We start from the raw sequence: 144,179 nt of genomic DNA, 5'->3' as shown, positions 1-144,179 counted from the left end.
ACCCCAGGTCCCCAGCTACAACTCTCCTCTCCTGTGTCTTCTCTCTCTTTCTGACACTTTAAAGATCGTGCCTTTAAATGAAAAAGTCAGTCTTCATTGCACGACTATGTGCAAGTGCAACAGGGACATTTTTTTGGGTTTACAAAGTCAAACAATAACACTACGACCCTGTCTGTCTGGGGTCTGTCAATGACGAATTGTCTGGAGCATGTTTTGAGGAGGTATTGTGGCCCCGGTATCAAATTGGGTACCGGGGCCACCCCACTATGCAGTCCAGATACTTGTTTGGTGGAATTCCGACACGTGGAGGGTTTTTTAATTATATTGTGGCCTCGGTACCAAATTGTGTACCGGGGCCACCACACTACGCAGTCAAGATACTTGTTTGGTGGAATTCAGACCAGTTGAGGGTTTTATTATTATATTGTGTGGACCACTCTATCTATACCACACTACAACTCTATACCACTCTATTTCCTACTTTAATTCTATTTAATTCTATTTCCTACTTTAATTCTATTACTAATTAATTAACATAAAGAGGAACAAAAATAACCAATTTTACCAAAAGTATAATATGACTTAGACTTACAAACACTACACTTGAAAGATCGTGCCTTTAAATGAAAAAGTAAGTCTTCATTGCACGACTATGTGCAACAGGGACAGTTTTTTTCTTTACAAAGTCAACTAATAACACTTGGACCCTGTCTGTCTTTAACATACTTAATGGGATCTCAATGACGAATTGTCTGTAGCATGTTTGGAGGAGGTATTGTGGCCCCGGTATCAAGTTGGGTACCGGGGCCACCCCACTACGCAGTCCAGATACTTGTTTGGTGGAATTCTGACACGTGGAGGGTGTATTTATTTTATTGTGGCCCCGGTATCAAGTTGGGTACCGGGGCCACCCCACTACGCAGTCCAGATACTTGTTTGGTGGAATTCTGACACGTGGAGGGTTTTTTAATTATATTGTGGCCTCGGTACCAAATTGTGTACCGGGGCCACCACACTACGCAGTCAAGATAGATAGATGCGTATCATAGATAAAGTACATTCAGTGGTGTGGGGCAAATTGAAAAATATTCAAAATGCACTGACATTATCAAAAACAAGAGGTTGTCACACGCTAAAACTCCAACATGTATATGATGGAGAGGATGGAGGAGCAGCCGTATGTGTAGTGTAATGCAGACCTGTTGAAGGTTTTTTATATATTTTATTGTGGTGCCCAGTGCCCACTCCTCTACGCAGTCCAGGTACATTTATTGGTGCGATTCATAAAAGTTCAGGGTTTTTAAGATATTGTGGTGACCCACTCCTCTACGCAGTCCAGGTACATTTATTGGTGCGATTCATAAAAGTTCAGGGTTTTTAATATATTGTGGTGACCCACTCCTCTACGCAGTCCAGGTACATTTATTGGTGCGATTCATAAAAGTTCAGGGTTTTTAATATATTGTGGTGACCCACTCCTCTACGCAGTCCAGGTACATTTATTGGTGCGATTCATAAAAGTTCAGGGTTTTTAATATATTGTGGTGACCCACTCCTCTACGCAGTCCAGGTACATTTATTGGTGCGAATCAAACAAGTTGATGGTTTTCTTATTATATATATTGTGGTGACCCACTCCTCTACGCAGTCCAGGTACATTTATTGGTGCGATTCATAAAAGTTCAGGGTTTTTAAGATATTGTGGTGACCCACTCCTCTACGCAGTCCAGGTACAATTATTGGTGCGATTCATAAAAGTTCAGGGTTTTTAATATATTGTGGTGACCCACTCCTCTACGCAGTCCAGGTACATTTATTGGTGCGATTCATAAAAGTTCAGGGTTTTTAATATATTGTGGTGACCCACTCCTCTACGCAGTCCAGGTACAATTATTGGTGCGATTCATAAAAGTTCAGGGTTTTTAATATATTGTGGTGACCCACTCCTCTACGCAGTCCAGGTACATTTATTGGTGCGATTCATAAAAGTTCAGGGTTTTTAAGATATTGTGGTGACCCACTCCTCTACGCAGTCCAGGTACATTTATTGGTGCGATTCATAAAAGTTCAGGGTTTTTAATATATTGTGGTGACCCACTCCTCTACGCAGTCCAGGTACATTTATTGGTGCGAATCAAACAAGTTGATGGTTTTCTTATTATATATATTGTGGTGACCCACTCCTCTACGCAGTCCAGGTACATTTATTGGTGCGATTCATAAAAGTTCAGGGTTTTTAAGATATTGTGGTGACCCACTCCTCTACGCAGTCCAGGTACATTTATTGGTGCGATTCATAAAAGTTCAGGGTTTTTAATATATTGTGGTGACCCACTCCTCTACGCAGTCCAGGTACATTTATTGGTGCGATTCATAAAAGTTCAGGGTTTTTAATATATTGTGGTGACCCACTCCTCTACGCAGTCCAGGTACATTTATTGGTGCGATTCATAAAAGTTCAGGGTTTTTAATATATTGTGGTGACCCACTCCTCTACGCAGTCCAGGTACATTTATTGGTGCGAATCAAACAAGTTGATGGTTTTCTTATTATATATATTGTGGTGACCCACTCCTCTACGCAGTCCAGGTACATTTATTGGTGCGATTCATAAAAGTTCAGGGTTTTTAATATATTGTGGTGACCCACTCCTCTACACAGTCCAGAAAGATACCTTTTTGCAACGTTTTGGACTAATAACTATATTGTGAGGTGTTCAGAATACACTGTAAATTAGTGGAAATGCTTGTTATTGAATGTTATTGAGGTTAATAATAGCCTAGGAGTGAAAATAAGCCCAAAAACTTGATTTTTAAACTTTTTATGTTTTTTTCAAAAAAAATCCGAATCCAATACCTTAAATCCGAACCGAGACCTTTCGTCAAGTGTTTTGCGAGACAAATCCGAACCTCAAAAATAACGAAAATCCGGATCCAAAACACAAAACACGAGACCTCAAAAGTCGCCGGTGCACATCCCTAGTTTGAAATGCCATCACCCACTCCAAGGAGCCTGAACCCTAGTGGGACAATAATACATGTACAGAGAAATAATCAGATAGGCAGATATGTACTTGAATAACAGTTTTACTGAGAAGGTTTGCAAAAACAGATCACAATATACATAAGCCCAAATTGTGTGACCCCTGACAAGCGTTTCCTTTGTGTACCAAGGTAGTGCTGTCCATAGAGGCAGACCTGTAATATAACTGGGTACCCCTCCAGTAGGTAGTTGTGTGACTGTCACTTGGAGGTCTCCCAACAATGACTCCGCCTCACTTCCAGCTAAAGTTCGATTATCCATCACTTTTAATGACTCCCGGAGCAGTAACACTGTGGATTGCAGATTAGGCAGAGTGTACCATCTTAGGTTGGTAGTGTTGCAGTCTCTGGTATTTTAACAGAGCACAATTAGACCATACTTATACAAAAGATATTTCCCTATACTTAATACATGACACTGTTCCTAGTAGGGATGAGCGGACTCGGAATCTCGCAATCCGAGCCCACCCGAACAGTGCGGATCCGAGGCCGATCCGAGCACTGTTCGGGAACTTCCGGGCGGCAAACAGAGCCAAACCGAGGCTATGACATCCAAGTGTCGCGTCGGATCTCGCGAGACTCGGATGTCATAAATACTCACCTTGCGGGTGCCATCTTCATTCTGGCTGTGATCACTCGTGAGGGAGGTTGTAGTTAGGGAGCTCCTGATCAGTTTAGTTGTTCTTTGTGCTTTGTCCAGTGCTCTGTCCTGCTGAGTCCAGAGGTGCTTTTGTCCTGTGCTCTGTCCTGCTGAATCCAGTGTCTATGTCCTGTGCTCTGTCCTGCTGAGTCCAGTGGTGCTGCCTGTGTCCTGTGCTCTGTTCTGCTAAGGGCATAGTTATTTCAAATTTATTCAAAAGTTATAAAAAATTAAAAAAATAATTATAAAAAACTTATAAAAAAATTAGTTTAAAAAAACTAGGTACTGCTATTTAAAAGTCAAACTACGTTCACTGTTGCTGCTGTACCAAAAAAAACTAGGTACCGCTATTTAAAATTCAAACTATGTTCTCTGTTGCTGCTGTAACCAAAAATACTAGGTACTGCTATTTCAAAGTCAAACTACGTTCTCTGTTGCTGCTGTACCCAAAAAATAACTGCGGCCTTAACAGCTATGTTGGTGTTAGACGTGCATCCAGTGTCCGCCATCTGTGCAGTGGAATTCAGACCAGTTGGAGGAGGAAGGAGCAGCCATATGTGCAGTGGAATTGAGACCAGTTGGAGGAGGTATTGGGTACCGGGGCCACTACAATACGCAGTCCAGATAAATGCGTATCAGATATTAAAAAACTTTGACTGTTGCTGCCAAATCCAAAATTAATTAAAATGACCTGTCATCGTCAAAAACAAGAGGTATTGACGCGCTCGAACTACACCCTGTATATGCTGCCGAGGATGTAGGAGCAGCCATATGTGCAGTGGAATTGAGACCAGTTGGAGGAGGTATTGTGGCCCCGGTACCAAATTGGGTACCGGGGCCACTCCACTACGCAGTCCAGAAAGCTACCTCGGTGCAACGTTTTGGACTAAAAACAATATTGTGAGGTGTGAGGTGTTCAGAATAGACTGGAAATTAGTGGAAATGATTGTTATTGAATGTTATTGAGGTTAATAATAGCGTAGGAGTGTAAAAAAAACTAAAAACTGGATTTTAGCGCTTTTTATGCTTTTTTAAAAATAAATCAGAACCCAAAACCATAAATCAGAACCAAAACCTTTTTCGTCAGGTGTTTTGGCAAAACAAATCAGAACCCAAAACCTCAAGCTAATCAGAACCCAAAACCCAAAACACTAAAAGTGGCCCCTATATATACAAAAATAAAAAAATAATGATTATATATATGGCCCCTGCAGCCCAGGGGGGCCCTCCGGAGACAGGAAATAAAGAAGAAAATACTTACCGCGCTGTCAGCTGGCAATCCGGCTCCCTCCCTGGTCTCCTCCTCCGTCGCGCTCTGCAATGGATGTCGGGCGGGCATGATGACGTCACGCCCGACATGCACTGCCAGCGCGACGGAGTAGGAGACCAGGGAGGGAGCCGGATCGCCAGCTGACAGCACGGTAAATATTTTCTTCTTTTTTTCAGGGTTTTCTTTTTTTTCCTGCCTCCGGAGGGCCCCCGGGCACCTGCCCAGCGTGCCCAATGGGAAAGACGGCCCTGCCACACCCCTAGTTCCTAGCTGTATATTGGATAGCAAAGCTGGCTACTTTCTAGTATTGAAACAGCCTAATCCATAATCCATTCCTGCTAAACTATGGAACGCCTACACTGTGTAGAGGCTAAAGGGAACCCCTATCTTCTAAGGCCAGTTAACCACTGGTGATAAAAAAGCATTCTTCTAGTGTTTTCTATTGCTTTTTAATGCAAGCAAAAGTATGCAAACAGGTATGGGGACAATGGCGGAACTACCATTGGTGCAAAAGGTGCGCTGCACCGGGGCCCATGAAGATAATGGGGCCTGCTGCACGGGGAACTAGTGAGCTGTGGTCCCAGGTTCCCTCCTCCCCACCTCCCTGCACAGGGGCACACAGCTCACTAGTTCCACCTCTGTATGGGGATGTAACCTATTGGTTCCAATGAACCCATAGCCACTTTTGTTTGTATCTGCAGCCAGGAGGGGTGGCGGTATGCAGTGTCCTCTGCTCATGCCTGACCCAGCATTGCCAGATCAGAAAAGCACTGTGGATCAGGAAGCCCAGACAGGATTCAGCTGCCACTTTCAACAATAAAAAAATAAAGTTAAAAAGAAATTTGTAAAAGTAATAACAAATATGTTAAATAAGAAAAAATACTTTATTTAAATAATAAAGCATCTTCCCAGGGAGCCTCTGCTATTGCCATCCTGGGATGTTGATAGCGATAGAAGGAAAGTGTTGGTACTTGTCGGTTTCTATGGTACATAGGTTGTAACCAGACAGGCAACTTTGTTAAATAGGGAGAATCCCTAACTATTTCTCTTTAAATAGATCCCTCAATCATTCACTTTGTGTGTTTTAGCATTTGTGAAGATTTGGGAAAAAAAGTGGGGAGAAGGTCTTTAATTGCATGAACCATTTCACATTTTATATGTATAGTAGTCATATATATAGATAGATAAATAGATATACAGATATATGTATGTGTAGATATAAAGTATGTATATTTTGGTGTGTTTGCCCACTGAATACATTAAGAAGTACATCTTAAAATACACAAAGTAACTGATGGGAGCACAATAGGTGTTTCTAATTTGTACATTTCTTACACATTAGTGAACCACTGTGTTCTGAAAAATAGCATTTTAATTCTAAATTTTCTGTTTAGAAGATAAATTATGATGGATGTTTTCACAACGGTGATTTGAGTTTTGGAAGACAGAAAATTATTCTTAAGGTAGGATGGTGAATTTGGGGCTTATGAATGAAATATCACACTGAAGTGATGCATTCCTATAGATACCACAAGCACTTTGTGGGACGTTATTTGACACTCAGAATTTTGACAGCAGAAAACCTTGAAAGCCAAAAGAAAATAACAACGGTAGGAAAAATTGACATTAGTCCAATAGTGCTTTCAGCCTCGTCAGGCAAATAAGGGCAATAACACTACAGTAAGGCTACCAGATGTTATTTTAGGTGATGATTAACAAAGGAGACCGGGCACTTGTCTGATGTAAAACATACCTCCGAACATTTATCCAGGCAAAATCCAGACAAAATAAACCGAAATCCCTGACCCATGCAATCTAACCAATTAACCTGAAATAAGTCGGAATTTATATGACCCCACCCACTTAATGACTAATCCACACATACTTTCTTTTAACCCCACCCATTTTAGGGTCAGCAAATTGGGACAGTTAGGAGGTATGTGTAAAGTTTTCTTTATTGTCGGACAAAACAATTGTTGTTGCATGCATGTTGTTATTTTAGTGTTATTATGGGAAATAGGAGAGAATTGTGTGCTGTATGATTGCAGATGTAAGCTTACATCTTAATTTACTGTATATGGTTGAATGTCGACGTGAAATGTGTTTTGTAGAGATTTTGTGGAATGTAATGCATGGTGCACTAGATCTCATCTTAAATAAGTCTAAAATATGGCAGTTTGGACACATATATAAAATAGAAAGATTTCTGGCACTGGGCTTTGCTAAAGATGAAGATAGCAGCTTTTACAAAGACTAGCTTCAATTATTGCCCTTTAATTATTATTATTATTACCATTTATTTATATAGTGCCACTAATTCCGCAGCACTGTACAGAGAACTCACTCACATCAGTCCCTGCCCCAACAGAGCTTACAGTCTAAATTCCCTAACATACACACACAGACTAGGGTCAATTTATTAGCAGCCAATTAACCTACTAGTATGTTACTTTAATCCCTATTGACAATTTTTGTTCTCTAAGTGGAACAGGAAGTCCAACTCTACATGCACAACTGACAGGGGAGCAGGGCCGCCGAGAGGGGGAGGGAGCGGGTACTAATTACCCGGGCCCGGGCATGCCAGGGGGCCCGGCCTGGGCCCTCGCGCCAACGTTTTTTTTCAAAACTATTTTTTTTTTGTTTGTTTTTTGTTTTTTTTGTGGCGGGGGAGGGGGCTTGGTCATTGGTGGGGGGAGCAGGGTAGTAAAAAAAATAATATTCATACTCACGTGATCGCGGCGCAGGCGTCCCTCCTCTCTGCTGCTCTGTGCTCCATTCAGACTGTCTGAATGCCGGGTGTGACGTCATCATGTCACGCCCAGCATTCAGTCAGTCTGGAGCAATGGAGCACAGAGCAGCAGAGAAGACCAAGAGAGAAGAAAAGGAAAAGGTAAGTAAAGGGAGGAAAACGGGGGAGGGGGGGCCTGTCATAGAGGGGTTAAAAAACGAGTGGTGGGCTTGTCATAGAGGGGTTAAAAAAATGAGGGGGGGGGGCTGTCATAGAGGGGTTAAAAAAACAAGGGGGGGCTGTCATAGAGGGGATAAAAAACGAGGGGGGGCCTATCATAGAGGGGTTAAAAAACGAGGGGGGCCTGTTATAGAGGGGTTAAAAAATGAGGGGGGGCCTGTCATAGAGGGGTTAAAAAATGAGGGGGGGGGCCTGTCATAGAGGGGTTAAAAAATGAGGGGGGCCTGTCATAGAGGGGTTAAAAAAAATGAGGGGGGCTGTCATAGAGGAGTTAAAAAACGAGGGGGGGGCCTGTCATAGAGGGGTTAAAAAACGAGGGGGGGCCTGTCATAGAGGGGTTAAAAAACAAGGAGGGGCCTGTCATAGAGGGGTTAAAAAACGAGGGGGGGGCCTGTCATAGAGGGGTTAAAAAAACGAGGGGGGCCTGTCATCGAGGGCTTAAAAAAATTAGGGGGGCCTGTCATAGAGAGGTTAAAAAACAAGGGGGGGCCTGTTATAGAGGGGTTAAAAAACAAGGGGGGCCTGTCATAGAGGGGTTAAAAAACAAGGGGGGCCTGTCATAGAGGGGTTAAAAAACGAGGGGGGCCTGTCATAGAGGGGTTAAAAAACGAGGGGGGGGGCCTGTCATAGAGGGGTTAAAAAATGAGGGGGGGCCTGTCATAGAGGGGTTAAAAAATGAGGGGGGCCTGTCATAGAGGGGTTAAAAAAACGAGGGGGAGGCCTGTCATAGAGGGGTTAAAAAAATGAGGGGGGGGCCCTGTCATAAAGGGGTTAAAAAAGCGAGGGGAGGGCTGTCATAGAGGGGTTAAAAAGACAAGGGGGGCTGTCATAGAGGGGTTAAAAAATAAGGGGGTGGGCCTGGCACAGAGGGGTTAAAAAAAACGAGGGGGGGTCTGTCATAGAGGGGTTAAAAAAGAGCCTATTGATTTTGATGTGTTAGCCACGCCCCAATGGCGTATTTGCCATGCCTCCAAATGCATGACCACACATCCGAAAAAATTTGCGCCGCCATTAGGCGGAGCAATTTTTTTTACATACTTGACTATAAGGGGGGCCCCATTAATTTGTTGTACCGGGGCCCTGAATTCCTCTTGGCAGCCCTGCAGGGGTGGGCTGGCAGACTTTAGCCTGGGGGGCAAGCACACAGCCCATAAGTAGCGGCCCATCCTTAAAGGGTGGTTTTTGGTACAACATCTATTGATCTATATAAAAAGAGGCTATTTTAGTGTTGCTTAATCCATATATATATTTTTATACTAGACAGGGTAACCCCCTATGATGTAGCATGGTTATCATTTTAGACAAATACACAGGCAATATTGTGTGCACTACTGATAGGTGCACACAGTTCTGCCTTCACGAGCAGTACACGGTGAAGCGGGGCATACCTCCCAACTGTCCTAAGGGAAACAACCACCGAAATTCGGAACTGTCCCACCAGATTCAGGACAGTTGGCAGACTGTCCTGCTTTCTCCTACCTGTTCTTGTCACTTTCACCACTTGTGGCTGCTAGTTACTTTAGCTTATTTGCTGGTTGTCTGGATCCTGAAATGTTGGAGGCCCTGTTTGGAAAAAAAAATGGATACATAAAATTTAGAAAACTCCAACCAGTCACAGTGTTAAATCAACAGCACCCACATTTTATAATTAGGTCTCCCTCCAGCTCCAACATTAAAATAATAATATTCACATTTGCTAAATAGATGTATTTCCCTACAATCAAACCCAACATTAAATTAATAGTATTCCCATTTAATATATAAACCTATTTCACTCCCCCCAAACAACCCCAGCAATAAATTAAATTGCACTTACGTTTAACAAATATAACCATTTTACACAACCATGACCGGCATTAAATAATTCATGTTCACATTTAATAAATAGTCATCCTCCCCAATATTAGCCCCATAGTCAATTTATAGCCCCCAAACCACCCCAGCATTAAAGGTCCCTTGACCTAACCTATAACTAATAGGCCTCACTACTAAATTAAATAGCCCCACCATCACCCCACAAATAATTAGTCCCCACCTGCACCTAAATAGCCTACCTCCCACATTATATTAAGATCCCCCCTTCCCACACACACTATATTAAAACACTGGCCCCCACTCACACACACACTACATAAAAACACTGGCCCCCACTCTCACACACTACATTGACACACTGGCCTCCACTCACACTATATTAACACACTGGCCTCCACTCACACTATATTAACACACTGACCTCCACTCTCACACACACACTACATTGACACACTGGCCTCCACTCACAGTATATTAACACACACTGGCCCCCACTCTCACACACTACATTGACACACTGGCCTCCACTCACACTATATTAACACACTGGCCTCCACTCACACTATATTAACACACTGACCTCCACTCACACTATATTAACACACTGGCCTCCACTCACACTATATTAACACACTGACCTCCACTCACACTATATTAACACACTGGCCTCCACTCACACTATATTAACACACTGAACTCCACTCACAATATATTAACACACTGGCCTCAACTCTCACACACACACTACATTGACACACTGGCCTCCACTCACACTATATTAACACACACTGGTATTAAAGTAATTCTATCGTTTTCAAATAAGCATTTCCAACGCACAAAGCAATTTATTTTAGCAGATGCAAAGTTCAACAGTTCAATACATGATTATAATATAATACAGTACAGCCAATACCAAAAGATACATACATACCGCGCTCACGGGTACCAGTGAACAGTAGTTTACTCTAGAATACTGTGGTCAGAGAATGACTGAAGCTAGTGGGAGCGCAGCTATGATTATATACATTCAGTGTTACAGAGAGAACAATGCAAATGACGCGGCTTGCTTCTATAGGTCCAGACTTCAGGTGGGTCCAGTGTAAACAGGTCATAGGCTAGTTCAAACAACCCCCTCAAAGGCTGAGGGTCAACATTCCAGATGATTCTCCCGCCCAGAAACCAGTTATACCTAGTCTATTAGCATTTTACAGTTTGGTATCACTCTGACTATTTATTCCCTAACATCAATAACTACAGTATGCAATATGCGATCTCTTCGGCGAATGAACCGGACAGCTGCTGATGAATAGGGGATTAAAATGATATCAGACATGACACATTTCCTATAACCTGAACCTTAAATAACACTGAAGTGTACATATAATCATAATATATAAACTAATAATAAACTAAATACTATCTGCTCATAAATCATTGTATAACGGAACCAATATGAATATAAATTATATAAATAACTAAATGTTGTAATGCGAGTGTGTGCATGCGTATTTTACCGTGCGATCGCAGTATGCCACGTGTAGCGTGGCATACTGAGTGCAACCGCACAATAAAACAATATTAACCAATATACTTTCGTTCATCCAATTATACGACTTCGACACTGGTCTCCACTCTCACACACTACATTGACACACTGGCCTCCACTCACACTATATTAACACACTGGCTCCCACTCTCACACACACTACATTAACACACTGGCCTCCACTCACACACACACACTACATTAACACACTGGCCTCCCCTCACACACACACACACACACACACACACACTACATTAACACACTGGCCTCCACTCACACACTACATTAACACACTGGCCCCCACGCTCACACACACACACACACACACACACACTACATTAACACAGTGGCCTACACACACACACACACACACTACATTAACACACTGGCCTACACACACACACACACACACACACACTACATTAACACACTGGCCTACACACACACACACAAAATTCCCTCCACACGCTGTCTGCAGCACTTCTCACATGGGACGGCACCTGTCATGTGGTGCACGGCCCATGTGACAGCTGCGCTTTCACTGATAGGCCACATGTAGGAAGGGGGGATGGATCTGGAGGATCCGCGGCCAACATGAAAGGTGGATGGTCACGGAGGAGTGGCCAGTCCACAGGCCCAAAATAGGATATTTCTGTCCGGCCCAGCCCGCCCCTGACTGTAACGACATGTATTCAAATATATATAATTTAATATGGAGTTGGTCCCCCTTTTGCAGCGATAACAGCTTCCACTCTTCTTGGAAGGCTTTCCACAAGATGTTGAAGTGCTTCTGTGGGAATTTGTGTCCATTCATTCTGTAGAGCATTTGTGAGGTCAGTTCATCCCAAAGGTGTTCGATGGGGTTGAGGTCAGAGCTATGTGCAGGCCTGTCAAGTTCTTCCACACCAAACTCATCAAACCAGGTCTTTGTAGTCCTTGTTTTCTGTACTGGGGCACAGTCAAGTTGGAATAGAAAAGGCCCTCTCCCAAACTGTTGCCACAAAGTTGGAAGTATAGCATTGTCCAAAATGACTTGGTATGCTGAAGCATTAAGATTGCCCTTCACTGCAGATAAGAGGCCTAGCCCAAACCCTGAAAAACAGCCTCATAGCATTATTCCTCCTCCACCAAACTTCAAAGTTTGCATAATGCAGTAAGGCAGTTAGCGTTCTCCAGCACTCCACAGAACACTTTTCCACTGCTTCATAGTCCAGTGTCGGTGAGCTTTACACCAGTTCATTTGATGCTTGGTATTGGTTTTGGTGATGTGAAGCTTGCATGCAGCTACTTGGCCATAGAAACCCATTCCATTAAGCTCCCGCTGCACAGTTTTTGTGCTTACATTAATGCTAGTGGAAGTTCGGAATTCTTCAGCTATTTAATCAGCAGAACATTGGTGACTTAATGCACCATGCACCTTAGCAGTCGTTGTCCCTGCTCTGTGATTTTATGTGGTCTTCTGCATCATGGCTGAGTTGCTATTGTTCCTAAACGCTTCCACTTTCTAATAATATGACTTACATTTGACTGTGGAATATCCAGCAGGGGTGAACTTTACGAACCGTCTTATTGCAATGGTGGCATCCTATCACAGTACCACGCTTGTCACTGAGCTCTTCAGAATTACCCATTTTCAATAACAAATGTTTGCAAATGGAGGCTGCATGGCTTGATTTTATACACCTCTGGCAACAGTTCTGATTGAAACACCTCAAAGTAATAATTGCCAGGTGTGGCCAAATACTTTTGTCCATATAGTGTAGCTTCTCAATATACTAATAAGCAAGCTCTCAAAGGGACTATAATGTATAAAACACATTCATATAAGACACTTCTAAATTAAATTAAAGAAACGCTAACGAATTGAAATGAATAAAAATGATGTTGAAAAAGTCTATATAAACTGGTGCATTTAGGCAATTATACAATTCACATTCCTGGAGATCCAGATAATCTGGAAATTTATAGCAAAGATTATTATACAGTTTGTTTAGTTAAAAGTTTAAAGGTTATAGAATTTTAGGTGTCCATAGTTTTTGTTGTCATAATATTTCATATATAGTTATCGCCAGCGGTAACTTTTCCCGGCAAAGACTTCAACCTGCCTTTGCATAGGGAAGTCTATTCAACAAGGACTGTTGTAAATAAATAAAATAAATCTGTTTTTATACTTTCTAAAAAATATAAAACAAAAAATTACACGGTAGTAGAACTGAAATCCCAAAGCTGGCAAGTCAGTGCATGTATGCGCCCAACTGCAGAAACTGTCCCGGTGAAGTGGCAAATTAACTCTGGGCCAGTATTACCAGGGTAGGCGAGTAACACTCAGCTGCCTTGTCATTACTTTTTAAATAAATGAATGAATGAAATCAATATATTTGTTTAGGTCTCATAAAAGTTCAAAATAATCATTCAATGGCAAATTTTCTGACTTCAATATGTGCAAGGTAATCTGCTTACAGCTGGTAAACAATATTACTTAGAATCATCCAGTCCCTCACTTTATTTGTCTCATGTTATATTTCTGTACTGTAACTAATGCTTGTTTTATCTTCCAACTGTACAGTGCTGCAGAATATTTTGTCGCCTTATAAATTAGAAATAATAATAACACTCCACAAATTTAAAGTTTTTTAATATTGCGGACCACATTACCAGCTGTCTAAGCTGGATCTCGGCAAAGGTAGAAACTGTGAAAAGTCAAACCCAATATATACACCATCTGTCTGGTATAATATTGTATTGGTATTACAGTCTGCAAGTAGTCTTTTATAAATAGTGCACTGTGGATAGATGCCTTGTAGCCTGAATACCGCTCCCAAATAACAAACATTTATAGGTGACTGCAATTCTCATAAAACATTCGCCTCTTTTGGCTGCAAAATTTTGCACATGTCAGCGGCAAAATTTGGACTTGAATGTTCTCAGTAATGCTCCAACCACATCACACTGACATTTTCTTGTTTTCCCATCTCTATTCATAGATTATAATTTAACAAAGTGCAAGTTAACTAATACAGACCTGAATGGCATTCCACGGAATGGTAAGCAATGGCGGAACCTGAATAAATTTTAATGCAACTTCACTCATCTCTACTGGCAACGTAATAGCGGGAGACTCTGTGGACCAACCAGAAACCTTTGTCAATTTGCAATAGTTAAAAATATTTAATCTAAAACTGCTGTGTAGTACAGTATACCCAATATGTTTCTTGGCTGTTTGGCATTTGAGCTAAATAACTGGTTTGCACAATGTGCCTGGCAGTGTCTTGCATTCGGAAGGATTGTCTCATTGCTAGCACACTGTTTGGCTGGTTACCCACTGGCGTTAGGAAAACAGCAGTGACACCACATGTCAAATAAGGTAAATAGAGAAAGAAGCATGCTCCTAAGTGCAAGTGATATGGGGTGTTTTGAACCAATGGATTATATTCTCATACTCATTTACATGTTTTTGCTAGTGTTAAAAAACAATGGTAAAAGCAAGATTTTTAACATTTGTAGGTAAGGACCATAAGCAGCTAAAGTAAGACCAGTGGTTGCTTCTAATTTGCTTCTCAAATAAATATTAGATTTTGTCTAAAAAGTAAATCTAGATACCAGATGTGACTGGATCATGTATAAATAACTCATGGTATAAATTTACTTAAAGGAAATAGCGCAGGGCGCTTATTTATAATAATTACCAATGCACTTGCTTTTGATATTGTGTATATTTTGAGATAGGAAATCGTTATTTCTGAGAGCAGGGTAGAAAATTAGCTTTTTCTGTTTAACCCTTGCTAAAGGAAATACCTTATTTCTGATGTATATATCTGATACAATGAGCCTTTGTTTAGAAAGTCTGCTGTGTATTGTGATGTGGGGAAATGACGAGTTAGAGGTTTATACCTTTCTTTGGGAATGTGTATTCTGCAACTGTTGGAACAAAATGTCTCATGCTAATCAGGCCTTTTGAAGAGAGGAAGGGTTAATTAAGACCTTGCTACTAGATTTCCTGTACCTAAAAACAAGATGCAGGATATCACAGAATTTCTAGAATTGCACAGATAAGTGTAAATATTGTTAGCTTTACAAGGCATGTAAATCTATGTTTTGGTACACAGGTTACACCCTGATTCGTAAAATAGCCTGTATATAAAAAGCACTGTCCTGCACACTGAAATGTATCATTCTGATGTTCCATATGACCTGACCACTGATACCTTTAATCAGTGGAACTGTCCTTGTCAGGGCACCTGAGCGAAATAAAACATCAGTCTTTGCTTCAAGACCCTGCTTGACAACATCTTCAATATTGCTGTAATCTTGTGACCTGCAGATTAGACCCTAAATGTAATCCGTTCACCGAGGTTGGACCCAGCTCTCCAGTACCACCGCTTTGCTGCTACCCTGCAGCTCTGGTCAGTGTGATAAGCCAGGGGGGATCCACTGACAGCAACCCTGATCCATAGTAAGAGGTCCGGAGTTACCAGCCCCAGTGTACCAGCACAGGAGTACACTAGCAGTTACCCAGAAGGAACAAGGTTCTGAGCATCATAAAGGAGCTCAGTGGTGGCAGCATTGTAAGCCCCTCCTACTGCGGAAAAAGGGCACATTTGGGATAACGTAAGGGAACGGTGGCAAAGTAAGCCCAGTCGGTTCCCAGCAACAACAGACAGGGTGGCATAGGCGGTCCATCCTGTCACATCAGACATAGGTTTGCAGTGCAGTTGTAGTGTCATTGCAATTTGGACTATTAAAATTCCTTCTAAGATATGTAGTATGAGTTGACAAATTGGAGGAAATTGGGACCTGAGAAAAGGTTGATCATGACAAAACTATGTGGTCTGTCAAAAAATTATTAAAATCCTCCTTTAATACCTCACATTCACTATTGATTTTCCAATACTACCACCACCAAGATTTGATTCCAAAGCTAACAATTTGGTTCTCCCTGACTTATATCCAAATACAATTAAATTTATGCTAACCAGAGTTATTGTAACCTAGACAATCCCTTATATTATGTAGTGTTTTATAATAACTAATCGAGCTTGAGAATGCTTTAGAAACACAAACACAGAAAATTATTAATTGGAGTTTAACATAATGAAAATGTCACAATGCTTAAGGTGTATAAAAAGATATAATAAAATTACAGAGTAACATAAAAATATGTAAACAAGTTTCTTAAAGTAAAAAGAAATAGCAGCAGAAAATAAACATTCACATATAGTCATGTCAGCTGTTGGCAGATGGCAAGAAAAGAAATTAAATATCTTGTCACCAGAACATCATAGAAACATAATAATGCATTCAATCAACAGAATGTTCATTTACACACATATGCATATGAAGCATGAAAATATTCGGTGCATTATTTGGGAAAATACTTTATTACTATATCTTGTCTATAAATTTTTACAGAGACTTTGATGTATATTTTCCCATATGACTATATAAGACATACTGTAAACCATAGTTAATATCCTTTTGGGACTCCAAAAGGACCCTACATCTGAGGCATCTGTAGAGCTGGACCATAAACGTAGGTAACATGTTTATCTTACCCGATATACAACACAACGAGCACAATGTCAGGTCTTTCTGAAATATATAGACCCTGTAACGGGAGTCAGCTCTTAGAAAAGAACCACTTGGCTGGGGTAGCTGTTAGAGATATACCACTCATCTAGGAAATGGATTGGTTTCAGTAGGAATATTTGGAACTGCAGACTGATCTGAAGGGTAGGTAGCAGTCATAGACTGTACAATACTGGATGTATTTTCCCACTGATTGGGTACGGATTGATGTACTTAGGCTCCAGTTGATAGAGGGCATCTTCAGGGTGATGTTTCTTTTTAAGAGCTACACTTTATTACCAAATGAGATGACTGGTCTGTCCTGTCTCCTCTTGTCCGCCCCAAAAAATTTTATTATCTGCCACCATCTACAGCTGCATCCGCAGTCTTTTCTATAGGCCCTGGAGATTCTGCACATGTTTGTCTGCTGAAGGAATCTCAGAGTTTGCATGTGAAGAAGGAATGATCACCAGATGTAACCCGTGGTTCACATAGAAGGGGAAAACCCCCAAGCACCAGGTTGTTCCATGAGAACTCTGCCCACATAAGCAGCTGGCACCAGTTGCCCTGGACATCTGGAACAAAGCACCGCAGGAACTGTTCAATGGAATGTTTGGCAAGGCTCATCTGTCCATTCAACTGGGGGGTTTTACCCAGACAAAAAGACCCTCAAAATTTCACTACGAACTGAGTGCCTCGGTCAGATACTATCTTGAAGGGAAGTCTATGAAGCCGGAAGAAGTCCTTGGTGAAGATCTGGGAGAGTTACTCTAACTGACGGCAAATTCCTCAAAGCTGTGAAGAGGACTTGTTTGGAGAAGTGATCCACTACATCTAGGATGGTGGTGTTGCCTTAAAACTGGGGAGATTGGTGATTAAATCCAAAAACACATGGGTCCATGGCCTCTGTGGAAGGACAGAGGCATCAAGAGCCCAGAAATCAGTGCCCATGATACCTTGGTGTGTACACATGTAGTACTCATTTGGACGAAAGTGGCGACATCCTTCCTGACAGTGGGCCACCAGAATTCTCAAAGGATCAAATCAATAGTCTTCCTGCGAATCGTGAGTCATGTCCTCATTACAGAACCTGCAGCTTGGTGGAACAAACATCTTTCCTTCGGGTGCCTTGAGCACCTTGATGAGCGCAGCTGTTGCGATCTGGATCCTGTCAAGCAACTCAAAAGAAATAGCCACTACGCAGAATCAAGTCTGGAGGGAAAATGGTTTCACCCTCCATGATCTATAATTCGCAGGAGAGTGCATCGGTTTTTACGCTGCTGGACCAAACTGGTTATAGTTGAAGTGGGTTATAAATAGTGGTCACTGTGCCTGTCGAGAGTTAAACTTCTTGGTCCCCTAAATATGCTGCAGTTAGTCAGTGAGGATAGAAAGATAGGGAATCTGGCTCCTTCTAGAAGATTCTTCCACTCGGTAAAAGCCGGGAAGATGGCCAGCAGCACATGGTTTCCCATTTCACCTCAGAAGATGTGAACACTCAAGAAAAGAAAGAGCAGGGGTGGAGGATGTTCAAGGGTATAGACCTGACTGGGACTGGATATCGGAGGATAAGTGCTGCAGTGAGGATTTAACGTGTCAAAGTCTGTTGTGCCTTGAGAGTCCATGTGTCCTTGGGAGTCCCTTGTTTGGTCAAGAACAGTAGAGTTAACTACTCTTTAAAATTTTTGGATAAAACATCTATGGTGTTTAAGCTCACATGTCTCCATATGAATTCATCACTCTGCACACCGCCCAATTGAGCACTGACTGCATAGAGCTCCTCTGGTTCTATTCTCATGTCCTTTGTTGAGATTGTGTCCCAGGAAGCTCGCACTGGAACACTTCTACATTTTGACAAGTAATTGAATGCCCAGTAGTCTTTTGCAGTAGCTCTGTCACATGGTTAGAATGTTCCATTAGTATGCTAGAGAAGATAAGTATATCATTCAGGTAAATGATGTCTCCAGTAAGTTCCTAAGGAGAGAATTCACATAGGCTTGGAAGAGAGCTGGGGCATTGCACAGGCAAAAATATATAATCCGGTATTTGTAGTGCCAATCCTTAGTGTTGAATGCAATGTTCCATTCATCTCCATTTTAGATACGGATCAGGTTAGAGGCTGTTGACTGTTATTTCATTGACCCCTGATAATTGATGCAGGGTCTTAGGGAACTGTCCATCTTTGCTACAATTCCTTGGTGAATTTTCGCTTTAAGTGTGGATGTCGAATGCACAGGGTGTTGAGTCACTTCAGGGAAGTTGGAAGGTCCCAGCAAATGAGCTTAGCTTAAATTGGGTCCACCAATCCTTTCTGGCAGGAGGCTAGCAGTGCCTTCTCATTCTATCCTGGAATTCGATGGCATACTGGGCAACAGAGTGATCATGTTCAACCTGTTGGTGAATCTGGGTCTAGAAATCCCATGCATCTTAGTCTAGGAATCCCCTACACCCTTCAGAGTTGCCATCAAAATGCAAGGATGCAATAATTTTAGTCTCCTGGAGAAGAAACTGAGAACCTGTGGTTAGGTGCTTAAATTAGCTGGCCAACCAATCATAGCATGCGTTGACTGCCTGGACTGCTTGCTTCAGAATGACAATCTCCACTTTTGTATCTCTGAGCATTCTTGCTAAGTGTTAGAGCACAGTTGTAACCCAGCATGATTCATGTTTGACAGGTGCAAAACGTCACGGTGCTGGCTGCTACCAGGAAAGAACCACTTGGCTGGTGTACAAAGACATACCACGTCCAGCCAAGCCACTTAGTCCTGAGAGGACTAGTCGTTGTAAGGAGTGATACTTGCCTTGTCTGGGTGCCTGCGCTGCCAGCAGCTCTGTCTCGCAGATTGATGCGTGCGACTTTCGACGACAATGCGGTCATGTGACCACAGGGCGGGAAATTCAGATGCCATGCACTATATATGGCTGCCCTGAACACTAGATCAGTGTTAGGTTTACTTTCCCTGATTCCTTGTTCCTGCAAATTTGTAGTGTACTCCCAGTGTATGATGCGGGCTGTTCCTGACTCTCTCTTTTGTATTGATTATTGTCCATGTGTGTACCAGACCCCAGCTTGCTGACCACATACTTCGGATTTAGCCACCCCTTACTACATCTATGATGTTAGTGGACTGTTCTGGGGGCCTATGGACCTTCGGCAGTGAAGCGCATACTACCTTGCGGTGGTTCCTGGTGAAGACCGGAGTATTTGTTAGATTCCAGGCCCTGGTTCACTGCGCCAGCACTATCTGACAGTTAACTCCATCTTGCTGTAGGTGGCATGACAGTTGTGCAGTACCAGCTGAAGACAAAGAATTATAGAAGTTAGAATAGTGATGGACGAAGCCAAAATCAAGAGACTGGAGAATATAGAATAGAAGGGGACGAAGCCAAGGTTGAAGGATTGGAGTAGGTGGAATTGTGATGTACAGTCAAGCAAAACAAGTTTGCTTTAAAGCACAAGCAGAGTGAGCCAAAGCAAAACTTTGCTCCTGCAAAGATTTGTCAGAACTGATGGACTTTATAAAGGCTACAAACAGGTGAGAAAAATGTTCCGATTTACTGGAAAGTAAGGAAAGCTGTGCAATAGTCCAGGTGAGGTAACTAAATAGATAGCAGAGTGCTGATTACAGGAATTGAGAGAAGGTGTTTGTAGCTGTCATTGTGAACTGATTTCTGATAGCTAGTATTGTGAATCATCACAGTAATTGTTTTATGACAGTTGTGATCTGGAGTTAGTGTGTGAATCCTCACAGACCCCAGCTGTGTGACATGATTGACACTTTCCAAAGATAAACATTCCTCACCTTTAAATTAGATGTAGTACTAACCTTTGAATTATTCCACACAGTGAGTTCATATGTTAAAACAAGTCATATCTGGGTGAGTGATATTTTAAATATTTATTTATTAGACCATGACACTGGCTAGCGAACATCAGCAGTGCTGTGATATTGCTTTTTTATATTTCGATAGAAGTATGTTTGGTATAACTATGTTTAATCATTTAGTTGATTATGCACTGCTAATAAAAAGCAGTAACAATGTGTATGGTCACATTGTGCTCTGTCTGGCGGCTGTTGTCCTAAATTTATACTGAATCCTGCAGCAAACTACACAATGATATCCTGAGCTGTATTGTGTGATGGATTTATGGCAGATCAGATGGCTTTATCATACATGGATCAGCAGTCACCTTGTCCCTGTAATTGCACGCCTGACTTTTATATCCATCTGTCACGTCCTTGGGAACTTTGGCGGCTAAAATCTTAAAGGTAAAGGCAACAGGATGAAACTTCACTGACAGTAGTAACATTTCAATGAATGCTAATGACATGTTATCAGAGATGAGCCATGCTGCTGGTCTGGATATATATATATATATATATATATATATATATATATATATATATATATGTGTGTATGTATATGAACCCTTAGGACGAATAATGGCTTGCTCTCCAGTCATTGTTTTTCCCTATCACCTTTCCACCACACCACTCCATTTACAGTACTTACCCTGTACATTCCCCCAACATTATTTCTCCCTTTTCCTTTTAGACAATATGACACGCATACATAAATATATCTCTTACTTTTTTGTCTGTCTGTTAATACCCAGGGCTAGATTTACTAAGCTGCGGGTTTGAAAAAGTGGGGATGTTGCCTATAGCAACCAATCAGATTATAGTTGTCATGTTGTAGAAGGTACTAAATAAATGAAAGCTAGAATCTGATTGGTTGCTATAGGCAACATCCCCACCTTTTTCAAACCCGCAGCTTTGTAAATCTAGCCCCCAGTCTTGTTTTATTACTATGCTTGTTCCCAATTGTAAAGCACTATGGAATATGTTGGTGCATTATAAATAAATATTATTATTATTATCAGTATTATTAATAATAATAATAATAATAATAATAATAATAATAATAATAATATACATATACTCTTCCAGGCAAATAGTACTAAGCACACACATGTCCCCCAACAAAAAGCATAAACATACAAACATAGACCTAGAACGCCATCCCTCGCTGCCTTCATTAAATCCACAGACACAGTGTTACTGGCAGTAAAATAAAATAAATGAATTCCCTGCTGTGCCCTTATCACTCAAACACTGTCATATTCCCAAAGAACTCCCCCCCCTCTCCCACAAATAATAATTTTAATTTTAGCCCCCTCCCACTTTATCCCCACTGCACCCTCTCTCCATAATAAAGAGTCCGATGATAACCAAGTAAAGAATAAGTAGGATAATAATATTCCTTTATCACTATATTTTTGGATCATTTTTAACTTTATTGCAGAAGATAGTCAAGTCAAAGACAGAACAGAAATTAATTCCTTGCTGCCACCGGGCTCCCACAGTTCCACTCGGGCAGACATCATATTCTCACTGAGAGCTCCACACCTACCCACTGACCCCTAGCATGCACCAACACTTGTGGAACAACAAGCTCCAACATATCAGGACTGTCAATTCCACAACTAGAAGCTAAAAAGTTGCATAATACTGGTCTGCTTAATCTGTCTCAAAGTGCTCCCCCATCAAGTGTTATTACTATCCTCTACCTACCTCTATTCACAAGTAAATCTATCTGTTTATTCTGAGGGACTGAGACCTCAGTACAGTCAGATACTGATGCCAATGCTTCCTCAATGAGCTCACTGCGAATCACTCAGCCTCAGTCGTGTGAGGTTGAGCACCAGTATCTGTCAGAAGAGCATATGCGGGGTCCTGATTGGTGCATAATCACAGAGACACTGGGGTGGTGCAGCACATTACCTTGCATGGTCTGTGTGATATGGACATATTACACAGTGCTGTGGATAGAGGGGATCATGTAAGCAATGACATACAATGACACGAAACAGAAGGTAAAGATGGCCCAGCTCAAATGAGCTTACTATCTAAGAGGTGTGTGGTGCACCTGCTACATAAGGTAGTAAATTAAAAATTGTTGCTGTCGATGAGGAAACATGTTCATAGAAATAGACACTGTGCTAGTTCCTGGCAATAAGCAATTCATGAAGTAAAGTGTAGCCATCGGCACGGGCATATTGGGTGAGTGGAGCAGCATGAACCAGTAATAATCTCCTTACACACAGTCCCCCAAAATTGGTTATTTTGTACCATAAATGGACAGCTGGTAAATTATGCTTCTTTCTACTACCCGTTTTTATGGCTTTGACTACCAGCTGCTACTGGTGTATCTGGGCTGCATTTTGGAATATTGGGGCCCTGTTTGGAAAGGAGATAAATACTATTCACATTCTGGAAAGCTTACCAATGAGCAAACTTTCTCAACCCCTTCTCCTTAACTAGTACCAACATTAAAGCAATAGCACCTATATTTAGTATTTCTGCCTTCTTCCCTGCAACCAGCCTTGAAATTAAATTAAGAGCATTTACGTTTAATAAATAGTCCTCCAGCCCTCCAGCCAGCCCCAAACTTATATTAATATAATTGACATTTAAGAAATTGAGACATTGGCTTTTTTTCCCCATGCAAGCCCTGAATTCAAAATAATAGTATTCACATTTAATAAATAGGCTTGTTTCACACGTCAAACCCCAACATTAAATTAACAGTATTTACATTTAAAATCTAGGAATATTTGCCTCCAAACTGCCTCGACATCAAATTAATAAAAAAATAAAAAAAATAGGCCTATTTTACCTAATAAGCCTGGCATTAAATTAATAGCCCCACATTTAATAGACATTACCATATTGCATTAATAGCTTAAGTATTTGCCTGTGTGACATCAGCCTAAACACCTCTGCGGTATGCACTGTTTCCTTGGCTCAAAAATGCAATCTGTGTTGTAGCAGCCTTCAGGCTTGTTCACATTTTGCAATTTGCTCTTGTGTTAGCATTGCAGTGAATACACATAACACATACACATACAGATAGCACATACACATCTGAAAACGCAGATGGCCATAGAGGTTATTAACCTCTATGGCCACCAAAAAGATACTCACATGAAAATTAAAATATGTTAAAGAGCAAAGCACAGAAATAATAGTGCATGTAGCACCCGATGATGTGTAAGTGTAAATAATCATTATACTATCACATTTACAAGATACCCTTCTTAGTTTATAAGTGGATAATCTATGTTTTATAACCCTTGTTTTCCTTTTTTAATAACAATAATTTTCACAAACCACCATCACACAATGGAAACGGTAATTATTTAAAAATCTAAGACTTCAATAGTGTAATGTTAAAGAGTATCGGTATGTACAATATATTTTCTGCCAGTTTACAAATTGCATTTGTATTCATTTCTTTATTACCCCCTTAACACAATGAAACATTTAAACAACAACAAAGGGAAAAGCAAACATGAAAATTATCATTATGGTCAGTCTAGTCATAGATAGAGCAGAAATTAGTTTCCTGCTGCTACCTGGTCCCACGGTCATATTCCCAGAGAAAGCTCCCCTCTTACCTGTCCATCTGCAGCATGCTCCAGCAGTTGTGGAACTACAAGCCTCATCACTCCAGGCATGCTATGGATTTCAATTCCACAACAACTAAAAGCCAACAAGTTGCGTAATACTGGTCTAATAAATCTGCCTTAAAATGCTCCTCATCAAGTTTTATTAAAATGTTCTACCTACCGCGACTCACAGGCGACTCTCTCGAGAGGTGCTGAGGGCTGAGTACAGTCAGATACTGGATTGTCTGCTATTGTAAACATATAGGAGGTCTATTTATGAAGAGCCTAATATCCGGCATATGTACCGGAATAGCGCTCTTTAGCCACTTCATCCCATGTAACAAAAGCTTAACACTGGAGAAATCAGAGATTTTTCTGGCCTTAAGCAAACTCCAGCTGTTTAGCACCATCCCTAGAGACTTCTATGGTGATGGAGAGCTGAATCTTTTTATCAAGTGGTGAAAAACTTTGCTGTAATCCTCCGGCGCATCATTCCTTCACCGATACCCCCTCCTCCGGTGCTTCCCCGCACACTTCTTATCTTGTGCGGAGTGAGGGTCAGGATGGCATCTTCTGTTCCTCACAGACACAGAATGTGTCGCTGGACTGTGACACACTCCAGCACTTCACTCCTTGACAGTTGCCATGGGCAAATAACGCACCTTCTAAATACTGTCTTTAAGATATAAGAGGGTTTGATTTATGCCCATGTTTTGTTTGACTATTTGCTGTGGGATTTGCTGACACTATATGAATATAAATTAAGAAGAAGAAAACCTCAATTTTTGTGACCACACCCCCATGACGATTGCCTGTGGAAAATGAAGACTGTTCTGTCAAAAATAGGATAATTGGGAGGAGTGAAGTAATTACTTGTAACCCCTTGTCACTGTGTGTAGTGTTGAGGTGCACAGGTTAGGCAGCACACCTCTCTCTCAGCCCTGGCTAGCCAGTCTCTGTTGAGATGTTGGGACACAGGTGATGTAACCTGGTAGTGCAGTGCAATCGAATGTCTCAATAAATTGGGCGCCAGACCATCTCTATATTGCAAAATAAACTCTTTATTTACAGTCCTTCACTCCAACACATTCTTAAACTGTTACAGTGGTAAATATGTACAGTTCCTATATACACCTCCTGTCTCCTCCTGCACAGTTCTTAAGGCCTACATGGACAGAATATTTATGGGGCAATCACGTCCAAAATGGTGGCTCTCTAGCTCACCCTCATCTCTCTTTCACATCAGTGTTCACTCACCCTTCCTCTGCAGGAGTAATATCTCACCCCTGTTCTCTGCGATGGTAATATCTCTCTCCCGTGCTCTGCGGGGGGTAATATCTCTCTCCCATGCTCTGCGGGGGTAATATCTCTCTCCCATGCTCTGCGGGGGTAATATCTCTCTCCCGTGCTCTGCGGGGGTAATATCTCTCTCCCGTGCTCTGCGGGGGTAATATCTCTCTCCCGTGCTCTGCGGGGGTAATATCTCTCTCCCGTGCTCTGCGGGGGTAATATCTCTCTCCCGTGCTCTGCGGGGGTAATATCTCTCAGTTGGACGCTAACTCCCTGTGTGCTGCTCCTTTCTATCATTCTGTCAGTTTTTGGGGTAAATTTTCCTTGAAATCTGCCCCATATCACTGGTATTCTGTCTGTGTTGTTATACTATGGCCCCTAGTGGCAGCAGGCGATGGACCAGCTCCCCAAATTATAAGAGGGGTCCCAGGACCTCGTGTCCTGGGTCCCTGGCTCTTCCTCTTTCTGCCTGGTTTTGATTAGAGATGCTTGGGCTCGGTTCTCGGAGAACCGAGCCCACCCGATGTTCGCCGATCCGAGTACCAAGCCGAGCTGGCTTGGCCCATTTGCGCGCCCTTGGAAGTGAAAACGAGGCAAAACGTCATTGTTGCATCGTCTGATCTTGCGATCTTGGATTCTATAAGTACCGCCCTCCACGAAGATCTGGTGCCATTTCACAGAGAGACACAGTAGGGGTAGCGAGGTTCTTGGCAGTCTCTAGTGCACTTGGGCAGCGTCATATCTAAAACAGAAAGAGGAGGGGTGGCAGTTTTCACCAAATTGAGCTGTCGGCGATAAGAGTAGAATGTGCAGTCTTTACTTTTGGCCGCCACCTCATACCCTTCCGTAAATGGTTGTGGTGTCTCCCCTAGATGAAGCGGTGTGGGGAGCAGTGCTGAGGAGTCAATACGAACGGAGGTAAGAAGTTTGTGTGTGTCTGTCTTTCTCCTGGGCTGGATTTTCACCACAGCATTAAAATGCCCAAAGTCTCCTCCCTTGAGCTGTTTGATACTGTTGCATGTGTATGCATGTAGATTGAAGACTGGACATAAAGGGTATGGCAGAAAAGGGTATGTTAAATGTAATATATAATTACCCATTTTTACACACTAATATTTTATTATCTAGGCAGATTATTTTATTGCTTCCACTAATACTCACATGTACACATTGATATATTCTGCAGAGCAGTATTTGGCCAGGTTTCAAATTAAAAGTAAAATTTTAAATCTTAGATCCTGTTCATCCGCAGTTTTCATAATTGCTCTGTCCTTTCAATGGGTAATTTTTTTTCCAGCCATGTACAAAACTTAATGTCCTGACTTGGCAATTTTGATCTCAATGTGACATTAGCTTTTGCTAAGTATTTCACAATGCCCTCATCAATTTAGTAACAATGAGTGACATGCCAAGTCAGACTACCACTGTGCTATCTGAAGTATTACCTCACATAAAACATCAGGGACAGCCTCATTGTACAAGAATGTGTCTTGGATATAGCCCTGTTAATTAAATTAAATATATTAAAAAGGTGGCACTACATAGTGAAATTAAAAGTTGTCATTAAAAATTCACCATACACATAGAGTATTCATGTCAGATTAAAAACAATAAGGGTATGTAGATAATAGCTCAAGAAATCACTTGAAAGACTCCTGTTCTACAGGGCCATCTTTTCCATTGGGCTTGATGGGCAGCTGCCCGGGGGCCCCACAGGTAAGGGGGCCCCATAAGCACGGCTCTTAATGAGAATAAATAATCCTGCAAAAGAAAAAAACCTGCAAAAAAAACCTTCAAGGGTCACTGAGCAAGTACATCTAGCTATCCCTATATATCTATATCTATATCTGTATCTGTATACATCTATATATCTATATCTATATCTAGGGGCCCCGGTGCACTGCTTTGCCCGGGGGCCCATAATGTTGTTAAGATGGCCCTGCTGTTCAATCAAGTGCAGTACTGTGTACCACTCTGAGCGAGGTTCAAATGTCAAGCCACACCCCTATGCATGTTGTCAGGCATGACCTCATCAGGGTAAATTTTTAATAAATTAGCCCATTCTTTTTACTGGAAAGAGAAGAAAAAAGGGGGAAGCAGCATAGTGCAATTAAAACTCATTAAGTTAGAAGCTGCAAATCTTCAAAGATTTTAGTGCATCTGGATGTACTCGGAATACAGTTTTAAAGGACACCCTTTAATGTGAACCCTTGGGCATTTAACTTGTTGGGCACAAGGGGCCTGATTCATTAAGGATCTTAACTTGAGAAACTACTTATTTCAGTCTCCTGGACAAAACCATGTTACAATGCAAGGGGTTCAAACTAGTTTTCTGTTTTGCACATAAGTTAAATACTGACTATTTTTTCATGTAGCACACAAATACTTGATAGCTTATTTGTACATTGAAATTTAAAGATGATATTTGTGTGCTACATGAAAAGACAGTCAGTATTTAACTTATGTGCAAAACAGAAAACTAATTTTCACCCCTTGCATTATAACATGGTTTTGTCCAGGAGACTTAAATTAGAAATGTCTTAATTTAAGTTCCTTTCCAACCTTGGCATTTGCCTAGGGCCCAGCGGTCCCAGTGGGTGGTGGGGGCACCAGCAAAGAAAAAAAATATTGAGTCCAAAGGAGGAAAAAAGAAATCCAAAAAAAAATCACATGATTGCAGCGGCCCTTGGTAGCCTCCAAAAAAAACCTTGTCCCTTTGTCAGTAAGGTGAACTCCATCTGCCTGAAAAAAGTGTGCCGCATCTACGGACAGAAGCGGGTGGTCTATAACAGTACCCTTTAAATCTCGTATAAACTTTTGCAGGGTTTGATTGATTTTCTTAACAAAGTGCACCAGGACGTAGGGGGGGGGGGGGGAGTCAGAGCGCCAAGACAGCCTTGGTATGATATTGGACCAACAAATCCGAATCGCAGGCCACCTGACCTGTATATCCTTGAAACCTTCTCATATCCAGATAATTCTGGAGCGTGAGGCCTGGCTATGCACTCGGGCGCCGGTGGTCTGATGCCCCCTGTAATGACCGCGTCATCTGACCGGTGTCCAGGGTGTGAAATGCGCCCTGACGTCATTCTGGAAGAGATGGCCGCCATACTGTAAGTGCTGGCGGCCACTTCCACTTTCCGAAACTGAGCTGCTGGGGTGGCTGGATTAATTGGGGGGGTTGCAAGGAAGGGGAGTGTATTCTGTTGGAGGGGGTGAGCTGGGCATAGCGGGCGGGAGTGAAACGGGTCCTCTTGGGGCGGAACATAACATGGGAGCTAAAGCTTGCAGGGTTTTGAAATGAGGACAGGGAAGAGAGCTGAGGGATGAAGGAGGGGGAGTGGAAGGCTGAAAATGGCAAAAGGAAAAATGGAGGGGGAGATGAGAGGAAGGCAGTGAAAAAAAAAGGTTATTATTTTTTTTATATTATTTTGAATGAAAAAAGTGTGTGTGTGAAAGAATAGGGGAGAAGAAAAGGGGGTAAAAATGAGAAGAAATTAACAGTAAATCTCTATTTCTATGTGTTAGATACTGAGCCTGCTACAGCACGATCCTTTCAGTATCTCGATACTGGAAAGAAGGCCACTCCCAGGGGCTGTAAGATTATATAGAGAAAATACCAGAACACTCCCCTGGCTGCTATTGGCTGTTGATTCTCAGTATTTAACTCTGTGTGGTAAGTGTTATGACAAGCACAAACGCATGATTTTAAACACATTCAGCTTATGGCCTCACTAGTCATAAAATGCATACTGTTGATTCTTTGACATAAACTCAAACACTCCTACCAGGTTACAATCTAACTAACTTAACCATTATAAATAATAAAAAAAAAGGACACCACTAAAGATTGGAAGAAGAGAGAATTTATTAAAATCACAACATATTTGTAAAACAGTGGCTTCGAGAGCAGGGCAGTCAGCTGAATTGCAAAACCAATAAAGGTGGAAAGGTCAGACCACTGTACCACCAACCCAGGCTATACCTTATCTATTGGATGGTGCTAAGACGGAGCGACTACGCCCCTTCTGGAGTCGACAGTGACATGTGACTTCTCAAATGAGCCAAGGGGTCCTCCTTACAGGGGGCAGCACATAGCTTTCCTTCTACTCAGCTATAGGGGTATATGATATGCTACAAAAACATATGCTATGGATTGTTTCAGGGAGGGGCCCCCAACCAGTATCTTGCATAGGGCCTCATGAGGTCTAAATCCAGCTCTGGTGCTTTGTAAACATGGGCACTATGGCAGAAATATTTTGTGCCTAGTAAAGGACCTCTATTATGTCTACATGGCATGCTGAAAAATAACTCCAAAGCTTCACTGCTCCAAGGAAGTATTTTGCACAGCGTAAATGAGGTTGTTCCTGGTTTTGCATCCTAGCAACAGTTCTAGTGTTTTTGAATTTTGTGAATTTTTTATTTTTTTTTCTATTGGGCCTCATTTCTCCTACTACACAATGGTCCTGTTTGTCATACTATTTGCCAGTTGCCGTAACCTGGACGGAATTAAATAATTGTTATAAAAAAAAATGTATTGAAGGAAGCCTAGCCCAATATTTTGCACCCCCCCCCCTATGTACTTGTCTAATGTGAACATTAGTGACCAAATGTATAAAATTATTTCTGTCACAGGGCTTTACCTCGTTTAGATGATGGTGTTTTCTGTTACAGATGTCGCAATTCAGCAGAGGTACCGTTGTGAGTCTTCTCTCCTCCTTCACTTTTTTATCGTCTTCCAGTGCTCTCTTATTGAGGTAATATGAAAATAGATTTCTGCATTCTGGTATTTCCTGAGAAAGTCTGATGCATAAGCAAATACCTGCTCTCTTTGCAGTAGACAATATAATAAAAATAAAATGACACTTACCAAGTAAAGCAAATTGACAATAAGCATGGCAGTGATACCACCTCCTCTCCTACCTGTATTGTAAAACTATTAAGTTTCATTCACTTACATATCCATTACATTTTCCATACCACCACTTGTAAATTTCCACTTCGACCACTGTATATGTATATATATTGGAGATGGGCGGGCTCAGTTCCCCCGAGATCCGAATTCATCCGAATTCAGCCTATCCGAGTACCGAGCCGAGCACGCTCGGTACTCTCCCGCCCGTTCGAATTCGAATCGAGGCAAACGTCATTGTGACGTATTCGTTTTTCTGAGCTCGGTTATCGCGAGATTTGAAAAGCATAAATACCAGTCTCCACAGCAATTCATCACCATGTGACAGGGAGATAGCAGGGTTAGGTCACACTGGCTATATCAGTGCAGGACAGAGCAGTAATTGGACACATATTTTTTCTATTCAATACCATTGTAAATCTTAATACCAGTTGTTACAGCAGTAAGAGGAGAAGAGAGGGTTTTTGTTCAGTTTCTGGCACTCCAAGTGCTTTTGGGGTGTCCCCCATTCTTTTGCAGAAATTTTTCTAGCTGTCAAAAGTCCTATTTGGCAGCAGTGTTTAAAAAATATATTTAGCACTCCCAAGTGCTTTGGGGTGTCCCCATTCTTTTGCATAAATATTTCTGGCTGTCAAAAGTCCTGTTTGTCAGCAGTCTAAAAAAATAATATTTAGCACTCCAAGTGCTTTTAGGGTGTGCCCCATTCTTTGCATAAATATTTCTGGCTGTCAAAAGTCATATTTGTCAGCAGTATCTAAAACAATTGTAGCACTACAAGTGCTTTGGGCTCAGAATGGATTCAAAGCAGTCCACATATGAGCAGAATGAGCAACCAGGTTCTGTCACCAGTCTGATGGTAGTGTTCCCAGTACGTCATCTGGGAAAGGCGATGTCAAACTACACAGTCTTTTGAAATCAGTCAAAAAAACACACCACCCAAAAATTTACTGTGTTGAGCGAAAAAGAAGTGTAACTGAGGAAAAGTTGAGTGCCGATAAAAAAAAAATTGCCAACATGCCATTCTACACACACAGTGGCAAAGAGAGAATGAGGCCTTCACCTTTCTCTATTAGTGGCAGATCCAAAAATGATACCGAGCCTACAAGTGGTGCACAACTACTGTTACGCATCAAAGCCGAGCTGCAAGATAACAGTAAGGCATTAGAGCAGGGTTGTCTAACCCGCGGCCCGCAATGCCGCATGCAGCCCAGCACGCCGCATGCAGCCCAGCACGCCTGTAAGGTGTGGCCCAGAAGGAGCTTTGGTTGTGGCAAGGGGGCAGCGCTCTTAATGGAAAAAAAAAATACTGCAAAAAAAAAGAAAAGAAACTACTTACCTTGCGGTCACGCGGTCACGTCAGCTGGTGCTCCGGCTGTCTCCCTTGTCTCCTCCTCCGTGCGGCACTCGCAGTGAATGTCGGGCATGATGTCATCACGCCTGACATCCATTGCGGAGCGCAGCACAGAGGAGACACCCGCGCGAGAAGAACAATCAGCAGCACAGAATTGGAGAAAAGAAGAGAAGAGGACAGGAGAACAAGCCGATTAAAAGGTAAGTTAAGGGAGATTTTTTTATTATTTCAAGCGAACGCTGACAAGTGAATAAAAGTCACCTGGTCCTGGAGCATCATGGACCTTATCTCCCTGCTACATACTTCTACTTGTATTACTAATGGGGCATTATATATTATTCTCTTTGGCCCATTATAAGTTGTTATCCCTTAACTAACATAGTGGTGTAATTATCAAAACAGGTCACAATTTGGGGGTCACAGTGGTGTACATGTCTGGTACTGCAGGCCTGGGTCAGGGCACCCTGATATACAATGCCTGGCTTAAATGATAGTGCATCGAAACAATACAAAAAGTGATTATAGTATAATAACTCGAGAGGATTTTTTGAACAGGGCGATTGAAAGGTAAGTATAGGGGGATTTAAAAAAAAAAAAAAGATACTCTATATATATATATATATATATATATATATATATACACACAAGTTAACCCGTGCATGATGCTCATGCATTTTAGTGAAATCAAGCTACTTAAGGTGTTAAAAGGGTTCTTGTCATGCATTTGGGGCCATAGCCCAGGCCTCCTCAGGGGAAGAGCGTTACTTCCCGACGTAAGCGCCCTTTTTTAACGTGGTTTTGTCCACATGTCACCACCTCATCATTCTTCTCCATCACCTCATCCTTCATTTTCATCGCCACATCTATCCAGATGTCTATCCAGACACAGGGATCTCTCTCAGCGGTCCTGAGTATCACACTCCTCTCACTCTGTCACCCCCGGCAACCACCAACCACTCACCACTGTCACCCCCGGCAACCACCAACCACTCCCAACTGTCACTTCTCCTTCAAGAAATATATATATATATTTTTTAAATCTTTATAAACACTTTTAACAATTAACAAATTAAATTAACAAATTAAAAACATCTTAGTATACCAAATTTCAGCCCTTTCTGAATTTTTTTTTACACACACACTAAGAATTTAGTAGGTCAGTGTATAACTCCGCCCAGCATGTGGCGCTGCAGCTTGGTTTTATTTTTTACACACACACACACACACACAGACTAACACACGCCACTAAGCATTTATATTATAGATATATATATATATATATATATATATAAATATATATAACTTTTTTTCTCATATATATATATATATATATATATATATATATATATATATACACACAAGTTAACCCGTGCAGGATACTCATGCATTCTAGTCAAATCAAGCTACTTAAGGTCTTAAAAAGGTTCTTGTCATGCATTTGGACCTAGCCCAGGCCTCCTCAGGGGAAAAGCGTTACTTCCCGACGCAAGCGGCCTTTTTAATGTGTGTTCATGAGGTAAAATTACCTCACGAAAATGAGTTTGACCCCTCAACTCGTAAATTTAGCCTTTACTACCCCTCCCACGGGGGGAAGGGGGGATGATGATGGAAGTTAACTGACTTGACTATTCTAATTTTTTTGTCAAATAATGTCAGTATACCAAATTTCAGGTCAATTGGATGAGCCCTTTCTGAGAAAATAGTTTTTTCCACACACACACACACACACACACACACACACACACACACACACACACACACACACACTAATGCACGACTCTACACATGTGTGTTCATGAGGTAAAATTACCTCACGAAAATGAGTTCGAGCCCTACCAAATTTCAGCCCTTTTTGAATTTTTTTTCCCACACACACTAAGAATTTAGTAGGTCAGTGTATAACTCCGCCCAGCAGGTGGCGCTGCAACTTGGTTTTTTTTTCCACACACACACAGACGCCACTAAGCATTTATATAGTATATATATATATATATATATATATATATATATATATATATATATATATATATATATATATGTTAACTATGTTTTCTATGGTTTTTTGGATGATCAGCTATCGTTATTGTTAGTGTACCTTATGTGCGGCCGAAACCAACTCGTCGTCTGCCAATGTGGCCAAGGGAAGCTAAAAGGTTGGACACCTCTGCATTAGAGGATAATGTATGCTCTGAATCAGAACTGACACCAATCCCTGTGGAGAGTCCATCCAACAGTGGGATGTCTAATCGTGAGCATTCTGTTAGTGTACCCATAAAGAGGGGCCCTTTCAGCAGTTCTGCTGATGTGTGCCTGAACAGCCCGAGTGTAGCCGGTGATACACAAATTGAGGATGCCACTTTGGAATTAGAAGAGGGGGAGATTTGTGTAGGCGACGAGGGGGCTAATGATGATGTTGATGATTATGATGCAGACAGATACCAAATTGCAAATCGCAAATTCTAGATTATATAACGGCTGAATAGTTTTCTATTTTACTCCTAGTGGAGAGGGGATCTGATGCAGACAGACAGGTCTGCCAAGAGTAATTCAGGGCCCGGGTACAACAAATTCATGGGGCCCCCCCTCATAGTTGAGTATGGTAAAAAAAAATGCGCCTTTTTCGGGGGTGTGGTCATGCATTTGGGGGTGTGGCAAATGCGCCATTGGGGCGTAGCTAACACATCAAAATCACTAGGCTCTCAATTCGCCCGAAGCGTCACATATGTCCAAGCACTCCTGACTTTCAGGACATCTAGCACCAAAGTGTAGTATAGAAAAAATGCAGTGTGTACACAAAGAGTTCAGTCTTCTCCTTCACCTTACATTGGGCACAACACTCACCAAAAATTTACATTGTCCCTACTAGAATCACAACATTTCACATACTGTCCTGCTCTCTCCTACCTGTTCTTCTCACTTTCACCACCTGTTGCTGCATGTTTCTTTAGTTGCAGTTTGTCTGGATCCTGGAATGCTGGGGGCCCTATTTGGAAAAAAATAGCTGCATTTAGATAATTCCAAACAACCCTGGCATTAAATCAATACCATCCACGATTAATAATTAGGCCTTCTCCAGCTCCAATATTACAATAATGTGCCCCTTCATCATCGGCATGCCTTATGATGACACTGCGCCCTCCATGCTGCTTTTGCCCCCTTCATGTGGCTCCCCTTCATCACACTATACTATGCTGCTCACCCCCCCTTTTTCAATCCCACTGTGCCATGCCTCCCCCCCCTTTTTAACCCCACTGTGCTCCCCTCATTTTTTAACCCCTCTGTCATGCTGCCCCCCCTGGTTTTTTAACCCCTCTGTGCCCCCCTCATTTTTTAACCACTCTGTCATGCTGCCTCCCGTTTTTTAACCCCTCTGTGCCCCTCCTCATTTTTTAAACCCCTCTGTCATGTTGCCCCCCCCATTTTTAACCCCTCTGTGCCCCCCTCATTTTTTAACCCCTCTGTCATGCTGCCCCCCCCCCCCCCGGTTTTTTAACCCCTCTGTGCCTCCCTCATTTTTTAACCCTCTGTCATGCTGCCTCCCCGTTTTTTAACCCCTCTGTGCCCCCCTAATTTTTTAACCCCTCTGTCATGCTGCCCCCCATTTTTAACCCCACTGTCCCATGCTGACCCGTTTTTTAACCCCACTGTGCCATGCTGCACCGTTTTTTAACCCCTTTGTGTGCCCCTCCTCATTTTTTAACCCCTCTGTCATGCTGCCCCCCCCGTTTTTAACCCCTCTGTGCCCTCCTCATTTTTTAACCCCTCTGTCATGCTGCCCCCCCCCCCCCCGGTTTTTAACCCCTCTGTGCCCCCCTCATTTTTTAACCCCTCTGTCATGCTGCCTCCCCATTTTTTAACCCCTCTGTGCCCCCCTCATTTTTTAAACCCCTCTGTCATGCTGCCCCCCCCATTTTTAACCCCTCTGTGCCCCCCTCATTTTTTAACCCCTCTGTCATGCTGCCCCCCCGTTTTATAACCCGTCTGTGCCTCCCCTCCTTTTTTAACCCCCCTCTGTCATGCTGCCCCCCCCCCGTTTTTAACCCCTCTGTCATGCTGCCTCCCCGTTTTTTAACCCCTCTGTGCCCCCCTCATTTTTTAAACCCCTCTGTCATGCTGCCCCCCCCCATTTTCTAACCCCTCTGTGCCCCCCCTCCTTTTTAACCCCTCTGTCATGCTGCCCCCCCATTTTTCAACCCCTCTGTGCCCCCCCTCATTTTTTAACCCCTCTGTCATGCTGCCCCCTGTTTTTAACCCCTCTATGCCCCCCTCATTTTTTAACCCCTCTGTCATGCTGCCTCCCCATTTTTTAACCCCTCTGTGCCCCCCCTTCATTTTTTAACCCCTCTGTCATGCTGCCCCCCCCCCATTTTTAACCCCTCTATGCCCCCCTCGTGTCACTCACCGGACTGTTAGTGCCTCTAGGTTGGGACATGGGTCTCTCTCGCTCCTGCCGGCGCCTCTCCTGAGCCGCGGCTGTCCGCCATCTTGACTAAGATTGCGCATGTGCAGAAACCCTGAACTGTTAACACCTCGCCTCTAGTCTCATTGGTTAATTAATCACCTCTCAGCACTTAAGGCACCTGTTGCCCTATTACCTTTGCCTGTTCTTGGTTATCATTCCTTGAGACTCTGAGGTGTTTCCTGTTTCTGCTCGTGTTATCCGTTTGCTCTGGACAAGTCTCCTCTCCACATCGGTAGTAGAACTTACCCGCTGCAGACTACTCTCGCTACCTCCGTTACCTGCCTGCTCCTGGACAAGTCTCCTCTCCACATCGGTAGTAGAACTTACCCGCTGCAGACTACTCTCGCTCCCACCGTTACCTGCCTGCTTCTGGACAAGTCTTCTCTCCACATCGGTAGTAGAACTTACCCGCTGCAGACTACTCTCGCTCCCACCGTTACCTGCCTGCTTCTGGACAAGTCTTCTCTCCACATCGGTAGTAGAAATTACCCGCTGCAGACTACTCTCGCTACCTCCATTACCTGCCTGCTTCTGGACAAGTCTTCTCTCCACATCGGTAATAGAATTTACCCGCTGCAGACTACTCTCGCTACCTCCGTTACCTGTCTGCTTCTGGACAAGTCTCCTCTCCACATCGGTAGTAGAACTTACCCGCTGCAGACTACTCTCGCTACCTCCGTTACCTGCCTGCTCCTGGACAAGTCTCCTCTATACATCAGTGGTACAACTTGCCTATTGCAGACCACTCACGTTGCTCCGTTACATGCCTGCATCTGGACAAGTCTTCCCTTCACATCAGTGGTACAACTTGCCTATTGCAGACCACTCACGTTACTCCGTTCCACGCCTGCACCTAGACAAGTCTTCCCTTCACATCAGTGGTACAACTTGCCTATTGCAGACCACTCACGTTACTCCGTTCCACGCCTGCACCTGGACAAGTCTTCTCTACACATCAGTGGTAAAACTTGCCTATTGCAGACCACTCACGTTACTCCGTTCCATGCCTGCGCCTGGACAAGTCTTCGCTTCACATCAGTGGTACAACTTGCCAATTGCAGACCACTCACGCTATTCTGTTACACACCTGCGCTGGACAAGTCTTCTCTACATATACGTGGTGAAACTTACCAGCTGTCGACCATTCATGTTTCCTTGTGATATAGCTACTACTCTGTATGGTACCTATTAGCTGGACTAAAGTCTACAAGTGCCTCTGTATTGTAGCTGCAAGTCGCTGACTCTTCTACTATATTGTTGTTTGGTCTTTGCCTAACGTTATCCAGTTATCAAGTATTGGCCTGCTATATGCTACCTGCGTGCTAAGGTACTTGGACTCTTTCCTCATTTTATCCTGTTTACTAAACTGCTGTACCATCACAGTTTCACGGTGCCAAGACTCAGCATTTATACTACTGACATTCCTTTCCTCTATTCTACTGTATGGTTCCACTGATTCACCACACTACCCAGAGGTCCGCACTTCTGGTAAGTGTAGCTACACCTGGTGAATTCTGGGTAAAACTCCTAGTGCCAGTGACACCTCATTTTTTAACCCCTCTGTCATGCTGCCCCCCGCCGTTTTTTAACCCCTCTGTCATGCTGCCCCCCCGTATTTTAACCCCTCTGTGCCCCTCCTCGTTTTCCTCCCTTCACTTACCTTTTCTCCTTTCTTGGTCTTCTCTGCTGCTCTGTGCTCCATTGCTCCAGACTGACTGAATGCTGGGCATGACATGGTGACATCACACCCGGCATTCAGACAGCCTGAATGGAGCACAGAGCAACAGAGAGGAGGGACGCCGGCTCCGCGATCAGGTGAGTATGTTTTGTTTTTTTTAAACTAGCCTGCTTCCCCCACCAACGACCGAGCCCCCCCCCCCCCACAGTGCAAGGGCCCGGGCCGGGCCCCCTGACATGCCCGGGCCTGGGTAATTAGTACCCGCCCCCCCCCCCTCTCGGCGGCCCTGCAGACAGATACCAAACTGCCTTTGTCCATTTCTTTGTATATTCTAGTTCTACAGTCTATGCAGGCTGCTTTTGTTCTATTTTACTACAAGTGGATGGAGGGGGGACTGATGCAGACAGATACCAAACTGCCTTTGTCCATTTCCTTTTATATTCTAATTCTACAGTCTATGCAGGCTGCTTTTTTCTATTCAACTTCAAGTGGAGGGCGGGGGGGGGGGGTCATAGACAGCCACCAAACTACCTTGGTCCATTTATTTTTTATATTGTTAAGTCTATCCAGGCTGCTTTTTTTCTATTCAACTACAAGTGGAGGGTGGGGAGGGGGGGGTCATAGACAGCCACCAAACTACCTTGGTCCATTTATTTTTACTTTCTGATTCTACAGTCTATGCAGGCTGCTTTTTTCTATTCAACTACAAGTGGAGGGTGTAATATACACCCAAAGACGATGGCTACATTGCCAATAATCAAAGACGGAGGAGGTAGACAACCAGGTTTGTCTGTATAATTTGCAGGCAAGTGTTCGAATTAAGGACGGTCTACCATGGATTAAACAGTTTTTTTCATAATTTATTAGCTTTAGAATTACCTCACTTATCCAAGAAACTGGTGGAGCACTAAATTAGGTTATTTTAGACCAAAAAAATTGTATTTTTTTCAAAAATGGCAAAACAAAACCAAAACCAAAACACGCAATGACGGTTTGACGAAACCAAAACACGACTGTAAACCAGATCCAAAACCAAAACACGGGGGTCAGTGAGCATCTCTAATATATATATATATATATATATATATATATATATATCATCATCATTTATTTATATTGCGCCACTAATTCCACAGCGCTGTACAGAGAACTCACATCAGTCCCTGCCCCATTGGAGCTTACAGTCTAAATTCCCTAACATACACATATATACAGACAAACTAGAGTCAATTTGATAGCAGCCAATTTACCTAATAGTATGTTTTTGGAGTGTGGGAGGAAACCGGAACACCCGAAGGAAACCCGCGCGCAAACACAGGGAGTACATACAAACTCCTCACAGATAAGGCCATGGGAATTGAACTCATGACCTCAGTGCTGTAAGGCAGAATTGCTAACCACTTAGCCACTTTTCCCTGGCAAGGGAAGAATAGATGAAGGCAATAAAGTGACAAGGAGGTAATAAAGGGGAGAAGGGGGGAAATAAGGGGCTATATACGGACTAGAGAACAATTATGTTTTATTTTGATGTTTGAGCTCTGGGAATATCTCTCTGTAGACTTTGCTGGATTTGATGCGTTAATGAGCAATACTGCAGAATGTGCTGTAAAGGTTGGTAGATCAATATATACAGATTTTACAAAAAGTAGATCCCTTTTCATCAAGGTCTGGACACCTTTGCCAATTGGTGTGGCCTAGTGGCGAGAGCTATGTATAAAAGTCCTGGCGGCGGGGTATTAAATCATTGGTGGCGTGGTCTACTCTTGAAAGGACTGGAAATGTGATAGAGAGTTATCTGATACCTCTTGATCTGCACTAAGTTAGCTCACAGCCTAGCATATACATTCTCCTCTGTGGCACAATGAAGCAAAGAACGGTTTGGAGATTAAACACCCATTAATTATGGTTAGATTGCTGCAGCTGGAAAATGTTGATCATGCCCATAAACATTGCTAAAATAAAAATGGATTTAAAAATGCATTGTTACATATCCCATAATAACATCATGAAGATTTTGGTTGTGCCCTATGACTCTGCATGCTGATGTTGCACAAACATATTTCTAGGCAGCTGATGCATTAAGATACAGTAATTGCATTGGTTTGACTCAATAAAATATTCTGTCATTGTTGATGAGTACTTGTAATTTAATATGTGATAACTGTGAAATCAGCAAGACTATGCATGCTGCTAGTCGTTACAAACTGTTTTTGTACTTCCAATTCCTCAGGCACAGAATTTGGTTGTACATTATACCAGGCATGTGAGCTTTATAAATAATGTTGTCCTGAACATCGTATTTTTAACTAACAGTCAGTAGTGTGCTTTTTATAGATATATAAAGTGAATAATAATGTCTGGTGTTATGGCTTACTGCATATTTGCACTTTCCCAACATAAAAGAAAGGTGCAGTTGTTTTCATCTTCTTAATGGGAAACAAGTCTACAATTACTTACACCATGATCCAATTCACCTTGTATACAATAATGTACCAGGGCTGTATCTAGGCCTGTGTGACAGAGACAACCAGCCAGGCGCATAGCTGAAAGGTGCATGGAAGTAATATTTTAGATTAATTGGTCCTGTTTTGTTTAGGGCAAAGTGGTATCAGGTTTTTTTCTGGTCCCTGGTGCTAACATTTCTAGTTATGGCTCTGTTTCCTACCGTTTCCTACCTGCCATTTTTTAACTATTTTCCAATTTTTGGTTTCTTATCAATTATTGATGTTAAGATCATTATGTACTGGGTGAAGTGAATCATGTTGGAAAGTATAGTATAGTGCAGGTACAACTCCTATCCAAGTTGCATTTAATCACTGGATGACCACATATATCCATGTGTTTCCTCTGGTGAGCTACTTTTAAGAACTGAGTCTTAATCACTGCTCATTGAAGCCTCATATACAAATTATTCCCAACATTTTCAATTTAAGAATCATGATAAATGTAGTGGCCCTTAGGGGAGAATACCACACAGGTGACAAACCCCTTTTGCAACACCACTAGAACTTACCCAATATATGAGAGATCACTATGGAATACTACCCGGTGTTCTAACATGGCAGACCAGCAGCTGAACATCCGTCTGATCACTCTACTTTTCCCAAAGAAAGAAACTGAGGTTAGGAGCCGTGTCTACTAGAAAAGACTGTCCGAGGTAACAGCAAGGAGTAGAGACATTCACTCAACCCCGCCTGCCGTCACCGCATTTTGTTCTTGCCAAGGGCGCCGGTCTTCGAGTTTTTGTGACTGGGAACAGTCCCGTCCCAAGTACTCTACTCACCCCTTGGTGAAGGCCTAACCGGAAATAGGAATCGAGAGCTATACTCACCCGGGCACTCCAACTTACGGTCCCTGCTAGCCTGCTCCTCTCCATCACCTGCAGAAAACAGAATAGAACACAGCCTCCCTCTACTCTACGGGCGAGGCTAGAATGTACCACCCACACAACAAGCACTAGCTAACAACAGGAGCCCTGACCCTACAGCTACTAATGGTTGGGTAACGCAACTTTGCTAGGTACTGTGTGCAGTGTACTCCCTAAACCTCCTCCCTTTACCTAATGGGAACACCAGCTGGTGTTCGTCTTCTACTCCGGGGCTGACCCTAACCCTCACCCATGTCGTACCAAGAAGACTGTCTTCTCACTACAGGGTCACTCCCATGGTCCAGTTGCCCTGACCGGGGCTCACTGGAGCAACGCGCCACCGGGGTGGCGGCTTCCGCTTGGAACCGTCAGTGGCCATTGCCGGAACTCGAGATGGTCGCGTTCACCCGAGTGGAGACACTGTCCCAATCTGGAACCGTCAGGGACCCTGCCGGAACTCAGACTGGGACACCCAATTGGAACCACGGGACACACCCCTGGAACTCAAAAGGGCTGTGCTGCACTGCCAGTGTGGTACCCAGTAACTGCCTCTGGAATTCTGTGTAACCCCAGGGACCTACGGGACGGGAAGCCTACCGTGTGTCATATCTTAACTGTGTGTGTGCTCTAACTAACCCCTTGTCTCCATAGTCACAGAGAATTACAGGAGTACAGTAAGGAAACAAGCGCCTAACTATAATGGGGGCCTGACGTCTTGCACCTGAAAAGAAACATACACAGCACAACCAAACACAATGCTATATTACCAAACATGTTCATTAACACGTTGCTACTGTACTGTATATGGTAGACTGAGAATGGAAGGACTTGCCTCTACTAACTAACCAGCTGGTTATGCAGAACGGTAACAGGAGCCTTCCGCTCAACTGCCGGCACGCCGATGTAAGGCTCGCCGTGGCGTCAAACATTCAAATGGCCCGGGAGGTGAGTCCTGATTGGCTCACCGACCCGGCCGGACAGGAAACAGTGCCACCACTACGGAAAACCGTGGAAACTCGTCACGCAGGTAAGTCCTCCATATAAAGCCTGGGGTGGCCGACAAAGTTCCCTGTAGAAACATTAATTTCTTCTATTTGACGGCACCACAGTCTGCCATGGTCTCTACCCTAAACACATCCTATTTTGCCCTTGACAAGCGGAGACTTTTGGAAGGCAGTCCAGAGCAAAGGGACTGAGAGGGGAAAGGCATGCAATCTGTGAAAATGTGTTCTAGCAAAGTTCAGAGACATGAACAAGCAGTTATACGTGGACAATCTATAGGTCCTACAGATATGTTTTTTCATTAGATACACCTTTCCTCTTCCCTTTTCTTTATCAAAAAAACAATGCCATTTTACAAGCCTGTGATCTGATTAGCTCTGGGTGATCACATGTCCTTTTTTATAAGATTATCACTTGGGCTACCTAAAATCTTCTGTGGAGGAATTGAATGCATCATGTACATACTTTCCCTCCAAAACTCTGTCTTCTATTCTGAATACAAGGCCTCATTGCTAACATGAAAGGTCTGATGAATTATACCATGAAGCAGAGGATACAGTAAAGATAGAAGCCTTCAAAATTACCCCATTCACTCAGTACAAATTGCTCTGCATACGAATTTCTCACCTAATGTACTACTTTGGGTACTGATTAAAACTTGAGGAGAAGAGTGGTTTTTTAGCATCACTTAATTTAGCAAAGCTGACCGCAATATTAACTGAAGTACAAAGATGAGAGCAGATTATTTTGTATCGGGTGGTCATGAGCCGAGGCGGTGCCCCAAGCCACTGCGACTCACTGCATACTCAGAAGCCGCAGTCCGGCCATCGTCATGACAACTTGGACGTCACTTCCTGCACTGTCATCTCAACCATCTCCGAGGCAATGGTCAGGACGCTCTTCTAACATTAACTTCGCCGCATCCTGGCAAGAGTGGCAGCCGGGCTCGTGTGTACTAGCTATGTTTAATTAATCTGCTCCTCATTACCCATCTTTTGCATTTAAGGGCTTAGCCTCCCTGCCGGTTATAGCGTTCTCTGTGACTGCACAATTGCTGACCAGCTCCCCTGTTATTGTGTCCTCCTGCTACCTTGGATTTGATTACCTGCTGCGACTCTTTGGCTTGATTTTGGACCCTGCTTGAACTCTTGTGCCCTTTGACCTTTGCCCGTTTTTACATTACCCGCATATGCAACCTACCCCGACCTTTTGCCTGTCCCTTGTCTATCCTGCTCGCTTTTGACCGACGACCTTGGACTGTCTCTGCTACCTGCCTCCTGTATTCTGGTTACTCTCTACCTGGCACCACAGTTAGTTTTGATAAGCTTCTACTACTGTAGAGCTAAGTCCTGGGGGCATCTGAGTTTATCTAACCAGAGGTGATTAGATGCTTATTCGTTCCTTACATATAATAATGCTATTTATAAAAACAGACACACCATATGTCTAGTGACATTGTATTGAAAATGCAGCAAAGCTATGAAAAAAAAATGCAAAATAGAGACATAGATAGAGTTATTCCTCAACTGTCCTTTTTTAACATGACAATTTCTATGTTAAAGTATGGAAAACCAAATGAAAACTAAACCCATTTTTGTTTAAAATATTCCTGTTTTAGGTTTTACAGTTTGTATTTCTCTAGAAGTGTGACTGTATCGCGTCCAGGTCTACCGGAGCTTCTGACGCCCCAAAAACAAGAGAACGCAACAGAAAGTTGCAAGTACCGGATGGTAACTCAATGCATATTTGAGTCATTATGCTGGGAAGAAGCTCTCCTATATCACAATCATGGCTGCCCTGCGTTATGCATTTTTCATAGACTTTCTTTACTAAGAGCCGTTTCAAAGTTTCCAATTCATTTTTTTATATCCTTCTTTCCAAACTGCAAAATCCTACAACATAGTGATGTATTTCTCTCACGTCCTCCAGCCGCAGAGAGCCAAGAATTATCTATGCCTGCAGAGGACGTCAAATACAATATGTAAAATAAAAGATTTATACTGCAGCGCTCACATTGAAACATCTTTATTTCCTCTATCATTCCAGACCACTAAACCTCGTCTGCATTGTATCACTTAGCCATAATTTGTAGATTATGCTCTGCTAATGTTCAATCCAACTATCTACTTCTTATAATAAAAGCCTTAATTACTTCTGGTAGTATTTCCTAAAATGCTTTGGCTTTTTTTTTTAAAGTTGTACAGCAAAATCTAAAAATGAAAACAGATTACTCATAGCCAGCATTTGTATATACTAAAAAGATTTTATATGGTACAGCGGTGCAGGAGCTCTACAGTACAAATCTGCTTACTGTGAAGAATATGAAATTAAATGGCAGGATTGCTCCTCACCAAGCCTATTAGAAAACACATTATCTATCATATATATATATATATATATATATATATATATATATATATATATATATATATATATATCTATTTTAGAGATGTTCACTGATCCCCGTGTTTGGGTTTTTGGTTTTTGATCTGGATTAACTTTGTGTTTTGGTTTTGTTTTTGGCAAAACTGCCCTTGCGTGTTTTGGTTTGGATCCTGATTTTTTCCTAAAATCACATATTTTTGCTTTTTTCCCCCCCCTACATTATTATTAACCCCAATAACACTAATTTCAAGTCATTTGCAGTCAATTTTGAACACCTAACAGGTCACAATATTATTTTCATACACTTTCAAACAAAGACTACAGCATCCTGGCTGGATGCTAAGCGACAGAGCAATGACTCAAACACACGGCAGTTCCTACCACATCTAGGACACAGTGGCAGAAAAGAAAAGAAAAGTGGTGCAAGATGGAATTGTCCTTGGATCATGAAACCAGTTATGGTTTTGTTAAGCACACAACAGTATATAGCACATGTAGGTAACATTGGCACACAGTGGTAGCTGAAAGGAAAAGTGGTGCTAGATGGAATTGTCCTTGGGTACTCCCACCCACCCTTAGGTTGGATCTTAAAAAGGACATGCACTGTTTAACAAACCATGCACTTCAACCACAAAAGTACCACTCCCTGTGGCTGAAGTTTGCCCAGTTCTGCTTGCCCACATATCTGTGGTTAAGTGTATAGTGGGTAGAATGGCATTTTGTAGCCCAATAATTACATTTTTAAAAACCTTCTGGTAGAGGTGAGGAATAGCTTTTCTAGTGAAATGGTGTCGTGATGGAATTTGCTAACGGGGACACAAGACCTCAAGTTTCTGATTTTCCCAACAGCTGCCATGAACTTGCTTCAAATGGCGTAACATGGATGAGGTTCCTAGATGGTTGAGGTCCCTACCTAGACTGACTTTGGCTTTACATACGCTACAAATGGCTAGACAACTTGTCAGGATTTGAGTAAAAATAATTCCACACATAAGAGGTGGATTTTTTGGTCTTATGTCTAGGCATGACAATGACCTTCTTTTTATCACGTGCAGGAACTACATCGACCGATGCAGGACTTACACAAACAACATCATCCTCATCAACATCCTCGTCAGCTACACAAATATCCCCCTCATCCTGTTCCAATTCCAAAGTGGCATCCTCAATTTGTGTATCACCGGCTACACTTGGGCTGTTCATGCATACATCTGCAGAAATGCTGAAAAGGGCCATTCTTTATGGGTACACTATCAAAATGGTCAGGATTACACATAGCACTTGTGGATAGTCTCTCCTCAGGGATTTGTGTCATTTCTGAATCTGAACATACATTTTCCTCTAGTGTCTTACTGTTTTCTTCCAGCTCGGCTTTTACACCCCCCTTCTACCTGCCCCCAGGACCCCATCCCTTCTCACCTTCTTCGCTCCCTCTCCGCCGGCACCTGCTCCCACCTCGCTCACCTCTTTAACCTGTCCCTCTCCACCGGCATCTTCCCCTCCGCCTTTAAACATGCTCTCGTCTCACCCATTCTCAAGAAACCCAACCTTGACCCCACCTCACTCTCTAATTATCGCCCCATTTCCCTTCTCCCCTTTGCCTCCAAAATACTCGAGAGACTTGTCTGCAACCGTCTCTCCACCTACCTCTCTGAACACTCCTTCCTTGACCCTCTCCAATCAGGCTTCCGCCCCCTCCATTCCACTGAAACTGCCCTGGCTCAAGTTACGAATGATCTCCTCTCTGCTAAAGCCATGGGCCACTACTCCCTCCTGATTCTCCTCGACCTCTCAGCAGCCTTTGACACCGTTGACCACCCCCTCCTGCTTCACACCCTCCAGTCCATTGGCCTCTCCGGTACCGTCCTCTCCTGGTTCAACTCTTACCTTGCTGACCGTTCCTTCTCTGTTTCCACCTCTGAGTCTCTCTCCCCCTCTTCCTCCCTTCCAGTCGGGGTCCCTCAGGGCTCTGTCCTTGGACCCTTACTATTCTCACTGAACACCTCTTCTCTGGGTGCACTCATCAGCTCCTTCGGCCTCAAGTACCACCTTTATGCTGATGACACCCAACTCTACCTTTCTTCTCCTGATCTCTCTCCCTCCCTTCTCTCCAGGGTATCCGCATGCCTCTCTGCCATCTCCTCCTGGATGTCCTCTAGATTTCTTAAACTCAATCTTGCTAAAACTGAACTCATTGTCTTTCCTCCCTCTCGTACCTCCTTCCCCTCTGACCTCTCTATCACTGTTGACAACTCCTCTATCTCCCCTGTTCCCCAACTCCGCTGCCTAGGTGTCATCCTCGACTCCTCTCTCTCCTTTGCCCCTCACATTCACTCTCTCGCCAAATCCTGCCGTTTCCAGCTTCGCAACATTGCCCGCATTCGGCCCTTCCTCTCCCAGGATGCCACCAAATCTCTCGTCCACTCTCTGATTATCTCCCGCTTGGACTACTGCAACCTTCTCCTTATCGGCCTCCCCCTCTCTCATCTCGCTCCTCTTAGATCTGTACTTAACGCCGCTGCTAGGCTTATTTTCCTCTCTTGCCGTTCCACCTCTGTCTCCCCACTCTACCAAGCCCTTCACTGGCTCCCCTTCCCCTACAGAATCCTTTTCAAGCTCCTCACTCTCACTTACAAGGCCCTCGCCAACTCCACTGCTCCCTACATCTCTAACCTTATCTCTATTCACACTCCCTCCCGCCCTCTGCGATCGTCCAACGATCATTGCCTCTCTTCCCCCCTGATTACCTCCTCTCACGCACGCATTCAAGACTTCTCCCGCGCCACTCCCCTGCATTGGAACAAGCTCCCCCGCTCCATCAGAACTTTCCCTTATCTGTCCTCTTTCAAACGAACATTAAAAACGCACCTTTTCCTAAAAGCCTTCCAGTCTCATGCCTAAACTCCCACTGGTCGGCTTCCTCTCTTTCTCATCCCTTCTTCCCTTCTCCCCCTTCCTCGACTCCGTCTTCGTCTCTCCCGTCTCATCCATGTGCCTGTCTGTCTTCCCCTCCCTTTAGATTGTACGCTCCTTTGAGCAAGGCTCTCCTACCTCCTGTTTCCATCACTTTTAACTGCGCTCTCCAGCTACTCAGTTCACCTCCTCTCTTACCCTCTGCCCTCGGTCTCCTCTCGCTTCTCTCCGCTCCCCTCAGTGACTCTTTACCTGTCATCCATGCCCACCCTCTTGGGCCATAGTTACCTGCCTGTACTCACTTTTCCCCTCCCTCTCTTTCTTGCTGTGACTGAGCCCCCAGAGTTATAGTGCTTACTGTTACTTGTACTGTGCTGTTTCACCTTGTACTGTGCCATTGTTTGTCCTTGTACGGCGCTAAGGATACTTTGTGGCGCCCTATAAATAAAAATTATTAATAATAATAATAATAATAATACACGTAAAAGTATTTGGACACCACTTTTGGAGTTCTAATGACAAGGTCTTGCTTGGTCACGACTGACCTTACAAGAAGATGCCTCAGTGACAGTTGCAGAACTAGCACTCATAGAGAAAGGCAAAAGTCTCATTCTTTCCTTGCCACTGTGTGTGTAGAATGGCATGTTGGCAATTTAATTTTTTTCTGCATATAACTTTGCCTGGATTACAGGTCTTTTTTTCTTGACCAAGACTTACAAACACTATGCACTTTAACATAGGCTTTACTAGATGATTTAGAGGGATTACTCTTATCATGGCTGGTGCCAGCAGCTGCTTGGTGCTCCTGCTCTTCTGTGTACTGCTGTGAATCCATTTTGACAACACCGTACAATTTGACTGAAAATTCAGAAGAAAAGCCTGCCATCCCTAGTATTTCTATTTCAGCAATGACAATTAGTAATAGAGCAATGGAGCTCTCCTCTTTTTGTGTTACCTATATAACACAGTACAATGTGACTGCAGATTCACACCAAGACTGCCAGCTCTATTATTTGTATTTTAGCAATGGAGCAATGGAGCTCTCCTCTTTGTGTGTTACCTATATAACACAATACATTATGTAACTGCAGATTTAGAAGACCAAGCCTGCCAGACCTATAAATTATATTTCGGCAATGACAATTAGCAATGGAGCTCTCCTGAATGTCACTGGAGACTTTGAAGAACACTGCTACCCCTCCTCTTTCTTTTCTACCTATAACGCTGCCCAACTGCAATAGAGACTACTAAGAACCGTGCTACCCCTTCTGTGTCCATCTGTGAAATGGCACTGGATCGCTGTGCAGGGCGGTAGTTATAGAACCCAAAACTCACGGGATCCGACGACTTAATAATGACGTTTACCTCATTTTCAATTCCAAGGGCGCTCTAAAGTACTTGGATTGCCGAATTTTGGGTGTGCTCAGTTCTCGAGGAATCGAGCCTGAGAATCTCTAGCTTAAACTAGATATCACATTTAATGCGCTAATAATAAAAAGTATTGTTTTATTTTATGACGTTATCCGCCATATTTATTATAGGCTTACTTTTAGTTTATTCCCCTGGCGCATTTTATATTGTATTTTATTTGTTCTAGCTCATTGTGAATATATTATTTTAGCCCATTGTCACTGCCATATTGAGCACCACCGGTTTTATCCACAATATTGTTTTCAATATATATGCTGCTAATGGGAAATATAATCCAACTCCAGGGCCTTAGCTACTACATATATGCAGATGGTACTCAACACTGTATGCCCTAAAGACCCAACATAAATAATAAATGCCTACTTAATTTATCTTCAAGAATGAATAATTGGTAGCTGGCTGCAGCGAAACATTGACAAAGCACAAGTATTTGAAGTTGGAGAAAAGTCAATGGGTTTTTGAACACATGTAGGTTCACAAAAAATATCAAAGTGAACACAGACAGTTTATGTGGTCTAGTTTCCGATATTGAATGATATGTAAGATTTTCTGTTCATCGCAGTGACTATTACTGCTTCACAAGCGATCCTGCTTGCTGGCTCATGCATTGCCACTGGAACTGGAAGCCAGATTTGAAAAAAAAAGAAAACGAGAGGGAAAAAATAAATTAGTAAAAAATAGGAAAAAGAAAAAAGTACTTTAAATTAGACTACATTCAAAAAGTAAAAAATGCATTAATAATAAAGTATTTTTTCCTGTGGGGAGCCTATGCTATCGCCATAGTCATAAGGGAAGCGTCGTTGGAGACCCCCAGCGAAAACTATTGCTGGCGACACGGGGCTTTGGCAAATAGGGTGAAGCCCTAAATGTGGGCTTTTCTCCCTATAATATCTATATCTCCCTATAATATCTATATCTGGATGTGCTACCCCTTCTGTGGACGGACACAGAAGGGGTTGCACGGTTCTTGTCACTCTCTAGTGCAGTTGGGCAGCGTCATAGATAGAAAAGAAAGAGGAGGGGTAGCAGTGTTCTTCAAAGTCTCCAGTGACATTCAGGAGAGCTCCATTGCTCCATTGCTAATTGTCATTGCTGAAATAGAAATAATAGAGCTATCAGTCTTGTTCTAAATCTGCAGTTACATTGAACTGTGTTATATACCTAACACACCAACAGGACAGCTCAATTGCTCCATTGCTAATTGTCATTGCTGAAATAAAAAATAATAGGGCTGGCAGTCTTGTTCTAAATCCGCAGTCACATTGTACTGTGTTATATAGCTAACACACCAACAGGAGTGCTCCATTGCTAACTGTCATTGCTAAAATAGAAATAATAGTGCTGGCAGTCTTGTTCTAAATCTGCAGTCACATTGTACTGTGTTATCAAAATGGATTCACAACAGTACACAGAAGACCAGGAGCAACAAGTAGCTGCTGGCACCAGTCATGATGATAGTAATCCCTCTAAGTCATCTGCTGAAGCCTATGTTAAAGTGCGTAGTGTTTTTAGGTCAGGGAAACAAAAATATAAAAAAATACCTTTCACCTTGGTAAAGATAAAAAGACCTGTAATCCAGGTTACCTGCAGAATAAAATAAAATTGTCAACATGCTATTCTACACACGCAGTGGCAAGGAAAGAATGAGGCCTTTGCCTTTATGAGTGCTAGTTCTGCAACTGTTACTGAGGCATCTTCTCGTAAGGTCAGTCATGACCAAGCAAGACCTTGTCATTCTGAATCAAAAAGTGGTGCCGAAATACTTTTACGTGTAAAATCCGAGCTGGAAGAAAACAGTACGGCATTAGAGGAAAATGTATGTTCAGATTCAGAAATGACACAAATCCCTGAGGAGAGTCTATCCACGAGTGGTATGTATAAGCCTGACCTTTCTGAAAGTGTATCCATAAAGAAGACCCATTTCTGCAGATGTGTGCATGAACAGCTCAAGTGTAGCCGGTGATACACAAATTGAGGATGCCACTTTGGAATTGCAACAAGATGAGGGGGATATTTGTGTAGCTGACAAAGGCTCTAATGAGGATGTTGATGAGGATGATGTTGTTTGTGTAAGTCCTGCACCAGCAGTTCTTGCATGTGATACAAAGAAGGCCATTGTCATGCATGGGCATAAGACCAAAAACTCCACCTCTTATGTGTGAAATTATTTTTACCCAAATCCTGACAAGTTGTCTAGCTATTTGTAGTGTTTGTAAAACCACAGTCAGTTGAGGTAGCCTAACCATCTAGGAATCTCATCCATGTTACACCATTTGAAGTGAGTTCATGGCACGCTGTTGGGAAAATCGGAACACCTTCATCATCAATATCCTCACAAGTGATCGGAGTTAGTCCTGCATCCAAGATTCCATGACTCCTCCCCTATCCAGGACTCCTCAGAAGAATCCTTGAGCTACTGCTGCTGGGGGTGGATCTTCAACCCAGAAGCAGACCAAGAAGAAAACTACTAGTAGTTTACAACAATTGACTGTTAAACAATCCTTTGCAAGAGGAAGCAAGTATGAAAGCTGTCACCCAGTCGAAAAGCGGATCCCAGGCACCATGGCGAATATGCTAGTATTAGATCTGTGTCCAATGTCGACTATTAATGCAGCTGGTTTTAGACAGTTATTTGAGGTCTTCTGTCTCCGTTACCAAATGCCAACACGACACCATTTTACTAGAAAAGCTATTCCTCACCTCTACCAGAAGGTTCGTAAAAATATAATTATTGAGGTACAAAATGCCATTCTACCCATTGTACACCTAACCACAAATATGTAGACAAGCGGAACTTGGCAAACTAAAGATTTTATGATTGTGACAGCCCACTCAGTTGGTGATTCGCCTTCACCAGCAGGGACAGCAGCAGCATGTACCCAAGAACGTCCTATTTTTCAGAGCCAGGCTATTCTGTGTATAATCTGCTTCACTGGGAGGCATATTATTATTATTATTATTATTATCATAGATTTGTAAGGCACCATAGTGCTCCACAGCATCGTACAGTATGGAAGACAAGGACATACATAAAACAGAACATACGTAAAACAAGAACAGACAAGGCAGACAATGCAGACATAAAAACAAAGGGTATGGAGGACCCGGCTCTTTAGAGAGCTTACATTCTAAAGGGAAGAGGACACAGCTGAAACAAGAGGAGCGAGTGTGGCTCAGAGTGGAGATTGGGATAGTTGTGAGTGTGCATTAATGTGAATAGTGTTATCGATTACAAGGTCACCTCTAAAAAAAGATATGAGTTTTCAAAGAGCATCTAAATATTTGAAGGCTTTGGGAAAGTCTGATTGAGCGTGGTAGGGAATTCCATAAGTGGGGAGCAGCACGGGAGAAGTCTTGAAGGCGGGATTGAGAGGTGGTTATCAGAGACGAGACAAGGCGCAGGTCAGGGGTAAATAACACTGACAACCTGTTTGAAAAACTAAGGGATGTCATTGCAACATGGCTTATCCTGCTTGGACTCTCCTGAGGTGATGGGATTTCTGATAACGTCACTAATATTGTTAGAGCATTACAGCGGGGGGAATTACATCACATTCCAGGTTTTGCTCACACAATCAACTTGGTGGTACAGAACTTTTTAAAAAATGGCAATGACATGCAGGAGATGCTGTCTGTGTCCCAAAATATTTAGGGTCATTTTCGGAATTCTGCAACAGTATGTAGGAGAATGCAGCAGCTGCAAGAAGAATATAATTTAGGGGGAATGTACTTTAGTCCAGCACAGTGGAGAATACTTTTTATGTTGTGCAAGGTGCTGAAACCACCTGTGAAGAGAGTGCAAACACTGCTAGCTTGAGTCAAGTGATTCCCCTAATTAGACTTTTGGAAAAGCAGCAAGAGAAATTGAAGGAGGAAATGAAACAAAGCAATTACGTTGGGCTTGTAGATTAAGTACTTTATTCGCTTCGCCAGGATCCAAGAGTTATCAACATCTTGAAATCGGATCATTACATTTTGGCAACTGTGCTTGATCCTAGGTTTAAGAGCTATGTCTTCTCTTTCTTTTCATCTGACCCAGATTTCAAGAGATGTAATGAGCTCCTGGTCAGCAAGCTGACAGCTCAATTGGTACATGACACAATGATGTCTTCTTCAGTTTCTCTGGAAATTGCTGCTAGGAAAAAACTTAGCTTTCCCAAGACACCCAGTGGTGATGCAGATGAGATCTGCACAACATTTTGACATTTGGTCTGGTCTAAAAGAATTGCCCAAAAATCGTGACAGCTCTTCCGTAAATGAACTACAAATTATATGAAGAAGGCCATTACTGGCAATTACATCAAAGTACACAGACTTCTGTAATGGTGGATTCCAGCAGGGATGAATTGGTATTGTTTGAAGATGATATACACACTGAGGAGGGTGAATATGATGACAGTGTAAATTGCAGGTGCTGAAATCATTTTGGTGACTATGCTTGATCCTAGGTTTAAGAGCTATATCTTCTCTTTTTTCCTACTGTCCCAGATCACAAGAGATGCAATGAGCTCCTGGTGAGCAAGTTGACAGCTGAAGTGGTACCTGACACAATGGCGCCCCCTCCTTCACTTTCTCAGGCTACTGCTGCTAGGAATCAAACTAAGCTTTACTAAGAGACCCAAGGATGATGCAGATGATTCAGCAGAACATTTTGACATTTGGACTGCTCTAAAGAATTGCCCAAAAATTGTGACAGCTCTGTTGTAAAATAATCTACAAATTCTACAAGGAAGGCCATTACCAGCAATTACATCAAAGTACACAGACTTCTGTGATGGTGGGTGAATATGATGACAGTGTAGATTGCAGGTGCTGGGATTTAGCTGAGAGAAGGGAGCTATCTGATGCTGGTATGCTTGGTAATATTTTGGGTAGAATGGCATGTTGGCAATTTTATGTTTTTCTACAGTAAACTTTCACCTTTATTAGAGAGGTGTCTTTTTCTTTAAAAAGGTACAAGCTTTTTATTCACATTTTTGTTTCCCTGACTTAAAACCACTATGCACTTGAACATAGGTTTTAGCACATGAGGTAGAGGGATTGGTATCATCATGACTGAATAATGTGACTGAAGACTGGAGAGTGACAAGGACACTGCCACCTCTCCTGTTTCTGTATGAGCTATGGCACTTTAAAATATGACTGAGGACTTTTCATAACACTGCCAGCCCTATTATTTGAATTTCTGTTTCAGCACTAAACACTGCCACCTCTTCTATTTCTGGGTGAGCTATTGCACAGTACAATGTAACTGCAGATTTTGAAGAACACTGCCAACCCTATTATTTCTATTTCAGCAATGACAATTAGCAATGGAGCTGTCCTGTTGGTGTGTGAGCTATATAACACTGTACAATGTGACTGCAGATTTAGACCAAGACTGCCAGCCCTATTATTTCTATTTCAGTAATGGCAATTAGCAATGGAGCATTGCTGTTGGTGTGTTAGCTAAATAACACCGTACAATTTGACTGAACACTTTGAAGAACACTGCTACGCCTCCTCTTTCTTTTTTAGCTATGACGCTGACCAACTGCACTAGAGACTGCCAAGAACTGTGTGTCTGTCTGTGAAATGTCGCTAGATCGTCATGGAGGGTGGTACTTATTGCCATCACCAAGCGCACTTCTATAACACAGTTGGAAATGGTGAACCCAGTGAAAAACAAAGTACATGGTCACACGTACGAGAGAGGAGCAATTGAAAGGATGATTGAAAAGAAACTTCAGCACTTATAGCACATCTAGGTAATATTACCATACAGCGGTAGATGAAAGGAAAAGTGGTGCAAGATTGAATTGTCCTTGGGAATATAATGGATCTTAAAAAGGGCATGCACACTTTAACAGACCAAGCACTTCAGCACAAGGAATGCCACTTTTGTGGCTGAAGTGCTTGGTATGTTTGGGCACCCCCAAAACAAGGTAACAATGGGCTTAATGCAGCTAAGGTAACGGTGCTGTAAATGAACTCTACAGTGGCAAGATATTATCATCATCCTCAGCCTCATCATCACCCTCATCAGTGTGTACATCATCCTAACACAATATTAATTCATTCCTGCTCTAATCCACCATTACAGAAGTCTCTGTAACATAAATGTCAAAAACAAAAATGTAAAAAAAAAAGCTTTTACCTTTTTAGAGAAAAAAACACATCTTTAATAAAGGTGAAACTTCACTGTAGAAAAACAGAAAATTGCCAATATGTCATTCTACCCAAAATATTACCAAGCATACCAGCATCAACAAGCTCCCTTCTCTCAGCTAAATCCCAGCACCTGCAATCTACACTGTCATCATATTCACCCACCATCACAGAAGTCTGTGTACTTTGATGTAATTGCTGGTAATGGCCTTCCTTGTAGAATTTGTAGATTATTTTACAACAGAGCTGTCACAATTTTTGGGCAATTCTTTAGAGCAGTCCAAATGTCAAAATGTTCCGCTGAATCATCTACATCATCCTTGGGTCTCTTAGTAAAGCTTAGTTTGATTCCTAGCAGCAGTAGCCTGAGAAAGTGAAGGAGGGGGCGCCATTGTGTCAGGTACCACTTCAGCTGTCAACTTGCTCACCAGGAGCTCATTGCATCTCTTGTGATCTGGGACAGTAGGAAAAAAGAGAAGATATAGCTCTTAAACCTAGGATCAAGCATAGTCACCAAAATGCAGTGATACGATTTCCAGAAGTTTATAACTCTTTGATCTTGGTGAAGCGATTAAAGTACTACAAGTCCGACATAATTTCTTTCTTTCATCTCCTCCTTCAATCTTTTAAGGTGCTTTTCCAAAAGTCTAATTAAGGGAATCACTTTGCTCAAGCTATCAGTGTCTGAACTCAGTTCACTGGTGACTACTTCAAATCGTTTCAGCACTTTGCACAACACGGAAAGTATTCTCCACTGCGATGGACTAAAATACATTCCCCCTCCTTTCCTAATGTCATAGATTGTGGAGTAAGCATGGATGGCTTTTCGCTTTTCTCCATCCTTACAAGCATATAAAGTGTGGAATTCCACCGTGTTACCACCTCTTGCTTCAGTTGGTGGCAGGGCAAAATAAATTGTTCTTGCAGCTGCTGCAATTTCCTACATGCTGTTGCAGAATGCCGAAAATATCCCGAAATTTTTCGGACCAAAGACAGCATCTCATCCACGTCCCTGTCATTTTTCAAAAAGCTCTGTACCACCAAGTAGATTGTGGGAACAAAACAGGGAATGTGATGGATTTTACCCAGCTGTAACACTCTCACAATATTGGTGGTGTTATCATAAATGACATATGATTAGGAGAGTCCAAACGGGATAAGCAATGTTGCAATGACATCCCTTAGTTTTTCAAACAGGTTGTCATCGGTATGCCTCTTAGTGAAACCGCTGATACACAGAATAGCCTTCCTCGGAATAACCTGGCATTGTTGGGTACATGCTGCTGCTGTTCCTGCTGCTGAAGGCAATTCACCAACCCAGTGGGCTCTCACAGTCATATAATCTTTAGTTTGCCCAGTTCTGCTTGTCCACATATGTGTGGTTAACTGTACAGTGGGTAGAATGGCATTTTGTAGCCCAATAATTACGTTTTATGTCTTCTACTTGGTCTACTTCTGGGTTGAAGATCCACCCCCAGCAGCAGCAGTGGGCCTAACGCTCAAGAATTCTTCAGATTAATCCTGGATAAGGGCGGAATCATCTAGCCTTAGCAACTTGGATGCAGCACGAACTGTGATCACTGGTGAGGATATTGATGAGGAAGGTGTTGTTGGTGAGGCTTTACAAACGCTACAAATGGATAGACAACTTTTGTCAGGATTGGGAAAAAATAATTGCACACATAAGAGGTGAATTTTTTGGTCTTATGCCCAGGCATAACAATGGCCTTCATCTTATCATTGACAAGAACTGCTTCCACTGGTGCAGGACTTACACAAACAATATCATCCTCATCAACATCCTCATTAGCGCCGTCGTCAGCTACACAAATATCCCCCTCATCCTGTTGCAAATACAAAGTGATATCCTACATTTGTGTCAACGGCTACACTAAGAGGCATACCGCTGACAACTTGTTTTAAAAACTAAGGGATGTCTTTGCAACATGGCTTTCCCCGCTTGGACTCTCCTGAGGATATTGCTCACACAATCAACTTGGTGGTACCGAGCTTTTTAAAAATAAACAGTGACATACAGGAGATGCTGTCTGTGTCCCGAAATAATTTGGGTCATTTTCGGTATTCTGCAACAGCATGTAGGAGATTGTAGCTACTGCAAGAAGACTCAAATTTGAGGGGGAATGTACTTTAGTCCAGCGCAGTGGAAAATACTTTCAGTGTTGAGCAAAGTGCTGAAACCACTCTGAGTAGTCACCTGTGAAGTAAGTTCAGACACTGTTAGCTTGAGTTAAGTGATTTCCCTAATTAGACTTTTGGAAAAGCAGCTAGAGAAGTTGAAGGAGGAGATGAAACAAAGCAATTCCGCTAACTAAGTAGGACTTGTAGATCAAGTACTTTATTCGCTTCTTGAAATCTGATCACTACATTTTGGCAACTGTGCATGATCCTAGGTTTAAGAGCTATGTCTTCTCTTTTTTTCCTGCTGACCCAGATCTCAAGAGATGCAATGAGCTCCTGGTCAGCAAGCTGACCGCTCAAGTGGCACAGGACATGACAACTCATCTTCCTTCAGTTTTTTTGGGAACTGCTGCTAGGAAAAAGCACAACGTTTTGACATTTGGTCTGGTCTAAAGAATTGGCCAAAGATCATGACAGCTTTGCTGTAAAATGAACTATAAATTCTTTAGCACATGACGTAGAGGGATTAGTATATCATGACTGAGACTAGAGAGTAACAAGAACAATGTGACTGAAGAAGACTGGAGAGTGACAAGAACACTGTTACCCCTGTTTCTGTGTGACCAACAGGACTGAAACTGGCGAGTGACAAGAACAATGTTACTGAAGCCTGGAGAGTGACAAGGACATTGCCACCCCTCCTGTTTCTGTATTATCTATGGCACAGTAGAATGTGACTACAGATTTTGAAGAACACTGACAGCCCTATTATTTCTAATTTTAGCAATGATAATTAGCAATGCCATGTACACTGCAGACTGGCAACAACAATGGGACCTCTCCTGTTTCTGTGTGAGCTATAATCACACAGTACAATGTGACTGTAGATTTTGAAGAACACTGTCAGTCGTATTATTTCTATTTCAACAATGACAATTAGCAATGGAGCAATGGACCTCTCCTGTTTCTGTGTGAGCTACAACTCAGTAGAATATCACTGGAGACTTTTAAGAAAACTGCCACTCCTCCTCTTTCTGTTTTAATTAGGACACTGCCCAACTCACTAGAGACTGCCAAGAACCGTGCTACCCCTTCTGTGTCTCTCTGTGAAATGGGGCTGGATCGCCTGGGAGGACGGTACTTATAGAATCCAAAACTTGCGACATCTAATGACGCAACAATGTTTTGCCTCATTTCCACTTCTAAGGGCGCGCATAAGTACCAAGCCGGGTCGGCTCGGTGCTTGTTTCCGCAACGTTCAGGTGGGCTTGGTTCATCGAGAACCGAGCCTGAGCATCTTTTATAGTAATTTTAAATTACTATATGTGGGTATTTTTCTGTGTGAGCATTTTTCTTGTGCGCATGTTTCTGTGTGAGTTTTTTCCATGTGGATATTTTTCCCTGTGGGCATTTTTCTTGTGGGCAATTATGTTGGTGGGGTTTTATCCATGAGCAATTTTCCTGTGGGTTTTATTCATGTGAGCTTTTTTAAAGAACCCTGAGAAAGGTAGGTATAGCATGAGTTTTATCTGAGTGCCATGGCTCTGAATATGCTTAGGTATAGGGGCAAAATCCTAGGACATATACACAGTGCAGCTAGAGGTCTAATTGCAGCCAATTGAAAAGTAGTTGCTCCTCCATCGATGACGCCCCTTTTGGCAGAGATTGGCAAGTCTACTGATTAGAGCTAATTACCAGCATTATACATGAACATGCCAATAAAGTCCAGAATACTTGCTCTTCTTGGATCACCTATTTGAATCCTACTCCTAAGATGTATAGATCTAGATCAAGGACCCCCCTTCTTGGGCCCCCCCAATCCCACACTGCCTTCCCTGCACTAACAAGCCTTACTTTACTACATCGTGACACCTACCCCGACATCCTCTCTAAAACAGATATCTGATAAAGTTAAGTGCGTAACCTGAAACAAAAGTCTGTAAATCCTATGAAAAATATACCATGGAATTGTTGCTTACATTTGTTACTACTGTTTATGCCCTCCCTCCCTTTTTCTCTTTTGTGTTCCCACTCCTATTACTCAGTTGAAAAATGTATGAATTACACACACACACACACACACAATAAATAAATGTATATATGCAAAAGAAAAAAATGATGCCCTCTTCCCCGATGAACATGGCAGCTGCATCCATGACACCTAGGAGCATGTAACTATGGTATCCAGATGATATGAGCAGTGTCGTTAGGCTACTTAGCGAGTGTACAGTTTTGGTGTTGGCCCAGATTTTAAAACAATCCCTATTATGGCCTCGTCTTAATTGATTGCGGAATACTCTTCAAGGACGCTTTTCAAATACAGATCATGTCCAACACTGAATGGGTTACATTAAACTTCCATATAGAAAAAGGTGGCTTTTATTTTGTTTTGTTTTGTCTTCTAAGACGTCCTTGACATGTTGATTAAAGAGGAAAAAAAAACCTTCTTGACAAGAATGTGAGAAGTGTCAGAGAAAGCTGATTAGAGTCCCGTAGGATAAGAATAGATAAACAAGAGTTTGTGAGCTATATTCTCTCCCTATGGCTGGGCACGAAAAGGACCTTTCTCAAGGTCTCGTTAATTGATAAATGCCTTTTAACAGAATTCCAAAGATTGAGAGCAGAGATATGCACGCGTATAACTGCTTTGGGGAATTATAATGCCTCTTTAATTAAACGCCTTTATTAGAATAGATTCTAACGGCTAACCTTGATCTTATTAGAACTTCAGGGCCTCGCTGTTCAGATAATAGTACAAATAACACTGCACTGATAACAATGTGTACACACATAACACACATAAAACATAATTTGCACTTCACAGTGCATATTTGCATCTAAAATACTATGATCTTTGTTTTATTTAATCTATATTCTTTATGGCTACAAAAAACATGAGCAACATTAAACAAAAAAAATATATATATATATATATATATATATATATATATATATATATATATATATATATATATTATACACACACACATATATATATATATATATATATATATACACACAGATATATACACACACATATATATATATATATATATATATATATATATATATATATATATAATCACACACACATACACATATATACACACACATTTTATATATATATATATATATATATATATATATATATATATATACACACACATATATACACACTGGTTTATATAGTGGTGCAGGTCGCAGACACACAGCCTGTGTGTGGCGGAGGTAGCGTATACGCGCTCTTAGTATCCCTCGCGGACAGCGGTTGCGTACTAAGTAGGCTGGAGGTGGCGATCTAGCATGCTAGAATAGAGGTGTTGAGCATTTGACAGCACTGTCAAATGCTCAACACACAGGCTGTGTGTCTGCGACCTGCACCACTATATAAACCAGAGGCAGGAGACGCCGCCACACTATAGGTAGGAGGGACCCCCGCCCAGCGGATATCTACTATCAAGCGTTACCAAGTAAGTCACTTCGGATTTTCCATAGACTATTTGGGACAATCTCTTTATATTGGACAATTCTTTCACCATCGCCACAATGTACATGGCCTCTAGGTCCACTTAGTGCACCTATTCAAGTGTCAGTACTCTTTTGGGACATCTGACTCATTTTGATTTGCTACTAATCAACAAAGTTGAAAGGGCATTTGTCTACATTGCCATATCGGACATTCCATAATACGGGTTACAATACCCAGTGGACAATTGATGTGTATGGAGTGATATGGTTCAATTTCATCATTTGTTTTTATTTGTTTTTATTTACTTTTTGTTGTTTCACATACCGTTCACTAAGTGCAATTGTCAGTTTATTCTGTTTCCGGCCGGAAAACTTACTGTGTATATTATGTTGCAATAAATAACATTTACTACCCACTTTGCTATACATGCTATACCTTCTAGCGCCCAGAACCTGATATACCACGTTATCAGCTTTTCCTGGGAGGGTAGGGATTCCCTCCTGTACACTTGCAGGTTCTACTTTGGCTGCTTTACATAAATATAGATAGCGCAACCCACCCTTTTGTTTATTTCGACTTTAATGTTATGGCTGATCGGTGTAGTTATACATAGACACACATACAGTATATATACACATACACATTTCCATGGACATTTTACTGTTGAGCCGATGCTTCAAAAGTATCATGTCGTGTTTAATTATAATTAGAGATGCTCACTGATCCCCGTGAAGTGGTTTTGGTTTTGGATCTGGATTAGCTTTGTGTTTTGGCTTTGGTTTCGGCAAAACCACCCTCATGTGTTTTGGTTTTGCATCTGTATTTTTTTTAGAAAATGTGCTAATATATGCTAAAATCACATAATTGTGCTCTTTCTTTGATCCTACATTATTATTAGAGATGCTCATTGACCCCGTGTTTTGGTTTTGGTTTTGGATCTGGATTAGCGTTGTGTTTTGGTTTTGCCAAACCGCCCTTGCGTGTTTTGGTTTTGGTTTTGTTTGGTTTTGTTTTGCAATTTTGTTTAAAAATCAATGTGTTTGGGCATAAAATAACCGAATTTAGTGCTTCACCTGTTTCTTGGATAAGTAAAGTAATTCTAAAGATAATAAATTAGGAAAAAAACAGTTTAATCCCTGGTAGGCCGTCCTTAATTCTGCACACAAAGCTGATTGTCTTTCTCTCGATCTTAGCCTATTGGCAATGCAGCCATCGTCTTTGGGTGTATATTACACCCTACACTTATCGTTAAATATCTAAAGAAATGGACAAAGACAGTTTGGTTTCTGTCTCTATAGCCCCACTCCCCTCCACTTGTACTTGAATAGAAAAAAAGCAGCCTGCATAGACTGAACAATATAAAAAATAAATGGACCAAGGTAGTTTGGTGGCTGTCTATGACCCCCCCACCCCTCTGCCCTCCACTTGTAGTTGAATAGAAAAAAAGCAGCCTGCATAGACTGTAGAATTCAAATATAAAAAGAAATGGACAAAGGCAGTTTGCTATCTGTCTGCATCAGATCCCTTGTCCACTAGGAGTATAATAGAAAACTATTCAGCCGTTATATAATCTAGAATATAAATACAAATTGAGAAAGGCAATTTGGGATCTGTCTGCATCAGAATCATCAACATCATCATTAGCGCTCTCGTCGCCTACACAAATCTCCCCCTCATCCTCTTCTAATTCCAAAGTGGCATCCTCAATTTGTGTATCACCGGCTACACTCGGGCTGTTCAGGCACACATCAGCATAACTGCTGAAAAGACCCTTCTTTATGGATACACTAACAGAATGCTCACGCTTACACATACCACTGGTGGATGGACTCTCCACAGGGATTGGTGTCATTTCTGATTTAGAGCATACATTATCCTCTAATGCCTTACTGTTTTCTTGCAGCTCGGCTTCCCCGCGTAACAGTAGTTGTGCACCACTTTTAGACTCCAAATTACTTGGTCTTGCTTGCTCACAAGTGACCTTACAAGAAGGCTCAGTAATATTTTTAGATCTGGCAGTAATAAAGAAAGGCGAAGGCCTCATTCTTTCTTTGCCACTGCGTGTGTAGAATGGCATGTTGGCAATTTTTCATTTTTTTTTAAACGGCAGTAAACTTTTCCTCAATTACACTTCTTTTTCGCTTCAACACGGTACATTTTTTTTGGTGTGTGTTTTTTTCCGTGATTTAAAAAGACTATGTACTTTTACATCGGCTTTACCAGATGACGTACTGGGAACACTACCATCAGGACTGGTGCCAGCACCTGCTTGCTGATTCTGCTAATATGTGGACTGTTTTGAATCCATTTTAATAAGCCCAAAGCATTTGTAGTGCAAAATATTGTATTAGATAGATATTGCTGACAAATATGACTTTTTGTAACAGCCAGAAAAATTTGTGTAAAACACTGTGGAAAATGGGAGACACCAAAGCACTTGTAGTGCAAACAAATTTTAGAAATACTGCTGACAAATATCACTTTTGACAGCCAGAAAAATTAGTCTAAAACACTGGGGAATATGGGAGACCCCAAAGCACTTGTAGTGCAAAAAATTGAAAAATAACCCTCCTCTATCCTCCTGTCTTGCTGCTCTAACAACTGCTAAAAGAATTTGATTCAATAATAGAATTGAATAGATTCAAAATGAAAGAATAATAGAAAGAATAAGGTGTACAATTATTGCTCTGTCCATGCGCTAATTCAGCCTCTGACCTAACCCTGCTCTTTCCCTCTGTCAAATGGCGATGGATTTCTGTGGAGGCGGGTATTTATGCTTTTCAAATCTCGCGAGAACCGAGCTCAGAATTACGAATACGTCACAATGACGTTTTGCCTCGATTTCGATTCCGAATGGGCGGGAGAGTACCGAGCCTGCTCGGCTCGGTACTCGGATAGGCGAAATTCGGATGGATTTGGATCTCGGGGAACCGAGCCCGCCCATCTCTAATTATTATTAACCTAAATAACACTAATTTCAAGTCACTTGCAGTCAATTTTGACCACCTCACAGGTCACAATATTATTTTCATACACTTTCGGACAAATACTGCAGCGACCTGGCTGGATGCTAAGCGACAGAGCAATGACTCAAATACACCGCAGTTCCTAGCACATCTAGGACACATGGCACACAGCAGTGAAAGAAAAGGAAAGTTGCGCAAGATGGAACTGTCCTTGGGCCCTCCCATCCACATTTATGCTGGATCTTAAAAAGGACATGCATACTTTAAGAAACCAAGCACTTCAGCCACAAAAGTGCCACTCCTTGTGGCTGAACTGCATGGTTTGTTTGGGCCCCCACAAAACAAGGTAACAATGGCCTTAAGGCACCTAAGGTAACAGTGCTGTTAATTAACTCTACTGTGGCAAGATGTTATTGTCATCATCTTCAGCCTCAACATCCAATTAAGCGCTCTCGTTGGCTACACATATATCTCCCTCATCCTGTTGCAATTCCAAAGTGGCATCCTCAATTGGTGTACACTCGGGCTATTCAGGCACACATCTGCAGAAATGCTGAAGGGGGCCTTCTTTATGGGTACACTATCAGAATGGTCACGATTACACATACCACTAGTGGATGGACTTCCTCAGGAATTGGTGTCATTTCTGAATCTGAACATACATTTTCCTCTAATGCCTTACTGATTTCTTCCAGCTCGGCTTTTACATGTAAAAGTATTTGGGTACCACTTTTGGAATCCAAATGACAAGGTTTTGCTTGGTCATGACTGACCTTACAAGAAGATGCTTCAGTGACAGTTGCAGAACTAGCACTCATAGAGAAAGGCGAAGGCCTCATTCTTTCCTTGCCACTGCATGTGTAGAATGGCATGTTGGCAATTTTATTTTTTCCTGAAGATAAATTTGCCTGGATTACAGGTCTTTTTTTTCTTGACCAAGGTAAAATGTTTTTTTTACATTTTTGTTTGCCTGACTTAAATACAATATGTACTTTAACATAGGCTTTACCAGATGACGTACAGGGATTACTATTATCATGACTGGTGGCAGCAGCTGCTTGGTGCTCCTGCTCTTCTGTGTACTGCTGTGAATCCATTTTGACAACACCGTACACTTTTTGGTGCAAATTTAGAAGAAAAGCCTGCAAGGACTAATATTTGTATTTCAGCAATGGCAATTAGCAATGCAGCTCTCCTTTTTGTGTTACCTATATAACACAGTAGATTTGGAATGCAGAATTACATCAACCCTGTAAGCACTATTATTTGGATTTTTCTGCAATAAGATTTAACACTGGAGCTATGGAGCTCTCCTGAATGTCACTGATTACTTTGACACTGCTACCACCCTCCTCTTTCAATTATATAACTTTGCCTGCCCAACTGCTCTACACTCTATGCCACCCCTTCTGTGTCCCTCTCTTAAATGGCGCTAGATCGCCGTGGAGGGCGGTATTTATAGATTCCAAAGCTCACGAGATCCGACGTCACGAAAAAGGACCAAAGTACCGAGACGAGTCGGATCCCCCAAGATCGGGTGTATTCGGTTCCCGAGGAACCGAGCCTGAGCATCTCTAATTATAACATACTTTTTTGCAATTTAAATGCTCCTAAGTATGTAAAGCAAGCTACTTCCTCACCATATAAAACTACAATTAGGTGTTTGTGATTTAATTCATAGTATTAGCTTGGTGCGACTTACAGGACCTCTGTTTCCAAGTGTTTAATTCAACACTTAACCTGCCACTTTAAATGAACAGTTATCTAGGTCGCACTGTTCAGTGACTTGGAACTCAAGTGCCGGAGAGGTCTGTGTTCGGAATTACTTGCAGTCCGCATCATCCAGTCATCGGAAATGTGCAGTGTCGCTTTGCAGGTAAATATGTTTATATTGATGTCGGGTTTTTTTCTAATCGTTGCTTCTTTGTAGGTATCATGGTTGTCGGGGTTGTGGTAATCGTCGTTTTTACGATTACCACCGCTTTCCACCTGGGCAAAACCATGTTGCATTGGGAGGGGGGGGGGGGGGGTAAATATAAAATGTGGGGACAGATTTCTAGTTGTAATAGGGAATGTCCTAGATCAACTTTAAATTTCAGTGTAAAAATAAAGCTATCAAGTATCTGTGTGCTACATGACAAAAACAGACACTATTTAACTTATGTGCAAAATAATAAACTTATTTGCACCCCTTGCATTGTAACATGGTTTGTCCAGGAGAGCATTTACTACTTTTTTGCCTTACTTTCCTTAATGACTCAGACCCTTAGAGAGGAAGTATGCAATATAGTAGCGAAATTAAATAATCATTTTCTTAATCATTTGGAGATATTTGACAGATATTTGGAGATATATTGTGACAAACCAAATTTTAACTTAATATGAAGAGTTAAAGGACTGGAATTTCAGGCCCAGAATTAATGCAAGTTCTAAACATGGTTAAGAGATGAAAAGAAACCTCTTCTTGATTGAATTTTATCCTCAAATGAACACAAGCGTCAGCAAAGTGGATCTGTTTGCTTGAGCCTTTCTTGCTCTCAATAGACTGAAACGTCTGTTTAACAAAACAGCAGTAACGAGAAGTGAAATGTGGAACAAAGAGTAATTTTCAAGCGACCCTGTTTAAGTCTGATTAACCCTTTTGAAGGTAGCCAATAAATACAAAAAAACAAAGCTGTTTGAACTATTAATCCACACTATGTTGACTTTTAAATAGTTAGCCTTCAAAGCAATAATAAGACCTAATGGACAATTTACTTAGCTACATAATGTGGTAGAAAGAATAGGACTGACACTCACTTTTGTGAAAGATGGCATGAAGATATAAATGCAGTGAAAAATAAAAGCCACACCTCTCCCCTACAATAATAAGGTGCTAATAGTGTTAAAGCACAGTCACTTATGTCATCTTAACAAAGCATAATTATAAAAATCATTTATAGATGGTATCTTACTCCCGCCAGGCTGCAAAGTTTTGTTTCTTCCACCTGCTTTCGAGGATATTTGCATGAGGGTGCCCACTGTCATGCCTGGGGGGCTTGCCAGGTGGCAGCAAATCTTTTATGTTTAGCCCTGGTGCTCCCAATCTAGTCGCCCCTGAGCATATCCCTACTGGGCATGAAATTTCCACCTGCCATTCCTCCTTTTGAAGGCTAGCAACACTACATTCTGACAGCGTCAAGATCTAACCAGATGGATGCAGACCACTCTGTCTGGTCTAGAGTCATTGAAACATAAAGTCAACTGGATTAAACGTATGGAAAATATTAAATCCAATGTATTTAATGAGTTATATGTTTCAGCCAGATTCTCCCTCTTGGACACAAATCCTTTCCTCACTGTGGATGACTCCCAGGACTGAGTCCATGACAGGAGATGGCAAATTACACATAGTCAGTAGCCCATTTTCTTCCTCTTTCCCTGTATCTTTCCTTCCTCCTGCTCTCTTAATTTTTCTTTTCATTTAACACACTTTATATTAATAATACTAATATGGGAACATATTTTTTAGATGATGTGGCTTTATTGCTCCTTATCATATTTACCCCCAAAAATCTGAAAAACTAGTGTGTCTCAGCAGCCTGTCACACCTATATATGTTAGTAGCAAATTCGCAGCCTTGAGTATAATGAGAATCTAGGGAAAGCGATGGCTGAACGTCTGTTCCTCTACTGATACTAGAGCGAGTGTTCAACTATTGCAACAGCAGGGAGTCCAAAGACTAGCATAGTATAAAGAGTTGCTCACACACTATGCAATCCAGTCCTTCAGAGGTCTGTGAACAAAGTAAAAAAAAAAAAAAAAATACTAATAAACACGATAAAGGGAAAATCACATCTGCACACCACACTATTGCCTATATAATTAACCTACAAAATTAAAACTCATGCTAAAGTAGCACGGTGGCTTAGTGGTTAGCACTTCTGCCTCACAGCACTGGGATCATGAGTTCGATTCCCGACCATGGCCTTATCTGTGTGGAGTTTGTATGTTCTCCCCGTGTTTGGGTGGGTTTCTCCGGGTGCTCCGGTTTCCTCCCACACTTAACCTACTGGTATGTTTTTGAATTGGCTGCTATTAAATTGCCCTTAGTCTCTCTTGGTCTGTGTAAGTTAGGAGATTTAGATTGTAAGCTCCAATGGGGCAGGGACTGATGTGAATGAGTTCTCTGTACAGCGCTGCAGAATTAGTGGTGCTATATAAATAATAGATGATGATGATGATGATGATGATGATGATGATGAAGTAATTGTTAATCGGAATATATTGAGTCAGACCACAGTATATATTAGATATATTAATACTTTTATCTGACTCTGGTTTTCTGATACACAATTAATTCATTCTGATTTATAATTTTGTTTTGTAGGTCAATGATATGGGCATTAGTGGGCATCAGGACACAGTTTTCTTCATTTTTCTATCTGTAAACAATTTGGACAATGCCAAATTGCATAGATATGGTTGCTTCAACATCAGAATGACCAAACTGCAATGGCCATGACAGGTAAAACAATGAACCCACAAATGGAGTTACGCTGATCCAATTTATCAAACAGTCCAATGAAATTCAATAGGACTTTGATTATTTATAATAATCTTAAGGAGACCACACGTGGTTCTCATACCTATTAGTATTCCTTCTGGGAAAATGTAACAATTAACGCAATGCCCCAGACCAAGCCTCTTCCGCCCAAACTGTTCCTTAACAATACCAAATCATGCCATGCCTCCTCGCTGGTTTCGGTGTCGGACTGGTTCAGACATTATGGAAAAATGGTACATGTGTGAGATTATCGGTCCAGCTTTTCTATTTCACAGGCAGATTGTGGAACATCCAGGTGTCATAGTTTATATCAGATACCGGTGGTCGAAGTGGTGATATGGAAAATGTAAGTGATTGGAATTTGATAGTTTTATAATCAAAGCAGCAGGAGAAGTAGCGGAATGGCATACCACCAAATACCACCCCACTTCCACCACTACCTGCTACATTAAAATATCCTACAAAATGCAATTGCTGCTAGTGCCAACCAATAAAGTACCTGTCTGTGGCCTGAGAAATGAGGAGAATGGTGTTAAGTAACGATAAACTCTTGATTTATTCTTTCTGCTGAGGGGAAGTTCCGGTACACTGACATGAATCTATCTCTCACAACGATACTGACAGGCTGAAGCAGATGAGGAATGTTGCCTATGGTGGTGGCGGGCAAATAAGCAATAATAAATCTGACATCCAGCCCCCACAACTGCTGGGCCCTAGGCTCTTGCCTAACAGTTAACTCTGGCCCTGGTGTTAAAAAAAAAAATATTTGTCCAATAACTTTCTATCACGTTCTATTTGAGCTATATGCTATACTGCACCTACATCATTTGTTTTCAGTCATTGGCACCAGCGATGTCTTCTAACAGGTTACAGACTTCATTAACAGAAACAAAATGCTTTCTCTTTAGAAGCCTGGAGACTGAATAAAAACAAATCTAAACAAATTCCTTTTTAGATAAAACATTCCCTCTAATGAGCAGAGAACCTTCAAATACATCTGTTTGTCTTAGTGTTAAGCTTTCTTTATTTTCTGCTAGGCCTCGGGCCCTGGTAATGACACACCATATGCTCCTCTCTTTAAGGCAGCTGAGATAGACAAGCCCTGAATGATAGAGGCGGTGAGTATGTGTGGAGTTTAATACAATTATACTAATGCAAGCCTCTGTATTGTTCACAGCAGAAATCTGTGTACTGTGCCAATGCAGGCCAGGTCATTACTCTGGATTACCCATATTGTGAAGGATATCGTAAACTCAGCAACTAAAGGGATTTTTCATAGTGTGTTTTTCAGACCTGAAAGTTCTCTTCTTTCCATCAATGTTTTCTAAGCTTACCGCAGCATTACGTTCTGTCACAACGTACACAAGTAAAAAAAACAAAACAACAAACTGTATAGGTGCAAATTAATACTCAAAATATCAAGTAGCTATATATTGTTAGATCAATCCGTAAGCTTTTGAACATGGTTTCCTTTTTGTGAAAACTTTATTTAAACAAAGCCCCTGATATTATATATATAATAGTAGAAAGAATAAATTTAAGCCTGGGTTTTTTTTAACACATCTCATAAGGAAAGATTTCACTGCTGCATTCTGGCTTAATCTGCCAGTAACAATGTTACATAACTGTTCTCGGGGTATTTCAGATACGTATATGTGTATTCTGCTGTCCTCTTGACATACCAATAACATAACTGCTGACAAGAAACTACGGTGTCATATCAGCGCATCTCTTACACTTTCTGCTGCCCCAGTTTTTAGTCACTTCATAGTTCTCTATAGAAATGTGCACAATTTATCTGTTGATAGAGGAAAAATTATACAGTAACAAATTTTCTTAAAAATATCATATATAAAATTGGTATTTCATATGATGCATGGGGGAGGGATATCAAAGGTGTGGATGTGCAGAATGCAACAAAACATATTCCAGTACAGCGCATCAATTTCGTATGGTACTGGTATTAAATGGTATATATGTCATCACCTAGACACGGTGAAAGCAGACATTATTTGGGCTCAAACAGGGCTTAGCCTATCAATTCACAAGGATCTAGTGACATCACTGAGGAATTGTATACTCATGACCCAGTAGTGTCACTAGCAGGGGCATCGAGAGGGGTTAGGGGGGCGAGTACAAATTACCAGGGCCCGGGCCAGCCTGGTAGGTAAAAAAAAATTTAAATTACTTTTTTTTCGTCCAGCGGTTGGTGTTGTGAAAGCTGCAATAACAGGCGTGAAAAACACAATTTTAATACAAAATGGGGGGAATTCAGTTGCCAATGATGTGGCACACATCACGCCATGCATATTGCTGACAATTATGGCAGAAATTATGGTAGAAATCTCCACTGCAAAGTGTCTCATGGACATTCCGAAGACACTTTGAGGCTAATTGAATTCCCCCCATAAGGTCATGTGTAAAGAGGCGCAGTCAAAGCCTATGTTGGCCACGCCCCCATCACTTTGTGACCACGCCCCCTTTGACGGTGCTGCCGCTTTTCTGTACCGGGGCCCCAAATTCCTCAATGGCCCTGGTCACTAGTTTCTAGTGAGATGCATTTGCATGAACTACCAAATGACTGCCTCTACTATAGATAGGTAAATGACTTCAACCACATCTTTAGCTAGTTTCACTTAATGAAATATTTTGTACTTGTTATGCAGCAGGAACCATCACATTAGAGCTGCAATTCTCTGACAAAATATGTATTTTGCTTTGTTTTACCATAAAGCCCTCTGGTTAATGATTTAGTTTTCTAAATGTCATGTGACTACCATAGCAACCACAATCACATGACATATTGCAATAACAGATATAAAACATGCTGCTTTAGGAAGAAAATGTCTATATGGGATAGCAGCTTTATCCCATGAAAAAAAATTATTATTTTTTTTTTTTTTAACATAACTCACAGTGGCAGGCTATAAAAATAATGTTGCCATTTACCATGTTTACTTGGTTTGCTTCTACAATCTTTTAACAAACTATAATTCTGCAACTGTTACGGACTACCATGGCAACCACAGTGACATGATGTAGTGTGCAGAGAGGCTTTGGAGCGTCCATCTGAGCTCTTTCTGCTCTGTGTACTATGAAATTCCAACCCTTCCTCCTCCACCTCTGCCTTCACATGACATGCTGAGAGTTGTTGGCTGTGTGTGATTAACAGTCTTTTCTTTTTTTTATAACCTCCAAGAGATTTTGGAAAGGAGAATGATTTGTAGAAGGACAGTAAGAATATTCACTATCTGATACATGATTTAAGTTACTTAACTTGCTATTTAAAGAAAAATATATACACCTATGTAAGCTTACTGTTTTACTTTAATTTTACATGTGTAATAGACTTGGATGTTTAGAATTAAAGCACATACAAAAAACCTTTTAGTTCCAGAGAGATTTACCAGAATGGTTTGCACTGGTCAGAACGTTTCATACTGGGACACTTTTCGTCACTATGTTATTTCACAGCTCTAAGAGTAGCATGATAAAAAAAGCAAAACATTATTTAAAATTTCAGTAGATAAATTGCACTTTTAATAAACTATACAATAAATACAGCAATCTGGAATGAAACAGACTGGAGACATACAGTTCAAATAAGATTTCAATTTTACTCTGGGAAATCAACATCAGAAGATACATGTTCATTGTTTGAGCTTTTGACAATTGTAGTGCAGACTGTAGGATTCACAGTGGCATGTTAGAAGAGAGCAACCCTTCCACCTATACATTTCTATTCATTTTTAATGCAGTGTGTTCACTCGACTTAAAATTCTCCATTGTTAAATATGCGGAGGGCAAGTAAACGAAAAGGGCCAATTATATATATTTAGTTGCTAATTATTATTAAGCCTTTTTTATTTTAAATGAGAAATTGTATGAATGAGGAGTATAAAAGAGCAGAAATATGATGATAGCTATGTGGAGTTGGATACAGTTAGCGAAGAAGAAGCTATACTGTAGTAGAATACGGAAGATGACAAATAGATGTGGTAATTAGGGATTCTAGAATCACCTACAGATAGAAGATAAAGGAAGAGAGTAAGGAAAATATTTTTTCTGAACCTCACTCTTAAAACTGAATGTAAGATAGTAAGTTAGTGTATAAAATTAAAATATATAATGCAACATACTGTATAACCATGTAATGACAGATAGGGCTAGCAATGTTTTATCGCCCCTTCAATTATTGTAAAATAATTTTTAAAAAAAGGCTTGGTCATGCACAGTACCACTATATCTCCAAACCCAGACCGCAGATAAAGCTTATCTAAGGAATAATTTGGATGACACCTATGTAAATATGAAGCTGAATTTTGGGTTCACAGAAGTGCTACATAGATCAGAGTGCTAGAATAAAGCAGTCTCAAAGCCATTGCTGGGGTATTGGTAAGAAGAAAAGTGGATTTGGATCTCTTCCGTGAATGTTTAAGCTTTGATTAGGGTGAGTGTAATAACATATGTATATTTGTCCTTCATGGAGGTTTTAGAGAGTTCATTGAGAGAAGATGGAACTAAGAGGTGGTTACAGAAGCAAATCACAAGGTTCCGATGAAATGGCAGCATGTAGAAGTAGTCTTATGGAATATAGAGGAAAATTATTTCAACATGGATAAATTCTAAATAATCTGGAAATCTTTATATGCACGGTTTATTAACACTCCGGCAAAAGGAATGGACAAAGTAAAATGGGTCCAATGTAGTGAATTATATATTTTGATACCCCCCATCCCTATTGTAGCTGTATTTTACTGGTCCTAAGCAGTGAAATGCAGATACTAAGGTGGTGATTTAGAGTCGAAAGTAAAGCACCCCCATTTACGTATGAGAAAGATGCATCTGTGCACTTTTATGCCACTTCTGTATTTTGAGTTACACGATTCTTACAGTTGTACTACCATCTAATAAGTAAAGTGGGTATACATAATGTACATCTGTGCTCCCTTACTGTACTGCTCCTGCACAGCAACGCCCCTGATCCGCCTCTCCACGTGCAAGGTGTGCAACGCTAAAGAGAGACATAAAGGGCCTGAGTCATTAAGGAGAGCAAGGCAAAAAAAAAAAAGGAGTAAGTTTGATCCTGGACAAACCATGTTACAATGCAAGGGGTGCAAATTAATTTATTATTTTGCACATAAAGAAAATACTGGTTTTTTTGTCATGTAGCACACAAATATTTTATAACATTACCTCTTACACTGCAATTTCAAGTTGATCTAGTACATGCTCTATCCCAACTATAAATCTGTCCCCACATTTTAAATGTACCTCCCTCCTCCAAAGCATCATGGTTTTGCCAAGATGCAAATTTACGCCTCTTTTTCCTTTGCTCTCCTTAATGACTCAGGCCCAAGTTGTGCACGTGCAATGCTACACTTTTGACGCATCTTTATATTGAGCAAATACAGCTACAGGCAACTCTAAATCGGGTCCTAAGTATGTATCATTAACAAGAGGTTACTTTGATCAGATTTTCATATGATCCTTCTTATTGTGCACTGCACATACAGACACAAAGCCTGAATGAGTGCAACAGGTGACTGTAAATTACACCAAAACAATTGGAATGGAGAATAGCAAAGAGATGATCCAAATTCACAGATTGAACATTCTAATAACAGCATATTAGCTCCTGGCCTCTTGTCAACTTAAAACAAATAGAACAGTCCAGTAGTAGAACAATTGATATTTCATCAGACATAACTAGGATATAAATGAACATTAAAAAGGACTATTTTCAAGCAACAAAAAAAAAAAAAAAAAAAAAAAGAGCATGGGATATGAGGAAATGTTTTCAGTATTTTTTTGTATAGCAGCCAACAAGTAAATTATACAATATTATCACGCTACAAAAATTATATTCAAGTTTTCAAGTTTTTTTTTAATTATTATTTTGTGTTTACTTTAAATATCCTTCTGCATTCTCTCTTCAGTTCTACTTTTTTTTTTTTTTTTAACTAGTGCAAGTTATGGACTATATAAAAAAAAAAAATCACGTTACCACTTTTTGCTTAATTGACCCATTTTCTGCCAAAATCTTTGGCAGAGAAGCAAAAATTTAAATTTTAACCAGTAAAGCGACATTTGTATGATTATATACAATTTTTGGATTATATATATACACACATATGTGTATAACATGAATGTATACACATCTACACACACATTTTTCAGAGCAGAAGAGATTTTTTTTTTTATGTTTCAGAACAGAAGAGAAATGTCTTTATTCCGTTGTTTACAAAATAGCAGCAACTATGTAGCCTTAACCCTCATTCACATTCTAAGCGCATATTTTTTATGTATTGTAAAGTTTGAATTTACTGGGCTAAAAGCATCACAGATCCAGTGGAAACATGTTGTAGAAGGTCATAATAAAGGTATCAAACAAATTAAACCTTTTACCGCTATAGAGACCGAAAATGCACCGTGGGTAAATTAGGCAGCTACAGGGGAAAATCAATTAGGTCTACAGAAATATTATGAGCTAGGACACATTTATTCATATAAGCCTATTTTTAACTGTTTTGCCTTAATGAAATAAGGCAACTATGGAACCTGGATTTAAGGGGTAAATGTATCAAGCTGAGAGTTTCTGACGACTTTGAAAAGTGGAGATGTTGCCTATAGCAACCAATCACATTCTAGCTTTCATTTATTTAGTACATTCTACAAAATGCTAGCTAGAATCTCATTGGTTGTTAAGCAATATCTCTACGTTTCAAACCCGCTGGAAGCTCTCAGCTCGATACGTTTACCCATAAGTCTTTATTGCCCTTATCTCCTGGGGTTAGTTGGCTCCACCTTTTTATTTAATCCATGCCCTCAGAAATGGAAAAAATGAAATTAGAATTATGAAAAACATATTACAGAGCTGCAAGTGGAATGCATACATACAAAAACAGTTCATTTTAATTCCCAGAGACCATGAATTTGGTGTGAGCAAAAATGGACTATTGTAAACACAGTTTTGTCATTTTGTATTCCAGTGCCAATTCCTAGGTTTAACCTGTAAATATATTTGTGTACGTGTATTCGTAAAAGGTTGTTCGGGTGTAATTAACTTTTGTTACTGTTTTTCGAGTACATTAACCCAAGTCACAGTCATATTATCTCGCAAAGACAAGACTGCAATAAAATGTATATGTGATTTACTGTATGAATAGCATTTAAAAAAAAAAGAAAAAAAGAAAACTAAAGTAATAAAAGGGATTTAAAAGCAAACTACACTGAAAGTCCTTGCAAACTTTCAAGGCACTAAGGTCCCTTTGCCTGGCAGATTTTTAAGTGCCATACGCCGTTCACACACATAACATGTAAGCTGGGTCCGAGAGTGGAGTAGCTGGGTGGCCAAACTAGACGGGACCTGGCCATTTGGTATCTTGGACTGAAGGCAGGAACACTTCTGGCATTCAATGGGGTCGATTAGGACGGTCAGAAGATGACAGCACACAGGCCAATGGCTGTCGTCTTTGGACCGTATCTACCACCATGTCAGATAGTGATCCAATCTATTTTTAAGTGATTATTAATTATCAGACATTGATTGTGTTCGCTATTGTGGCACACACATAGCGATATCAGGCAAACTGACCGGAATCGGGTGCGATAATGCAGCATGTGTGGCCAGCATCACAATGACTTCCTGTATACTTTCCTGTATCATTTTCAATGGACCACTAAAACTAAAATACAAGTTGTTCCAATATAAAAATGTGTTCATTTCACAATTAAACACAAATATGTGCTGTGAGTTTAAGCATTGTTTTTTTTCTATCATCAGCCACTTCAGACTGCAGTATCTTTTCAAAGGACTAGCAGAGATCCCAGCAGCCAATACAGCAGCTTTAAACCAACTTGTCTACAAATCACCACGCATAACAACCACCATGTTGATCAGATATTGAGTGAGACTGACAGAAAATGTGGTTCAATGATAAAGATGATCTGAGTGTCTAGGTTATCTGATCACAATAACTGCCCCCCCCCCTCCTATTTATAACAATACATGGAAAGCTTCCTCTAGCCTCTATATGGCTACTTGCCTTATAATGTTATTGTTTGCTTTATCCCATAATTCGCTCATCTCTTCCAATAGACGTCCTGGCAGTCTTAATCAAGGGACAAACCATTCACAATTAAACTGCTTGGGGATATAGTCAAATTAAAACAGTGATGGGCAAAAGGTGGCCCTCCGAGTCTTCACCTAAAACCGCCAGCTCCTTCCTGTTTTATTGTCAGGATTGTTTGTTATAACTGGTGCCACTTGTCTAAAATCCCTGCTTATATGTTATTACAAAAGGTGTCTCTTTGATTAAATATATTGTTTTAACTTTTTACTGAGATTAAGGGTAATGTCCGGCCCTTTCAACGGTTAGAGGATCTTCCATGCGGCCCCTGAACTGTTTGTACCATGGAGTCAGAAGAAACAAAAAGACAGAGCCCACTAAGAGACAGCAACAAGTATGTCTACCATATGCATTTCCCTCAACAAATAATCAAATTGTTTTCAGGTTAATGTGCTAAAATCTTCCCTTCTGATCACAACACTTCTGACATGCATACATATTTGTAAATGATTTTAGTAGCCCTTTTATATAAGGCAACTTGTATTTTTAGCTTAGTAATTCTTGGGGAAAAAAATCACATTAATTTCTCATCTATTTTACAGCTCACAATATACCATGCTTTTATTTGGTTTGGAAGGATCTTCTAATCACAGAGTCATGAATTGATGCGGCACCAAACTTTGCTGTGTAAATGAACCCTTAAATAACTATTAAATTATACTGTATAAACCCCTACCACCACCTAGTAGCACTATGGGGGGACTGGAGTCCGAGATCCCCAACATTCCCAAGCTACACAAACTTGCCAGCATTTATGGGAGTATTTTGAGCCTTGACCATTGGTCACGTGTACATAAGGGGGAGACTATCTCATGAAGGGTGAGGTTGTCAGACACCGTGCCATAGTCCTGCTATTGGGTGGAGTGTGGTATTACAGTATAAGTTTAATTTTGAGTGCAGCTCTTTAATATGTGACAGTGTTTATCATTGAATGGAGACTTTTGAGGCAAAATCTCCACATAATTCCATACGGGTATCTCTAAAATAATAAATAGTGATAAGTCTAGCTGGCTTTGAACTCAAGACATAATGTTGCTTCTGTAGTTACACTTTCATATCCAACAAAATGTTAAAATCACAAAAATGAATAAAATCTAGAACGAAAAATGCATGATGACTTAGAATTCAGAAACTTACTTTATCGTGAAAGGTAATATTAACCTAGAAATAATTTTAGAATGTAAGTGATGCTCTGGCCTCTTACTAAATATTTTTTTTCCCCAATGAGGTCAGGGTCGTTGGCAGTGGAGGGGGTTAAACAAAGAAAATTAAATACACCCCCCCATTTAATTTATCACAGAGCGAATAAATACCTACTCTACTGCTAACCTTCATTTTCTGCCACAATGGTGACAAATGTTGCTGCATTCAGACTAATTTCTAGATTTGAAAAGAAAGATCAAGATTTCAATGATTACAAATATCAGCAATATATAAATTGGAGAATCAAATCTGCATTTAGTACAGGTACATCCAATAGCTCTTCAATTGTAACGGTGTAAGACAGGGGGAAAAAGAACCTTTGTTTCGATCTAGCCATGATCTCCCATTCGCTTGCCATATAATATAAAGGGGCAGAGGCAGCCCTACCTGAACTAAAAATCAAAACCCTTTTGCTGCCAGAAGGACTCACAATGCTATGCACTCTGGCTGCAGAGGAGAGTAGGTTTCCTACCATCTCTGCTCTTATAAAACATGCCTTCTTAGGGCTAAGTAGCAGAATCTAGTGTACAGAACCAGTGTTGGCCACCTTTACATAGAAAAGAGCAGGAAACTTTATCTGTAAATGGGCAGGCGGATGTGGGCATGCTGATGATCAAGAAGCCTTGGCACGGATACTGTTTCATAACCCTTGCCAAGCATCTGCTCCTTAATACAGGGTGGGTGAATGTCATTGATTAGATACTCCAAAGACTGAAGGCTACTGCTAAGGATAGAGGTATTGCAAAGGGTCTTGCTGGGGATGCTGGTTAGTCCATCTGAAGGATGTACCCCCAAATCCCTGTGACCATTGGCAAGTTCCTGGGGATTGTAACAGTCGCTGTTGGGTGTAACCAAGATACTGTTCCATGGAGGGGCAAAGTACTGCCCAACTGAAAAATTGCCATGCATGCCAACACAGTTCAATGGGGAGGAGCTGACTTTCTCAACGGCACTAGCAAGAGTATAAGGGCGAGACACTCCAGGGCAGACGTCAGGTGACTTGCTGACCGCTCCTCCTCCACCGCTGCCGCCACTGTATATCCGGAGATGCTGCTGTTGTTTCTGTTGCCAAATAAGGTAGTCCATGCCATCCTGATAGGATGCAGCTTTAGCTACCATTGGGGCAGACCCCAATGCCAACTCAGTGCCTCCTCTACAGTCTTGCAAGACAGTGCCTGTGTAAGCCACAGTGCCACCGGTCATAGAAGTAAAACCACTGGCTATTCCCTGCTTAGCTGGGCTAGAGTTAGTAACCACCACACCTTGACAAGCCTGGTGAGAAGCCTGAGCCTGGCACTGTTGGTTGATCTGGTAAATTATGCTCTGAATAGAGGGCAGGTTGGACTGTGGGAGTATTAGATTTCTACCTGTTAAAGGAATGACTGATGTTGCCACTGTCACATTAGGTGGCACTGGTGCATCCAACTGCTTCTGAGTCGTAAGATAACTCAATTGTCCATTACAAGGTTGGCCTTGTGTTAAAGTGCTAGACATGGGGTAAGGAGCAACGCCAACCTGTGCAGAAGAAATCTTAGTCCGTTTTCCCTCTACATTCTTCACAACACTCTTACTAGAAGATTTAACAATAGCAAGCAGGCCCTGGTAGCCATTTGTGTGTATGGAGTAAGGACTGTAGCGCTGGCCTGTTGTGTCATAACCATTTACAGTCCGATTTAGGTGCTTGTGCTGGGGAACCCTGATGTTGGTGGGGAAGATCTTGATAGTCAGTGGGCTATTAACTACTTTTTGTGCGTAGGCATCTAATTCAGCAGGACTTGGGTATCTTGTGGTCTGCATTGGTGTAGCAGTTTCACCTGGAAGAAAAAAAAAAGAAAAGAAAAACTGTGTTATGATGTTCAGTTTCTGCAACAAAATGAACACAATTGGAAATGCAATAAAGGTGGAAAAAGTCAAAGTGTACAAGTGAAGCACAGTGGTTAGCATTGCTGTCTCACAGAGCTGGGGTCATGAGTACGATTCTGATCAGAGCCTTATTTGTGTGGAGTTTCTATTTTATTGGACTGTGGGAAAAATACCCCAGAAAACACAGAAAGCATACGATGAGAGATGTCTTTAAGTGTGGTCAAAAGAGGAGTAAAGGGTAGTGTTGTACGTGTAATAAGACTATTTGGAGATGCAGGAACAGCAGGAAGAAAATAAGTGGGGCGTTACCTCAGGAAAACTAAGAAGTGGACTACTCTGAACCCATCTTTTGCAATGATCTATTCAGAGTTTTTTCAATTATTAAATAATCACATACAAGAAAGAAAGTGTAAAAAAATAGTGTATTCCAAAAACAGAACATGAAAAGTCACATAAAAAAACCTAAGAGCCACTGATGACAAATCTACAAGGTATAAAAAGGGGTTTGGTTTGATCAAGCTTCACCTAAGAGCCCAATTACTGCTAACTGAAAACTTATATCCTTCAAATTACTTACATGGTCCCTAACTGTTTAAATACTGATAAAAACATGCAAAATACAGAATGTTCCAAGGCCCATTGTCAATGATTAGAACTATAAATTATGTCTAATGTCTTGAGTCTTCACACAAAAAAAAAAGAGCATTTTTTGATTACTAAAAAAAAGTCCATATTTTGTGAGATGGCAGTTAATAATTTAATGACAGGGGAGGAAAGAGCTGTCAGTTCAGAACACGTTTGTCTCTATTCTTCTGTTCAAAAAGACAAAAAGAGCCTTAGAACTGTGGCATTTGGTTCCACCCAAAGTACTTGGGGGAGACAAAAATGACTGAACCGCTGTCGTTAAAAATCCCCTATAATTAATGAAAAATCTAGTTTATAATTTAACCTCTTAACTGTCAAAAGCCTTTGCAACTGAGAGTAAACCACGTCTAACTGACAGATATTCTGACTTGAAGGATGTCGATTGTTGAACACCCCCGTAAATTAAAATGACACCCCCACAAAAATTTGATGGCATCTAGATTAATTCAGGGTTTTTTTTTTTCCCCACTGTAGACAGTTTGGTTTTAGGTGAATTTGTGTTACTGTTGTATTGCTTCCATTCATTCATATTGTGGCAGAGGCTCTGGCTCATGTACGTACCTTCCTAGAGCTATGTACTAAAAGTGCAATATATCAGCTTGTGTACTGTATTGTGCATGCTAATTAGGTCCTGTAGGTGTGGTAGGGTAGATAGAGCACACATTTATACATAGTAATAGGTATAAGTACATAATAATAATCAAAACAATGAGAAGAAATTGCACAATGATCTAAAAAGCTGTAATATCCCCCTCCCTCACACACACAAAAACCAACCAGGTACCAATACTTCAATGAAAACTATATATACAGTACTTTGCTAGTGTTTTATATCACTTGTGTAGGAAGTGACTTGGAGAATTCCAATGCTGAGAAGACTAACATTGACTCTGGGCCTGCAATTTATTCTTCTGTGCTTGATTACCCACTGAAACAATCATAATTCTCCAAAAACACACTCCTGGGTTTAAATTTACATTCACACAGTAAGTTTTGTTGTGGAAATTCTCAGCCCTGATACTACTCTTGACTGTTTCAAACTCCCTAATTCACCACTGTTTTTCACTGGAGGTCAATGTCAATGTGACCTATGTGATCTAATTGCGATTTTTTTTTTCTTTTCAAGTACTTTGTTTTAATATAGAATAGTGTGTGTGTACATACTTGCCCACTCTCCTGGAATTTTCTGCAGAATTCAGAATTCCAGGTAGGTCTCCCGGACTTCCGGGAGTGCAGGCCATACTCCCATATCCAGCCCTCTTCCTAGTGAAGTGAGCGAGATGGTGGCCTTCATGACGTGATTTCTGAATCCTGTCACATTGGCACCGCCCCCCCTGCAACCTAGTGACGCAATAGCAGCATTTCGATGCACACCCAGAATTGCACTACTTGCGGCACCTCACCCTCCTCTGCAGTTGCAGTTCATCTCCCTTCCGGGATCTCCCGGAGATGGCAAAAAAAAAATGTTGTCAAGTATTGTATTTATTCTATACCAGAGCTGCTGCTTTTTATTTGTTTAGTGTATCATGTGCTACTAAATTATTGACCATGTGACATTTCACAACTACTTGCTGTTCCCACTTCCTCTTATTATTTTCAGTTTGCTATATTATATAGTATATCTGACTTACTACAGAATATCTACCATATAGGACAGTGCATGTTTTAAAGTTTTGTTTTTTTTCATTCATAATATATTATAGTAGTTGTGCCCCTAGTGTCCACTCACAGCATGTTCAACTATACCACAAATTCCCTGTAAGATCAATAAACATCTGCCTTGGATTGTTCTGCCAGTAATCATTGCCTTTGTGGGGAATAAAAACTATCCCTGCTCTACTCGTCTTCATACCTTGTTTTACTACGGCCACCATGAACTCCCCTATTTACAGAGTAGAAGAATGAAGCCTTCGTGTACAACAAAGGCTCTGTGACCGTTATGTAATACAAGCAGGGTCACCCAGCATTGTGCGGTTCTCATTTGTAATGTGTACCAGTTTTTATACATTAGGCATTATTTGATAATAGACCATAAATGTTATTTAGAAAATAAGATTTGTTGCCTTGTCGTTATGTCGTGTTGCAAGATTTCCTTCTAGCAGTCAAACAATTGTTTACAACCCAAAAATTATGGAAAGAAAGAGAGAACGAGAAAGAGAACGAGAAAGAGAACGAGAGAACGAGAGAACGAGAAAGAGAACGAGAGAAAGAGAACGAGAGAAAGAGAACGAGAGAAAGAGAACGAGAGAACGAGAAAGAGAACGAGAAAGAGAACGAGAGAACGAGAAAAAGAACTAGAGAAAGAGAATGAGAAAAAGAACTAGAGAAAGAGAATGAGAAAAAGAACTAGAGAAAGAGAACGAGAAAAAGAACTAGAGAAAGAGAACGAGAGAAAGAGAAAGAGAGAGAAAGAAAAAGAGAGAGAGAAAGAGAAAGAGAGAGAAAGAAAAAGAGAGAGAGAAAGAGAAAGAAAAAGAGAGAAAGAGAGAAAGAGAAAGAAAAAGAGAGAAAGAGAAAAAGAGAGAAAGAGAAAAAAAAAGAAAAAGAAAAAAGAGAAAAAAGAAGAAAGAAAGAAAATTGCCCAGTTTGTCGGTATTACATGCTACTGCAAGCAGAATTTTTCCTGAATGCACTTGCACCCCTTGTATTGCAACAGGGATTGTCCAATTGCAGATGTACTGGACATGCTCTGGCAGTCAAAGATCATCATCAGCATGGATCTTTTGGACCAGCCTCCTGCAAAACAATACGGCTACTGACAGGCGTATCTGTGGGTTCTTGCAGGTCAGCATAACTTGCAATTTTGCGACTGTGCCTTTACTGTACGCGGCCTGTGTCTGCACGCCTCTTCCTTTCTGATCAACCTCTCTGACTGTAAAGAGCAACACTGCATACAGACCTATGGTTGCGCTATTGTATGTGGGAATGCACAGTGCAAATTAGCATATTTTATGCTAGTTAAACCAACGAATGTCCAACTTAGCATCAGCTCCACTATCGCCGAACAACACAGTTATTGGAGAACAAGTAAAATACACTACTATTCATCTATCCATCAAAATAGCACTGTAACATTCAATATAGCGGATTGCACAGACGGCACCTAAATTTAAATAAACTGACAACAGTGTAGTCATTTACGGATACAAGAGAATGCAATCCAACACAACACAAACCTCATTTTAACCCCAGCAAAATAAATTGAATGTAAAATACATTAAAGAACTAATTTCATGGGTGTTTAACCCCCGTCCAAAATACACACAAACACCATTTATGGAGTATGAAAATCAGCATTTTTATAATAGGCCAAAAAAGTCCTGTTCATGCAATTTTACACATGATCAACAAAATTAACACTTTTTTTCAGAAGCTATTCCATAGACGTTTTATACAAATAATACTTTATTTTCTCTTTAATAGTTGCTAGTAATATTGGTTTTACTAATAGAACCATATTATAATAGCTGTGGTAAATACATATTTTCTTTGTGTGCAAATGTATATTTAGCAAGTAACACTTATAGGCCTATTTTTCGGGTGCTGACACCAGAAACAAAGATCCCTTGTCCATTCTACAAAACTATTTTTTACTTTTGGAGGACAACTGGTAATAAATACAAGTCCATATATATGACCTCCAGTAACATTCTATGCAGCCATTTTATTTGGTTACGTTTATACCAAGCATTTGTGGACAACAAGGTTTTCTCCAGTTCAGGAGATACAGGTCATGCATACATAGTGATACTTAAGTACACATGTTTAGATACCAGCTGCCAACATAAACACAGTATAGAAAGTAGTTTTAATTAATAGCCAAAGTTTAACCCCACCTACTTTTCTATTTGTCTGACATTCTGCAAGTATTAGGAATACCATGGAAAGCCAATATCAGGGCACAAGTTTACGGAAGACACAAGTTAAAGTAGCGATCAAATGAAGAGATGAGGTTTGTTTGTTTTTAACATAACCCACGGTGGCAGCCTATAAGAACTATTGTGTAAAAAAAAACTTATTCCTATGTTTGTTTCTTCGTCGGACAGTCCATTAATGATTTAGAAATGTTCAGTTTCCACAGTCATGTGACTACCATAGCAACCAGTCACATGGCAAACGATGTAGCGAGCAGAGAGCCTTTGGAAAGACCCTCTGAGCTCAGTGTTCACTGTAAAAACCTCCCCCTACTTCTCCTCCTCTGCCTTCACATGACACGCTCAGAGTAACAAGTAAAGGTGACAATGGAGATGAAAAGAGGGACCTAAAAAGGGGCCAATGCCTTCAAAGATGGGATAATTTACAGGTTTAAAATCAAATTATTCAAGTTAATTACAAGCTATGACAAGTTTGGAATCCTCTGTCAAGGTTGTGCTTTAAACACCATGGGCCTGATTCACTAAGGATCTTAAATTTAGAAATATCTTATGTAAGTCTCCTAGACAAAACCATGTTACAATGCAAGGGGTGAAAAGTACTTTTGTCTTTTGCTCATAAATTAAATACTGACTGTTTTTTCATGTAGCACACAAATACTTGATAGCTTATTTGTACACTGAAATTTAAAGTTGATATTTGTGTGATACATGAAAAAACAGTCAGTATTTGACTTATGTGCAAAACAGAATACTAATTTGCACCTCTTGCATTGTAACATGGTTTTGTCCAGGAGACTTAAATAAGATATTTCTTAATTTAAGATCCTTAATGAATTAGGCCCCATGCTTGTAAAAACAATGGACGAAAAAATTTAAATTAATTTTGTACATGGAATTTCACAGTAGTTCCTCGAAGGCTTCTGCAATAGGGAATGAAGGATGTGAAATGTCCCTCCACCCGCACAAATAGAAATCCGGTCCTTCATCTTTTGTTACTGACTATCCCCAATGAGTAACGGGGCAGATTCAATTAGCCGCGATGTTCCTCAGAACATTGCGGATGCACATTCTTACCGTTAGTAAATGAGCGGATACTTCCCTAAAAAAAAAAATGTAAAAAAAAAATGACGCGTAGTGTCTCTCGCCCGTTCCAGAGACACTGCCCCAATGTATGCTCTTGCAGTTTTTAATTCTTAACCTTATTTTCATGGCTCTAAGCACATGTTTACACAAACATTTACTACATTAAATATTAATTACAGCTATTATACACTTTTCTATGCTCTCTCTCTATAAGGAATATCATCCACCCCTCCACCCCACTTAGAGAGTGCTCAGCACCCCCGATTCTAGTACCTTGGTGTCGAGACTGCAAAACTTCTTTAAGTCAGTATAAACCATTCATTTACGATGTCCACATGTATGCTTAGACACACAAAGGATTATAATAAGACCCTTCATCTTGTTTTACTTCAGTTCCACTTTAAATATTTACTACGCAAACCAGAATTTATTTTAGGATGGATAAACAGCGGTCTGTAACAGATGACACAATCATCTACTCTCATATGTACATTTAAAGCAATATTTATTAAAGAGAAGATTTGCCTCTAGTTGCGTGACCAAAATTTACATGTTTTGTGTATTAACAAAAAGGTGATGATGGACACGCAAATATCAGGGCTCGTAAAGAATTACCTGGCAATTGAAATGATGTAAAATGACAAATTGTAGGGCAGTATTATTTAAGTGTGGGGTACCAGAGGGCCAAATCAGTTATAAGTGCTAGAATAAAAGATTTTATGAAAATAATAGTCTAAACAAACACACACATACATTTTTAATTAATGTACCTTTAACATGTAGCACTAAGGAGTATGCTTGTGCTTTATAAATAAATGATCACCCAGTAGAAGCATTGCTAATTGAATAGAAAATATGCCATGAAGAGTGTTTGCAGCACACTCCATTAAATCAATGTTATACGCTAGTTACAGGTGTCTGAAACAGGAACCTCTATTAACCAGTATATTAAACTCATTTAGCTACGGCCTTTGGAGTAAAATTTTATGCTGATGGAAATTTTAATAAGATCTTCCCATGGAAAATGAAATGCAGTTATTACATTCAGAAGAGACAGAAATAGCAAAGTCTCTTTTTTTTTTTTCTCTATATTTTTTTGTATAGGCATTTTTTTTTTTTCTTTAGACAGTGGAGTTCATTTACATCTCACGGATTTGGAAAGGACAAATTTTCTGCCATGGACGTCAAGTAGATGGGGGAGTTTGTAGGGAAAAGCATCTAATTTAAATTACATGTTGGTCTGAGCATTCAAATGGCAACAATGAAATCTTGTTATGTTATGTGCACAAAATATTAAACATAGCTGGAAGGGGTGTAGGTGCTTTGTGAGGCACCTGGCCAAAAATGGAAAAGATTTTAGATGGAGACTTGAAGATTGAGTTATCAGTTACTAACGGGGCACCGTCTGCTCAGTCAGCATAAGCCAACATCACTGGGCACATAAACATAAATGACGTGAAAAATATACTACTCTAATGTCTCCTTAATATTATGTGTTACATATTATCTAAATAGGGGTCTAATGTGCAAAATATTTAAAAACACAAAGTTCAAATGAATGAGCGGGAAGTCCTAATAAGGAAAGTCCTGTGCCTTGACTTGACCTTTACATTCCATACATGGTGGAATAAAAGCAAAAGCATGTGATATTGCACTTTGGGGTGTGAACTGAGCTTTGGGCTGCCCCGTCACAAATGACCTCTCAGTGTATAATATTACATGAACGATGTCAAATAGAATAAACACTGAGGGCATTTTAGCATGATGTTTACACAAATCTGCAGCACGAATTAGGGGCCTAATTCATTAAGGATCTTAACTTAAGAAACTTCTTATTTCAGTCTCCTGGACCATGTTACAATACACGGGGTGCAAATTAGTATTCTGTTTTGCACATAAGTTAAATACTGACTATTTTTTCATGTAGCACACAAATACTTGATAGCTTATTTGTACACTGAAACTTAAAGTTGATATTTGTGTGCTACATGAAAAAACAGTCAGTATTTAACGTATGTGCAAAACAGAAAACTAATTTGCACCCCTTGCATTGTAACATGGTTTTGTCCAGGAGACTGAAATAAGAAGTTTCTTAAGTTAAGATCCTTAATGAATTAGGCCCTAGATCCTTAAGGTCTTATCTACATCTCTCTGCTGTTAATTCACTTTTTAGCCATCAACGCCTGGAAAACCACATTAAAAATAGTATAAATGGTTTCCTATAGGCTTGTTCCCAGCATTGCATTCTAAACTTCTAAATCTGCATTTAAAATCTTAGAACACGGCACAGCCTATTTCTCATGTGTTAAGATGGGCTACCAGTACAATAGATTGTACAGGTAAAACATTTATTTATATAGCGCCACTAATTCTGCAGCGCTGCACGGGGAGAACATACAAACTCCACACAGATAAGCCTACAATCGGGAATCCAACTCATGACCCCAGTGCTGTGAGGCCGAAGTGCTAACCACTGAGCCACCGTGCTGCCCTATTGTCCCACGTCTGTCCCGTCACGTCTTTTGCTGCACTCTGTGCGAGTCCCCATAGCATTACTCACACTCATCTGTGCCGCTGATATGTCCTTAATAGTTAAGAGTTTCTTCCACATATAGATTACAGTTAGACTGGGCCTAGCTGATCACCAACCCCGATATTCCCTGGCATATCTCAGAGCAATGGATCAAATGGTTACTATTACTGGTATACAAGCAGTGTTTATTTGCATTTAGAGTTCTACAACTGTTCATTAAAACATAAGTTATTCATCATAGTAAATATTACATTAGCTCATACTTGCCAACTCTCCCAGAATGTCCAGGAGACTCCCGGATTCCGGGTGGGTCTCCCGGACTCCCGGGAGAGTATGGCAGCTTCCCGTACCTGCCCACTGGGCAGAATTAAATCCAAAATGCCGCAATTCCCTGAGAATCACAGCATTTGGCCCTGCCCCCCCCCCCCCCCCCCCCAGTAAAGTTTGCATCATTACATCAGGGAAATTTTCTGAGCTCCGCCCCCCACACCCCCACCTCCCGGTAGCTCCTGGACGCCGACTGCCAGAAGTTGGCAAGTATACATTAGATGCATTACAAATCATCTATTGATAGTCATGCATGCAGTATAACTAGTTTTTAGTAGAGCAGTGATTAGATTGTACAATATATGCAAGACATCACCACAGACAATGGGATTGCCCACATTCAGCGTACCCCAGACCTGTGCCGAGCCACAAGTATACCAGTCTATTCTGTCTGATTAAAACAAAGCTCCACTGATATAAACAGTACATAATGTGACATTTTAGCCTTACCAATGTCACACTGTACTTTTACAACTTCACTTCCCTTGTACATGAGCAAACATCACTATGAACAGTACAGGTGATGGTTTTACCACACACTGACTGCATTGTCCTTCATTCTGTAATGGCTGTCCTTGGCAGAATAACCAACTATCTATTAATGTGACACTAATTAGCTTTGTGACATTTGCAAAATTTTAATTAAAAAAGAATCTCTCAATTGAGCCTTGTAGTGTGATAAAAAAAAATACTTAAAAAGAGAATAAATGCACCCTTTTGGATAACTACCAAAACTTTAATAGGCCATCTGCATTACACTGGTGGGGACTGCACCTCTGGCACAGTAAGGGTATGTTCACATTAATGCTGAAGATTTTTCAATTCCAAACACGATTGTACAGATGATGGGCCTTTTATTCTGAATGTGTGGGCATTGAGCCTTTCTGTATAAAATCACATTTAAAAATGAGCCTAGTCTTTAGTTACAATGTTTTGTGATTATGTGTCTCACCGACAAGCAGCAACTTTTTAACTCTGTTGTTTTTTCTAATTATGGGACCCTGGGTATTATATTTATCAAGGTGTCACTGATCACAGGTACATCATTATATACCTTAAATATCCCAGTAGAACACTAATTCATTTTATGATGATGGTGTGACCCATCACACTTAAAAGAGCTGATTCAATGTTCTCAGGAACATTGCGGCTGCACATTTTTACCGTTACTGTGCGAAAAATATCCACTCATTTCTCTTCTCACCTCTACGGAGCGCGAAGAAGAGTGAGCAGATATTTCTGTAAAAATGTCCCCCGAGAAGTGTCTCCGGAAGGTCCGCAAGACACTTTGCGGCTAATTGAATCTCCCCAAAACATTTTAAAAAAAATTAGTACATGGGAAGGTACGGTTACTCATAGTTACCAGTCATATTCTCTTATAATGCTATGGAATATAGCATCTTTTTCATATACAACAGTTTAGATAAATGCCCCTAAATGCTTTTTTTGTAATATGTTTAAAAATGTGTGAATTTAAATGGGCACATTATTGGGACCGTGGTATCAATTGCGATCAAGGTGCTATCAGTGTGGAGTTTGTATTTTCAATCATATGGGTTTCATCCGGGTACCCCAGTTTGGTCTGACACAACAAAAGCACTGATAGGATACCGGTAGGATATATTGGCTGCTGACAAAATGTTGTTGTTTTTTTGTTAGGTAATATAAGTTCCAATGTAAAAGATTCAATGTTCTCTTTAAAGTGCTGTGAAATGTGGTGGTGCTATATTTAAAAATCATAATAAATAAAGGGTGGCTACATGTGAAATTAGGCTGTAACACTCATGCTGTCTGCTCAGCCTTCTGAGGCTAGACTGTGGGCAGTAGATCAGCCCTAGAGCTTCAGGAATAAAGTGAGATACCCTGGAGCAGATATTTTCAACTATGATTCTTATTGGTCACAAACTAGTTTGAAATAAGGACATACCTCATATTCCGCATAGACACTCACTACCTCTTTTATGAATCAGCTCAAAAAGGTATCAATATAACATATTCTTTATCCCTATGTTGCAAGCTTTTACCAACAAATAAATTATTAGTAAAGCGCATGTATACAGATACCTATTTTATTCATCTAAAAAGTCTTTAGCAAAGTGCCTCCTTTTATTATGTGCACAATGACACCCTGTTCCCAGGCTGTGCCTAGCCACACTTCTTATACAGTATTAGATTCATCAACAAGGTAAATACCACTAATTTAGACATCTGCATCAAGAAAATTGATTTAAATGACGCCTTTCATTTTTCTGCACTGCCTCTTTATATACACTCCATTGCCTCTTCCATCTACTTATTGAGAGATGTATATAGAGCATCAAAACAACTAAAGCCTTAAAACTAGAGGAAGCCCCAGAGGTACATTTATTTTTTACCTATCGCTACCTTAAAATCTGAAACCTTTATGGAATTATGGGCAGGGACCAAGTTCCATTTAAACTTTAAAAATTATAACTATTACTATTCCTCTACTATAATTCCTTATACTACTATCCCTGCCTGAAAACATCTGATGATATATAAATATAAAAATACATATTATATTTTATTTATATAAATAAATTATGATGATGACGACAATAAAAAGGTAAAAAAATCATGCCTGTACAGATAGCGGCTATACAGAATTTTTTTTTAAGCAGATTATGGTTAATAATTCTGATTTTAACAGGTTGGTTTGAAGATTGCCACCATGAGAGGCCCACTTTGTTACCAAGTCGAGTAATTGTCTTTTGTACTCCTAACCTGTCTCTATCGGCTCAGGAATGGAGTCTTCCTTCAGCAGCTTTGCATTAGAACTACCTAGTTATATATTTAGGAATTTTACTTGGAAAAGTAGTAAAATGCATGAAAACGAATGTACACTTTAGACACGTTTCAATGATGCATTTTTTAACAAATTGTTTATGCATTGCAATTTACCTATAAAAAATATTACTCTAGTAAAGCATATGAGAAGCTGGTCATGGCGCGTTCTAAAACTGCAAAATCCTATTTTTAATGTTGTTTTCAGGCGTGTGATTGAAGCTAAAATGAGCATCAACAGTGGATATTTGTGAATAATTTCTAATAAAAGTTATTTAGTTCCAATTCTCATTTAAAAAGTCTACACCTGAAACTTCACCTTTGCTGATGTTAACGGTTTTGTGGGGTTTTTGTTTGTTCGAAAGACCACAAATCAGTAGGGATTAGTTCTACACAAGTAAAATCTAATTAAATGTGTTGGTGAGAGAATACAGGCTGAGGTACGAAAGGACAACAAATGCAAGGAATAGAGGAACATCAATGTCACTCTGACCCAGCACAATACCGATCACAATGGAAATTAAATAAAGCACCGAAGTGAGTAGCAAATATTCAAACAGGTGACATTCAGAATATTCTGCTCTGTGTAATGACACCTGTCAGGCCCTGGCTGAGAGAACTCTGAGGAGAAAAGTTGGTTCATTATTGACGAAAACGATCGGTACAATAGTGCAACAATGTACAGAACAAAAAACGCAAATTTGAATACTATATATATCCTTTATATACTGCGATATCAGGAAACATTTATGTGCGAGCCATAGGCCTTTATCATAATGAGATAAAACCAAGTACTTGTTACGGTTACAAAAGGTTTACAGTTAGGTTTACTTTGACGTGTTTTTAAAACACAAGGGTGGTTTCATGAGATAAATACACATTGATGGTAACTGGCATCTACTCCTCTTAAAGGGTATTGCCATAATTCTATTATTTTTTTTGCGGTTAGAGTGGAAAAAAAAAAAAGGTCACCTTTATTTTCTTGACTACTGGTGTGATAAAGCAGAGCTGGCAGGTGTTGTGTAAATACTGTAATCTGATGTTTACCAGCATAAAAAACAAACTTTGTAATAGTACATATGACTTTGTGCCTTTGAATCTCCCCCAACACTGGAACTGCACCTTTAAACTGTTTCAGGCAGCCGGCTGTGTACACATCATTTTGCATACGTCTGCTCAGCACAAACGAGGCAGGACACGTTATTAGCCCTGACTGGTGCAACAGCACAGCTTGTCATATCGTGTTATAGTCCTAGAGGCCAACACAAATCCTAAGCGAGCAGCTCAACTGACTGGTTAGAAGTGTTTATTAACCCTTACATAATCAGATTCTCTTCGCCACTGGAACTATATAGGGCTTTACGGTTTACTTTACGGATTGTGGGTTCAATTTCAACAACTTGGGACAAAAACAAAGTGGTGTTGATTAATTACATGTTCTTCGCAATAAAGAGTTTCCCATCATTTACCTCACAATTCTGTGTTTGCTTTCTGTTGCTGTAGACTGAAGCTTGCAGATGCTATCTATATACTATAGCTGAATAAAGCCATTATTCTCAGCATATCACTACTCACAATGCTTCCTATTAGAAAAGCAGGCAACATTTAGCAGACCGTTAATTTGTATTCTTTCCTATGTTAAATTGCACTGGCTGTTTCTCTGACCTTTAATGACCGTATGTTCCTTGAGCAAAAATGAACTTTTCAGGTGTACAAACACATTTTCAAAAAAAACAACACAGGGGTGCCAAATCTTTATTCCTGCTGACAGCCGAAGGGAGCCTAAATAAATAGCAGGTGTGTCACATCTAAAAACTAGATTTCATCAACATGCAATTGTTTATACTGCAAATCTTCAAGTTGTTAAAATAAAGATGTCAGAGCCATGTGCCTCACCTTCTTCCCTTGTCAGTACTGAATCAGTTAATTGATGGCATGTATGCCAAGCGCTCTGTTTTAAATTACATTCTATTACATAGGCCTATGTCTTTAAGAGACAAATGAAATATTAATAGAGAGAATATTTGCAGATCTGTCTCTTAAATGACAGTACAGAGGGGGGTTTAAACCTGCCTCCGGCGAGCCGCAGGGCCCTTCCAATCCATTTAATGCGAGAATTCTTTTTCTTTCCCTGACAGAAGAGATGCTCCTTTCTCTGCTTCTGTAATACAGACTTTGCGGCAGAGCACACTGGTAAGGAAATGGTCAAGTGGACCAAACTTGTTTCTTTCACAAACATGTTTGACCTTTCACACTGGATACAGATTCTCCCTGTCACTGAGCAATCATATGGCAAAACTATACTTTCTGTAATTCGTACTAAAACCACATTTTTATGGCTACGTCCTAAACTTGACTTGGGGTTTGTTCCTATACAATTTACTTGTATTCAGTACCAATATATTACATGAGGCCAGTTTGCGTGTGTATAAAAGTATATGAAGATATACACAACATTATCTAATAGCTATATGGGTAGATTGCATCTTCAAGACATATAGGATTACTGATCCATCAATATACAAACGCCTGACCAGCTCAGCAGAGAAATAAAGGCATACAATACATAAGTGACATTTAATTAAACAGACGCTGCTTCTCTCTGCTGAACAGAGCAATACAGGAATGTATTTGGCCGCATGGATTTGCAGATGATGATTTATATATAATTTAAATGCGGCTCCTCCCGTGCACTCAGCCGTGTGAATCAGGACGGATCTGCCGGCTGGGAAGTTTATTGCTCTGCATTGCGTGGCTTACCCTTCTGGTGGCCGAGGGGTTAAACCTGCACTGCCTCATGCATGGAAATTGTAATTGGTTTATCAGCAGTTAAGCTTTAGATCAAAAACCTAAGGGGTTAGCAGGAAAAAGAAGTAAATTAAATTAGCATTTGCTGAGAAACATGAGAACAGGAAAAAACTGCTATGTTCTAGAATAGAATAATGGCAATACCAGAGCAACAAGGGACTGTACGGTTTCATACAGCGGACTGTGGATACATGTACTTTTTTTCCCTTGTATTATGTCCTCTCACTGTAAATGTACAGACACAGCAATGCTCAAATCATGGCTGCCCAATAGACGACCACTGGATCACAAAAGACTCCCTCCTATAGTATATTATTTCATGTTACCCTGCTGCGGTGTTAAAAAGTGGACTGTAATAAAGTGTTTTTTTGTTCCCTGAAACCATTAGAGCATTGACTTGTACCACATACTTTTTATGTAAATATTTGATCATCAATAAACAATTTTCTTGTGGTACAGATATATAAAATGAATAAATCCCATTAACAACATTTTGGCAAAAGTAAAATCCTTGGAAAGAAGCATTAAGACAAAAAAAACCCGAAAGGACTTAGAACAAAACAGGTTACATATGCTTCTTACATAGTCACCGTAAATAAAACAAAAAACACAAAAAACAACATAGGTAGACATTTTGTAGCAGCCTTATGTCAGACCATGTTACTTTTGAAGATAAAGGTCTTCATCGCATCATTATTATATTTGTTTATCCAAAATAAAGTCTAAAATAGCAATAGTCAACTGGTTACTCACATGACAATGTGACACTTAGCAAAGTACATCTTACTAGGTTTATTGTTTTGTTCTGGATTATGGTGAATGTTTTCTGTTATGCTACACAGACTATGATTACAGGGAAGTAAGTGTCATAAGTATTTATTTCAGTTTAACCTTCATTAAGATATGTATGTCACTGGCTGGTAATAGATGTAATTCTCAGACACGTTGAGAATAGACATTATAATCAAGCCTCTTTAGTCATCGGTTAATCTGTGTTATAAACCCAGCTTGACCCGAACTAACATTCATGCAGCAGAATTCCTTCCTAAATCAGGGCAGTGACTTACCTCATAAATGTAAGAACAACTGGAGAGGAACAATATTTTAATTTACAAACTAGAAAGCTGCTCTCCATTACAGACAGTACCTCTAACATAAGTAAGAACACTGTGCTGATGAGGGTTTGACACTTTTCTTTGGCAAGGAAGGAGTTAAAGGAAACACATAATAAAGGGAATAGAATAAGAAGCAAAATCACCCAGAATGTAGACAAAGGAATCAGTATTAAAATAGAGTCCTATTGAAATGAGTGAAAGGGCCTTATCAGACCCTGTCATAGCTCTCACTGAGCTGGTGACACTGGAAAGGGAAGACTGTTTCAGCTGAAAATCTCACTGCTAAAGTTACTTAACCACTACAGTGCTGGCAGCGTTGCCTGTACTGGGATGTACTGAATATAGAATTACAAAACCCAGAATTCATAGATTCTTGTTCTCGGCTTCTAAACCTATGATACAACACTACATCTATATCCAGCTCCCTTCCAACCTCAATGGAATTCACACATCATCATCAATTATTTTATATAGCGTCACTAATTCCGCAGCGCTGTACAGAGAACTCACTCACATCAGTCCCTGCCCCATTGGGGCTTACAGTCTAAATTCCCTAACACACACACACACACACACACACACACAGACAGAGACACACAGACTAGGGTCAATTTGTTAGCAGCCAATTAACCTACCGGTATGTTTTTTTGGAGTGTGGGAGGAAACCAGAGCACCCGAAGGAAACCCACGCAAACACAGGAAGAACATACAAACTCCACATAGATAAGGCCATGGTCAGGAATTTAACTCATGACCCCACTGCTGTGAGGCAGAAGTGCTAACTACTTAGCCACCGTGCTGCCCTTACACACACTGTCACATATCTGTTACAGGACCTATTATGTTGTTAGACAGTGAGCAAATGTATATCTTAAAAACAAATAGAACAAATGTTAGGAAGCATATTGTACTAGGTAGCACTAGATTGTAAGCTCTTACAAACAGGGTCCTCCCTACCCTATGTCCGATGTCTACGTTATCCACCTCAAATGGACCCGTTATGTTTTTATGGTTATTTTCCATTTGTGTGACTGTTATAAGTTTCTGTTTCACTTGTACTTGTTTATTTATACTTGTACAATTTGTACTCGCATCTGCACTCCAATGTTCCGTTATTATGTTCCTCTGTTTATATGTTTATTCGTATCCTTAGGATTTGTCCGGCGCTGCAGAATTTGTGGCGCCTTACAAATAAACAATGATGATGATAGATACAATACAGTAACATACAACAACAACAACGATGGTATTAAACATAAAGGGACAGAAGACTAAAATATGAAAATCATATCTGTTTTCCCCACTTACACTTTCGAGGTTCCAGCCCCTTGTTTGCACATACGAGATGTTTTACTGGAGGATTCTGGGTTCTTTGAAGACAGGCCAACATGGTTACAGGACTTTTGGTCACCTAGGCAGATGGTCACACTACAAGAAGACATTAATAACATTAGTAAGCAAACACTGTTTATTGGGTTACCTATAATAATACAACAAATTTACATAGGAATAGAAGTTTAAATAACATCATAAATTAAGAGGAAACTATTAACATATGTATTCATTGATTACGGTTCTATTATGCAAGATGAAGACTATAGCTTAAAAGAACCATTAAACCCCAAAATTAAAATTTTCAAATATGAACCATGATAGTAAAACATATTGTACTGTGGTAACATGACATTTCACAATACCTGTGTTAAAAAGTCAAGTATTACAATGTCCCAATGGCACGTAATACAAGTCAAAAAGCTGATAGTGAGTTAACATCATCGGCTCTCCCCTCTGTATGAATCAGCCAATTCACACAGTAATTCTGCAAAGCAAGTCTGCCTAGCTGTCAGTCAGTCTGCTTATTTAGTTAGAAAAGCTCCCTCCTAACATGGCAACCTGCTGCAGAGGGTGAATGGGAGAGCATGCTGGATATATTTAGTTATGTATAAACACTTCAGTTCTGTCACTTACATTATTCAAGTAACACATAACCTTTGAAATATATTACTGTCAAATAGTGGCTTAATTTGCTTTTCAACATAATAAACACAAGATATTCGGAAATGACTTTTTCACAGGGTGGCATGGATGGAAATTTTCTTTGTAGTCAATTTGGTCTCAAAACACTTCTCTCATGCATTTTAAAGCACTCCTAATCAATGATCTCCACCCACACGATGCACAGGATAAGAGCACATACCGAGAGTTGTATCCAGCAAGAGAAGTGGTACTGTGCAATTTTTCAACATAAAATAAACCACAAAACGGGGGCAACAATATTTATCTTTAAATAAGGACCTGATAGCAATTAAAGCAATAATAACCACTATTAGAAATGCCACAATATGACTACAAATAGACTACAGCAACATAACCTGCTGACAGGAATAGTCTGCTACATGTTACTCTCAGCAAGTGTCAGTCACAGGGAGATTGCAGCCATCTACATATGCGACTGTGAAAAGCCTTCTGTTCACTTGCCACATCAATTATGTTGCTGCAATAAAGTCATCTAGCTGCCCTTCACGTTACCAAAATGGTGGCGTTTGCAAGCAATTAAAACTTCTAAAAAAAAAAACACACAAAACACCAGGAAACTATAAACAAATGTATGTTTTTATTGCATACTATAGGTCGCCAGTACTCTTCATCTACCCCTATTCTCTATTTATCCGACAGCGCTGTGTTGTATTTGTTAACAAATACACACCTAGGTGGCTTCTATACACGTTTTGTGTATAGAATTTATATATATGCCATATGAAAATAACTATAGGGTTTCTCAAATATATTACAGGTATCGCATGAATGTGTCATATTGATGACATATTTAACAGACTATTAAATCCATGTCTTGAATTCTATAAAAGAATCACAAGTACCATTCACAAATTTAGCAACTTCTTAGAACTCTTAGTTAGGCGAGGCTATGATGTATAGGAATCACATTTTTATTCACACTATACTTTTGTAACTGTATTTGAATACACTTTAAGGAACGTTCGGAATATATATATATATATATATATATATATATATATATATATATATATATATATATATATATATATATATATATATATATATATATATATATATATACACACACACGAATGATAACCCTAAGTTTGTCACCTTTTCATTGCTAGGCAAACCACACAAAGCCGAGATCTCTCACTCATTTGCTTAAAAAAATTGTGTATAGCGTGGAAAGGACTTCTATTCACAGGTGGTTGTAGATTCACCAGTGGTAAATTGCCCTTTGCCGTGTTCATTGCCATCTGAATGGCTAGATCATGATTTTAAACGCTGTGCATACATCATAGGGTTCTAGGATGAGTTTTTTGAGCAGTGTCCACACCGGTGAAAGCAGCGCAGGCTGACGCACCATAAATGTTGATAGTTGTGTCCCTTTAATCCTGTGTGTAAGTGCTGGTTTTGCAGTTCCTAGAATGTGAATAGCTTCTTTATTAAGACAGTTCTTGCTGTATCGCACAATAGTGAACCTCACAAGTCAAGTGCAATATACACAGCCTGTGTGAGTTTGCTGTCTCCACTCAAAACTTGAGTTATTCTGAGACAACGATCACCAACTATAGGATATTTTCTCCTATACTACTTAGACAGCACCTGAAGACTTTTGCTGGTCCCACCATCAGGCTGGGCAGTAAATCCTGTCAGGCAGTAACCTCATAGACCTGTGTGTGCAGTAAATAAATGGACGAGAAAAATTGTTTCCTTAGCTATCCAGTGATTCTACTCAGCTGCCAAATCACTTCATCTGTAAGAACTGGCCATTAGTGTGTAACCCGTTGACCACGGATTTGGCCATCAGACAGTTATGCAGACAGTGGACCACAGTTTTTTCAAAACAGCACTTTCTTTACAAAGTATTCATTTAACAATGGTGGTAAATTTACCAGCCATATTCCCTAAGAAAGTCCCAGTTAAAGATATATAAACTAATAGAATGTGTTGTACAAGCGACTTTTACTATGTAAAAGAAGAAAAAAAAAAAGCAGAAAAGAAAATGCAAACAGGGGATAAATGTATCAAACTGAGAGTTTTCCGTCGGGTTTAAAAAGTGGAGATGCTGCCTATAGCAACCAATCAGATCCTAGCTATCATTTCCTAGAATGTACTACATAAATGATAGCTAGAACCTGATTGGTTTTTCAAACATGCCGGAAGACTCTCAGCTTGATAAATTTACCCCAGGATTGTGGCTTCCTGTTTGCCTCCAAGCATCTCCTTAAATCTTGCCACTACCCCTGTCACATGCAGCCCTCTCCTCAATAATACAACAACACTATAGAATCTGTCTTCCACAAGATTAACACATCATACTCTAAAATGTGATGTGCTTCTATACCACGCCATCCCAATGATTAGATTGGCTACCTTTAGTTCTACAGCACCAATGCCTGCATTACACCTAAGAACACAAGAAGAAGACCGGTAGTATCAATTGCTATGAAGCTGCTCATCAGCACCTTGAAAATGCAACAGTAAAGCAATACCTGGGTAACATACTCACTCTCAACATCTACAGCACAATACCACAAACTTTGAGAGACATCATCATGGCAGCTACCACTTGGCAAACATGGAGAGTACAGAACAGATGGCAGCAGTCAGTCAAGTATTACTAGTTTAGCCACATTAAAGACACGACAGATGCCTATAAACATAAGAGTACAATACAACTAAACGTTAGTGTTTTCTTTTAAAGAACATCCTTGTCACAACTATACGACAGGTCGTGAAAAGGAAACGGATTGCACGGATCAGACAGCTCTTACCTGTCATCACATTATATGTTTCTAAGTCAATTAAAAGGCGGTTAAGGGTCTAACAAGCAGGAACACTGTGGCTTGTATTTAGCTAATGTAGGCTTCCAAGCAGAAGCACTAATTCCACCGAGACAGAATTACAGACTTTCCACGGTATGCAAAACACACACGATTTGTATCACTTAAACAAAGCAGTTCAGCAAAACTGATACAAGTTTTAAAAAGACAAAGCTGTTATTTAAAACCAGGCAGGTGTCTTCTGAGCTCCAATTGTAAACAGTCACTTCCTTTTTTTTCTCTTTATTCAGACTCTTAACGAGGTATTCATCCTTTGAAAGATATCTGCGCCACCTCCTTAAGATACTAATTTCACAACAAAATCCTCGTTACAGAGTAATTACTCTAAACGCCTGTCTAAATTCCATCTGTCCTCCCGCTCTCTCTCAAAGGCAAATGGAGGCGCTTGCAGTAGATTTTCTAAAGCACTCATTTGTTTCTTTTCATTCATTGTTTCATTAACTTTTCTTATGTGAGAGAAGGAGTTATCAGCAAAGAATCTGTCCACTGGATCTGTTCCATGGTCCACAAAACAAAGATATTTTAGATAGTAAAACAATGTCCATCAAGATAGCTGCAAACGTATTACCATTTAGTTACTTGTCAGCGCCAGTCACTTTGTTTTCCATATATACTTATATGGTTAAATTGATACTCCTATAAAATGCCACATATCATTTACAACCTATAAAGAGCACAGAAAACCAATGAAAGGTATATAGCAACGCATCATTCAGCTCATTATTCATCCCATGTTTATGACTAATACCTAGATCGATTATCTAGCGCACTTTTTTTTCTTTTGCACAATGAATTTTGTCAAATCTTCACTTTGATCTCATAAATTACTATAATACTGCACTTGTGTGGCATAAATTGAACTGGGGGCACAACTATGTGACATAATATGAACTGGGGGCTCTACTGTGTGGCATAATACGAATTGAGGGCACTACTGTGGCATAATTTGAGAATATAATATATATATATATATATATATATATATATATATATATATATATATGTATGTCTAGTGGCGTGTGTTAGTCTGTCTGTGTGTGTGTGGAAAAAATAAAATAAAGCTGCAGTGCCACCTGCTGGGCGGAGTTATACACTGACCTACTAAATTCTTAGTGCGTGTGGAAAAAAAAATTCAGAAAGGGCTGAAATTTGGTATACTAAGATGTTTTTAATTTGTTAATTTGATTTGTTAATTGTTAAAAGTGTTTATAAAAGATTTAAAAAATATATATATATATTTCTTGAAGGAGAAGTGACAGTTGGGAGTGGTTGGTGGTTGCCGGGGGTGACAGTGGGGAGTGGTTGGTGGTTGAGGCCTGGGCTATGGTCCAAATGCATGACAAGAAACTTTTTAACACCTTAAGTAGCTTTATTTGACTAGAATGCATGAGTATCGTGCACGGGTTAACAATATATATATATATATTTTAACTTCATCCGCCACCAAGTGCCCGCATGCATTGCATACAATATCAGTGAACCACTCGCCCCATCCCTCAGCAGTGGGCCCATGTTTATAGTGAAGATAATTTTTGTTACTTTGTAAATAACAAAGTAAGGAAGGCTTATATAAATCAGGAGCAAATTTATTCATATATTTATTTTTTTATCATATATTATAAAAATAAGCAATGGAAACTATGAATGTGTAGCTACCACATCAAGTACATGACTTACAAAAATCATGGAAATAATACCACGTTTACAAAATAGCGCTTTTACTTTTTTCCCTTCTTTAATTTAACAAAAAACAAACAAAAAAAAAAAAAACCAGTAAGAAATACAATTATGAGTCATTCCACATAACCAATAATATTAATTGAAAACATACATAAAAATGTTATTAATGTGAACTGCCAAATTAGCAGAGTCAGAAGAAATTATCTGTCATAGATTGGAACACTGTCCCATGTTACTAAAACATAGTGAAGCACAAACAGGGTTTAGAAAGAAAAATATTTATTGAATAAAGAAGCTCATTGTCTGTATATATATATATATATATATATATATATATATATATATATATATATATATATATATATATATGCACACATATATACGTACATATATAATGATGGTTGACTGATAGAAAAAAAATATGGAACAATACAATAGCGTCTACAGAGATTGATATGACAATGGTGCTGTATAAAGGACAAGACAAAAGATTTTGTAGGGTCGCACTCATCTTTAACTTAGATATTTGGACAGTTCCGTTTTAAAATATTGTAACACGTGACACATGGAGTGTCAGATATAGAGATATGGGTAATATACAAGTGATCTACAGTGAAAGCAGCCAACCTTGTGCATTTGTCTTGAAAAACTGCCCAAAAAACATTAATAAATTACATTATTGGAAATGTATATACATATACAGAAGACACAGGAGGAGATATGTAATATAAGGTTCTAGAATTTTTATTTTTGTAAAAACATATTTGCCAACAATGGAATCCTGCCTTCGGGCTACTGCTCTTCCACCACTCAGTACTAAATGAATATGCTTCCATGTCTCCAAACAAGCATTCATGAACATACATATATAGCCATTAACTCTGCTGTTCCCACTACCCATTCATAATAAGGCTACAGCCACTCACATGGAAACGCAATTGATAGTGTTCTCAGGGCAGTGACCAATGTATACTTCTGACCTCTAATAGAAGAAAGGTTAAAGTTTACAGAAGCTTTTAATGATTAACAAAAAAAAAGCAACACATTAAAATAAATGCCAACTAAATGGATTAACCAGCAAGGAGTAATTTAATATGGATTTTAAACCTGTATTTAAGCATAAATTAGAAATGCGACTGACATTATAAACATGTACTGTGGGTTCAAATATATGAAAGAAGAGATCATAGTAATATAAACAGTATTAATGAACAACTGCACTCTGATCTCAGAATTGTTTTTCAAAACCAGATATAAAACAATAAATGAAAATGACTTAGCTGGAAACGAAAACCTGCTGTACGTATTGGGCACCTGCTGCTTCCACATAGAAGCAGACATTTTTTGGGCTCAAGCAATACTCATGAACACCATGACGCACAATTTGCCTTATAACGCAGTGCTGTTACAAATACCACTGAATGGACCGGATGCATTCTAATGAACCTCGATTCAGCCTACAAAATTTCTGCTTCCATTGTGTATATGTAACAGGTGCTCTTTAAGCTGCATCTGACCACTGGTTAAACATTATTTAGTCAAATGAGGAGCATCTTTTTGTTCAGAAAAAAAAAATATGAAAACAAAAGACAATACTTTTGTTTCTGTATAGCTTACAAATATTCACTTTTAGAAATAAGGTCAGTTTATTACATGGAATGTGAACCAGTTCTTCAAAAGGGGTTATATTACTGGCCACAAGTGTAGGGGTTATTTTGGACATGCTCTTCTTTTGCCTGCTTTAGCAGTGCTCAGTAGCTGAGACACTGTGAAGATACATTGATGGCTACAATCAGCCCTTAGGGGCAAGTTCATTGCAGCTGTTTTGTGAGAGGGATTAATCAGTGAGAAAGCAGAGAGATAGCATCTCTTGACATGAAGTGATCCTGGCAGTTCTGCTAATCATCAAATTAGATTTTCTGCTACAGTTGTCTATGCATAACTAAATCTGCAGTTGATGGGGTAGAGTGGGGGAGGAACTGGGAAGAATACAGAGGACAAGCTACAGGGGGGAGGGAGAGAAGATTATATGAAAACAAGAGCATACAGGGAAGTGATGAAAAGGACATGACTGGATTTCTATAGCGCCTACGACCTCAGGTGTAAATGGAATAAAAAAAAAACAAAAGCAATATGTACATATATTTTTAAAGAAAAAAAAAAAAAACACGTATATATTTTTGTGCAAGGTGGATGAGCAGCACAAATGACTGACTGAGGGTTCTAAGACTTTATACCACTTAACTAGCTTTTTAAATGTGATTATTTTTACCAGATTCTAGGTGTTGGCCAGTGTTCTAATTATCTATGCTGTGAACACAGAGTAGAGGCATAGCGCATATCTTAGGCTCCCAACATTTTGAAAGGAATACTAAGAACACCTATATGGCTACAGATTGATTAGGTCATAAAATCCATTCTTCTATTTAAAGGTAAAATAGGTATAGCAATCATATCCTCACTGCATTTGTTAGATTAGGTTCATCAGGAGTTTAAATGATGTAAAAATAAGTATTAGATTTCAATAATTTTGGATGGAAAAAACACGAGTCCTATACATATGTAGTATTTAGGATTAACATTTATCCAGGCAAAAGCTACACAAACAGAGCCAGTCCTTAATCCACCAACCATGCTCACCTGTGGCCTCTATCAGATTAAGGCAGTCCCATCAAAATGGGGACTATTGGGACTATTGGGAGGAATGCGGTCTCTTATACCAAATTCTGGGGCTGATTCAATTCCTTGCAATGTGCTGATGGACATCAGTGTGATCTCCAGCTACGCACATTTCCTAGTACAACAGTACCCCCAACTTTATGGATTTTCCTACGCACCTCTATGGGGTGATGTTGCATTGTTGCTTAGTGCCTTCACAACCAATCTGGAGGCACTACAAGGCACAGCAGTAAGTACTGAATAAGCCCAAATGACTGCAAATCTCACTGTATAGTGCTATTATCTTCAAAAGTTAATATTGATTGCAAATGAGGATTTAAAGTGGAACAATATGATATAATAAAGTCTATTGAACATGACATGTTGGAGACTATATAAGCCTTGGTACATTACAGACATTACTACATGCGAGGTGCTTAAATGCATCTGTTTGGCTTCAATATATCCTGGAAAGTATTTAATTGTCTACAATGATTAGCACATGGTTTTTTTAAAGAGTCTTTATGGGTATAATAGACGATATCATGCATATGGTATTGTATGATTTATATATATATATATATATATATATATATATATATATATATATATATATATATATATTATATACACACACACACACACACACACAGTTTATTTAAGTCACATCTACATACACACACACATATGTAGTACAAAGTTGACATGCTCAAGGTGCTTTAAATAAATGGAGCAAAAGTAGGTGCATTTATGTTTCTAAACTGTACACGGTAAGGAATGCCCTTGAGCCACTCAACAGCTGCCATCGGCTGGTGCAAACTTGTTCTGCCCCACAGATGAACATGCCTGAAAAGCCATACACTTGGAGTATAGGAGGCACGTGACATCCTAAAAGAGCACTTGTGTTGCAGGATTTTACTTTGCAATCACATAAATGAGTTATGTTAAAAAACAAATGGCTTCAACTCCACATCCAAATAACTCTTTATAGGTTGGCTAGATAGCTAAAATAGCTGCACACTCATTTAACTGCTTTGAAATGCCATAAATTCTACTGAGAAATCTAGGCCCTCCATACTTCTCTCGTAATGCTGATGAACGGTACCACCTGAAACATGTTGTCTGAATAAAACACTGCTATGAAGCATAATAAAAAGTAATTTCTACTAAGCTTGCCTACTAGGAGTGGGTCAATAAACACAACAGAATTTACAGCACTCAAAGGAAGTGGTTTAAGCTATACGTGTGACAATTAAGGCTATAAAGGCCAACGATGACAAACGTATTTTATTTGTGACAAGTCATGCACTTGCCTACTAGGGATTAAGTCCACTGCATACTCCAGCCAATAAGATCCTGGGGGAGTGGTTTGGTTAGCCATATATGCTCTCCCACCCCTTAGGTTCATTAAGAATGTTGAGCCTGTTACCTGTTTTAATGCGTTTCTAAATACCTTTTTCCTTTGCAGAGCAGGCACAGTTAGGCAGGAAAGCTTTTGCGGTCAGCGACATATGGTGTTATCGCCGACTGGCCGCCCCTCTCGAAGCACCCTGGTTCTTGGTCACTTTGTGTGGGTGATCCCTTGACGTGCTTTGTATGGGTACGTCATTGTGAGTCCAGAAGGGGAGCAGTCATTTAACAGACCAAACCGTAATGGAGGAGCCCCTGGTCACAGTGTGGTGCCGGACGGTCATACACTGAGTTTGGTTCGAGTATTAGTTGGTAGCTGACCTAGAAAGGCTTTCAATAAAACTGTGACCTTTTAATGAAAAAGCTTTGTGTCTGTGTGTTTAGTTTAATTATAGTGTTTGTAATTAGGTAGTATATTTGCATCATGAAGAGAGGCATCAACAGCATGCAGTTCATAAGAGGGGTAGGAAAGATGCTGACACATAATTACAACTGTATTTATGAGCGCGTTGACTACACTGCAATATAAATGCACTGTTCTGATATGTAACAGTTTGTCATAACCTGTATTCTTTTATATGTATTATTATTTTTAATAAACAAAGTAATACAAAGAAATAGCCACTATTATACATACTTAATGAACTGATGTATTGTGACAGTATTGTTAGACATTACACATAATAGCAACAAACAAAATGTTTAACTGTCCTGACATACACAGAGGGAGGATTATAGGAACCAAAAAATAAGACATGTACTTGATTTAGCCTGCACTATGTATAAAGGGGGTGAACTGATCAGTGCTGCGAGCTCCCAATATAGCCATCTGGAGATAAGTTTTATATGATATGACTACTTATTTTTGGAGGGATTAGGTAGGGATTTGAAATCTTCCGAGTCTCTCTATTCCAACCTCCTGAACCATAAGCCTACACATTCCTGGTAACAATCTCTTGCTGACATTGTATTGTCATTCATGTCCATGTAATGGTCCAATTTACTGAACCATTCTCTCAGGGAGGGCGTAGAGGGCCTTTGCCTATGTATAGGCAGACTGCTATTGTAGCATTTCATGTGTCTCAATAAGAATGTAATATATTGCGGGATTACTGTAGTGTATTGGTTTAGGAGGAAAAACTTTAGGCCACTCACTTTTACATATACTTTCAGCAGTTTTCATAACATTTTGCTAATAAGGTGCTATCAAGGGCCAAGGCCACCAAATGTGACCAGGGTACTGAGAGTCTGACGGCATCTCCAACAATCTCCAGGAGATCCGTGATACATTTTACATAATTGGCTTAGGCACTGCTACCACCAACACAAAGACTTTAAATTGAGTTTCCAACACTTAAAAACACTGTAAGAACTACTGTGAATGGTGTGGAAGTTCACAGTTTCTCAGTTAGAGATTTCCAAAGGTTTGTTTTCCAAGCTCTAGTGAATTTGGACAACCTGGGAAATATATTTCCGACCAACAGCTTACAGCGCAAATAACATGTTTCAGACGTGACTCAGACACACAGGGGGCTAGATTTACTAAGCTGCGGGTTTGAAAAAGTGGGGATGTTGCCTATAGCAACCAATCAGATTCTAGCTTTCATTTACTTAGTACATTCTACAAAATGACAGCTAGAATCTGATTGGTTGCTATAGGCAACATCCCCACTTTTTCAAACCCTCAGCTTAGTAAATCTAGCCCAGGGACTCAATGAGAGTTAGGTCTCTGTGTAGAGAGGAGGTCGAGCTCCCCTGCAGGAGGAAATGTCTGATTTACAGGTAAGTAAAATAGTCTGAATTAGACAGAGAGCTTTTCCTTCTACTCTGGCTGACTGCACAGCATTATGGGCACATAAATGCAAAAGAACAAACTCTGACCAGTGCAAATTCATATACATTTACCAAAATGACATATAAACCATAAGCTATTGGCTTATATTTGGCCATGATACGGAGGCGCACAACCCACAAGGTTCATGTGTGTTCAAATATAACAGAGTTTAGGCGGTGTTGTTAATATTTTCTCTTTTAGAAAACAAAAGTACATTACCATCACATATATAGTAGAAGGCGAGTGGATATGGGTTGCTTTAAAACACAATTGAGGACAGTTATTGAAAATAATTGTCTGGTTGGTATGACTTACAGCTCCTTTTATCCTGTGCACTGGTTACCAAAAATATTTCCGATGACATTTTTACCAATGATTAAATGGAATAATAGGCTTGGAAAGGTGTTCGTGTCAATCTTCCTGTAGGACCAGTCATTTTATAGGCACCGCTGTATCTCCAAATTGGAGTATGAAGATGCCGTCTACTAAAAGTGGACCTGTCACCTACACCATGAAGCCAGCCATGTTGTGGGCTGACCCATGATAGTTCAGCCTAGCAATAAAGTGACATCATGGACGCACAAACGCTATGCCTTAAATATGCCACAAATTCGCAGTGAAATAACACGCTGCTTTCTTGAGAATAAAGTAAACACACACAAGGGGGTAAATGTATGAATCTCCGGATTCTTCATCTCCGGCGTGTTCAGCCTCTTCAGCGCTTAAATTTAAAGCGGCGCTGCATTGTAAAGGGAGACTTCCCTTTACAATGCAGCGCCGCTTTAAATTTAAGCGCTGAAGAGGCTGAACACGCCGGAGATGAAGAATCCGGAGATTCATACATTTACCCCAAGGTGTTTTTATCAATAGTAGCTGTATGCAATAACTCTAAACTAGTGTTTGGGCTTGTTTGAATATAAATAGGTCATAGATGTACATCTAAAATAAATAAACATACATATAGACAATAGTGTGATTGTTTAACAATGTAATTGTACATAGTGCTGATCCTTAAAGCTGTGGCAGATTGCACTAAAGGGATCCCTACTGATCCCAAATTAATCCTAATGCCGATGACTAAATTTAATTCTAAGTACTGGGACATTGTACATCTCACGTCCCATCAGATGATGAAAAATGCTGTCCTGAGAAAGTTCAACTTGAAATCTTGTTCATAGTTAGTTTATCACATTGTTACATAGCCATAGTCATAATATTTAAAGGGTGTAGTCCCTCCTTGAAACAATGTTAAAGGAAGTCCTTGAATATCATTGTAAGCTAGCAGGTATTCTTGTTTGCAACATACCCTCATGTACAATACATGCAGAATAATAATAATAATAATAATAATAATAATAATAATAATAATAATAATAATAATATCTGTCATTAAATAAAAAACGGTTATATTGTTGCTTTGAATGAAATGCAATTTCCTCTGATCCAAGCTGATAATGGGAGATATAATATTAAACTATCCCAAGCAAGTTCACTTGTGTCCACTAACAGCTTACAGCTGTGTAATCCCAGTTTTACAGCACATGAACCAAAGCATCATCTTGTGGCAGTCACTCATGAACTTAAGCATGATGACACTGCCTAGCACATTGTGTGTGAGGCTTATTAATAGGACAGAGAGCTCAGGGTTTTTGTTATAGCTGTTTAATAAAGCATCCTCTACCATAGAGATATTTCAAAATTGTTCTAAGCTTTATGAAATTACATTTCCTTTTTAATGATAAAATGTCAAATATCAATTCGGTTTAGCTTCTCTGATTCCTTATTTGCCCAATTCAACTTAATTTTTCTTTTTAGTTTGGGTTTTGGTTTTGTTCTTACTCAGTTTGTGGTTGTATTTATTATTTTTTTTATGCTTTTTGTATATAGTTGTATATTCCATGTATTATACAAATACTGGACCATCACATCTGTTCTGTTTGGACACTTTTGTCCATCAGTCTACTCATTTTTTTGCTTTTTTAGTTCTCCATGAAATTATTAAACTTGTATTTCTGTACAAATGAAGTATGCCTTCTGTATGCGTCCAGGGGATATTATCAGGGTGCCTGTGCAGGGTTCACAAGGTGGCGTATCATCAGGGCCTGAATAAGGGTTCAGGTCGCACTAAGCTAATATACTCGTAGCACCCTCCTCAACTTCAATGATAAGCGAATGGTAAAAACGAACTTGTGCTTCATTTTCAATCAGGCGTCCTTCACCCTCTCCCCCAATGTTTATGTGTTTTTCTTTCATGATTTCTTTACACTTTGAAGAATTACTCTCTTAAAGTTTAAATTAATTTCAGTTTATTCCTCTCACATCACAATTTTATTCCCTACAAAGATCTTGCACCCCCCCCAAAAGCCTTGCATCCTAGGCTGCAGCCTAGTTAGCATAATGGATAATCAGGCCCTGCTTATTATGAAAATGTCCAAAAGACGGTCCAAAGTCAAGTCTTACATGTATTTTTGTGAAGAAACCTTGCTCCATTTCAGAAATTCATCCCTGACTGTACCCATGTTAGCTGGAGATGTAATAAACCAATATAATAAAATCAGCATTAAGGTGGAAGTTTGCAATAAACCGCAGTAACCAACCAAAGACTTGCTTTCATTATCTCACTTGCACTAGAAGGATAAAAGTGAATTGTTAGTTGGCAGCTGTAGTAACTTAACATGCAAGCCTTTCAAGGATATGTATTCATATAGAATTGCAATTGTGCAATAAGTAGAAGCTAATGGTGCCCATACATTTTCAGCACAGTCAGTTGGCTCTGCTAATCCACCAAGTATGTGACAAATTTGGCCACACACAAACCTGCCAGCAATTGACCCAGAACCCAGCTGTCGTGGTCGGCATTGTGTGCTACTGGCAAAGTGGATTTTCCTTGTCCATTCTATTCCAACCTTTTGAATCATATGACAATTGGAATGTATAGGCCAGTGGTTTCCCTGTGATCTCACAGGGGTGTCACGGCCAGGGCCGGTGGTAAGCTGGGTAAGCACGGAGGGGTACTACTTGGTAATTATTTTGACTTAGGGGGCCTTGAAAAAATTATGGATACCCTAAGGGTGCCTCGAACTGAGAAAGTTTGGGATCCACTGGTATAGGCACTTGATTCAATATCAGGCCAGAAGGATGATGTAATGAAGTGGTGAGAACTTAGGGTTTAAAGTAGAAAATTTACTTAATATCATTAAATGATTGTTGAGTGCAGACAAGTTTCTGTGTACTAAAGGTTTCTTCCCACAACAAATAAAAACTTTCCCATGACCGCTTATTTAGAACAGTGCGCATTTTGATTGACCTTTATGAAAAAGAGAATGTGATAGCAATACTTCCTCTTTCACAATCCCATGCTTTCTTTCCAAGATATAAATCCACAATGGGAATTACCCACAATTTTCTAATATCTGACTAAAGAAATAGAGGGGTTGTTCATTTTAAAGGCATAAAAAAAAATATATATATATATATATATATATATATATATATATATATATTTATATATATATATTTTAAAACAATGTAATTATTCTCAAGCAATCTGTGACTCTTCAGTTGTTGTGAAACTACAAGTCACAGCAAGCCCTACCGGCTAGACATGGTGGAACAAGAGCTACTGGGTGCCTCCCTCTACCCAGACTAAGTTTTCGCTGCCTAATGTACCTCTACCAAGTTACAGATCAGGTCGCCCTTCACTTAAACAAAGTGTGTGGTTCACCTCAAGCTGCAGCATAACCTTTTAATTCCATTGACTCTATCCACTTGCCCAGCCTCAATTAAAAATACATAAGGGTATTATTTATTCAATAAGACTTACTTATGTGAAATATAATCATAACGTCTCAGCAGTCCACAGAGAATGAAAGAGGCTGAGTGCCAAGGTGGGAAGAACAGATTGTGGAAGTTTAAAATGCCTGCTGCCAACATTTTTACAGAACTGTGTGCAGTATATTTCCCGGATAAAGCCCTGATCTTTTCAGTGGGTGTTCTGATGACAAAGAAATTGAATAAACTGAAAACTAATAGGAAAACGGTTTTATATTTTCAATTGTAAAAATAAACCCACTACACTTGCAAAAGTGGGTACCGGACAAGATTTGTAATTAATAGATTTTGCTGAGGAACTTGCAATCTACAATCCACAACACTGAAAGGGTTAAGATGCTGAACCCTTCAGTTTGAGTTAATGTGAGAATAATTGCATTGGTAACAAGGAAATAACCTTGGAATGTAGATACCACTCTCCCAATTAAATATTAGAATAACTGGCAGTTGCTTTTGCTTTAGAGATAGATGATGTGAGACTGACTCCTTTTCACATGTTTCTGTGTCTACACAGCAATATACCATGCACTGTAGATTGGAGATATCAGGTTGTAACTAAAACAAGATTAAAGTTTATAGTTTATTCTGGTTTAGACCAGATTGATAACAATTTTTGTTGAAAAAGGACACAAAGTAGCTAAAATAGAATTTCAGAACTACATTTCATTTTGTATCCTCCTCTCGTATATATATATACCCTCCACATTTCACGCTATGGTTATTGGCTTCAATAAAACAAAGTCTTAGGGGTATATTTACTAAACTGTGGGTTTGAAAAAGTGGAGATGTTGCCTATAGCAACCAATCAGATCCTACCTGTCATTTATTTAGTGCATTCTACAAAGTGACAGCTAGGGGCATATTCAATTGACAACGGGATCGCCGAAAATCCCGCGCTGCAAAAATATTACCGTTAATACGGTAATCCTGCGCGTAAATACCATTAATACGGTAATTTACTCGCTGGATTTCAGCTCGCAGATCCAGCGAGATATTACCGTACGAACGGTAATATTTTTGGAGTGTGGGATTTTCGGCGATCCTGCCGTCAATTGAATACCCCCCCAGAATCTGATTGGTTGCTATAGGCAACATCTCCACTTTTTCAAACCCGCAGGTTACTAAATATGCCCCTTACTTTCAGTTTTAGCACCAGCCTGTGCTGAAAGCCATTTATAAAACTGGTTAATTGCACTGGAACAAAAAACTTTGAAAATTCAACAGAATTTCTTGAAATTTAGGTGGATTTAAAAAATAAATAAATTTGAGCATGCTGTGAATTGCAAAATCAAATCGCAGTACATTGAATATTGTACTACAAGCATGTTTGTGACTGTTTTGAAGTTTTAAGCATCTATGTATTGTACAGTGATTCTAAATTACACTTTTGAACTGTTAAAAACTATGAGTCCTTTTGTAGAGGCTCATATGCCCCAGAGAGAGATTGATGGAAAAAATGATTGTTAAAATGATGGTACTGCTATGGGCTAAATGCTGTTCGCCAATGGGAATACGGCAATGAAAGATGTGATAGACATTTCAGACCACAACCCTTATGCTATTGCTGTTGTTGGATGTAGACAATCGGAGGAGCAGATTGTGTGTTGGCTGAAAGTCCTAGTTTTTTTGTGACTTCTGTGGTGGTTGAGTAGCCATTTAAAAAAACAAACAAAAACAAAACAAAGATTATAAAAGCATCAGAAAACTTTCCTCTTTTGTATTCAGACATCAACGAGATTTCCGTGTGTGCACAGATCCAGTTAATATAGTAGAGACATCTTTCCCTATTTTTGCCAGCACCTCTATGAGATTTCAGGTCAGACATTGCCTCAGAGTGTCTCCATGGACTTATGTACAAACATCACACAGAACTTAATCTACCCTTAGAGTATCAAAACCTAAAATCTTCTTCCTATGTTTTATTGATGTGGCATTGCTGTATGCATACTGTATAAGGCTGTGCTCACAAAATTGCCCCCTCCCCCACACACACTGAAACAATTAAAATATTATGCACAAGTTTGGTAGTTAAGCCCATTTAAGGCAAATCACATGTTTTCGCCACCCAAAACTGTAATAAGCTTTTGGATGGAAATCATTAACTTCATGGACAACATGCGGTCAGAGGAAAGGCCAGCTCCAACAGGAGGGAGGGGAGAGTCTCAGGACTGATACATACATCAGGGGGCCTTCCAGATCAAGAGTTGAGAGGGGGGAAGGTGCTGAATGGAAGGTAAGTAATCAGTATTTCAGTTACAATAGTGAACTCCATCCAAAACTGAATTTTCCTTTTCAAGTTCAACAGTATACTGTAAACTATCCGATACCGATGACGTCATCTGTTTCCAACTCTGAACCTACCAGAAAGATACACTATATAAAGTTACACTAACCCTTGTAAAAGAGAACAGGTCTGTAAAATATTTTATAGGCATATTGGTAATGGTGTTACACAAGTAAGTTCCTTAAAATCAAAAATTCTAGACTTGATTTGTCTGTAAATAATATTTTTTTTAAAATGATTTTATATGCCAGATGCAAGTTTATGAGTTGATGAGGATTATGATGATTCCTGAAATTTTGCTCAGAGTACATCAATACACTCTACTAAGGTTGCACACTAAAAATACAGATTTCTCCCACTCCTTAGCAACCAGGTGCTCACTGGTGTAGTATCACTACTTTAGTGTTCCTCGTGAGAATTCAAAACGTAAAGAGTATTTATCAGAGATCCACCACATAATAATTCACAGGGGCAATGTACACAAGTTTTCAAAAGGGTGCAAAACACTGTGCTAATCAATTGCAAGTACTGAAAAATAAAATAAAAAAATACTTCTAAAATATAGTGGAGTTCCATTGATTATTCTAGCTGCTCTTGGGGGTACTTAATATTTAATATTAAATATTTAAGTTACTTTCTATTGATATATATTCCTGTTTTGCTGTTTTAATATTGACGTGTGGATGACAGTTCATTTTAAACATGCATGGTACTTGGACACTGCAACACAGCTTAAAAGATTCAAGTTATGTCAATACATGGATGGAAGTCAGCAGCTGAATCTGCAAACATCTGGAAGTATCACATGATAAGGTGCTCACTCTTTATTGAATTGTATCTTTAAGAATATGACAAAAACTGTGGGAATAGCTAAGCGATTTACTGCGGTTTGGCATGTCCAAATCTAAATACTTTTAGGTCAATCCTCTTAAATAAATAGGCGACTGGAGAAAACAAATGTGGAGCGACTTTCTGTCACAGCAGCCACAAGGTTTGACGTCTACTTGGCGATGCTGCGTTTTACATTCCTCTGCCCATTTATAAGCACAAAAATGAACAAGCCTCTTAGCAAGGCCTCATTATTAATTAAATGTTAATCTAAAAAGCAATTTACGCCAGTGCTCTTATGACACACGAGACTACATTAACACTTCTAACTTTCATGGCTAGATTTCCCCTTACAAACCACCTTGCTAAATGCTTTTTCTAGAAAATCAAACTTCACCTTACATAACTTGTGTTTTTAGCACAAACAACTGATTTTGTTGCAAGACAAATTATATGCATCTGTACAAACACTGACAAATCAGCAACACTACAAACCGTCAAACAGTATTTAAACAGCTCCAACATATTGCAGCAGCGTACAAAAGGTACTGTCTCTATACCTTCCAGCTACAATCTCCGTTGTGTAGTGTTCATCACCAGCCTGTCCCACAGCAGTGGGAGAGGAGTGCAAGGAGCTCTGTCAATGTCTCAGTCATGTCTGCTAAACAACTGGTTATCAGTTACCGAGTCTGCTTCATCGGAGCCACATGCACAGACAGCTCCATAAACCATTCTATAGAGATTGTGACAAGAAAGGTTAATGTAACACAGTATTTTACCAACTGACTTTATGTGGAAATACTTGGGACTTTTTCACAATATATTTACATAGAACAGTAATAAAATGAAAAACAAAATGATAAAAACTAAAAGTATGCATCCTACTAAATATCTACTGATAGGGAGTAATGTCTGGCTAGCTCTCCAGACATACCGTATATACTCGAGTATAAGTCGACCCGAATATAAGCCGAGGCACCTAATTTTACCACCAAAAACTGGGAAAACTTATTGACTCGAGTATAAGCCTAGGGTGGGAAATGCAGCAGCTACTGGTAATTTTTTTTTCTTCAAAAGCTCATTTCTGTTTAATTACTGTAATTTCAGTCAGAGTTTTAAACACTCAGGATAATCACAGTCTTAAAAAATGATGTCATAACTCAAACATTTCTATAGGGATTCTCACCAGATCTTTTGTAGGTCTATTAAAGTCCATATTAGAGGACTTTAAATGTTTATGTGCCATTCATTCTCGTTTTACTCACACTCCCAAAAACCAGGCATTCCAAGGATAATTGTGAATGGTCTTGTATGCATTAGTCTATTTATCTTAAATGAACATGCACTACATGTCTTCCATATATTTTAATGGAGATGTGATGGCTTGCAAATAGTCCACACTTTAACCTTTTACTTTACTTTACTGTATATTTGGCACAATATTTTCATGGACCTATTAGCTGCCCTATTTTACAATGTGCACCAACTTAATATAAAGCCACACTGTTTCCTGACCAGCGCAACAAATATACTTTACAAGGAGACAGCGAGACAGCGAGCGAGACAGCGAGAGAGACAGCAAAACAGCGAGACAGCGAGAGAGACAGCGAGACAGCGAGACAGCCTTTCACTTACCCCGCAGTGCGTTCCACTGACAGGAAGTTCGGCATTTGCGTTCCAAATGCCGAACTTCCTGTCAGTGGAACGCACATGCGTTCCACTGCGGAAGATAGGAGCTCAGGGACCGGACACCAGGTTAGTTCACCCGTGTATAAGCCGAGAAGGCTTTTTCAGCATACAAAAATGTGCTGAAAAACTCGGCTTATACACGAGTATATACGGTATGTGCTGAAGTACATAGCACATACCTACATTACAGTCACTACTACAGAGTGTGTTACCTTGTGTTTGTAAGGTGCAAACTGATGGATGGACCAGCAGCTCCAATGTCCTTATAAAATAGGTTCTCTCCAGAGGTGATTCCCATTGTGTTTCCCCTTCTTTTAAAATAAACATAAACAAGGGACTTTCATAGTCAGGTTTAATAAGTAATAATTTTTTCAGTTAAACTTCCTACTTTTCTCCTGCTTGGTTTATGTTTTGAATGAAGCATGAAACTGTGTGTGTGTGTGTGTGTGTGTGTGTGTGTGTGTGTGTGTGGGGGGGGGGGGGGGGGTGACGGGGGTACAGAATTGTTACTATTACATTTTCCACTTTTGTGTGTTTGAAGCTTTTTATTACATAGGTTGAAGAGCACCTAGAAATGTGCTTTCCTGCAGGAGATCAAAAGGTGTCCCATTACACAGATTACGATCTTTGGACCGCAGGAGGTGGAGAAGAATTCAAAACTATATCCAGGGAATAAAAAGCTGCACGCAAATCAGGGAATGCCCTGAAAATGTGACCTCTATCTCTTTCCATAAAATTAAATGACGATGCAAAACGAAGCCCACTTATGTACCTACTGCACACTCAGCAAGAAACGTCCACTGCAAACTTGTACATCCCTGCAGACACCGCCAACTTTGCATCACAAAAGAGCATTCGAGCAGTGATTTTGCATTCTGTAGATCACCTTTTCCGAATATTTATCTATGCCTAGCCATATATTAATGCATACATACCGTTTATTTGTGCACCTACATGCCCAGGTGAAGTAATTTGTCAGATATACAAGTGGCCATCTTTAATCACGTGAAACAGATTACCACCTTACAATCAAGTGGACATGTCACTACACTGACAGGTTTACTCTCTTCGTGTCTTGTACTTGTTGGCCATTAAAATACTCCCCACAAAGAAGGAAAGACTATGGGCTAGATTTACTAAGCTACGGGTTTGAAAAAGTGGGGATGTTGCCCATAGCAACCAATCAGATTCTAGCTGTCATTTTGTAGAACAAATGAAAATGAAAGCTAGAATCTGATTGGTTGCTATAGGCAACATCCCCACTTTTTCAAACCACCAGCTTAGTAAATCTAGCCCTATGTGTACCTCCACTGTTCTCTATGGAGAGACTGGCCAAGTGGTGTTTACACACAGCAATTACAAGTCTTCAAGGTAAAATTATCAACCCTTACACAATAAGGTGAGGGAGCCAAGTAAATATATTCAGAATGTTGGATATTTGGTTTTGTAGTAATTTGCAAAATTCAATTATATTTAATTTTACACACATTATAAAAGATCAAAAATACATTTTGGGATTATACCAAACCTTCAGGTAGATGTCAAACAATAGGCCAACCTCACAATGCCAGAGTTAGAAACTGCAGACTTTGAAGTCAGACTGTCCTGTCCTTTAGGATCATACCAGATGTAACATGCTATGCCTCCCTCACTCCTTATCTTCAATGTCTTTTACTCGCCATCACTGTAGCTCTTTAAAAGGTTACCACACGGACTCATCTCAGTCACACCATTATTCTCCTGTCAATGTCTTGTATCATTCTTCATTTTATTATTACCTCCAATTCTTCTTTCCAGCTTCTCCCCTCTAAGCCAAATCTCTTGTTCCCTCTGTAATTATATTTATTGGGATATTTAGGTTTGTCAACATTACAGATACATTATAAGGCTTCAATGTCTTTTTTGCAAAACAATGCCTTTACTCTGTTGCTTATTTTAACAATTCTGGCCCACGCCTAAACTGTACCAGGGTCACATGATGAGCGCAAGAACACAGTCTTATACTAACTAAATTACCTGTAACTTGTGACATATTTAAACAGTGCATTCACAAAGCGGAATATTATTATGTTAACCGTAACCAAGTGTCAATTACATTATCTAAACTTCAACCATTTCTCCAAAATGAAAATTAATTCAGCTGTAAAATATAATTAACTACTTCCCCACTAACTAGCATAGCTGTGGGGGAACCAAGATAGGGCGCAAAGAAGAACTCACCTCTGCTACTGCTCCAACATAGCTTCTCCTGCCATAGACAACCCGTGAGAAGTCATACAAAACATGGCTGTGTTCGTTTTTTACCATGGGAGCGGATGCAATAGGACAGCTCTCTGCGCCTATGTTAGAAACTTGCACTGTTGGCACATTCCCTTCTGGCCCTTGTCAATGGGGAAAAGCAATGATTACAAGGCTGGCAGAAACAAGTTCTTCCTACCGTACTAGTTGGGCAGAGGAGGAATACTAATTAGCCAACAATGTATAGTTGAAATTGTACTTTAAAACCTTGAGTTGAAATGTATTTGCGGAAACAAAGAAAAACAGGGGGGGGGGGGGGTTAGGGGAAATAAGTTTCCCTAAATGAGAAATTAGTTTTATTTTTACATATGTGAAACTGCCATTTTTAAAATCAGCCAAATTATTGTTTTTATAGAATCTTCTAAAATCTATTCTATCTATCCAACAAAACAGTGTGTCTTATCTGCCGCGTCAGATGTTCTACATGGGTTTGCACATATTAAACAAGAATAAGCATGTTTTTGACAGATCACTTCCTTCTAAACTGCAGCGATTGCCGCACATTAGTTTAGCAGGCATTCTCTGTAGCATCCTGGACTATATTCATATTCAGTAGCGTTTGGAGAAACTGTAGACCCACCTCTCCTATAGCAGCCTCTCTACCCATATTTAGGTTTTCACAAAGCAATGAAAGTAAATCAATGAAATGGATCGGCTTTAATACAGAGACAGCAGACAGGAGCCATCTGCTTATCTAGAAGATAGCACACAAGAGACTTCAATTTAACCAGTCCATTGCCAAAATGATCTCTGCAAGTCACAGGTACAAAGTCAAAAATGGAAAGAAAATCTGTCCTAAACCCCAATGACCAATGTGATGTCCTAAAACTACAATTTTAGAATAAATAGCATTTTGCAATTTTTAATATATTAGTTACTATTCAATCAAAGTATTATAGCTCTTAATAATTATTTAGTGGCAGGTGTTACAAAGACTTGTGCATAAAACGTTTTATAAAACAAGGGCGTGTAATCAATCACACAGTGCACGTGGGGAAAACTAAAGTGCACCCCAACCCCACAGCCATAACGCCCCACAGGGGACAAGGTTCTCCAAGGTTGCTTTACTCATTGACCTTATGGCCCATAAGGGCCTTTAGGGGGCGAGTGTCTTCAGGTCCACAGCAGGCTAGTGCGGGACCCTTTATACCCCAAGTTGGCCTAAGTTTTCTTCAGCGACACCAATTTATAGCTCTCCCCAGAGATGAGCCTTTGAAAAGTTCAGGGAGGTGGGATCCATAAGGCCACTCCAATCACCATTGGACTGAACTGACACCCCTGATCGAGGAAAAACAGAAATACAAGAAAAATGGCTAAAAACATGCCAAGTGTTGTATTTGAATGAATAAATAAAATTACATGCCCAAAAAAATCCAGTCTTTCGGCAAGAATTTATATAAAAAAATTTTGGGAAAAAGTAATGTTCTTTTCTGGGCAAATGGGAGGGATCTTCGTAGTTTTAATAGTACAAAAAAATGCGAAGTGATTTTACTAGTGTGATGGTCCCTCCATAAATGTTCATGTTCAGGCACTCACAGCTTGCAGAGTCTTGGTGTACATGGCAGCTGGCTATTTGGTTAGAGGACAAGGGTAGATTGTCTTATTATTGGGGCGGCAGCACAAACCACATAAGAACAAAATTCTACACTTGATCTTAGCCAAAATGCCAAGGGAGAAGAATCCCACACAGAGGTCATTAGTCTCTATTGAGAGAAAACAGTACAGTAAACATGGCCATGCTTCCAAAGGGGTCTGTACAAAGAACTCACTCGCATCACTCCCTACCCCGCCCACCTATCAAAATCATAACAGCAGAGAAACGTAAATTACCCATGAGCACATAGCCTTAAACTGGTCACATATTTTGATATCCTGCAGTTCAGAGTTACACATGTAGGTAGCCCAATCGGACAGCTTGGCTGGCAGGCCTATGATACATAGAAATAATGGTCACAGGCTAAAAGTATTTTAATCTGTGATGGATTAAAGGATTTCAAATGGTCTTGGCATTCGTGGTGATCGGTGGAATGGAACTAACTGGCTGACAAGATTGTCACCTGTGTGGCCACCTTTAGAGTTATCAATGGTAGTTACTAGTGGAGAACATAACTTAGGATGGGAATAGCAGTTTTGCTGAGTGCTTAAGCTGCTTCCTCTAGCACAGAGATAGGCAATCTGATACGCTTCAGGGGCCACATATGAGCACTACCCAACCTTCCCAGACCCGTGCTTTAATATTTATTGTTTGTGTTATTTTTTGCAACTATTTTTTATTGGCGGCTGCCACTTTGGACTGAGAAATATTTATTATTCTACATTAAACTCTACACCACCAACGGATATTAGTACCACATTGAGATGTTTTTATGTTGTCTTTATCAGTAAGTCAACGTTATTTTAACACTGTCACATCTATATACATTTTTATATTCCTCCCACTTTGCTTTTTCACTGAAACCCCCCCCCCTTCTTTTCCATCCCTCTATCGCGCTGGGGAATCCATTGTTGTTGTATCCCATAGGGGTTTGAGACCACCCCTTCTGTTTGTTCCTCTGGCTGCCTATTTCATCCCACTCGTGGATAGCGCGGATCCCCCACAATCTATTTTATGGTGTGGCCCTCAGACCTTCAAATCTCAGTAACAAGTTAAAACAATACATTTAATCAAACAAAGATGGCTATCTGTAATAACATGAGACAGCATTTTAATCAAGTGCTACAAGCTATAACAAACATTTCTGCCAATAAAGCAGGAAGGAGCTGGAAGCCGCAGGCAATGAGGGCTGCCTGTTGCCCATTACCGCTCTAGCATCTGTCTATACCCCATGTAATGACCAAGCATCTTCCTGATTCACGGTAAGCCTTCAAGTACAGAATTAGAATTCCACACTGGATCCATTTCATTTTATAAATCCTGACGAACATCTCTCTTTGTATGTTAAATATATATAAGATGTAACCGTTATATTTTCAGAAAATAAGTTTGTTTGATTGTTAAAGTTTTGGGTAAGGCCCATCTCTTATAATTTCAGTACTCTATTACTAAAATAAGTTTATCCTATAATAGATATCTGAAAATCAACATCCCGGAGTGGATTTAGAAAAACTAGGCAAGTATCTTTTTAGTTCCTCGACAGCCGGACAAGGTAGGCTTCTTATGTACTATATATGGTTTGCAGTTTTATGTTGCAATGTTGAATTTCAGCATCAGGTGTAGTTTTTGACACGTATCAACTATATCATTTATTTATATAGCGCCACTAATTCCGCAGTGCTGTACAGAGAATGAACCAAATACTCATCATACTTTTTCTATACATGGACCTGCCATAGTTGAGGTGTTTCTTTTTGAAAGACCATCTAGGGGTGATCCATATGAATACTAGACAGCAGCAACACACATACTATTTATTGCAAGCGTGTAAACAAACCTCCAATGATAGAAAGTTAATGACCTGTATCTGACAAAATCCTGCTGGGAGTGTTTTAGAGCAGTGAGGATACCTTCACTAAAAAGCAGAGAATCTTTTACATTATAGATGCACTGGGCTTCTGACAAAATGCCCTACATGAAGCATACACAGGCCTGTATATAGCAATGGGATACAAAAGTGGAAGCTGCTCAAATCAATTTATAAGCCATAACAGGTGCTGAAAGGGTGGGGTTATCCTGCAAGGAACATACACACAACATTTTTTCCCCAGCACACTGCTATAGCCAGCAACAGATCTGCCATTTCTACTGTAGATAAAAATGCAAAAGTCTTTGTTGCACACATTTGCAAATGTATGTTTAAGCCATCCTGCCACGCCAAGGCGCTTTTGCTAATAGGATGGTCCTACTCTAAACAATGAGAGTCCCTATATTTGGGCCATACATATGTGTTTTTAAATTGAGAGCTAACTTACCAAAGAGGTACCCCAGAAGCCTCCAAATAGCAATCCAATGTCAGCACTCCCCCTCAGCTACTGACACCAACATGCCTCTCAGACAAATACAAAAGTGGAAGCTGCTCAAATCAATTTATAAGCCATAACAGGTGCTGAAAGGGTGGGGTTATCCTGCAAGGAACATACACACAACATTTTTTCCCCAGCACACTGCTATAGCCAGCAACAGATCTGCCATTTCTACTGTAGATAAAAATGCAAAAGTCTTTGTTGCACACATTTGCAAATGTATGTTTAAGCCATCCTGCCACGCCAAGGCGCTTTTGCTAATAGGATGGTCCTACTCTAAACAATGAGAGTCCCTATATTTGGGCCATACATATGTGTTTTTAAATTGAGAGCTAACTTACCAAAGAGGTACCCCAGAAGCCTCCAAATAGCAATCCAATGTCAGCACTCCCCCTCAGCTACTGACACCAACATGCCTCTCAGACAAATACAAAAGTGGAAGCTGCTCAAATCAATTTATAAGCCATAACACATATGTATGGCCCAAATATAGGGACTCTCATTGTTTAGAGTAGGACCATCCTATTAGCAAAAGCGCCTTGGCGTGGCAGGATGGCTTAAACATACATTTGCAAATGTGTGCAACAAAGACTTTTGCATTTTTATCTACAGTAGAAATGGCAGATCTGTTGCTGGCTATAGCAGTGTGCTGGGGAAAAAATGTTGTGTGTATGTTCCTTGCAGGATAACCCCACCCTTTCAGCACCTGTTATGGCTTATAAATTGATTTGAGCAGCTTCCACTTTTGTATTTGTCTGAGAGGCATGTTGGTGTCAGTAGCTGAGGGGGAGTGCTGACATTGGATTGCTATTTGGAGGCTTCTGGGGTACCTCTTTGGTAAGTTAGCTCTCAATTTAAAAACACATATGTATGGCCCAAATATAGGGACTCTCATTGTTTAGAGTAGGACCATCCTATTAGCAAAAGCGCCTTGGCGTGGCAGGATGGCTTAAACATACATTTGCAAATGTGTGCAACAAAGACTTTTGCATTTTTATCTACAGTAGAAATGGCAGATCTGTTGCTGGCTATAGCAGTGTGCTGGGGAAAAAATGTTGTGTGTATGTTCCTTGCAGGATAACCCCACCCTTTCAGCACCTGTTATGGCTTATAAATTGATTTGAGCAGCTTCCACTTTTGTATTTGTCTGAGAGGCATGTTGGTGTCAGTAGCTGAGGGGGAGTGCTGACATTGGATTGCTATTTGGAGGCTTCTGGGGTACCTCTTTGGTAAGTTAGCTCTCAATTTAAAAACACATATGTATGGCCCAAATATAGGGACTCTCATTGTTTAGAGTAGGACCATCCTATTAGCAAAAGCGCCTTGGCGTGGCAGGATGGCTTAAACATACATTTGCAAATGTGTGCAACAAAGACTTTTGCATTTTTATCTACAGTAGAAATGGCAGATCTGTTGCTGGCTATAGCAGTGTGCTGGGGAAAAAATGTTGTGTGTATGTTCCTTGCAGGATAACCCCACCCTTTCAGCACCTGTTATGGCTTATAAATTGATTTGAGCAGCTTCCACTTTTGTATTTGTCTGAGAGGCATGTTGGTGTCAGTAGCTGAGGGGGAGTGCTGACATTGGATTGCTATTTGGAGGCTTCTGGGGTACCTCTTTGGTAAGTTAGCTCTCAATTTAAAAACACATATGTATGGCCCAAATATAGGGACTCTCATTGTTTAGAGTAGGACCATCCTATTAGCAAAAGCGCCTTGGCGTGGCAGGATGGCTTAAACATACATTTGCAAATGTGTGCAACAAAGACTTTTGCATTTTTATCTACAGTAGAAATGGCAGATCTGTTGCTGGCTATAGCAGTGTGCTGGGGAAAAAATGTTGTGTGTATGTTCCTTGCAGGATAACCCCACCCTTTCAGCACCTGTTATGGCTTATAAATTGATTTGAGCAGCTTCCACTTTTGTATTTGTCTGAGAGGCATGTTGGTGTCAGTAGCTGAGGGGGAGTGCTGACATTGGATTGCTATTTGGAGGCTTCTGGGGTACCTCTTTGGTAAGTTAGCTCTCAATTTAAAAACACATATGTATGGCCCAAATATAGGGACTCTCATTGTTTAGAGTAGGACCATCCTATTAGCAAAAGCGCCTTGGCGTGGCAGGATGGCTTAAACATACATTTGCAAATGTGTGCAACAAAGACTTTTGCATTTTTATCTACAGTAGAAATGGCAGATCTGTTGCTGGCTATAGCAGTGTGCCTGGGAAAAAATGTTGTGTGTATGTTCCTTGCAGGATAACCCCACCCTTTCAGCACCTGTTATGGCTTATAAATTGATTTGAGCAGCTTCCACTTTTGTATTTGTCTGAGAGGCATGTTGGTGTCAGTAGCTGAGGGGGAGTGCTGACATTGGATTGCTATTTGGAGGCTTCTGGGGTACCTCTTTGGTAAGTTAGCTCTCAATTTAAAAACACATATGTATGGCCCAAATATAGGGACTCTCATTGTTTAGAGTAGGACCATCCTATTAGCAAAAGCGCCTTGGCGTGGCAGGATGGCTTAAACATACATTTGCAAATGTGTGCAACAAAGACTTTTGCATTTTTATCTACAGTAGAAATGGCAGATCTGTTGCTGGCTATAGCAGTGTGCTGGGGAAAAAATGTTGTATAGCAATGGGATGCCAGATTCCAAACCAATATAATTTGATACAGTGAGACTGGGTACACAGTACAGAAAATTTCTCCGGATGCGATATAGTCAGGGCCGGACTGGCCATCTGGCACTTCTGGCAAATGCCAGAAGGGCCGATGGCCAGATGGGCCGGTTGCTAGCTGGCCGGCCCCATCGCTCAGCACACAGACTGTCATGCCAGAATTCAGCATGACAGTCTGTGTGCTGAGCAGTGGGGTCGGCACTACACTTACTTCCTGGTGTGGTCGCTCCTCCCCTCTCTTCTATGAATGGCTCTGGAGATGTCACATGGGACGAGCACCATGTGATAGGTGCCGTCCCATGTGTTAGGAGAGACTGTACAGCGCGCTGCAGAGCGCACAAGGTAAGAGGGAGGGGGTAGTTTATGTGACAGGAGAGCTATATGTGGACAGGGGATCTATTTATTTGTGTGACAGGGGATCTATTTATTTGTGTGACAGGGGATCTATTTATTTGTGTGACAGGGGATCTATTTATTTGTGTGACAGGGTATGATTATAGTGTAACAAAAAATAACACAGAATTTACTGACAGGCGCCAATAAAAATGGGATCGACAAAGTTAAAAAATATATAAATCAAGCTCTGAATGACAATGAATACAAATTACCAAAAAAATAACCCCCCCAAAAAATATCCAAAGAATGACCTTTATGATTATAGTGTGTATGTGTGTAACAGTATAACTATAGTATGTGTGTGTATGACCATAATGTGTGTATGGGTAGCTCTTAATATAATGTGGGAGGTAGGCTGTTAATCTAAAAGGGAATTGCAGGTGGGGGCTAATTATTGGGTGCTATTCTATTTGTGGGGTGAAGATGGGGGCAATTTAATAGTGGGGCCTATCAATTTCAGATGGAGTGATTGGATTTTTAATTTAATGCTGGGGTGCTTTGGAGAGAGGGAAATAGTTTTATTTATTAAATGGGAATACTATTTAATGTCAGGGCTAGTTGTAGGGAAATAGATGTATTTATCAAATGTGAATACTAGTACTTTAATGTTGTGGCTGCAGTGAGGCCTAATTTTAAAACATGGATGCTATATTGATTTAACACCAGGGCTAAATTTCATCTGCTCATTTTTTTCTCCAAATAGGGCATCCAACATTCCAGGATCCAGACAAGCAGCAACTGATCTAAAGACACCAGCAGCCACAAGTGGTGACCATGACAAGACAGGTAGGAGAGACCAGGACAGTCTGCCAACTGTTCTGAATTTGATGGGTGACTGTCCCACTTAGTCAGGATTTGGTCTGACTACAAGGACAGTTGGGAGATATGTCCTGCTTCACACTGTACTGCTTGTTAAGGCAGAACTGCGTGCACCTAACAGTAGTGCACACTGTATTGCCTTTGTATTTGTCAAAAATTTGTCTAATAGCCAAATTGCATCATAGGAGCCCCCCTGACTTGAGTGCCTGGGCCGCCCGAGCCTTAATCCAGTTGGTCAGCAGGAGGATCTGTGCTCCGTCCCGGACAGGGCACAGCCTGCAGAGCAAGCCGTGGAGCTCTAAGTCTCACGAGATTTATTAATCTCATGAGACTAAGAGCTTCCCTGCTCACTCTACAGGAATGTCAGCAGCATCAGAAGCATAGATAAGTACAGTGGGCTGGGGGTGTCATAATGTATCTGGGGGGGTGGCGTAATGTGGATGGGGAGGGTCTGATAAATGTAATGTTTTATTATAATGTATGTATCAACGCACCATTTTGACCACGTCCCCAACATAATGTAGCTACGCCTTTGGCAGCACCGCCACTGCACTGCGGCACACATTTTTTTTTCCAGCTTATCAACAGAGGTGGGCCTGTGTGCTTTAAATGCCAGGGCTGATTTTTAGTCCCAGTCCGGCCCTGGATATAGTTAAGGATTTTACCAACAACTGGAGAAAAATAAATAAATAGACATCTACCTGTAATAACATATCAGCAGGTATTTTAAACAAGTGTTAAAACCTATAATAATGACTAGCAATAAAGCAGGAATGAGCTGGGGCCACAGGCTCGGAGGGCCACATGAGGCCTTCGGGCCATCTTTTGCTCATTACTGCTTTAGAGCTCGTTTAGCTACACCCACCTCCTGGAGGACCAGATCTAGGCACATATTTTGAAGGCCACAATTGGACAGGTTTGGTTTTTAGGAGCCAGGGGCATGTACTGACTGCTCATTGACGACAGCCATTTTGCCAATTTCTGTCCATCTTAGTGAAATATGACCAAAGCCAACAATTAAAATAAGAACATATGTCCGTGTGCTTTACTTTAAAAGTAGCATTACACATTTTTTAAACTAACGTGTGTGGTATTGTTCCCTGATCCCAGATATGAGCAGTCCCTATAAGTCTGCACCCATACATTACAGGTTTCAAACAATTATAATGTCAATCACACGATAAACGACCCTTAGGTCCAATATCACATTAGTGTGTACACGCCCACGATCATGTTTTATTTTCCCAAAGTACATTGTATCGTTTGATTTGATTTTTATAAACGGACTAAAAAAATCACCATAAACAATGGAACAATGATGGGCAAAAGTGTATATGCAGTCATAACCAGCAGTGTAGACAGATCTCTATGGAGTGTGCAGAGTCACAATCTTTTCAGCAGATGGTTATGACAGATGAAGAGTACAGATCTAAAGGTAAATTGTGTAGGTGTGTACACATAAATCTGCACGCTCATGGGGACTTTGTCGTTACAGACATCGTGTCTGCAGTAATTTTCTTTAGTGTGTACCAAGCTTTACACATGGAAGATGTCTGTAATCATTTTTCAACGAGACAGTGTAGTCGTTTAGCTACTTGGCAAGTGCGCAAAACCATTTGTACAGGGTCAGGGCTTTGCAGATGTTGCCACTCAGATCATTTGGAGAAGATGTTTTTTGTTTGCTAGTCTTGAACTATGTACTGAAAGTTCCAGATCTTTATTTTATGGGTTTGCTTTTATTTTTTTAATGAATTCCCAGAATTAAAGCATGACTTCTCCAGGAGAGAAGTCATGTGACAGAGGAAGGAGGGGGCGTGGTCACATTGTCACCTCACCATAGCCCCGCCCACACTATAAAATGCCGAAATTCACAGCATTGAATAGCTTAATGACGCAATTAAGCCCCGCGACCCCCCCATTCAATGCCGTGAATTTCTGCGCATCCGGGAGAGTAGGCAAGTATGATTTGAAAGACACAAATTACATCCACGAGTCAGTCAACAGTGCAAGGGTTAATATTCATTAGGCTGCTCTATTTCAATTAAATTGTATGCAATTAGCCAAACTTGGGATAAAACTGACTAACTGCGGATTGGTTACATTTAGCAACATGGACTAAACTAAAAACGTTGAACCCCTCACTGCAGATAGGTCTGAAACAGGGGCAGACCTAGACTTTTTTTATTTGGGGGGCGTCATACAATTTTGCATAGCCACGCACCTCCTTCATGCTGATTGGTTGGCTCTGCCCCCTTTCTTCCTGATGATCGGACCTCTTGGCAGCAACTTTAAGGTATAAAGATTGCTACTAGAGGGGGGGGTGGGGGTGCAATTACACTGATCGCCCCCTCCTCTGGATCTGCCAGTGCACTAAAACAAGTATTAACACGGTCAATTGAAATAAAGAAAAACAGAACAGAAATAAAGCTCAATAGTAAAACTATCTCAAGTAGCTGCTATATTTAAATACCCCTTCCCAGCCACTGGAAAGACTGACCTGGTCTGATGCTAAACTATCACACAGTCAGTGATGGAACTACCATTGGTGCAGCAGGTGTGGTGCACCGGGGCCCGTGGATATAATGGGGCCCACTGCACGGGGAACTAGTGAGCTGTGGTTCCCTCCTCCCCTGCACTGGTACCCACAGCTCACTAGTTCCACCTCTGCACCCGGTAGTTATCACACTCGCTGCAGTATGAGGGAGATATGAAAGAAAAGAAAAAAAGAAACTTCTAGACTTGAAACAAATATGAAGAATATTACCTTAGTAAATTTAGGTCAAGCAATCTGTTAGGTACACCGGCTAAATCAACAAGTCACTTCCTGCTTACAGCAAGGTCTGTGTGTGTGTGGATGTTCAACTGACTGCACACACAGGCCAATCATGGTCATTTTCTAGTCACATTTATGGACATGTCTGATAAAAATCAAAAATAAATCACGTATGTTGCAAAACTTGGATCCTCATGTGCTGCAATATCGGTCCTCTGGTTAAAATGCTACCTTTGTGGCCAAGTTAAAAAAAAAAAAAAAAGATTTTAAAAGAACAAATTTGAAAGTTAAACTTTTTTTGTCCAAGTTTGGACACTCCGCACACTCAGAAGAATATGTAAAGTTTCTTCTTTAATAAAAACACATTTTTCCAATGACTTTGTTGTTGGCAGTATAGTTTATGAGGTAAATCTTTTTCTAAGAGCTTACAATCAAGTTATTTTGACCCAGGTTCAGAGAGATTAAAAGATTTGCCTTAAGGTCATGTAGCTACTGAGTAACTGAAATCCAGGCACTTCAAAGGCAGTTAAATCACTTTGCCTTAAATGAAATATCTTTCCCCTATTTACTAAAGGTTAAATGTATCAAAGTGCAAGACAGGGAAAACCACATTCAATCAGACACCATGCAGAAAGCGGACAGATGTAGAGATATTTCTCAATTTCTGACATTATACCCAATGACAACATTCTATCTGTTGGCACAATAGCAAAAGAACAGCAAATTTGCAATGATACGAATTGTGCCTAAAGAGTGTACAATATGGTTGCAGTTTGCTAGTCGTCAATCTAAAGCTAAGTTTGGCCACACACGTGCTGACCCAAATTGCACAGTTTCAGTTGTTAAGGCATCAGTATAAAAATACTGAGTTTTAATAGGTCAGCCATCGTTTCCAGCTAGGCTAGTGAAGACGTTCTCAACGTGGTCACGAAGGCCACTAGCTGATCTAACTTTCGGCTCTAAATGACTCAAAGAGATTGGCTTTGCTTTCTCAAGGAGCCTCACACAGAGAGCAGAAGCTAGTCCATTGGGTTGAAAATAACCAAATCAGCCATAAAGATCCGCAGGGCCTTTCTCCCGCCTCATTCAAACTACCAATCACATTTGTATAACTGTAGGCACTTCAAAAGACACATTAGGCCCGAGTCATTGTGGAAAGTAAGAAGAAAAAAAAAAGGAGCAAATGTTCTCCGAACAAACCATGTTGCTATGCAAGGGGTGCAAATGAGTTTATTATTTTGCACATAAGTTAAATACTGGCTGTTTTTCATCTAGCACACAAATACTTGATAGCTTTATTTTACACTGAAATTTAAAGTTAATCTAGGACATGCCCTACCCCAACTATAAATCTGTCCATACATTTTAAATGTACCTTGCCCTCCAAGGTAACATGGTTTTGCCCAGGTGAAAAGTTACTCCTTTTTATGCTTTACTCACCCATTATATTTATTAAGCATTATTAGATCAACAAGGTAAATTCCATCAGTTTACATATTTTCATGAAAATGTTTTTGTTTTTTTTTGTTTTTTTAACTGGATAGCCATTTTGCTGCCCATATAACTTTATGTCAGAGACAGCTGCTACCTCATATCCATCCAGCTTAAGGGACAAGATATATAAAACCCGGGATATGGGAGAAACTCTCTTACCGCCAGAAAAATAAATCTTTCTCCAGCCCCAATAAAACAGTGTTCCTGCAGACTTCCGGGTGCATGCAAGTCAGGTGCTCAATAAGGCTATAAATGAATGGTTTGCATACAATTTTAGTTACGGTGTTTATCTTAATCAAATACCATTTTGTCATGTATCACAATAAAGGAAACCAGTGAGCTACATATCACCCTGACTTTTTAAAACATGTCTCCAATGTTTATCTGTGTGTCATTGGCCTCTATTTCACCGATAACAAAATCAGCAAATGCATTAAAATTTCGTATTGTACGCAGCTGCAGGTCTTGTGTAAAAACGTACCACTAGTTCTGCTTGCACCGCTGACAGAATGAGGGAATGGTGTATCAGTAAGGCAGAGGGTGACATTCCTGTCAGGTTACACACGCAACCAGAGGTAACACATGAATTGCTCTGGAACAGAAAGCTCAGGTTTTAAGAATAACAGAAGGGGGATCACAGAGGATATGCTTGAAAAACAGCCATCAGCAAAATCTTCAAAGAGGTATTGCAGTAAGGGCTGGCAGGCAGTTAGGAGGGGTACAGACCTGAAACAGCCATTTGCTAAACAGTGTACAGGATGGGAGCGAGAGATCAATATACTGGTCAGGATAGCAGTTAATCACAATTTGGTAAAAAGGCTTCATTAAAGCAGGATGCAGGTCAAAGGTTGCCACCATAAAATCAGTAGAGTAACTAGGACAGTCCTAATCAAATATAACTAGGCAATAGTGTGGTCAGACATGGGGTCTGCATCTCTCCAAAGCTCTTCCAATTCCTGGCTTGCTGGGACTCGTGGGAAGAGTAGTTTGTTTATATGGAGTGCCACAGGCGGGCACAGTCTATAGAGAAAGGGGATTGGATGGATAGTTGTGGTAATGGCAGTGTGCAGGGAATAAGATAAGTACATGTTAACTTGAACAGTATTGTCAGAGCACTATAACAGAGTCTTCAATGATTTAATCAGGCTCTGGGTTCATGGTGACATTTTCAGGTACGTAAATGAATGGAGCCCAAAGCTAAGTGTGTTTTATCCAAAAGCTACAGCTGGAACACATGTTCGTGAAAACGACACATGATCCAACACACAGATTCTCATGTTCTTCTCAGTGGCTCAAAGAGCACAATTTAGAGATGCTCACAGTTAATGTGAAGATACAATTTGCCATATAAAACATCAAAAACAGTCACAAAGTGTGTGTGTGTGTGTGTGTGTGTGTGTGTGTGTGTGTGTGTGTGTGTCATTATTCAGAAACTTTTGGAGGACCAAACATATTTAGTTAATGTTCTGTGGGGAGATATTTTCTTATAGGCTGAACTTCCTGTCAGCAATTCTACTAAACACCATTGCAGTCGGCCACTTGGAAATAACAGATAACAAGGAACAATATCTTGCACTCAGATATTTAGCAAATGTAACATATCAACTTCTGCTAAGAAGGGGGATTTTTAAATGTATCGTTGTGAAGGTATAGAAGACAACTTGTATTTTAGCTCTGATGGTTCTTTAAGGCCATATGTTTAATCATTAGTGATCATCTCTTAAGCTGCCCACAGATACAACTGTTGAATATTTAAAATGCCCACAAACAAAACCAATATATAATTTTATTTTTAAATTGAATAATTCATAAATAATCCTATTATCAAACAATTCACACATGTGTCTGATTTAGGATATACAGAAATTTAGAGCAGAAAAAAAAAAAAAAATGATCACTTAATTGTAATACATTAATTTGCTTGCACACAAGTGAATTCATGTAACAGGTGATCAAAGAGACCAAACTTGGACAATCACAAATAAAAAAAAAAAATACAAAAATAAAATGTTTACTTTGCATCATTTTAACTTACTCACATGTCACAAATATGAACCTACTGAATACCAGCATAATTAAAAATCATTGTGCTACATTGGTAGCTGCAGAGTGAGATTTCAATATGGCCTGTATCGCCTCTGAGAATCGCTGCTCTAGCAGACACGACTTCACTCAAAAGAATAAAAAAAGCTTCCTCACGCAGCTGCATTTTTTTTTTTCAGTTTAGTTTGAACTGTGTAATAGGTCATCTAAGCCTAGTATGTCTGAGCTACCTGTCTGTGACAGTTCTTTCCACATCATCACACTTATGATCAAGTCTAGAGGTCAGCTATGCTAATGTAAAAACAACAAGGGAATTATAAATGCTTGGCACAAACATTAACTATATAAACCAGTAACTCTGTGTAATACTTAACAGTGTAATTATAAGCAGCTTTTGTACAATATTTCCCTTTTAATGTAATTTTTTTATGTGCTAATTAAAATACAATGGGATGAGGGGAGTTGCTATTTGTAGTCAGAGCAATTACTTTGAGTAGACAGGAGCTAAATTTTCAAAACTGCTCCGCAAAACATTTGGCACAGAATTTTGCACGTTTCTCTGGCGGTATTTGGGTTTAAGTGATCAGTGCTGAATTCCATTATCATTTATGTACACGCAGGAATAAACTAGTCCAACTACAACCACAAACCTATCCTCCATTCATAAACTGTAAATCCTGTTGAATGCATAGCTTAAAAGATACAGGGCCTGATTCATTACGGAACGTAAATGCTGATGCGCATCCATAGCATTTTGTGTAAAATTATAGTGCGCATGCCCACAAACTGACCTAGATGACAGTGAACACAAGTACACCCAATTCATCTTCGAACGGATAGGACATTCACGACAGCCTATGACTTCATGGGCGGAACAGGGGCAGAGAGGGGTACAGTAAGGTTATGCCAAGGTCGACAAGCAACAGTGTCCTATTCAAGCTTGGGGCATCTTCTTTTTCCAGGCTGCACCCACTCTATGGAATTCTCTCCCTCACACAATAAGACTCTCCTCTGGTCTACAAGCTTTCAAGCGTTCTCTGAAAACCCACCTCTTCAGACAAGCTTATAATATTCCTCAGCCACTACATTACCCTATTAGCACCTGTTCTACAACTACCCCTTGACCAACATTGTTGTGCGACAGGATCATTTATCTTAGGAGTCACTTTTACCTTTGCACTGTGGCTGGGCTGACTGCAAATGTAGACATAACCTCATGTGTCAAACTCCCATTGTCCAATAGATTGTAAGCTTGCGAGCAGAGCCTTCTCACCTCTGTCTGTTTTACCCAGTTTGTTTGTTTACTATGTTTGTCCCCAATTGCAAAGCGCTACAGAATATGTTGGCGCTATATAAATAAATGATGATCATGATGTATACTGCATACACAGTGCTCAGTGTCTTGAGGTCTTCAAATCCAGTGTACCATGAAAGCTTCGGAAAATGTTCCCAATTTGCCAGATTTTAACACACGTTGTGAAATGAACAGCAAGTGTGTGCTTTTTAGTACAGGGAAATATATACGCACAATAGAACAGTTAATCTGAATATATAAAATTTTACATTTCTATACTTTAAAACAAACTTTATTTCTAAAGAGACTGGTTATCCAAGCACCCTCAACCAAGGTTATAAATAGTCACTTGTTTTTAAATGGTTAATAAGCCACATTAAAGCCCTTTCATTTCCTCTCTGCCTTGTTATCTGTTTTGAGGTTGAAAGGCAGAACAGAGTTTTATTGTGTCTACCTTCACAAGCAAAACAAGGACAGGCAAAAGGAATGACCCATCTGTGGGCCTGCTGCTTGTCAAGATGCTTCGTAATCGGCACGTTCCCATTAAATCTCCAGCTAAACAAACACAAACAAAACCCGGCATGGTACCTATTAGCAGGAAAGACCTGATACCTATTAAAAAGGGTATAGATTTCTGTTCTAGGACTGCAGCTCATACCAGATAAAAAAGGGCTGGCTAGCACAGAGTCATGCTCATTTTACAAGCCATCTATAGACCCATTGTAGAGCCACGAGGAATGGGCCCTCAAAACACCAAGACCTCAATGCTAACTGGCTCTCAGCTTCTGATAGTTTGGGTGGGACCTGCCAAAGTTATTTAAAATACATACTTCCAGGACTGATTTGTTGAATTCAAACAGGGTAACCTCTAATATAAAACCACAGACCCATTTAATACTTGAGCAAGTCGCTAGAACCTTAAAGGAATGAGGAGCCATCTGAAAGAGAAACTAGTGAAAGACAGTCGGGATTGCCAGCAGCAGATGTTTATTTTTATAGCGACTGGTCCATCTTTCATGTCTTCATCTTTCACTGTCTCTTCATTCCGACCGTACCACACTACTGGTAGTTGCACAGAAAAGCCAACCGCCAATGGCAGCTTTAATATGGCTGAGAACGCTTTTGCCTTATAGTAGCCATACATGGTTTCCCTACTAACAGTTTCAATTGTTCTTCCGCTACCGTATGTATAACTTGTTCCCCACACCCATTTGATTGTGAGCTCATTTGGGCAAGGGCATCTCCACCTTCCGTTTTATTTAATTGTATGTTATTTATATCACAAACCCCTCAATGTACAGCGCTACATAATATGTTGGCATTTTATAAATAAAAGACAATAAGAATCCTTACTCAGTCTGGGAAGAAAATGCAGTTGTAAAGGCACAGTTAGCCGATAGACATAAAAGGTAAAATGTGAAAGCCTTTGCTCTCAATTACCTAAATAAGGATTAAATCCCTCTTTTTTGAGGCAATGCCACTTTAGAGTAGAGTAAACATATGTAAAATACCTTCTAGTTTAAGTAGGCTATTGTTATCATTCCTTTACTGCAACATTAACAGTAATTGGCCATGAATAGATAAACACAGATAACTGTAATAGTGCTGGGTCAAAAAGAAAAACGTGTTTTATTAAGTTTAGTGGTTGGTTAGTTGGGAATTTATAAGGGACTTAAACCAAAGCCTTCATGGTTTCATTTAGCCCTCAAACCCTGGTGATTTCCTATTGGTCCACCACAAGCCCTGCATCATAGATAGAAGTCATCAGTCCATGGCTGGCACCGATTAGAGTTACGGAGTTTGAAGCAGCTTTATACTGGATAGATTCTACCCTCCCCCCGACTTTCACAACTTCTTGGTCTAGCACATCTCCTCCTTTGACATAAGCTTCCATCCTAAGTATTAAAAAAAAAATAAAAAAAAATCTTGTACACCTGCGGTCCTTCTTAAATAAGCTTCCCCATGCTTCAACTACTGTTAAACCCAGCAAATGTTTTTTGTAATATATGAAGAAGCTCTAAGAGCAGCCTGTTTTTTTGCTCAAGAAAGGTCTTTTCTCCTTTTCAAAATAAAAATAGGCCCTTAAAACCCTAACGAATACCCTGTTAAAATACTCTCTAGGCACTATAGAAATACCATTGAGCCACATCTTGCCCTGATGACAGCTAATAAGCTTGAAACAGCAGGATGCAAGTTGGATTTATGACTCTGCCTTTCAGCCTGTAAGCATGCTGAAAAACCATTGGTTCGATGCATGGTTGGCCAAGTAAGGAGCGATTTCTGTCTCTACCCAGAATTCCAAGAGAGGCTTAATTGTTATCATTTAGTTCTGTTGGTTAATACTAGTTGTCAAAATTAGGGAATGTAAATACCTATTTTTAACAAAAGTTCTTATTACAGGTGTCCTATTGTAGGAGTAAAATCACCAATAACTCCCATTTATAATAAATTAATTTAATCCTATTCAGAAGTAACTATTTAAAGCCAATTTTATCTTAGATTATCTGCAAATCATAATGCCACAATTATGTGGCTGTTGCTTTGCACCTACGTTTACACCTCAAAATTGTGGCCTACTCTACGTCAGGCCCATACTCAAAGACCATTGCCCCAAAAGGAAACATCTGCTGTACCAGCGAGTCTCATGTACATTCTTCATGTTGTCTGAAGATACTAATGGCACCTGACTAGCCCATGCTGCAGATAATCATTTACCTCTTCCAATTGCAGAAGCATAATTCTACTCTGTTCCCCTGTATCTAGGATTGTCAACACATGCTCCTTCTGATGTCAGCCTAATAGGACGGTAGTAACATGACAGGACACCCCGCTTCCCATTGCCATACCCCAAGAACGGCCACATATGGCAAGATAGCCATCTCTTACTAGTTACATTTTATTACAACGCCATCTTGCTGCCCACACAACGTTCCACTGTAAATCTGAATTTATAAACGCATTAGAGCAGGATAGAAAATGCAGAATGTTCACTGACAAGCATTGAGCCCCCTCGCCAGTGTAAATCGCAGCTTAAAGACCGCCCTCTTTAGCACATTAAACAGACAAACTTGTTACAAACATGAACAGCATTTTCACTGCACTCCATTTGGCTGATGCAAAAAAACTCCAAGGTCCCTTTGCGTCATGTTCCAGTAAATATCTTGAGAACGCTTTGAGCAACACCATAGTCAGTTTCTGAAGACAAATGTAGGTAATGCCATTTTTATTTCTTATAGATTTCCTGGTTTAAAGCATATGTCCAGCCACAAATTAATATTTAAGTCACCAGCATAACTCCCAGCACTAACCGAATCACACAGTTGTGTAGTATTCACCACACCGCTGAGTGCTACATCGTCAGCAAGATCATAGTTTGTGCAAAACAGTGCTTTATTAGTATCTAAAACAGTTTAAAAACTAATACAGAGCTGTTTTTCATATCTACCACATCATCAATGCAGGGAGATCAGCCAGTGCAGTGCCAGTAAGGTCTAACACCCCACAACTGAGGTTATTCCTGTCACATGGACCCCACAACTGTGCTAGTTAGGAGGGGGCAAGTGATCACTATTTAGTTTTTGTGTAGACATAAAACATAATAACTTCAAAGTGAAAACCAAATGGGAAAGGAACAGCGAAACATAGACGTGTATGCATTCTGCACTTAACCTGGGAGAACGATGCAGAGCAGATGTGTCAAACTGGCGGGCCAAACGCATTTTTTTGCAACCCAGTGTTCAGTTAAAAATTCACGGGGGGGGGGGGGGGGGGGAATTAAATTGTCCGCACTACTGTAACGCAGCCTGCGCTATTCTAGGGGAATTGCATTTCCCCCCACTGAAGGGGACAGAACAGTTTGCGTGTGAGTTCAGTCAACCTTTCCCGTCAGTGTCACGTGCCGAATCTGCTTGTCTCCATCAACCCACCCACGCTGTATGTTGGTGCACGCAGTCAGAAAAGTGCGCTTTCGCAATTCAAGCAAACTGCTTGGTAATCTGTGACCGTTTGTGTTCAAAACATTATTATTTGTTTGGTAGGTGGCTGTCCTAGTACATTTTATATGACAGTTTGTAGACTGTTTATCAAAAGTATTAACCGTATGGGCTGACGAAGGTCATTTATTTCTTTTTAGTTTTCTTGTGTCCCAAACAATCTTAGACTTTGATTATTTGGCGCAATTGGGGCTTTGAGTTTGAGATGCAGAGGATGCCCAACAGTCTGTTCTCTCCCTTTTGGTTAAGGGATAGTAAAAGTACAAACAATGTGTCTGCCATTGCTGAAAAGTGTGTGTGTGTGATTTATTTCTTTGATAATGGTGCAGCCAACACGCTATTTTAAACAGACTTCAAGTTTTCTTTGAACATTTTACACTGCAGCTATCAGCACCAAATATATTGGTGCAAAATATAAAGCCACGACATTTTTATATACAGAGAGCCCGAGAAACAAATCCGACATATGGTAGATTTATGGTTAGTTCTACAAAGATCAGAATTTCAAAATCTACACGTTCAATGTTTGTTAAGAAAAAGGTGAAAAGAATGGGAATAATTATCATCAATACCAAAATAGAAAGCTAAAGAAACACAAAATAGACTGATCTTTTGCTTATGTATATAAAGTCATGCAATAAACCACACAAAGCTCTTGCTTTCATCCAGTTTTTAAAATAACATCTAGTCTGTCCTTGATTCTTATGGCACAGATAGGGAAGATATTGGCTAATCGATTGTGCTGCTCAAGTTAACACTTTCACTGCCATAATTGTAACCTGCCTTAGATCAAAGAATGTCAAGTTCCAGAATTTTCAGTCACTCTTTAACATTCAAAATAGAGTGGACAACAGTAAAATTATAGTCCACATAACAAAAGTAATCCAAAAAAAAAGCAAAGCATTATAAAAAAATAAATAAAAATAAATAAATGGATAAATGCTCATTTAAAAAGATCTCCTCTCCAAAAGAAACAGACAGTCTATTTGGTTGAACATGAAGATGGGAACTAACTTCTCAACTTTCCACATCACACACAAAAAAATGATTAAAGTGCTTGAGGCTTCCCCTAGCTATCCAGATGGTGGGTATGCAATAATATAATGCACCACTACATCTCCTTGCAAATATTTACATTTTCTTTCTAATAAGAGCTCAACAAAAATGACAACATCGCATTCTTCCTGCAATAAATCCTGTGGGACAAAGGCCTAATGACCCCTCCTGTCACTGCTATAGTGTGTGGCTCGTTCCAAACATAGGAGATTAAGGTTTTTAAAAAGATTAGAGGAAAACAGTCTATCGCGTGATCATTTGCACTTGTTTGTTTCTTCAGCACTTTTTGACAACTATGCTGCTAAACTTTGCATCCACACATTTTTAACCAAGCATATACAAGCAGGAAAATAAAATTAATTGCTCTTTAATACTGATATCTATCTTCTCTCTCAAATCGTAAACAGTTAAATAGGAACTACAACTATGGAAACCCATGCCTCTGAAGTGTCTGGACAAAGTGCATAGCCCTGCCAGGACACCAGATTCCTCACCAAATACAACAAAAAAGTGATAATTAAGTATTAAAAAAGCCATACACCACTGTGTGTGTGTGTAATAAATATATCATATATCATATATATATATATGTGTATATATATATTGCATACACCATCTACTGCAAAACCTTACAATATGCATTCAAAAGTTCACTAATGCAATAAATAAAAAAAATTACATTTTAATTCATTCTATACAGATGGGTAAAGGTTAAGACAATGCAACTAGTTTAAACTAGCATTCATAAAAATTAGATAACTGGGGGTGGAAGGGATCCACCATCTGGCTGTATTAGACCCTCAAAAAACAAAACAAAAAAAAAAACAGCAACACACTTTTGAAATATAATGAATTTTAAACAGCATTAAATCCAGCCTGCAAAATATTTACCATAAATCTTGCGTTATTCCCTGCTTCAGTGCCTTTGATCCAGAAAAAAAAAATAAAGTCTCTGTAGGACTCTAAAACACAATCCAAGCCATAAGGTCTTCAAAAATACTCCACTAAACCCCTTAATCTTCCAGCAAAAGACAGCAGTAAAGAACAAAAAAGCCTTGAGATGTGAATCAACATAAAAAGAGTTTAGTTTCGAATCGGTCTTTAAAAACCATGAATAGTCTTAAGTGTCATGTATTGGTTTTGCATTGAGTTGAAGTTGGTAGCATTATCCAGGCATTAAATAAACCACAAATAAAAGGATCTAAAGCTTCAATAGAATATTTTCCAGGCTGATCAGAGATACCCTTAAAAATTAGCAGTACAAATTATCTTTATAAAAAGAAAAATACAGGACCACTCCAATTCTTGCAAGATCAGAGCCTCCGTGTCTTATTAATCTTTATTTTTTTCTTCCTTGCAGTGAAAATTCAATTTATTTTCAAGCCTCGGGGGCAGCGTTTTCATATCACGATGACAGCAGAAAATAAAATATAGAGAAAGAAAAAACAATACAAAAAAGGAATTTAAATATTAACATGCACGAAAGAAAAATGTCTTTGTTACCATTCTTGTAAACTCCACACAAATCAAATGGCCAGCAGAAATACCAAAATTATATAGATATATATTCCCAAAGAGAAGGAACCGCCAGCCTTTAACACATCCAGTGGTGGCTTCTGCTGCAGATAATAAATATTACCGAAAGAGAAAAGAAGTGCAAAATGTGTTGTGACCCCAGTGAGCGAGCTTCAGTGCAGCACAAGAAGGATATGCACCATGCAACATCCACTTAATCCTCTCCTGTGTGTTACATCCCGTTTGCTTTGCTCTCAGATGTCTGGTAGCAGCTTAATTCCTCCAGACATCCAGGCTTGTGTGGGAGCTGTGGTGCCAGATTTCCCCAGCCAGCACAGAGGGTGAATGGAGAGAGGCGAGGAAGGGGAAGGAGCCGATCGTGCAGAGACTGATGGATAAGCTGATGATCTGCGCCCCTGCACCAGCTCGGTCCAAAGCGTCCTCTCAGCTGCTCTGCACGTCGGGAACTGACAGGGAACCAGAGCGATGCTTCTGTCTCCGCTGTCATCCCCACGCCCTTGCCGCGCCCATCCCGGCGAGACAACCAATAGCAATTTAATATGCAAAACGGACGGACCAATGGGAGGAGGGGAATGTAAGCTTTTCAGGACAGGGAACTCCCATTTCCTCTGGATGTTACTGCTGTCTGTATACTATTAACATACTCACATTAACATGTTACAAACAGTAGATTTTAGTTTGTGTGCTGATCAAAAGTTGACATATTCAGTAGTAATATGTACTTTTTTTTTCTCAGTACCTTAAAAAAGATAATATAATGTTTTTTTCTCATGCAAAGAAAGTTTTTACAAATATGTTATGGCAAAACCAAGTATCCTGTTTCTAAGCAATAGTTGATCCAAGCAACCTCAACTATTTTTTTTTTCTATCTCTACTTGTTTTTAAATGGTTAATAGACCATATGCCATTAAAGCCCTTTCATTTCCTCTCTGCCTTGTTATCTGTTTTGAGGTTGAAAGGCAGAACAGAGTTTTATTGTGTCTACCTTCACAAGCAAAACAAGGACAGACAAAAGAAGGAATGACACATCTGTGGGGCCTGCTCGTCAAGATGCTTCGTAAACTGCATGTTCTCATTAAAGGAACACTGTCAGTTTTTTTTTATATATAAATATTTTGTTCACTGTAGGTATAATGTTACATGTTTTTGTTTTATTAAAAATAAACTTAAAAAACACTCTATCTGTTGTGCAACTACATAGTCCAGGATACTGGAATGTTACTTGTAGTTCCACAGGTTGACGAAGAGTATTCTACAGAACACAAGCAACATGTGGCTTTCGATGCTGCACGTCACATCATGCTTGGACTTATAGTTTCACAAGAGCTACAGGTTGACTAAGCACAATAATATAGATAAATATTGAACAATTTGTGAATATCTAGCTGTTGTGGAACTACAGGGCTCCTCATGTTCGCACATGCAGATCTACAATATCTTAAGAGCTGTGGATGTCCTAAGCTGTATTGTATAAAATAATGTTAGACAACCTTTGGCTCTCCAGCTATTGCTGGGACTTGTAGTTCCACATCAGCTAGAGAACCACATGTTGCTTAAATAGCATAGTAAACCGGTTAGGAACCTCCTGCTCTCCAGCTGTTGTGGAAATATAGACAGTGAAGTAGATTGCTGGAGAACCACAACTTGTTCCATGCAATGCTCCCTGGTCGATTATTGTCAGCATGGGTGTTTTTTCTGGGGATAGGTTAGGTTAAAAATAAAAAAAAGAACAATCATGCACAGTGGAACTGCTAAAGCCTACACTTTTTCATTCTTCACCCAATACATCAAAGGGTCACTGGCAGGCAAAGCCTTATCACACCCACTTTTTGACCTATAATAAAAAGGCCCCTAAGTAACAACAGATCAAAAATGTGGGATGAGAGATAAACAGTCATCGACATCTATCGCATGTAAAGATCAATACAATGACTATATCAACAAGAACCTTCTTAAAACAAAATGTATTTAGGTTATGCTCTAAAATAGCATTAGCTCACAAAATTACTAAAAATTAAATCTTCCTTACCTTCCTCATTAAAAAATGAGCAAGATCTCCACTCACTGATTGCCACGTTTTTTTGTCACACCCATTTATCTGTTGCGGCGCACTGGTTGGCCTGAGCCACTTGTATGTATTTGCCCCCAGGCTAAACGTTGCCAGCCAGCCCCTGTGTCAAACACCTTGTTAGCTAGCAGTTTAAATGCATCTGGGAAGCCATTGCTGGTCACTACATTGACCTTTATGTGATTAACTTGTGTGATATGCTCACACACAATCCTCTGCCTGGGACCAGGCTTGGAAGGCCATTTATTAGCAGAGTGGTTGTCCAGTTGGTATTAGGGACCATTAGCTGCTTTAATACAAACACAACAACTTTGTTGCCCTCTGCTATCCAAAAGTAAAACAATATTAAAGTTTGTTTAATACTATCATCATCATCTACATTTATTTATATAGCGCCAGCAAATTCCATAGCCATATACAATTGGAAACAAACACAGCAATAAAACAGTACTGGGTAATACAGACAGAGAGGTAAGAGGGCCCTGCTCCCAAGCTTACAATCTATGGGACAATGGGAATTTGATATATTATGTTAAGGGCTACATATTGCATATTGATCCAGCCAGATAGCAAAAATAAAAAGTGCTTAGTGGGCTTTATGATCCAGTCACACAGCAATGTTGGTCAGATGGATAGAGAGCTGTTGTCTTGTGTGAACTGTGTAATGGCTGAAGATAGGGTAACCTAGGGAGATTAAGAGGGTGGTAGAGGAATATTATAAGCTTGTCTGAAGAAGTGGGTTTTCAGAGAACACTTGAAGTTTTGAAGACTAGAGGAAAGTTTTATTGTGCGAGGGAAGGAAATTCCTCAAAGCGGTTGCAGCCCAATAAAAGTCCTGTATAGAAGCAGGTATTGAGTTGATGAGAGGCGTAGCTCTTGTGCAGAGATGTCGAGTTGGGAGATATTTGGAGACAAGTGAGGAAATCTATTTACTTCTATATGTATACCAGATAATATATATTTTTTACAACTATACAGTAGGCCAGTTGAAATGGATTTATTTGTGGGACCTATATACCCCAGTCTGACACTGGTATACACAACGTACAATATATCTCAATGTACCTCTTTCAGATCTACTGCATTTACCCCCATAATACTTTGCAATTACTTCACTGTTTTTTAGAAATTCAGTCAAACCAAGCTTTGTGTATTACACAGTGCAGTAACATTGTACCTCACACCTGACAGTTTGGTCATTGTATTCTTTTCCTTGGCTCTGTTGGAAAACTGTGTAATTAATTTACTAATCTTTTTGTGCAGTAGTTCTTTTTTGAGATTTCCCCTGAGCCTCCTGCCCCTCAGATTGAAAGGATGACTTCTTGGTATAGCACCTCTCCTCCTTTGAAATATGCTTCTATACTATCTCCCTTTTTTTTCCTGCAGGGGAAGCAATTGCCATTAGCAGCCAAACAGCAATAAAACAACATTACAAGGTTTCCTGTTGTAAAAGTAAAGTCAGGAATTTATCACTGGTTCACAATGAAGGGACAATTCACTTGAATTCACTTGAAGCAACAATTGAAAGCTAATTTAACCTATGTACTGCTGGACTGTCCTAAGCTGAAACAGGGAGGAGCACTTATAATAAATGACAAATAAGATAATCTATGCACATTGTGAAGATCCTTGACACTAGAAAACATCTGCTCTATTCCCTCTTTAAATAAAGTTTTACAAATTACTTCTTGTCTTGCCCTTATAATATAATTATTAGATGGAATGAGTGTGTGTCAATTATATGTTTCTTACTTTTAATATTTCACTTTTATTGCAATCCCATATGGATTTCTGTGTTCTGTGGGCTTTGTCTATGCTTTGTATTCAACACAGTGTTCCATTAAATATCAGACATTACACCACCTTGGAATGTTGGATCTCAGAAAGTCACTGTGCTCCATTGCAAATGAAGGTCAAGGCTCAAAGTCTGTTTGGTTGTCCCCCATTTT

General features: G+C 40.1%; 1 protein-coding gene across 1 annotated transcript; it reads right to left on the bottom strand.

Moving 5' to 3' along the window:
- Positions 1 to 71,953: 71,953 nt before the first annotated feature.
- FAM222A (family with sequence similarity 222 member A) lies at positions 71,954 to 140,594 on the bottom strand. The gene is made up of 3 exons (XM_075214334.1): positions 139,518 to 140,594; positions 96,054 to 96,173; positions 71,954 to 79,505 (listed from the first exon to the last, which is right to left on the bottom strand). The coding sequence occupies exons 2-3, from the start codon at positions 96,133 to 96,135 to the stop codon at positions 78,265 to 78,267; spliced, it is 1,323 nt and encodes a 440-aa protein (XP_075070435.1). The 5' UTR covers positions 96,136 to 96,173; positions 139,518 to 140,594; the 3' UTR covers positions 71,954 to 78,264.
- Between the last annotated feature and the right edge of the window lie 3,585 nt (positions 140,595 to 144,179).

The sequence above is a fragment of the Mixophyes fleayi genome, chromosome 1 (assembly GCF_038048845.1).
Source record: "Mixophyes fleayi isolate aMixFle1 chromosome 1, aMixFle1.hap1, whole genome shotgun sequence".
NCBI classification, from domain to species: Eukaryota; Metazoa; Chordata; class Amphibia; order Anura; family Limnodynastidae; genus Mixophyes; species Mixophyes fleayi.
Note: the sequence above shows the minus strand (reverse complement) of the source record. Positions and strands in the feature narration are given on the sequence as shown.

Bases quoted from the DNA above. Each gene is read 5' to 3' on its own strand.
- FAM222A (XM_075214334.1), bottom strand. From the start codon at position 96,135: ATGTTGGCCTGTCTTCAAAGAACCCAGAATCCTCCAGTAAAACATCTC. The intron at 79,506-96,053 runs GTAAGTGGGGAA...TTTTTCTTCCAG, and splicing joins GGGGCTGGAACCTCGAAAGT to GTGAAACTGCTACACCAATG.